This window comes from Amblyomma americanum, chromosome 6 (assembly GCF_052857255.1).
Source record: "Amblyomma americanum isolate KBUSLIRL-KWMA chromosome 6, ASM5285725v1, whole genome shotgun sequence".
In the NCBI taxonomy this organism is placed as follows: domain Eukaryota; kingdom Metazoa; phylum Arthropoda; class Arachnida; order Ixodida; family Ixodidae; genus Amblyomma; species Amblyomma americanum.
The window spans coordinates 160328337-160472515 of NC_135502.1; positions in this window are offsets into that span (position 1 = coordinate 160328337).

The window sequence follows — 144179 nt, forward strand, 5'->3', positions numbered from 1 at the left end:
CGTAGCTGATGTCGTCAGCTCCATGGAAGGGAGACCGCCAACAGTGAGCTCCAGTGACGCAGCAGGCCGAGAGGACTCCCTTTTTCCTTTCTTAGGATTGAAGAGCGGATCTGACCAGAGCGATGCAAGCTTTCATCACCGGACAGTAGCTGACGTAGTCAGCTCCATGGAAGGGAGACCGCCAACAGTGAGCTCCAGTGACGGAGCAGGCCGCGATGACCCCCTTTATCCTTTCTTAGGATTGAAGTGCGGATCTGACCAGAGCGATGCAAGCTTTCAGGAGAGGACAGTAGCTGATGTCGTCAGCTCCATGGAAGGGAGAACGCCAACAGTTAGCTCCAGTGACGCAGCAGGCCGGGAGGACTCCCTTTATCCTTTGTTAGGATTGAATTGCGGATCTGACCAGAGCGATGCAAGCTTTCATCACCGGACAGTAGCTGATGTCGTTAGCTGCATGGAAGGGAGACCGCCAACAGTGAGCTCCAGTGACGCAGCAGGCCGATATGACTCCCTTTCTCCTTTCTTAGGATTGAAGTGCGCATCTGACCAGAGCGATGCAAGCATTCATCACCGGACAGTAGCTGATGTCGTCAGCTCCATGGAAGGGAGACCGCAAACAGTGAGCTCCAGTGACGCAGCAGGCCGAGATGACTCCCTTTCTCCTTTCTTAGGATTGAAGTGCGGATCTGACCAGAGCGATGCAAGCTTCCATCACCGGACAGCAGCTGATGTCGTTAGCTCCATGGAAGGAAGACCGCCAACAGTGAGGTCAATGACGCAGCGGACCGAGATGAGTCCATTTCTTCTTTCTTAGGATTGAAGTGCGCATCTGACCAGAGCGATGCAAGCTTTCATCACCGGACAGTAGCTGATGTCGTCAGCTCCATAGAGGGGAGACCGCCAACAGTGAGCTCCAGTGACGCAGCACGCCGAAATGACTCCCTTTCTCCTTTCTTAGGATTGAAGTGTGCATCTGACCAGAGCGATGCAAGCTTTCATCACCGGACAGTAGCTGATGTCGTCAGCTCCATGGAAGGGAGATTGCCAACAGTGAGCTCCAGTGACGCAGCAGGCCGAGATGACTCCCTTTCTCCTTTCTTAGGATTGAAGTGCGGATCTGACCAGAGCGATGCAATCTTTCATCACCGGACAGTAGCTGATGTCGTCAGCTCCATGGAAGGGAGACCGTCAACAGTGAGCTCCAGTGACGGAGCAGGCCAAGATGACTCCCTTTATCCTTTCTTAGGATTGAAGTGCGGATCTGACCAGAGCGATGCAAGCTTTCAGCACAAGACAGTAGCTGATGTCGTCAGCTCCACGGAAGGAAGAACACCAACAGTGAGGTCAATGACACAGCAGGCCGAGATGAGTACATTTCTCCTTTCTTAGGATTGAAGTGCGCATCTGACCAGAGCGATGCAAGCTTTCATCACCGGACAGTAGCTGATGTCGTCAGCTCCATAGACGGGAGACCGCCAACAGTGAGCTCCAGTGACGCAGCAGGCCGATATGACTCCGTTTCTCCTTTCTTAGAATTGAAGTGCGCATCTGACCAGAGCGATGCAAGCATTCATCACCGGACAGTAGCTGATGTCGTCAGCTCCATGGAAGGGAGACCGCAAACAGCGAGCTCCAGTGACGCAGCAGGCCGAGATGACTCCCTTTCTCCTTTCTTAGGATTGAAGTGCGGATCTGACCAGACCGATGCAAGCTTTCATCACCGGACAGCAGCTGATGTCGTTAGCTCCATGGAAGCAAGACCGCCAACAGTGAGGTCAATAACGCAGCAGGCCGAGATGACTCCCTTTTCTTTTCTTAAGATTTAAGTGCGGACCTGACCAGAGCGATGCAAGCTTTCATCACCGGACAGTAGCTGATGTCGTCAGCTCCATGGAAGGGAAACCGCCAACAGTGAGATCCAGTGACGCAGCAGGCCGAGATGACTCCCTGTCTCCTTTCTTAGGATTGAAGTGCGGAGATGACCAGAGCGATGCAAGCTTTCATCACCGGACAGTAGCTGATGTCGTCAGCTCCATGGAAGGGAGACCGCCAACAGTGAGCTCCAGTGACGCAGCACGCCGAGATGACTGCCTTTCTCCTTTCTTAGGATTGAAGTGCGGATCTGGCCAGAGCGATGCAAGCTTTCATCACCGGACAGTAGCTGATGTCGTCAGCTCCATGGAATGGAGACCGAAAACAGTGAGCTCCAGTGACGCAGCACGCCGAGATGACTGCCTTTCTCTTTTCTTAAGATTGAAGTGCGGATCTGACCAGAGCGATGCAAGCTTTCATCACCGGACAGTAGCTGATGTCGTCAGCTCCATGGAAGGGAGACCGCCAACAGTGAGCTCCAGTGGCGCAGCAGACCAAGATGACTCCCTTTTCCCTTTCTTAGCACTTAAGTGCGGATCTGACCAGAGCGATGCAAGCTTTCATCACCGGACAGTAGCTGATGTCGTCAGCTCCATGGAAGGGAAACCGCCAACAGTGAGCTCCAGTGACGCAGCAGGCCGAGATGACTCCCTGTCTCCTTTCTTAGGATTGAAGTGCGGAGCTGACCAGAGCGATACAAGCTTTCATCACCGGACAGTAGCTGATGTCGTTAGTTCCAAGGAAGGGAGACCGCCAACAGTGAGCTCCAGTGATGCAGCACGTCGAGATGACTGCCTTTCTCTTTTCTTAAGATTGAAGTGCGGATCTGACCAGAGCGATGCAAGCTTTCATCACCGGACAGTAGCTGATGTTGTCAGCTCCATGGAAGGGACACCGCCAACAGTGACCTCCAGTGACGGAGCATGCCGAGAGTACTCCCTTTCTCCTTTCTTAGGACTGAAGTGCGGATCTGACCAGAGCGATGCAAGATTTCATCACCGGACAGTAGCTGATGTCGTTAGCTCCATGAAAGGGAGACCGCCAACAGTGAGCTCCAGTGGCGCAGCAGACCGAGATGACTCCCTTTTCCCTTTCTTAGCACTTAAGTGCGGATCTGACCAGAGCGATGCAAGCTTTCATCACCGGACAGTAGCTGATGTCGTCAGCTCCATGGAAGGGAAACCGCCAACAGTGAGATCCAGTGACGCAGCAGGCCGAGATGACTCCCTTTATCCTTTCTTAGGATTGAAGTGCGGATCTGACCAGAGCGATGCAAGCTTTCAGCACAAGACAGTAGCTGATGTCGTCAGCTTCTCGGAAGGGAGAACACCAACAGTGAGCTCCAGTGACGCAGAAGGCCGAGAGGACTCCCTTTATCCTTTGTTAGGATTGAAGTGCGGATCTGACCAGAGCGATGCAAGCTTTCATCACCGGACAGCTGCTGATGTCGTTAGCTCCATGGAAGGAAGACCGCCAGCAGTGAGGTCAATGACACAGCAGGCCGAGATGAGTCCATTTCTCCTTTCTTAGGATTGAAGTGCGCATCTGACCAGAGCGATGCAAGCTTTCATCACCGGACAGTAGCTGCTGTCGTCAGCCTCATGGAAGGGAGACCGCCAACAGTGAGCTCTAGTGACGCAGCAGGCCGAGATGACTCCATTTCTCCTTTTTTAGGATTGAAGTGCGCATCTGACCAGAGCGATGCAAGCTTTCATCACCGGACAGTAGCTGATGTCGTCAGCTCCATGGAAGGGAGACGGCCAACATAGAGCTCCAGTGACGCAGCACGCCGAGATGACTCCATTTCTCCTTTCTTAGGATTGAAGTGCGCATCTGACCAGAGCGATGCAAGCTTTCATCACCGGACATTAGCTGATGTCGTTAGTTCCATGGAAGGGTGACCGCCAACAGTGAGCTCCAGTGATGCAGCACGCCGAGATGACTGCCTTTCTCTTTTTTTAAGATTGAAGTGCGGATCTGACCAGAGCGATGCAAGCTTTCATCACCGGACAGTAGCTGATGTCGTCAGCTCCATGGACGGGAGACCGCCACCAACAGTGAGCTGCAGTGACGCTGCACACCGAGATGACTCCCTTTCTCCTCTCTTAGGATTGATGTGCGCATCTGACCAGAGCGATGCAAGCTTTCATCACTGGACAGTAGCTGATGTTGTCAGCTCCATGGAAGGGACACCGCCAACAGTGAGCTCCAGTGACGGAGCAGGCCGAGAGTACTCCCTTTCTCCTTTCTTAGGACTGAAGTGTGGATCTGACCAGAGCGATGCAAGATTTCATCACCGGACAGTAGCTGATGTCGTTAGCTCCATGAAAGGGAGACCGCCAACAGTGAGCTCCAGTGGCGCAGCAGACCGAGATGAGTCCCTTTTCCCTTTCTTAGCACTTAAGTGCGGATCTGACCAGAGCGATGCAAGCTTTCATCATCGGACAGTAGCTGATGTCGTCAGCTCCATGGAAGGGAAACCGCCAACAGTGAGATCCAGTGACGCAGCGCGCCGAGATTACTCCATTTCTCCTTTCTTAGGATTGAAGTGCGCATCTGACCAGAGCGATGCAAGCACTCATCACCGGACAGTAGCTGATGTCATTAGTTCCATGGAAGGGAGACCGCCAACAGTGAGCTCCAGTGACGCAGCACGCCGAGATGACTGCCTTTCTCCTTTCTTAGGATTGAAGTGCGGATCTGGCCAGAGCGATGCAAGCTTTCATCACCGGACAGTAGCTGATGTCGTCAGCTCCATGGAATGGAGACCGAAAACAGTGAGCTCCAGTGACGCAGCACGCCGAGATGACTGCCTTTCTGTTTTCTTAAGATTGAAGTGCGGATCTGACCAGAGCGATGCAAGCTTTCATCACCGGACAGTAGCTGATGTCGTCAGCTCCATGGAAGGGAGACCGCCAACAGTGAGCTCCAGTGGCGCAGCAGACCAAGATGACACCCTTTTCCCTTTCTTAGCACTTAAGAGCGGATCTGACCAGAGCGATGCAAGCTTTCATCACCGGACAGTAGCTGATGTCGTCAGCTCCATGGAAGGGAAACCGCCAACAGTGAGCTCCAGTGACGCAGCAGGCCGAGATGACTCCCTGTCTCCTTTCTTAGGATTGAAGTGCGGAGCTGACCAGAGCGATACAAGCTTTCATCACCGGTCAGTAGCTGATGTCGTTAGTTCCATGGAAGGGAGACCGCCAACAGTGAGCTCCAGTGATGCAGCACGTCGAGATGACTGCCTTTCTCTTTTCTTAAGATTGAAGTGCGGATCTGACCAGAGCGATGCAAGCTTTCATCACCGGACAGTAGCTGATGTTGTCAGCTCCATGGAAGGGACACCGCCAACAGTGAGCTCCAGTGACGGAGCAGGCCGAGAGTACTCCCTTTCTCCTTTCTTAGGACTGAAGTGCGGATCTGACCAGAGCGATGCAAGATTTCATCACCGGACAGTAGCTGATGTCGTTAGCTCCATGAAAGGGAGACCGTCAACAGTGAGCTCCAGTGGCGCAGCAGACCGAGATGACTCCCTTTTCCCTTTCTTAGCACTTAAGTGCGGATCTGACCAGAGCGATGCAAGCTTTCATCACCGGACAGTAGCTGATGTCGTCAGCTCCATGGAAGGGAAACCGCCAACAGTGAGATCCAGTGACGCAGCAGGCCGAGATGACTCCCTGTCTCCTTTCTTAGGATTGAAGTGCGGAGATGACCAGAGCGATGCAAGCTTTCATCACCGGACAGTAGCTGATGTCGTCAGCTCCATGGAAGGGAGACCGCCAACAGTGAGCTCCAGTGACGCAGCACGCCGAGATGACTGCCTTTCTCCTTTCTTAGGATTGAAGTGCGGATCTGGCCAGAGCGATGCAAGCTTTCATCACCGGACAGTAGCTGATGTCGTCAGCTCCATGGAATGGAGACCGAAAACAGTGAGCTCCAGTGACGCAGCCCGCCGAGATGACTCCATTTCTCCTTTCTTAGGATTGAAGTGCGCATCTGACCAGACCGATGCAAGCTTTCATCACCGGACAGTAGCTGATGTCGTTAGTTCCATGGAAGGGAGACCGCCAACAGTGAGCTCCAGAGATGCAGCTCGCCGAGATGACTGCCTTTCTCTTTTCTTTAGATTGAAGTGCGGATCTGACCAGAGCGATGCAAGCTTTCATCACAGGACAGTAGCTGATGTCGTCAGCTCCATGGACGGGAGACCGCCACCAACAGTGAGCTCCAGTGACGCAGCACGCCGAGATGACTCGTTTTCTCCTCTCTTAGGATTGATGTGCACATCTGACCAGAGCGATGCAAGCTTTCATCACCGGACAGTAGCTGATGTCGTCAGCTCCATGGAAGGGAGACCGTCAACAGTGAGCTCCAGTGACGCAGCAGGCCGAGATGACTCCCTTTCTCCTTTCTTAGGATTGAAGTGCGGATCTGACCAGAGCGATGCAAGCTTTCATCATCGGACAGTAGCTGATGTTGTCAGCTCCATAGAAGGAACACCGCCAACAGTGAGCTCCAGTGACGGAGCAGGCCGAGAGTACTCCCTTTCTCCTTTCTAAGGACTGAAGTGCGGGTCTGACCAGAGCGATGCAAGATTTCATCACAGGACAGTAGCTGATGTCGTTAGCTCCATGGAAGGGAGACCGCCAACAGTGAGCTCCAGTGGCGCAGCAGACCGAGATGACTCCCTTTTCCCTTTCTTAGCACTTAAGTGCGGATCTGACCAGAGCGATGCAAGCTTTCATCACCGGACAGTAGCTGATGTCGTCAGCTCCATGGAAGGGAGACCGCCAACAGTGAGCTCCAGTGACGCAGCGCGCCGAGATGACTCCGTTTCTCCTTTCTTAGGATTGAAGTGCGCATCTGACCAGAGCGATGCAAGCTTTCAGCACAAGACAGTAGCTGATGTCATCAGCTCCTCGGAAGGGAGAACACCAACAGTGAGCTCCAGTGACGCAGAAGGCCGAGAGGACTCCCTTTATCCTTTGTTAGGATTGAAGTGCGGATCTGACCAGAGCGATGCAAGCTTTCATCACCGGACAGCAGCTGATGTCGTTAGCTCCATGGAAGGAAGACCGCCAGCAGTGAGGTCAATGACACAGCAGGCCGAGATGAGTCCATTTCTCCTTTCTTAGGATTGAAGTGCGCATCTGACCAGAGCGATGCAAGCTTTCATCACCGGACAGTAGCTGATTTCGTCAGCTCCATACAGGGGAGACCGCCAACAGTGAGCTCCAGTGACGCAGCACGCCGAGATGATTCCCTTTCTCCTTTCTTAGTATTGAAGTGCGGATCTGACCAGAGCGATGCAAGCTTTCATCACCGGACAGTAGCTGATGTCGTCAGCTCCATAGAAGGGAGATTGCCAACAGTGAGCTCCAGTGACGCAGCCGACCAAGATGACTCCCTTTTCATTTCTTAGCACTTAAGTGCGGATCTGACCAGAGCGATGCAAGCTTTCATCACCGGACAGTAGCTGATGTCGTCAGCTCCATGGAAGGGAGACCGCCAACAGTGAGCTCCAGTGACGCAGCGCGCCGAGATGACTCCATTTCTCCTTTCTTAGGATTGAAGTGCGCATCTGACCAGAGCGATGCAAGCTTTCATCACCGGACAGTAGCTGATGTTGTTAGCTCCATGAAAGGAAGACCGCCAACAGTGAGCTCCAGTGACGCAGAAGGCCGAGATGACTCCCTTTTCCTTTCTTAGGATTTAAGTGCGGAGCTGACCAGAGCGATGCAAGCTTTCATCACCGGACAGTAGCTGATGTCGTCAGCCTCATTGAAGGGAGACCGCCAACAGTGAGCTCTAGTGACGCAGCAGGCCGAGATGACACCATTTCTCCTTTTTTAGGATTGAAGTGCGCATCTGACCAGGGCGATGCAAGCTTTCATCACCGGACAGTAGCTTATGTCGTCAGCTCCATGGAAGGGAGACCGCCAACATAGAGCTCCAGTGACGCAGCACGCCGAGATGACTCCATTTCTCCTTTCTTAAGACTGAAGTGCGGATCTGGCCAGAGCGATGCAAGATTTCATCACCGGACAGTAGCTGGTGTCGTTAGCTCCATGGAAGGGAGACCGCCAACAGTGAGCTCCAGTGGCGCAGCAGACCAAGATGACTCCCTTTTCATTTCTTAGCACTTAAGTGCGGATCTGACCAGAGCGATGCAAGCTTTCATCACCGGACAGTAGCTGATGTCGTCAGCTCCATGGAAGGGAAACCGCCAACAGTGAGCTCCAGTGACGCAGCAGGCCGAGATGACTCCCTGTCTCCTTTCTTAGGATTGAAGTGCAGAGCTGACCAGAGCGATACAAGCTTTCATCACCGGACAGTAGCTGATGTCGTTAGTTCCATGGAAGGGAGACCGCCAACAGTGAGCTCCAGTGATGCAGCACGCCGAGATGACTGCCTTTCTCTTTTCTTAAGATTGAAGTGCGGATCTGACCAGAGCGATGCAAGCTTTCATCACCGGACAGTAGCTGATGTCAGCTCCATGGAAGGGACACCGCCAACAGTGAGCTCCAGTGACGGAGCAGGCCGAGAGTACTCCCTTTCTCCTTTCTTAGGACTGAAGTGCGGATCTGACCAGAGCGATGCAAGATTTCATCACCGGACAGTAGCTGATGTCGTTAGCTCCATGAAAGGGAGACCGCCAACAGTGAGATCCAGTGACGCAGCAGGCCGAGATTACTCCCTTTTCCGTTTCTTAGCACTTAAGTGCGGATCTGACCAGAGCGATGCAAGCTTTCATCACCGGACAGTAGCTGATGTCGTCAGCTCCATGGAAGGGAAACCGCCAACAGTGAGATCCAGTGACGCAGCAGGCCGAGATGACTCCCTGTCTCCTTTCTTAGGATTGAAGTGCGGGTCTGACCAGAGCGATGCAAGATTTCATCACTGGACAGTAGCTGATGTCGTCAGCTCCATGGACGGGAGACCGCCACCAACAGTGAGCTCCAGTGGCGCAGCACGCCGAGATGACTCGTTTTCTCCTCTCTTAGGATTGATGTGCGCATCTGACCAGAGCGATGCAAGCTTTCATCACCGGACAGTAGCTGATGTCGTCAGCTCCATGGAAGGGAGACCGTCAACAGTGAGCTCCAGTGACGCAGCAGGCCGAGATGACTCCCTTTCTCCTTTCTTAGGAGTGAAGTGCGGATCTGACCAGAGCGATGCAAGCTTTCATCATCGGACAGTAGCTGATGTTGTTAGCTCCATAGAAGGGACACCGCCAACAGTGAGCTCCAGTGACGGAGCAGGCCGAGAGTACTCCCTTTCTCCTTTCTAAGGACTGAAGTGCGGGTCTGACCAGAGCGATGCAAGATTTAGTCACAGGACAGTAGCTGATGTCGTTAGCTCCATGGAAGGGAGACCGCCAACAGTGAGCTCCAGTGGCGCAGCAGACCGAGATGACTCCCTTTTCTCTTTCTTAGCATTTAAGTGCGGATCTGACCAGAGCGATGCAAGCTTTCATCACCGGACAGTAGCTGATGTCGTCAGCTCCATGGAAGGGAGACCGCCAACAGTGAGCTCCAGTGACGCAGCGCGCCGAGATGACTCCATTTCTCCTTTCTTAGGATTGAAGTGCGCATCTGACCAGAGCGATGCAAGCTTTCAGCACAAGACAGTAGCTGATGTCAGCTCCTCGGAAGGGAGAACACCAACAGTGAGCTCCAGTGACGCAGAAGGCCGAGAGGACTCCCTTTATCCTTTGTTAGGATTGAAGTGCGGATCTGACCAGAGCGATGCAAGCTTTCATCACCGGACAGCAGCTGATGTCGTTAGCTCCATGGAAGGAAGACCGCCAGCAGTGAGGTCAATGACACAGCAGGCCGAGATGAGTCCATTTCTCCTTTCTTAGGATTGAAGTGCGCAGCTGACCAGAGCGATGCAAGCTTTCATCACCGGACAGTAGCTGATGTCGTCAGCTCCATACAGGGGAGACCGCCAACAGTGAGCTCCAGTGACGCAGCACGCCGAGATGACTCCCTTTCTCCTTTCTTAGGATTGAAGTGTGGATCTGACCAGAGCGATGCAAGCTTTCATCACCGGACAGTAGCTGATGTCGTTAGCTCCATGAAAGGAAGACCGCCAACAGTGAGCTCCAGTGACGCAGCAGGCCGAGATGACTCCCTTTTCCTTTCTTAGGATTTAAGTGCGGAGCTGACCAGAGCGATGCAAGCTTTCATCACCGGACAGTAGCTGATGTCGTCAGCCTCATGGAAGGGAGACCGCCAACAGTGAGCTCTAGTGACGCAGCAGGCCGAGATGACACCATTTCTCCTTTTTTAGGATTGAAGTGCGCATCTGACCAGGGCGATGCAAGCTTTCATCACCGGACAGTAGCTTATGTCGTCAGCTCCAGGAAGGGAGACCGCCAACATAGAGCTCCAGTGACGCAGCACGCCGAGATGACTCCATTTCTCCTTTCTTAGGATTGAAGTGCGCATCTGACCAGAGCGATGCAAGCTTTCATCACCCGACAGTAGCTGATGTCGTTAGTTCCATGGAAGGGAGACCGCCAACAGTGAGCTCCAGTGATGCAGCACGCCGAGATGACTGCCTTTCTCTTTTCTTAAGATTGAAGTGCGGATCTGACCAGAGCGATGCAAGCTTTCATCACCGGACAGTAGCTGATGTCGTCAGCTCCATGGACGGGAGACCGCCACCAACAGTGAGCTGCAGTGACGCAGCACACCGAGATGACTCCCTTTCTCCTCTCTTAGGATTGATGTGCGCATCTGACCAGAGCGATGCAAGCTTTCATCACTGGACAGTAGCTGATGTTGTCAGCTCCATGGAAGGGACACCGCCAACAGTGAGCTCCAGTGACGGAGCAGGCCGAGAGTACTCCCTTTCTCCTTTCTTAGGACTGAAGTGCGGATCTGGCCAGAGCGATGCAAGATTTCATCACCGGACAGTAGCTGATGTCGTTAGCTCCATGGAAGGGAGACCGCCAACAGTGAGCTCCAGTGGCGCAGCAGACCAAGATGACTCCCTTTTCCCTTTCTTAGCACTTAAGTGCGGATCTGACCAGAGCGATGCAAGCTTTCATCACCGGACAGTAGCTGATGTCGTCAGCTCCATGGAAGGGAAACCGCCAACAGTGAGCTCCAGTGACGCAGCAGGCCGAGATGACTCCCGGTCTCCTTTCTTAGGATTGAAGTGCGGAGCTGACCAGAGCGATACAAGCTTTCATCACCGGACAGTAGCTGATGTCGTCAGCTCCATGGACGGGAGACCGCCACCAACAGTGAGCTGCAGTGACGCAGCACACCGAGATGACTCCCTTTCTCCTCTCTTAGGATTGATGTGCGCATCTGACCAGAGCGATGCAAGCTTTCATCACTGGACAGTAGCTGATGTTGTCAGCTCCATGGAAGGGACACCGCCAACAGTGAGCTCCAGTGACGGAGCAGGCCGAGAGTACTCCCTTTCTCTTTTCTTAAGATTGAAGTGCGGATCTGACCAGAGCGATGCAAGCTTTCATCACCGGACAGTAGCTGATGTTGTCAGCTCCATGGAAGGGACACCGCCAACAGTGAGCTCCAGTGACGGAGCAGGCCGAGAGTACTCCCTTTCTCCTTTCTTAGGACTGAAGTGCGGATCTGACCAGAGCGATGCAAGATTTCATCACCGAACAGTAGCTGATGTCGTTAGCTCCATGAAAGGGAGACCGCCAACAGTGAGCTCCAGTGGCGCAGCAGACCGAGATGACTCCCTTTTCCCTTTCTTAGCACTTAAGTGCGGATCTGACCTGAGCGATGCAAGCTTTCATCACCGGACAGTAGCTGATGTCGTCAGCTCCATGGAAGGGAAACCGCCAACAGTGAGATCCAGTGACGCAGCAGGCCGAGATGACTCCCCGTCTCCTTTCTTACGATTGAAGTGCGGAGATGACCAGGGCGATGCAAGCTTTCATCACCGGACAGTAGCTGATGTCGTCAGCTCCATGGAAGGGAGACCGCCAACAGTGAGCTCCAGTTACGCAGCGCGCCGAGATCACTCCATTTCTCCTTTCTTAGGATTGAAGTGCGCATCTGACCAGAGCGATGCAAGCACTCATCACCGGACAGTAGCTGATGTCATTAGTTCCATGGAAGGGAGACCGCCAACAGTGAGCTCCAGTGACGCAGCACGCCGAGATGACTGCCTTTCTCCTTTCTTAGGATTGAAGTGCGGATCTGGCCAGAGCGATGCAAGCTTTCATCACCGGACAGTAGCTGATGTCGTCAGCTCCATGGAAGGGAGACCGAAAACAGTGAGCTCCAGTGACGCAGCACGCCGAGATGACTCCATTTCTCCTTTCTTAGGATTGAAGTGCGCATCTGACCGGACCGATGCAAGCTTTCATCACCGGACAGTAGCTGATGTCGTTAGTTCCATGGAAGGGAGACCGCCAACAGTAAACAGTGAGCTCCAGAGATGCAGCACGCCGAGATGACTGCCTTTCTCTTTTCTTAAGATTGAAGTGCGGATCTGACCAGAGCGATGCAAGCTTTCATCACTGGACAGTAGCTGATGTCGTCAGCTCCATGGACGGGAGACCGCCACCAACAGTGAGCTCCAGTGACGCAGCAGGCCGAGATGACTCCCTTTCTCCTTTCTTAGGAGTGAAGTGCGGATCTGACCAGAGCGATGCAAGCTTTCATCATCGGACAGTAGCTGATGTTGTCAGCTCCATAGAAGGGACACCGCCAACAGTGAGCTCCAGTGACGGAGCAGGCCGAGAGTACTCCCTTTCTCCTTTCTAAGGACTGAAGTGCGGGTCGGACCAGAGCGATGCAAGATTTCATCACAGGACAGTAGCTGATGTCGTTAGCTCCATGGAAGGGAGACCGCCAACAGTGAGCTCCAGTGGCGCAGCAGACCGAGATGACTCCCTTTTCTCTTTCTTAGCATTTAAGTGCGGATCTGACCAGAGCGATGCAAGCTCTCATCACCGGACAGTTGCTGATGTCGTCAGCTCCATGGAAGGGAGACCGCCAACAGTGAGCTCCAGTGACGCAGCGCGCCGAGATGACTCCATTTCTCCTTTCTTAGGATTGAAGTGCGCATCTGACCAGAGCGATGCAAGCTTTCAGCACAAGACAGTAGCTGATGTCAGATCCTCGGAAGGGAGAACACCAACAGTGAGCTCCAGTGACGCAGAAGGCCGAGAGGACTCCCTTTAACCTTTGTTAGGATTGAAGTGCGGATCTGACCAGCGCGATGCAAGCTTTCATCACCGGACAGCAGCTGATGTCGTTAGCTCCATGGAAGGAAGACCGCCAGCAGTGAGGTCAATGACACAGCAGGCCGAGATGAGTCCATTTCTCCTTTCTTAGGATTGAAGTGCGCAGCTGACCAGAGCGATGCAAGCTTTCATCACCGGACAGTAGCTGATGTCGTCAGCTCCATACAGGGGAGACCGCCAACAGTGAGCTCCAGTGACGCAGCACGCCGAGATGACTCCCTTTCTTCTTTCTTAGGATTTAAGTGCGGAGCTGACCAGAACGATGCAAGCTTTCATCACCGGACAGTAGCTGATGTCGCCAGCCTCATGGAAGGGAGACCGCCAACAGTGAGCTCTAGTGACGCAGCAGGCCGAGATGACACCATTTCTCCTTTTTTAGGATTGAAGTGCGCATCTGACCAGGGCGATGCAAGCTTTCATCACCGGACAGTAGCTTATGTCGTCAGCTCCATGGAAGGGAGACCGCCAACATAGAGCTCCAGTGGCGCAGCAGACCGAGATGACTCCCTTTTCCCTTTCTTAGCACTTAAGTGCGGATCTGACCTGAGCGATGCAAGCTTTCATCACCGGACAGTAGCTGATGTCGTCAGCTCCATGGAAGGGAAACCGCCAACAGTGAGATCCAGTGACGCAGCAGGCCGAGATGACTCCCCGTCTCCTTTCTTACGATTGAAGTGCGGAGATGACCAGGGCGATGCAAGCTTTCATCACCGGACAGTAGCTGATGTCGTCAGCTCCATGGAAGGGAGACCGCCAACAGTGAGCTCCAGTGACGCAGCGCGCCGAGATCACTCCATTTCTCCTTTCTTAGGATTGAAGTGCGCATCTGACCAGAGCGATGCAAGCACTCATCACCGGACAGTAGCTGATGTCATTAGTTCCATGGAAGGGAGACCGCCAACAGTGAGCTCCAGTGACGCAGCACGCCGAGATGACTGCCTTTCTCCTTTCTTAGGATTGAAGTGCGGATCTGGCCAGAGCGATGCAAGCTTTCATCACCGGACAGTAGCTGATGTCGTCAGCTCCATGGAAGGGAGACCGAAAACAGTGAGCTCCAGTGACGCAGCACGCCGAGATGACTCCATTTCTCCTTTCTTAGGATTGAAGTGCGCATCTGACCGGACCGATGCAAGCTTTCATCACCGGACAGTAGCTGATGTCGTTAGTTCCATGGAAGGGAGACCGCCAACAGTAAACAGTGAGCTCCAGAGATGCAGCACGCCGAGATGACTGCCTTTCTCTTTTCTTAAGATTGAAGTGCGGATCTGACCAGAGCGATGCAAGCTTTCATCACTGGACAGTAGCTGATGTCGTCAGCTCCATGGACGGGAGACCGCCACCAACAGTGAGCTCCAGTGACGCAGCACGCCGAGATGACTCGTTTTCTCCTCTCTTAGGATTGATGTGCGCATCTGACCAGAGCGATGCAAGCTTTCATCACCGGACAGTAGCTGATGTCGTCAGCTCCATGGAAGGGAAACCGTCAACAGTGAGCTCCAGTGACGCAGCAGGCCGAGATGACTCCCTTTCTCCTCTCTTAGGATTGATGTGCGCATCTAACCAGAGCGATGCAAGCTTTCATCACCGGACAGTAGCTGATGTCGTCAGCTCCATGGAAGGGAGACCGTCAACAGTGAGCTCCAGTGACGCAGAGCGCCGAGATGACTCCATTTCTCCTTTCTTAGGATTGAATTGCGCATCTGACCTGAGCGATGCAAGCACTCATCCCCGGACAGTAGCTGATGTCGTCAGGCCCATGGATGGGAGACCGCCACCAACACTGAGCTCCAGTGACGCAGCACGCCGAGATGACTCCCTTTCTCCTTTCTTAGGATTGAAGTGCGGGTCTGACCAGAGCGATGCAAGATTTCATCACTGGACAGTAGCTGATGTCGTCAGCTGCATGGACGGGAGACCGCCACCAACAGTGAGCTCCAGTGACGCAGCACGCCGAGATGACTCGTTTTCTCCTCTCTTAGGATTGATGTGCGCATCTGACCAGAGCGATGCAAGCTTTCATCACCGGACAGTAGCTGATGTCGTCAGCTCCATGGAAGGGAGACCGCCAACAGTGAGCTCCAGTGACGGAGCAGGCCGAGAGTACTCCCTTTCTCTTTTCTTAAGATTGAAGTGCGGATCTGACCAGAGCGATGCAAGCTTTCATCACCGGACAGTAGCTGATGTTGTCAGCTCCATGGAAGGGACACCGCCAACAGTGAGCTCCAGTGACGGAGCAGGCCGAGAGTACTCCCTTTCTCCTTTCTTAGGACTGAAGTGCGGATCTGACCAGAGCGATGCAAGATTTCATCACCGAACAGTAGCTGATGTCGTTAGCTCCATGAAAGGGAGACCGCCAACAGTGAGCTCCAGTGGCGCAGCAGACCGAGATGACTCCCTTTTCCCTTTCTTAGCACTTAAGTGCGGATCTGACCTGAGCGATGCAAGCTTTCATCACCGGACAGTAGCTGATGTCGTCAGCTCCATGGAAGGGAAACCGCCAACAGTGAGATCCAGTGACGCAGCAGGCCGAGATGACTCCCCGTCTCCTTTCTTACGATTGAAGTGCGGAGATGACCAGGGCGATGCAAGCTTTCATCACCGGACAGTAGCTGATGTCGTCAGCTCCATGGAAGGGAGACCGCCAACAGTGAGCTCCAGTTACGCAGCGCGCCGAGATCACTCCATTTCTCCTTTCTTAGGATTGAAGTGCGCATCTGACCAGAGCGATGCAAGCACTCATCACCGGACAGTAGCTGATGTCATTAGTTCCATGGAAGGGAGACCGCCAACAGTGAGCTCCAGTGACGCAGCACGCCGAGATGACTGCCTTTCTCCTTTCTTAGGATTGAAGTGCGGATCTGGCCAGAGCGATGCAAGCTTTCATCACCGGACAGTAGCTGATGTCGTCAGCTCCATGGAAGGGAGACCGAAAACAGTGAGCTCCAGTGACGCAGCACGCCGAGATGACTCCATTTCTCCTTTCTTAGGATTGAAGTGCGCATCTGACCGGACCGATGCAAGCTTTCATCACCGGACAGTAGCTGATGTCGTTAGTTCCATGGAAGGGAGACCGCCAACAGTAAACAGTGAGCTCCAGAGATGCAGCACGCCGAGATGACTGCCTTTCTCTTTTCTTAAGATTGAAGTGCGGATCTGACCAGAGCGATGCAAGCTTTCATCACTGGACAGTAGCTGATGTCGTCAGCTCCATGGACGGGAGACCGCCACCAACAGTGAGCTCCAGTGACGCAGCAGGCCGAGATGACTCCCTTTCTCCTTTCTTAGGAGTGAAGTGCGGATCTGACCAGAGCGATGCAAGCTTTCATCATCGGACAGTAGCTGATGTTGTCAGCTCCATAGAAGGGACACCGCCAACAGTGAGCTCCAGTGACGGAGCAGGCCGAGAGTACTCCCTTTCTCCTTTCTAAGGACTGAAGTGCGGGTCGGACCAGAGCGATGCAAGATTTCATCACAGGACAGTAGCTGATGTCGTTAGCTCCATGGAAGGGAGACCGCCAACAGTGAGCTCCAGTGGCGCAGCAGACCGAGATGACTCCCTTTTCTCTTTCTTAGCATTTAAGTGCGGATCTGACCAGAGCGATGCAAGCTCTCATCACCGGACAGTTGCTGATGTCGTCAGCTCCATGGAAGGGAGACCGCCAACAGTGAGCTCCAGTGACGCAGCGCGCCGAGATGACTCCATTTCTCCTTTCTTAGGATTGAAGTGCGCATCTGACCAGAGCGATGCAAGCTTTCAGCACAAGACAGTAGCTGATGTCAGATCCTCGGAAGGGAGAACACCAACAGTGAGCTCCAGTGACGCAGAAGGCCGAGAGGACTCCCTTTAACCTTTGTTAGGATTGAAGTGCGGATCTGACCAGCGCGATGCAAGCTTTCATCACCGGACAGCAGCTGATGTCGTTAGCTCCATGGAAGGAAGACCGCCAGCAGTGAGGTCAATGACACAGCAGGCCGAGATGAGTCCATTTCTCCTTTCTTAGGATTGAAGTGCGCAGCTGACCAGAGCGATGCAAGCTTTCATCACCGGACAGTAGCTGATGTCGTCAGCTCCATACAGGGGAGACCGCCAACAGTGAGCTCCAGTGACGCAGCACGCCGAGATGACTCCCTTTCTTCTTTCTTAGGATTTAAGTGCGGAGCTGACCAGAACGATGCAAGCTTTCATCACCGGACAGTAGCTGATGTCGCCAGCCTCATGGAAGGGAGACCGCCAACAGTGAGCTCTAGTGACGCAGCAGGCCGAGATGACACCATTTCTCCTTTTTTAGGATTGAAGTGCGCATCTGACCAGGGCGATGCAAGCTTTCATCACCGGACAGTAGCTTATGTCGTCAGCTCCATGGAAGGGAGACCGCCAACATAGAGCTCCAGTGGCGCAGCAGACCGAGATGACTCCCTTTTCCCTTTCTTAGCACTTAAGTGCGGATCTGACCTGAGCGATGCAAGCTTTCATCACCGGACAGTAGCTGATGTCGTCAGCTCCATGGAAGGGAAACCGCCAACAGTGAGATCCAGTGACGCAGCAGGCCGAGATGACTCCCCGTCTCCTTTCTTACGATTGAAGTGCGGAGATGACCAGGGCGATGCAAGCTTTCATCACCGGACAGTAGCTGATGTCGTCAGCTCCATGGAAGGGAGACCGCCAACAGTGAGCTCCAGTGACGCAGCGCGCCGAGATCACTCCATTTCTCCTTTCTTAGGATTGAAGTGCGCATCTGACCAGAGCGATGCAAGCACTCATCACCGGACAGTAGCTGATGTCATTAGTTCCATGGAAGGGAGACCGCCAACAGTGAGCTCCAGTGACGCAGCACGCCGAGATGACTGCCTTTCTCCTTTCTTAGGATTGAAGTGCGGATCTGGCCAGAGCGATGCAAGCTTTCATCACCGGACAGTAGCTGATGTCGTCAGCTCCATGGAAGGGAGACCGAAAACAGTGAGCTCCAGTGACGCAGCACGCCGAGATGACTCCATTTCTCCTTTCTTAGGATTGAAGTGCGCATCTGACCGGACCGATGCAAGCTTTCATCACCGGACAGTAGCTGATGTCGTTAGTTCCATGGAAGGGAGACCGCCAACAGTAAACAGTGAGCTCCAGAGATGCAGCACGCCGAGATGACTGCCTTTCTCTTTTCTTAAGATTGAAGTGCGGATCTGACCAGAGCGATGCAAGCTTTCATCACTGGACAGTAGCTGATGTCGTCAGCTCCATGGACGGGAGACCGCCACCAACAGTGAGCTCCAGTGACGCAGCACGCCGAGATGACTCGTTTTCTCCTCTCTTAGGATTGATGTGCGCATCTGACCAGAGCGATGCAAGCTTTCATCACCGGACAGTAGCTGATGTCGTCAGCTCCATGGAAGGGAAACCGTCAACAGTGAGCTCCAGTGACGCAGCAGGCCGAGATGACTCCCTTTCTCCTCTCTTAGGATTGATGTGCGCATCTAACCAGAGCGATGCAAGCTTTCATCACCGGACAGTAGCTGATGTCGTCAGCTCCATGGAAGGGAGACCGTCAACAGTGAGCTCCAGTGACGCAGAGCGCCGAGATGACTCCATTTCTCCTTTCTTAGGATTGAATTGCGCATCTGACCTGAGCGATGCAAGCACTCATCCCCGGACAGTAGCTGATGTCGTCAGGCCCATGGATGGGAGACCGCCACCAACACTGAGCTCCAGTGACGCAGCACGCCGAGATGACTCCCTTTCTCCTTTCTTAGGATTGAAGTGCGGGTCTGACCAGAGCGATGCAAGATTTCATCACTGGACAGTAGCTGATGTCGTCAGCTGCATGGACGGGAGACCGCCACCAACAGTGAGCTCCAGTGACGCAGCACGCCGAGATGACTCGTTTTCTCCTCTCTTAGGATTGATGTGCGCATCTGACCAGAGCGATGCAAGCTTTCATCACCGGACAGTAGCTGATGTCGTCAGCTCCATGGAAGGGAGACCGTCAACAGTGAGCTCCAGTGACGCAGCAGGCCGAGATGACTCCCTTTCTCCTTTCTTAGGAGTGAAGTGCGGATCTGACCAGAGCGATGCAAGCTTTCATCATCGGACAGTAGCTGATGTTGTCAGCTCCATAGAAGGGACACCGCCAACAGTGAGCTCCAGTGATGCAGCACGCCGAGATGACTGCCTTTCTCTTTTCTTAAGATTGAAGTGCGGATCTGACCAGAGCGATGCAAGCTTTCATCACCGGACAGTAGCTGATGTCGTCAGCTCCATGGACGGGAGACCGCCACCAACAGTGAGCTGCAGTGACGCAGCACACCGAGATGACTCCCTTTCTCCTCTCTTAGGATTGATGTGCGCATCTGACCAGAGCGATGCAAGCTTTCATCACTGGACAGTAGCTGATGTCGTCAGCTCCATGGACGGGAGACCGCCACCAACAGTGAGCTCCAGTGACGCAGCAGGCCGAGATGACTCCCTTTCTCCTTTCTTAGGAGTGAAGTGCGGATCTGACCAGAGCGATGCAAGCTTTCATCATCGGACAGTAGCTGATGTTGTCAGCTCCATAGAAGGGACACCGCCAACAGTGAGCTCCAGTGACGGAGCAGGCCGAGAGTACTCCCTTTCTCCTTTCTAAGGACTGAAGTGCGGGTCGGACCAGAGCGATGCAAGATTTCATCACAGGACAGTAGCTGATGTCGTTAGCTCCATGGAAGGGAGACCGCCAACAGTGAGCTCCAGTGGCGCAGCAGACCGAGATGACTCCCTTTTCTCTTTCTTAGCATTTAAGTGCGGATCTGACCAGAGCGATGCAAGCTCTCATCACCGGACAGTTGCTGATGTCGTCAGCTCCATGGAAGGGAGACCGCCAACAGTGAGCTCCAGTGACGCAGCGCGCCGAGATGACTCCATTTCTCCTTTCTTAGGATTGAAGTGCGCATCTGACCAGAGCGATGCAAGCTTTCAGCACAAGACAGTAGCTGATGTCAGATCCTCGGAAGGGAGAACACCAACAGTGAGCTCCAGTGACGCAGAAGGCCGAGAGGACTCCCTTTAACCTTTGTTAGGATTGAAGTGCGGATCTGACCAGCGCGATGCAAGCTTTCATCACCGGACAGCAGCTGATGTCGTTAGCTCCATGGAAGGAAGACCGCCAGCAGTGAGGTCAATGACACAGCAGGCCGAGATGAGTCCATTTCTCCTTTCTTAGGATTGAAGTGCGCAGCTGACCAGAGCGATGCAAGCTTTCATCACCGGACAGTAGCTGATGTCGTCAGCTCCATACAGGGGAGACCGCCAACAGTGAGCTCCAGTGACGCAGCACGCCGAGATGACTCCCTTTCTTCTTTCTTAGGATTTAAGTGCGGAGCTGACCAGAACGATGCAAGCTTTCATCACCGGACAGTAGCTGATGTCGCCAGCCTCATGGAAGGGAGACCGCCAACAGTGAGCTCTAGTGACGCAGCAGGCCGAGATGACACCATTTCTCCTTTTTTAGGATTGAAGTGCGCATCTGACCAGGGCGATGCAAGCTTTCATCACCGGACAGTAGCTTATGTCGTCAGCTCCATGGAAGGGAGACCGCCAACATAGAGCTCCAGTGGCGCAGCAGACCGAGATGACTCCCTTTTCCCTTTCTTAGCACTTAAGTGCGGATCTGACCTGAGCGATGCAAGCTTTCATCACCGGACAGTAGCTGATGTCGTCAGCTCCATGGAAGGGAAACCGCCAACAGTGAGATCCAGTGACGCAGCAGGCCGAGATGACTCCCCGTCTCCTTTCTTACGATTGAAGTGCGGAGATGACCAGGGCGATGCAAGCTTTCATCACCGGACAGTAGCTGATGTCGTCAGCTCCATGGAAGGGAGACCGCCAACAGTGAGCTCCAGTGACGCAGCGCGCCGAGATCACTCCATTTCTCCTTTCTTAGGATTGAAGTGCGCATCTGACCAGAGCGATGCAAGCACTCATCACCGGACAGTAGCTGATGTCATTAGTTCCATGGAAGGGAGACCGCCAACAGTGAGCTCCAGTGACGCAGCACGCCGAGATGACTGCCTTTCTCCTTTCTTAGGATTGAAGTGCGGATCTGGCCAGAGCGATGCAAGCTTTCATCACCGGACAGTAGCTGATGTCGTCAGCTCCATGGAAGGGAGACCGAAAACAGTGAGCTCCAGTGACGCAGCACGCCGAGATGACTCCATTTCTCCTTTCTTAGGATTGAAGTGCGCATCTGACCGGACCGATGCAAGCTTTCATCACCGGACAGTAGCTGATGTCGTTAGTTCCATGGAAGGGAGACCGCCAACAGTAAACAGTGAGCTCCAGAGATGCAGCACGCCGAGATGACTGCCTTTCTCTTTTCTTAAGATTGAAGTGCGGATCTGACCAGAGCGATGCAAGCTTTCATCACTGGACAGTAGCTGATGTCGTCAGCTCCATGGACGGGAGACCGCCACCAACAGTGAGCTCCAGTGACGCAGCACGCCGAGATGACTCGTTTTCTCCTCTCTTAGGATTGATGTGCGCATCTGACCAGAGCGATGCAAGCTTTCATCACCGGACAGTAGCTGATGTCGTCAGCTCCATGGAAGGGAAACCGTCAACAGTGAGCTCCAGTGACGCAGCAGGCCGAGATGACTCCCTTTCTCCTCTCTTAGGATTGATGTGCGCATCTAACCAGAGCGATGCAAGCTTTCATCACCGGACAGTAGCTGATGTCGTCAGCTCCATGGAAGGGAGACCGTCAACAGTGAGCTCCAGTGACGCAGAGCGCCGAGATGACTCCATTTCTCCTTTCTTAGGATTGAATTGCGCATCTGACCTGAGCGATGCAAGCACTCATCCCCGGACAGTAGCTGATGTCGTCAGGCCCATGGATGGGAGACCGCCACCAACACTGAGCTCCAGTGACGCAGCACGCCGAGATGACTCCCTTTCTCCTTTCTTAGGATTGAAGTGCGGGTCTGACCAGAGCGATGCAAGATTTCATCACTGGACAGTAGCTGATGTCGTCAGCTGCATGGACGGGAGACCGCCATCAACAGTGAGCTCCAGTGACGCAGCGCGCCGAGATGACTCGTTTTCTCCTCTCTTAGGATTGATGTGCGCATCTGACCAGAGCGATGCAAGCTTTCATCACCGGACAGTAGCTGATGTCGTCAGCTCCATGGAAGGGAGACCGTCAACAGTGAGCTCCAGTGACGCAGCAGGCCGAGATGACTCCCTTTCTCCTTTCTTAGGAGTGAAGTGCGGATCTGACCAGAGCGATGCAAGCTTTCATCATCGGACAGTAGCTGATGTTGTCAGCTCCATAGAAGGGACACCGCCAACAGTGAGCTCCAGTGATGCAGCACGCCGAGATGACTGCCTTTCTCTTTTCTTAAGATTGAAGTGCGGATCTGACCAGAGCGATGCAAGCTTTCATCACCGGACAGTAGCTGATGTCGTCAGCTCCATGGACGGGAGACCGCCACCAACAGTGAGCTGCAGTGACGCAGCACACCGAGATGACTCCCTTTCTCCTCTCTTAGGATTGATGTGCGCATCTGACCAGAGCGATGCAAGCTTTCATCACTGGACAGTAGCTGATGTTGTCAGCTCCATGGAAGGGAGACCGCCAACAGTGAGCTCCAGTGACGGAGCAGGCCGAGAGTACTCCCTTTCTCCTTTCTTAGGACTGAAGTGCGGATCTGGCCAGAGCGATGCAAGATTTCATCACCGGACAGTAGCTGATGTCGTTAGCTCCATGGAAGGGAGACCGCCAACAGTGAGCTCCAGTGGCGCAGCAGACCAAGATGACTCCCTTTTCCCTTTCTTAGCACTTAAGTGCGGATCTGACCAGAGCGATGCAAGCTTTCATCACCGGACAGTAGCTGATGTCGTCAGCTCCACGGAAGGGAAACCGCCAACATTGAGCTCCAGTGACGCAGCAGGCCGAGATGACTCCCTGTCTCCTTTCTTAGGATTGAAGTGCGGAGCTGACCAGAGCGATACAAGCTTTCATCACCGGACAGTAGCTGATGTCGTTAGTTCCATGGAAGGGAGACCGCCAACAGTGAGCTCCAGTGATGCAGCACGCCGAGATGACTGCCTTTCTCTTTTCTTAAGATTGAAGTGCGGATCTGACCAGAGCGATGCAAGCTTTCATCACCGGACAGTAGCTGATGTTGTCAGCTCCATGGAAGGGACACCGCCAACAGTGAGCCCCAGTGACGGAGCAGGCCGAGAGTACTCCCTTTCTCCTTTCTTAGGACTGAAGTGCGGATCTGACCAGAGCGATGCAAGATTTCATCACCGAACAGTAGCTGATGTCGTTAGCTCCGTGAAAGGGAGACCGCCAACAGTGAGCTCCAGTGGCGCAGCAGACCGAGATGATTCCCTTTTCCCTTTCTTAGCACTTAAGTGCGGATCTGACCAGAGCGATGCAAGCTTTCATCACCGGACAGTAGCTGATGTCGTCAGCTCCATGGAAGGGAAACCGCCAACAGTGAGATCCAGTGACGCAGCAGGCCGAGATGACTCCCCGTCTCCTTTCTTACGATTGAAGTGCGGAGATGACAAGAGCGATGCAAGCTTTCATCACCGGACAGTAGCTGATGTCGTCAGCTCCATGGAAGGGAGACCGCCAACAGTGAGCTCCAGTGACGCAGCGCGCCGAGATCACTCCATTTCTCCTTTCTTAGGATTGAAGTGCGCATCTGACCAGAGCGATGCAAGCACTCATCACCGGACAGTAGCTGATGTCATTAGTTCACAAGGGTAGAAACTTGGGCGAGTCGGTAACGGTGATCCACGGAAAGTGAGGGTAGCGCGAAACGGGACAAAGGGACATAGAAAGACAGACACAACACAGGCGCTGTGTCTGTCTTTCTATGTCCCTTTGTCCCGTTTCGCGCAACCCTCACTTTCCATGGGTCATTAGTTCCATGGAAGGGAGACCGCCAACAGTGAGCTCCAGTGACGCAGCACGCCGAGATGACTGCCTTTCTCCTTTCTTAGGATTGAAGTGCGGATCTGGCCAGAGCGATGCAAGCTTTCATCACCGGACAGTAGCTGATGTCGTCAGCTCCATGGAAGGGAGACCGAAAACAGTGAGCTCCAGTGACGCAGCACGCCGAGATGACTCCATTTCTCCTTTCTTAGGATTGAAGTGCGCATCTGACCAGACCGATGCAAGCTATCATCACCGGACAGTAGCTGATGTCGTTAGTTCCATGGAAGGGAGACCGCCAACAGTAAACAGTGAGCTCCAGAGATGCAGCACGCCGAGATGACTGCCTTTCTCTTTTCTTAAGATTGAAGTGCGGATCTGACCAGAGCGATGCAAGCTTTCATCACTGGACAGTAGCTGATGTCGTCAGCTCCATGGACGGGAGACCGCCACCAACAGTGAGCTCCAGTGACGCAGCACGCCGAGATGACTCGTTTTCTCCTCTCTTAGGATTGATGTGCGCATCTGACCAGAGCGATGCAAGCTTTCATCACCGGACAGTAGCTGATGTCGTCAGCTCCATGGAAGGGAGACCGCCAACAGTGAGCTCCAGTGACGCAGCACGCCGAGATGACTTCCTTTCTCCTTTTTTAGGATCGAAGTGCGCATCTGACCAGAGCGATGCAAGCTTTCATCACCGGAAAGTAGCTGATGTCGTCAGCTCCATGGAAGGGAGACCGCCAACAGTGAGCTCCAGTGACGCAGCAGGCCGAGAGGACTCCCTGTCTCCTTTCTTAGGATTGAAGTGCGGAGCTGACCAGAGCGATACAAGCTTTCATCACCGGACAGTAGCTGATGTCGTTAGCTACATGGAAGGGAGACCGCCAACAGTGAGCTCCAGTGATGCAGCACGCCGAGATGACTGCCTTTCTTTTTTCTTAAGATTGAAGTGCGGATCTGACCAGAGCGATGCAAGCTTTCATCACCGGACAGTAGCTGATGTTGTCAGCTCCATGGAAGGGACACCGCCAACAGTGAGCTCCAGTGACGCAGCAGGCCGAGAGGACTCCCTGTCTCCTTGTCTCCTTTCTTAGGATTGAAGTGCGGATCTGACCAGAGCGATGCAAGATTTCATCACCGGACAGTAGCTGATGTCGTTAGCTCCATTAAAGGGAGACCGCCAACAGTGAGCTCCAGTGGCGCAGCAGACCGAGATGACTCCCTTTTCCCTTTCTTAGCACTTAAGTGCGGATCTGACCAGAGCGATGCAAGCTTTCATCACCGGACAGTAGCTGATGTCGTCAGCTCCATGGAAGGGAAACCGCCAACAGTGAGATCCAGTGACGCAACAGGCCGAGATGACTCCCTGTCTCCTTTCTTAGGATTGAAGTGCGGAGATGACCAGAGCGATGCAAGCTTTCATCACCGGACAGTAGCTGATGTCGTCAGCTCCATGGAAGGGAGACCGCCAACAGTGAGCTCCAGTGACGCAGCACGCCGAGATGACTGCCTTTCTCCTTTCTTAGGATTGAAGTGCGGATCTGGCCAGAGCGATGCAAGCTTTCATCACCGGACAGTAGCTGATGTCGTCAGTTCCATGGAAGGAAGAACGCCAACAGTGAGCTCCAGTGACGCAGCAGGCCGAGATGACTCTCTTTCTCCTTTCTTAGGATTGAAGTGCGGATCTGGCCAGAGCGATGGAAGCTTTCATCACCGGACAGTAGCTCATGTAGTCAGCTCCATGGAAGGGAGACCGCCAACAGTGAGCTCCAGTGACGCAGCACGCCGAGATGACTTCCTTTCTCCTTTTTTAGGATCGAAGTGCGCATCTGACCAGAGCGATGCAAGCTTTCATCACCGGAAAGTAGCTGATGTCGTCAGCTCCATGGAAGGGAGACCGCCAACAGTGAGCTCCAGTTACGCAGCGCGCCGAGATCACTCCATTTCTCCTTTCTTAGGATTGAAGTGCGCATCTGACCAGAGCGATGCAAGCACTCATCACCGGACAGTAGCTGATGTCATTAGTTCACAAGGGTAGAAACTTGGGCGAGTCGGTAACGGTGATCCATGGAAAGTGAGGGTAGCGCGAAACGGGACAAAGGGACATAGAAAGACAGACACAACACAGGCGCTGTGTCTGTCTTTCTATGTCCCTTTGTCCCGTTTCGCGCAACCCTCACTTTCCATGGGTCATTAGTTCCATGGAAGGGAGACCGCCAACAGTGAGCTCCAGTGACGCAGCACGCCGAGATGACTGCCTTTCTCCTTTCTTAGGATTGAAGTGCGGATCTGGCCAGAGCGATGCAAGCTTTCATCACCGGACAGTAGCTGATGTCGTCAGCTCCATGGAAGGGAGACCGAAAACAGTGAGCTCCAGTGACGCAGCACGCCGAGATGACTCCATTTCTCCTTTCTTAGGATTGAAGTGCGCATCTGACCAGACCGATGCAAGCTTTCATCACCGGACAGTAGCTGATGTCGTTAGTTCCATGGAAGGGAGACCGCCAACAGTAAACAGTGAGCTCCAGAGATGCAGCACGCCGAGATGACTGCCTTTCTCTTTTCTTAAGATTGAAGTGCGGATCTGACCAGAGCGATGCAAGCTTTCATCACTGGACAGTAGCTGATGTCGTCAGCTCCATGGACGGGAGACCGCCACCAACAGTGAGCTCCAGTGACGCAGCACGCCGAGATGACTCGTTTTCTCCTCTCTTAGGATTGATGTGCGCATCTGACCAGAGCGATGCAAGCTTTCATCACCGGACAGTAGCTGATGTCGTCAGCTCCATGGAAGGGAGACCGTCAACAGTGAGCTCCAGTGACGCAGCAGGCCGAGATGACTCCCTTTCTCCTCTCTTAGGATTGATGTGCGCATCTGACCAGAGCGATGCAAGCTTTCATCACCGGACAGTAGCTGATGTCGTCAGCTCCATGGAAGGGAGACCGTCAACAGTGAGCTCCAGTGACGCAGCAGGCCGAGATGACTCCATTTCTCCTTTCTTAGGATTGAAGTGCGCATCTGACCAGAGCGATGCAAGCACTCATCCCCGGACAGTAGCTGATGTCGTCAGGCCCATGGATGGAAGACCGCCACCAACAGTGAGCTCCAGTGACGCAGCACGCCGAGATGACTCCCTTTCTCCTTTCTTAGGATTGAAGTGCGGATCTGACCAGAGCGATGCAAGCTTGCATCACCGGACAGTAGCTGATGTCGTCAGCTCCGTGGAAAGGAGACCGCCAACAGTGAGCTCCAGTGACGCAGCAGGCCGAGATGACTGCCTTTCTCATTTCTTAGGATTGAAGTGCGGATCTGACCAGAGCGATGCAAGCTTTCATCACCGGACATTAGCTGATGTCGTCAGTTCCATGGAAGGAAGAACGCCAACAGTGAGCTCCAGTGACGCAGCAGGCCGAGATGACTCTCTTTCTCCTTTCTTAGGATTGAAGTGCGGATCTGGCCAGAGCGATGGAAGCTTTCATCACCGGACAGTAGCTCATGTAGTCAGCTCCATGGAAGGGAGACCGCCAACAGTGAGCTCCAGTGACGCAGCACGCCGAGATGACTTCCTTTCTCCTTTTTTAGGATCGAAGTGCGCATCTGACCAGAGCGATGCAAGCTTTCATCACCGGAAAGTAGCTGATGTCGTCAGCTCCATGGAAGGGAGACCGCCAACAGTGAGCTCCAGTGACGCAGCAGGCCGAGAGGACTCCCTGTCTCCTTTCTTAGGATTGAAGTGCGGAGCTGACCAGAGCGATACAAGCTTTCATCACCGGACAGTAGCTGATGTCGTTAGCTACATGGAAGGGAGACCGCCAACAGTGAGCTCCAGTGATGCAGCACGCCGAGATGACTGCCTTTCTTTTTTCTTAAGATTGAAGTGCGGATCTGACCAGAGCGATGCAAGCTTTCATCACCGGACAGTAGCTGATGTTGTCAGCTCCATGGAAGGGACACCGCCAACAGTGAGCTCCAGTGACGCAGCAGGCCGAGAGGACTCCCTGTCTCCTTGTCTCCTTTCTTAGGATTGAAGTGCGGATCTGACCAGAGCGATGCAAGATTTCATCACCGGACAGTAGCTGATGTCGTTAGCTCCATTAAAGGGAGACCGCCAACAGTGAGCTCCAGTGGCGCAGCAGACCGAGATGACTCCCTTTTCCCTTTCTTAGCACTTAAGTGCGGATCTGACCAGAGCGATGCAAGCTTTCATCACCGGACAGTAGCTGATGTCGTCAGCTCCATGGAAGGGAAACCGCCAACAGTGAGATCCAGTGACGCAACAGGCCGAGATGACTCCCTGTCTCCTTTCTTAGGATTGAAGTGCGGAGATGACCAGAGCGATGCAAGCTTTCATCACCGGACAGTAGCTGATGTCGTCAGCTCCATGGAAGGGAGACCGCCAACAGTGAGCTCCAGTGACGCAGCACGCCGAGATGACTGCCTTTCTCCTTTCTTAGGATTGAAGTGCGGATCTGACCAGAGCGATGCAAGCTTTCATCACCGGACATTAGCTGATGTCGTCAGTTCCATGGAAGGAAGAACGCCAACAGTGAGCTCCAGTGACGCAGCAGGCCGAGATGACTCTCTTTCTCCTTTCTTAGGATTGAAGTGCGGATCTGGCCAGAGCGATGGAAGCTTTCATCACCGGACAGTAGCTCATGTAGTCAGCTCCATGGAAGGGAGACCGCCAACAGTGAGCTCCAGTGACGCAGCACGCCGAGATGACTTCCTTTCTCCTTTTTTAGGATCGAAGTGCGCATCTGACCAGAGCGATGCAAGCTTTCATCACCGGAAAGTAGCTGATGTCGTCAGCTCCATGGAAGGGAGACCGCCAACAGTGAGCTCCAGTGACGCAGCAGGCCGAGAGGACTCCCTGTCTCCTTTCTTAGGATTGAAGTGCGGAGCTGACCAGAGCGATACAAGCTTTCATCACCGGACAGTAGCTGATGTCGTTAGCTACATGGAAGGGAGACCGCCAACAGTGAGCTCCAGTGATGCAGCACGCCGAGATGACTGCCTTTCTTTTTTCTTAAGATTGAAGTGCGGATCTGACCAGAGCGATGCAAGCTTTCATCACCGGACAGTAGCTGATGTTGTCAGCTCCATGGAAGGGACACCGCCAACAGTGAGCTCCAGTGACGCAGCAGGCCGAGAGGACTCCCTGTCTCCTTGTCTCCTTTCTTAGGATTGAAGTGCGGATCTGACCAGAGCGATGCAAGATTTCATCACCGGACAGTAGCTGATGTCGTTAGCTCCATTAAAGGGAGACCGCCAACAGTGAGCTCCAGTGGCGCAGCAGACCGAGATGACTCCCTTTTCCCTTTCTTAGCACTTAAGTGCGGATCTGACCAGAGCGATGCAAGCTTTCATCACCGGACAGTAGCTGATGTCGTCAGCTCCATGGAAGGGAAACCGCCAACAGTGAGATCCAGTGACGCAACAGGCCGAGATGACTCCCTGTCTCCTTTCTTAGGATTGAAGTGCGGAGATGACCAGAGCGATGCAAGCTTTCATCACCGGACAGTAGCTGATGTCGTCAGCTCCATGGAAGGGAGACCGCCAACAGTGAGCTCCAGTGACGCAGCACGCCGAGATGACTGCCTTTCTCCTTTCTTAGGATTGAAGTGCGGATCTGGCCAGAGCGATGCAAGCTTTCATCACCGGACAGTAGCTGATGTCGTCAGCTCCATGGAAGGGAGACCGAAAACAGTGAGCTCCAGTGACGCAGCACGCCGAGATGACTCCATTTCTCCTTTCTTAGGATTGAAGTGCGCATCTGACCGGACCGATGCAAGCTTTCATCACCGGACAGTAGCTGATGTCGTTAGTTCCATGGAAGGGAGACCGCCAACAGTAAACAGTGAGCTCCAGAGATGCAGCACGCCGAGATGACTGCCTTTCTCTTTTCTTAAGATTGAAGTGCGGATCTGACCAGAGCGATGCAAGCTTTCATCACTGGACAGTAGCTGATGTCGTCAGCTCCATGGACGGGAGACCGCCACCAACAGTGAGCTCCAGTGACGCAGCAGGCCGAGATGACTCCCTTTCTCCTTTCTTAGGAGTGAAGTGCGGATCTGACCAGAGCGATGCAAGCTTTCATCATCGGACAGTAGCTGATGTTGTCGGCTCCATAGAAGGGACACCGCCAACAGTGAGCTCCAGTGACGGAGCAGGCCGAGAGTACTCCCTTTCTCCTTTCTAAGGACTGAAGTGCGGGTCGGACCAGAGCGATGCAAGATTTCATCACAGGACAGTAGCTGATGTCGTTAGCTCCATGGAAAGGAGACCGCCAACAGTGAGCTCCAGTGGCGCAGCAGACCGAGAGTACTCCCTTTCTCCTTTCTTAGGACTGAAGTGCGGATCTGGCCAGAGCGATGCAAGATTTCATCACCGGACAGTAGCTGATGTCGTTAGCTCCATGGAAGGGAGACCGCCAACAGTGAGCTCCAGTGGCGCAGCAGACCAAGATGACTCCCTTTTCCCTTTCTTAGCACTTAAGTGCGGATCTGACCAGAGCGATGCAAGCTTTCATCACCGGACAGTAGCTGATGTCGTCAGCTCCACGGAAGGGAAACCGCCAACATTGAGCTCCAGTGACGCAGCAGGCCGAGATGACTCCCTGTCTCCTTTCTTAGGATTGAAGTGCGGAGCTGACCAGAGCGATACAAGCTTTCATCACCGGACAGTAGCTGATGTCGTTAGTTCCATGGAAGGGAGACCGCCAACAGTGAGCTCCAGTGATGCAGCACGCCGAGATGACTGCCTTTCTCTTTTCTTAAGATTGAAGTGCGGATCTGACCAGAGCGATGCAAGCTTTCATCACCGGACAGTAGCTGATGTTGTCAGCTCCATGGAAGGGACACCGCCAACAGTGAGCCCCAGTGACGGAGCAGGCCGAGAGTACTCCCTTTCTCCTTTCTTAGGACTGAAGTGCGGATCTGACCAGAGCGATGCAAGATTTCATCACCGAACAGTAGCTGATGTCGTTAGCTCCGTGAAAGGGAGACCGCCAACAGTGAGCTCCAGTGGCGCAGCAGACCGAGATGATTCCCTTTTCCCTTTCTTAGCACTTAAGTGCGGATCTGACCAGAGCGATGCAAGCTTTCATCACCGGACAGTAGCTGATGTCGTCAGCTCCATGGAAGGGAAACCGCCAACAGTGAGATCCAGTGACGCAGCAGGCCGAGATGACTCCCCGTCTCCTTTCTTACGATTGAAGTGCGGAGATGACAAGAGCGATGCAAGCTTTCATCACCGGACAGTAGCTGATGTCGTCAGCTCCATGGAAGGGAGACCGCCAACAGTGAGCTCCAGTTACGCAGCGCGCCGAGATCACTCCATTTCTCCTTTCTTAGGATTGAAGTGCGCATCTGACCAGAGCGATGCAAGCACTCATCACCGGACAGTAGCTGATGTCATTAGTTCACAAGGGTAGAAACTTGGGCGAGTCGGTAACGGTGATCCATGGAAAGTGAGGGTAGCGCGAAACGGGACAAAGGGACATAGAAAGACAGACACAACACAGGCGCTGTGTCTGTCTTTCTATGTCCCTTTGTCCCGTTTCGCGCAACCCTCACTTTCCATGGGTCATTAGTTCCATGGAAGGGAGACCGCCAACAGTGAGCTCCAGTGACGCAGCACGCCGAGATGACTGCCTTTCTCCTTTCTTAGGATTGAAGTGCGGATCTGGCCAGAGCGATGCAAGCTTTCATCACCGGACAGTAGCTGATGTCGTCAGCTCCATGGAAGGGAGACCGAAAACAGTGAGCTCCAGTGACGCAGCACGCCGAGATGACTCCATTTCTCCTTTCTTAGGATTGAAGTGCGCATCTGACCAGACCGATGCAAGCTTTCATCACCGGACAGTAGCTGATGTCGTTAGTTCCATGGAAGGGAGACCGCCAACAGTAAACAGTGAGCTCCAGAGATGCAGCACGCCGAGATGACTGCCTTTCTCTTTTCTTAAGATTGAAGTGCGGATCTGACCAGAGCGATGCAAGCTTTCATCACTGGACAGTAGCTGATGTCGTCAGCTCCATGGACGGGAGACCGCCACCAACAGTGAGCTCCAGTGACGCAGCACGCCGAGATGACTCGTTTTCTCCTCTCTTAGGATTGATGTGCGCATCTGACCAGAGCGATGCAAGCTTTCATCACCGGACAGTAGCTGATGTCGTCAGCTCCATGGAAGGGAGACCGTCAACAGTGAGCTCCAGTGACGCAGCAGGCCGAGATGACTCCCTTTCTCCTCTCTTAGGATTGATGTGCGCATCTGACCAGAGCGATGCAAGCTTTCATCACCGGACAGTAGCTGATGTCGTCAGCTCCATGGAAGGGAGACCGTCAACAGTGAGCTCCAGTGACGCAGCAGGCCGAGATGACTCCATTTCTCCTTTCTTAGGATTGAAGTGCGCATCTGACCAGAGCGATGCAAGCACTCATCCCCGGACAGTAGCTGATGTCGTCAGGCCCATGGATGGGAGACCGCCACCAACAGTGAGCTCCAGTGACGCAGCACGCCGAGATGACTCCCTTTCTCCTTTCTTAGGATTGAAGTGCGGATCTGACCAGAGCGATGCAAGCTTGCATCACCGGACAGTAGCTGATGTCGTCAGCTCCGTGGAAAGGAGACCGCCAACAGTGAGCTCCAGTGACGCAGCAGGCCGAGATGACTGCCTTTCTCATTTCTTAGGATTGAAGTGCGGATCTGACCAGAGCGATGCAAGCTTTCATCACCGGACATTAGCTGATGTCGTCAGTTCCATGGAAGGAAGAACGCCAACAGTGAGCTCCAGTGACGCAGCAGGCCGAGATGACTCTCTTTCTCCTTTCTTAGGATTGAAGTGCGGATCTGGCCAGAGCGATGGAAGCTTTCATCACCGGACAGTAGCTCATGTAGTCAGCTCCATGGAAGGGAGACCGCCAACAGTGAGCTCCAGTGACGCAGCACGCCGAGATGACTTCCTTTCTCCTTTTTTAGGATCGAAGTGCGCATCTGACCAGAGCGATGCAAGCTTTCATCACCGGAAAGTAGCTGATGTCGTCAGCTCTATGGAAGGGAGACCGCCAACAGTGAGCTCCAGTGACGCAGCAGGCCGAGAGGACTCCCTGTCTCCTTTCTTAGGATTGAAGTGCGGAGCTGACCAGAGCGATACAAGCTTTCATCACCGGACAGTAGCTGATGTCGTTAGCTACATGGAAGGGAGACCGCCAACAGTGAGCTCCAGTGATGCAGCACGCCGAGATGACTGCCTTTCTTTTTTCTTAAGATTGAAGTGCGGATCTGACCAGAGCGATGCAAGATTTCATCACCGGACAGTAGCTGATGTCGTTAGCTCCATTAAAGGGAGACCGCCAACAGTGAGCTCCAGTGGCGCAGCAGACCGAGATGACTCCCTTTTCCCTTTCTTAGCACTTAAGTGCGGATCTGACCAGAGCGATGCAAGCTTTCATCACCGGACAGTAGCTGATGTCGTCAGCTCCATGGAAGGGAAACCGCCAACAGTGAGATCCAGTGACGCAGCAGGCCGAGATGACTCCCTGTCTCCTTTCTTAGGATTGAAGTGCGGAGATGACCAGAGCGATGCAAGCTTTCATCACCGGACAGTAGCTGATGTCGTCAGCTCCATGGAAGGGAGACCGCCAACAGTGAGCTCCAGTGACGCAGCACGCCGAGATGACTGCCTTTCTCCTTTCTTAGGATTGAAGTGCGGATCTGGCCAGAGCGATGCAAGCTTTCATCACCGGACAGTAGCTGATGTCGTCAGCTCCATGGAAGGGAGACCGAAAACAGTGAGCTCCAATGACGCAGCACGCCGAGATGACTCCATTTCTCCTTTCTTAGGATTGAAGTGCGCATCTGACCGGACCGATGCAAGCTTTCATCACCGGACAGTAGCTGATGTCGTTAGTTCCATGGAAGGGAGACCGCCAACAGTAAACAGTGAGCTCCAGAGATGCAGCACGCCGAGATGACTGCCTTTCTCTTTTCTTAAGATTGAAGTGCGGATCTGACCAGAGCGATGCAAGCTTTCATCACTGGACAGTAGCTGATGTCGTCAGCTCCATGGACGGGAGACCGCCACCAACAGTGAGCTCCAGTGACGCAGCAGGCCGAGATGACTCCCTTTCTCCTTTCTTAGGAGTGAAGTGCGGATCTGACCAGAGCGATGCAAGCTTTCATCATCGGACAGTAGCTGATGTTGTCAGCTCCATAGAAGGGACACCGCCAACAGTGAGCTCCAGTGACGGAGCAGGCCGAGAGTACTCCCTTTCTCCTTTCTAAGGACTGAAGTGCGGGTCGGACCAGAGCGATGCAAGATTTCATCACAGGACAGTAGCTGATGTCGTTAGCTCCATGGAAAGGAGACCGCCAACAGTGAGCTCCAGTGGCGCAGCAGACCGAGATGACTCCCTTTTCTCTTTCTTAGCATTTAAGTGCGGATCTGACCAGAGCGATGCAAGCTCTCATCACCGGACAGTTGCTGATGTCGTCAGCTCCATGGAAGGGAGACCGCCAACAGTGAGCTCCAGTGACGCAGCGCGCCGAGATGACTCCATTTCTCCTTTCTTAGGATTGAAGTGCGCACCTGACCAGAGCGATGCAAGCTTTCAGCACAAGACAGTAGCTGATGTCAGATCCTCGGAAGGGAGAACACCAACAGTGAGCTCCAGTGACGCAGAAGGCCGAGAGGACTCCCTTTATCCTTTGTTAGGATTGAAGTGCGGATCTGACCAGCGCGATGCAAGCTTTCATCACCGGACAGCAGCTGGTGTCGTTAGCTCCATGGAAGGAAGACCGCCAGCAGTGAGGTCAATGACACAGCAGGCCGAGATGAGTCCATTTCTCCTTTCTTAGGATTGAAGTGCGCAGCTGACCAGAGCGATGCAAGCTTTCATCACCGGACAGTAGCTGATGTCGTCAGCTCCATACAGGGGAGACCGCCAACAGTGAGCTCCAGTGACGCAGCACGCCGAGATGACTCCCTTTCTTCTTTCTTAGGATTGAAGTGTGGATCTGACCAGAGCGATGCAAGCTTTCATCACCGGACAGTAGCTGATGTCGTTAGCTCCATGAAAGGAAGACCGCCAACAGTGAGCTCCAGTGACGCAGCAGGCCGAGATGACTCCCTTTTCCTTTCTTAGGATTTAAGTGCGGAGCTGACCAGAACGATGCAAGCTTTCATCACCGGACAGTAGCTGATGTCGCCAGCCTCATGGAAGGGAGGCCGCCAACAGTGAGCTCCAGTGACGCAGCGCGCCGAGATCACTCCATTTCTCCTTTCTTAGGATTGAAGTGCGCATCTGACCAGAGCGATGCAAGCACTCATCACCGGACAGTAGCTGATGTCATTAGTTCACAAGGGTAGAAACTTGGGCGAGTCGGTAACGGTGATCCATGGAAAGTGAGGGTAGCGCGAAACGGGACAAAGGGACATAGAAAGACAGACACAACACAGGCGCTGTGTCTGTCTTTCTATGTCCCTTTGTCCCGTTTCGCGCAACCCTCACTTTCCATGGGTCATTAGTTCCATGGAAGGGAGACCGCCAACAGTGAGCTCCAGTGACGCAGCACGCCGAGATGACTGCCTTTCTCCTTTCTTAGGATTGAAGTGCGGATCTGGCCAGAGCGATGCAAGCTTTCATCACCGGACAGTAGCTGATGTCGTCAGCTCCATGGAAGGGAGACCGAAAACAGTGAGCTCCAGTGACGCAGCACGCCGAGATGACTCCATTTCTCCTTTCTTAGGATTGAAGTGCGCATCTGACCGGACCGATGCAAGCTTTCATCACCGGACAGTAGCTGATGTCGTTAGTTCCATGGAAGGGAGACCGCCAACAGTAAACAGTGAGCTCCAGAGATGCAGCACGCCGAGATGACTGCCTTTCTCTTTTCTTAAGATTGAAGTGCGGATCTGACCAGAGCGATGCAAGCTTTCATCACTGGACAGTAGCTGATGTCGTCAGCTCCATGGACGGGAGACCGCCACCAACAGTGAGCTCCAGTGACGCAGCACGCCGAGATGACTCGTTTTCTCCTCTCTTAGGATTGATGTGCGCATCTGACCAGAGCGATGCAAGCTTTCATCACCGGACAGTAGCTGATGTCGTCAGCTCCATGGAAGGGAAACCGTCAACAGTGAGCTCCAGTGACGCAGCAGGCCGAGATGACTCCCTTTCTCCTCTCTTAGGATTGATGTGCGCATCTAACCAGAGCGATGCAAGCTTTCATCACCGGACAGTAGCTGATGTCGTCAGCTCCATGGAAGGGAGACCGTCAACAGTGAGCTCCAGTGACGCAGCAGGCCGAGATGACTCCATTTCTCCTTTCTTAGGATTGAATTGCGCATCTGACCAGAGCGATGCAAGCACTCATCCCCGGACAGTAGCTGATGTCGTCAGGCCCATGGATGGGAGACCGCCACCAACACTGAGCTCCAGTGACGCAGCACGCCGAGATGACTCCCTTTCTCCTTTCTTAGGATTGAAGTGCGGGTCTGACCAGAGCGATGCAAGATTTCATCACTGGACAGTAGCTGATGTCGTCAGCTCCATGGACGGGAGACCGCCACCAACAGTGAGCTCCAGTGACGCAGCACGCCGAGATGACTCGTTTTCTCCTCTCTTAGGATTGATGTGCGCATCTGACCAGAGCGATGCAAGCTTTCATCACCGGACAGTAGCTGATGTCGTCAGCTCCATGGAAGGGAGACCGTCAACAGTGAGCTCCAGTGACGCAGCAGGCCGAGATGACTCCCTTTCTCCTTTCTTAGGAGTGAAGTGCGGATCTGACCAGAGCGATGCAAGCTTTCATCATCGGACAGTAGCTGATGTTGTCAGCTCCATAGAAGGGACACCGCCAACAGTGAGCTCCAGTGATGCAGCACGCCGAGATGACTGCCTTTCTCTTTTCTTAAGATTGAAGTGCGGATCTGACCAGAGCGATGCAAGCTTTCATCACCGGACAGTAGCTGATGTCGTCAGCTCCATGGACGGGAGACCGCCACCAACAGTGAGCTGCAGTGACGCAGCACACCGAGATGACTCCCTTTCTCCTCTCTTAGGATTGATGTGCGCATCTGACCAGAGCGATGCAAGCTTTCATCACTGGACAGTAGCTGATGTTGTCAGCTCCATGGAAGGGAGACCGCCAACAGTGAGCTCCAGTGACGGAGCAGGCCGAGAGTACTCCCTTTCTCCTTTCTTAGGACTGAAGTGCGGATCTGGCCAGAGCGATGCAAGATTTCATCACCGGACAGTAGCTGATGTCGTTAGCTCCATGGAAGGGAGACCGCCAACAGTGAGCTTCAGTGGCGCAGCAGACCAAGATGACTCCCTTTTCCCTTTCTTAGCACTTAAGTGCGGATCTGACCAGAGCGATGCAAGCTTTCATCACCGGACAGTAGCTGATGTCGTCAGCTCCACGGAAGGGAAACCGCCAACAGTGAGCTCCAGTGACGCAGCAGGCCGAGATGACTCCCTGTCTCCTTTCTTAGGATTGAAGTGCGGAGCTGACCAGAGCGATACAAGCTTTCATCACCGGACAGTAGCTGATGTCGTTAGTTCCATGGAAGGGAGACCGCCAACAGTGAGCTCCAGTGATGCAGCACGCCGAGATGACTGCCTTTCTCTTTTCTTAAGATTGAAGTGCGGATCTGACCAGAGCGATGCAAGCTTTCATCACCGGACAGTAGCTGATGTTGTCAGCTCCATGGAAGGGACACCGCCAACAGTGAGCTCCAGTGACGGAGCAGGCCGAGAGTACTCCCTTTCTCCTTTCTTAGGACTGAAGTGCGGATCTGACCAGAGCGATGCAAGATTTCATCACCGAACAGTAGCTGATGTCGTTAGCTCCGTGAAAGGGAGACCGCCAACAGTGAGCTCCAGTGGCGCAGCAGACCGAGATGATTCCCTTTTCCCTTTCTTAGCACTTAAGTGCGGATCTGACCAGAGCGATGCAAGCTTTCATCACCGGACAGTAGCTGATGTCGTCAGCTCCATGGAAGGGAAACCGCCAACAGTGAGATCCAGTGACGCAGCAGGCCGAGATGACTCCCCGTCTCCTTTCTTACGATTGAAGTGCGGAGATGACAAGAGCGATGCAAGCTTTCATCACCGGACAGTAGCTGATGTCGTCAGCTCCATGGAAGGGAGACCGCCAACAGTGAGCTCCAGTGACGCAGCGCGCCGAGATCACTCCATTTCTCCTTTCTTAGGATTGAAGTGCGCATCTGACCAGAGCGATGCAAGCACTCATCACCGGACAGTAGCTGATGTCATTAGTTCACAAGGGTAGAAACTTGGGCGAGTCGGTAACGGTGATCCATGGAAAGTGAGGGTAGCGCGAAACGGGACAAAGGGACATAGAAAGACAGACACAACACAGGCGCTGTGTCTGTCTTTCTATGTCCCTTTGTCCCGTTTCGCGCTACCCTCACTTTCCATGGGTAATTAGTTCCATGGAAGGGAGACCGCCAACAGTGAGCTCCAGTGACGCAGCACGCCGAGATGACTGCCTTTCTCCTTTCTTAGGATTGAAGTGCGGATCTGGCCAGAGCGATGCAAGCTTTCATCACCGGACAGTAGCTGATGTCGTCAGCTCCATGGAAGGGAGACCGAAAACAGTGAGCTCCAGTGACGCAGCACGCCGAGAGGACTCCCTGTCTCCTTTCTTAGGATTGAAGTGCGGAGCTGACCAGAGCGATACAAGCTTTCATCACCGGACAGTAGCTGATGTCGTCAGCTCCATGGAAGGGAGACCGTCAACAGTGAGCTCCAGTGACGCAGCAGGCCGAGATGACTCCCTTTCTCCTCTCTTAGGATTGATGTGCGCATCTGACCAGAGCGATGCAAGCTTTCATCACCGGACAGTAGCTGATGTCGTCAGCTCCATGGAAGGGAGACCGTCAACAGTGAGCTCCAGTGACGCAGCAGGCCGAGATGACTCCATTTCTCCTTTCTTAGGATTGAAGTGCGCATCTGACCAGAGCGATGCAAGCACTCATCCCCGGACAGTAGCTGATGTCGTCAGGCCCATGGATGGGAGACCGCCACCAACAGTGAGCTCCAGTGACGCAGCAGGCCGAGATGACTCTCTTTCTCCTTTCTTAGGATTGAAGTGCGGATCTGGCCAGAGCGATGGAAGCTTTCATCACCGGACAGTAGCTCATGTAGTCAGCTCCATGGAAGGGAGACCGCCAACAGTGAGCTCCAGTGACGCAGCACGCCGAGATGACTTCCTTTCTCCTTTTTTAGGATCGAAGTGCGCATCTGACCAGAGCGATGCAAGCTTTCATCACCGGAAAGTAGCTGATGTCGTCAGCTCCATGGAAGGGAGCCCGCCAACAGTGAGCTCCAGTGACGCAGCAGGCCGAGAGGACTCCCTGTCTCCTTTCTTAGGATTGAAGTGCGGAGCTGACCAGAGCGATACAAGCTTTCATCACCGGACAGTAGCTGATGTCGTTAGCTCCATGGAAGGGAGACCGCCAACAGTGAGCTCCAGTGATGCAGCACGCCGAGATGACTGCCTTTCTCTTTTCTTAAGATTGAAGTGCGGATCTGACCAGAGCGATGCAAGCTTTCATCACCGGACAGTAGCTGATGTTGTCAGCTCCATGGAAGGGACACCGCCAACAGTGAGCTCCAGTGACGCAGCAGGCCGAGAGGACTCCCTGTCTCCTTGTCTCCTTTCTTAGGATTGAAGTGCGGATCTGACCAGAGCGATGCAAGATTTCATCACCGGACAGTAGCTGATGTCGTTAGCTCCATTAAAGGGAGACCGCCAACAGTGAGCTCCAGTGGCGCAGCAGACCGAGATGACTCCCTTTTCCCTTTCTTAGCACTTAAGTGCGGATCTGACCAGAGCGATGCAAGCTTTCATCACCGGACAGTAGCTGATGTCGTCAGCTCCATGGAAGGGAAACCGCCAACAGTGAGATCCAGTGACGCAGCAGGCCGAGATGACTCCCTGTCTCCTTTCTTAGGATTGAAGTGCGGAGATGACCAGAGCGATGCAAGCTTTCATCACCGGACAGTAGCTGATGTCGTCAGCTCCATGGAAGGGAGACCGCCAACAGTGAGCTCCAGTGACGCAGCGCGCCGAGATTACTCCATTTCTCCTTTCTTAGGATTGAAGTGCGCATCTGACCAGAGCGATGCAAGCACTCATCACCGGACAGTAGCTGATGTCATTAGTTCCATGGAAGGGAGACCGCCAACAGTGAGCTCCAGTGACGCAGCACGCCGAGATGACTGCCTTTCTCCTTTCTTAGGATTGAAGTGCGGATCTGGCCAGAGCGATGCAAGCTTTCATCACCGGACAGTAGCTGATGTCGTCAGCTCCATACAGGGGAGACCGCCAACAGTGAGCTCCAGTGACGCAGCACGCCGAGATGACTCCCTTTCTCCTTTCTTAGGATTGAAGTGTGGATCTGACCAGAGCGATGCAAGATTTCATCACAGGACAGTAGCTGATGTCGTTAGCTCCATGGAAAGGAGACCGCCAACAGTGAGCTCCAGTGGCGCAGCAGACCGAGATGACTCCCTTTTCTCTTTCTTAGCATTTAAGTGCGGATCTGACCAGAGCGATGCAAGCTCTCATCACCGGACAGTTGCTGATGTCGTCAGCTCCATGGAAGGGAGACCGCCAACAGTGAGCTCCAGTGACGCAGCGCGCCGAGATGACTCCATTTCTCCTTTCTTAGGATTGAAGTGCGCACCTGACCAGAGCGATGCAAGCTTTCAGCACAAGACAGTAGCTGATGTCAGATCCTCGGAAGGGAGAACACCAACAGTGAGCTCCAGTGACGCAGAAGGCCGAGAGGACTCCCTTTATCCTTTGTTAGGATTGAAGTGCGGATCTGACCAGCGCGATGCAAGCTTTCATCACCGGACAGCAGCTGGTGTCGTTAGCTCCATGGAAGGAAGACCGCCAGCAGTGAGGTCAATGACACAGCAGGCCGAGATGAGTCCATTTCTCCTTTCTTAGGATTGAAGTGCGCAGCTGACCAGAGCGATGCAAGCTTTCATCACCGGACAGTAGCTGATGTCGTCAGCTCCATACAGGGGAGACCGCCAACAGTGAGCTCCAGTGACGCAGCACGCCGAGATGACTCCCTTTCTTCTTTCTTAGGATTGAAGTGTGGATCTGACCAGAGCGATGCAAGCTTTCATCACCGGACAGTAGCTGATGTCGTTAGCTCCATGAAAGGAAGACCGCCAACAGTGAGCTCCAGTGACGCAGCAGGCCGAGATGACTCCCTTTTCCTTTCTTAGGATTTAAGTGCGGAGCTGACCAGAACGATGCAAGCTTTCATCACCGGACAGTAGCTGATGTCGCCAGCCTCATGGAAGGGAGGCCGCCAACAGTGAGCTCCAGTGACGCAGCGCGCCGAGATCACTCCATTTCTCCTTTCTTAGGATTGAAGTGCGCATCTGACCAGAGCGATGCAAGCACTCATCACCGGACAGTAGCTGATGTCATTAGTTCACAAGGGTAGAAACTTGGGCGAGTCGGTAACGGTGATCCATGGAAAGTGAGGGTAGCGCGAAACGGGACAAAGGGACATAGAAAGACAGACACAACACAGGCGCTGTGTCTGTCTTTCTATGTCCCTTTGTCCCGTTTCGCGCAACCCTCACTTTCCATGGGTCATTAGTTCCATGGAAGGGAGACCGCCAACAGTGAGCTCCAGTGACGCAGCACGCCGAGATGACTGCCTTTCTCCTTTCTTAGGATTGAAGTGCGGATCTGGCCAGAGCGATGCAAGCTTTCATCACCGGACAGTAGCTGATGTCGTCAGCTCCATGGAAGGGAGACCGAAAACAGTGAGCTCCAGTGACGCAGCACGCCGAGATGACTCCATTTCTCCTTTCTTAGGATTGAAGTGCGCATCTGACCGGACCGATGCAAGCTTTCATCACCGGACAGTAGCTGATGTCGTTAGTTCCATGGAAGGGAGACCGCCAACAGTAAACAGTGAGCTCCAGAGATGCAGCACGCCGAGATGACTGCCTTTCTCTTTTCTTAAGATTGAAGTGCGGATCTGACCAGAGCGATGCAAGCTTTCATCACTGGACAGTAGCTGATGTCGTCAGCTCCATGGACGGGAGACCGCCACCAACAGTGAGCTCCAGTGACGCAGCACGCCGAGATGACTCGTTTTCTCCTCTCTTAGGATTGATGTGCGCATCTGACCAGAGCGATGCAAGCTTTCATCACCGGACAGTAGCTGATGTCGTCAGCTCCATGGAAGGGAAACCGTCAACAGTGAGCTCCAGTGACGCAGCAGGCCGAGATGACTCCCTTTCTCCTCTCTTAGGATTGATGTGCGCATCTAACCAGAGCGATGCAAGCTTTCATCACCGGACAGTAGCTGATGTCGTCAGCTCCATGGAAGGGAGACCGTCAACAGTGAGCTCCAGTGACGCAGCAGGCCGAGATGACTCCATTTCTCCTTTCTTAGGATTGAATTGCGCATCTGACCAGAGCGATGCAAGCACTCATCCCCGGACAGTAGCTGATGTCGTCAGGCCCATGGATGGGAGACCGCCACCAACACTGAGCTCCAGTGACGCAGCACGCCGAGATGACTCCCTTTCTCCTTTCTTAGGATTGAAGTGCGGGTCTGACCAGAGCGATGCAAGATTTCATCACTGGACAGTAGCTGATGTCGTCAGCTCCATGGACGGGAGACCGCCACCAACAGTGAGCTCCAGTGACGCAGCACGCCGAGATGACTCGTTTTCTCCTCTCTTAGGATTGATGTGCGCATCTGACCAGAGCGATGCAAGCTTTCATCACCGGACAGTAGCTGATGTCGTCAGCTCCATGGAAGGGAGACCGTCAACAGTGAGCTCCAGTGACGCAGCAGGCCGAGATGACTCCCTTTCTCCTTTCTTAGGAGTGAAGTGCGGATCTGACCAGAGCGATGCAAGCTTTCATCATCGGACAGTAGCTGATGTTGTCAGCTCCATAGAAGGGACACCGCCAACAGTGAGCTCCAGTGATGCAGCACGCCGAGATGACTGCCTTTCTCTTTTCTTAAGATTGAAGTGCGGATCTGACCAGAGCGATGCAAGCTTTCATCACCGGACAGTAGCTGATGTCGTCAGCTCCATGGACGGGAGACCGCCACCAACAGTGAGCTGCAGTGACGCAGCACACCGAGATGACTCCCTTTCTCCTCTCTTAGGATTGATGTGCGCATCTGACCAGAGCGATGCAAGCTTTCATCACTGGACAGTAGCTGATGTTGTCAGCTCCATGGAAGGGAGACCGCCAACAGTGAGCTCCAGTGACGGAGCAGGCCGAGAGTACTCCCTTTCTCCTTTCTTAGGACTGAAGTGCGGATCTGGCCAGAGCGATGCAAGATTTCATCACCGGACAGTAGCTGATGTCGTTAGCTCCATGGAAGGGAGACCGCCAACAGTGAGCTTCAGTGGCGCAGCAGACCAAGATGACTCCCTTTTCCCTTTCTTAGCACTTAAGTGCGGATCTGACCAGAGCGATGCAAGCTTTCATCACCGGACAGTAGCTGATGTCGTCAGCTCCACGGAAGGGAAACCGCCAACAGTGAGCTCCAGTGACGCAGCAGGCCGAGATGACTCCCTGTCTCCTTTCTTAGGATTGAAGTGCGGAGCTGACCAGAGCGATACAAGCTTTCATCACCGGACAGTAGCTGATGTCGTTAGTTCCATGGAAGGGAGACCGCCAACAGTGAGCTCCAGTGATGCAGCACGCCGAGATGACTGCCTTTCTCTTTTCTTAAGATTGAAGTGCGGATCTGACCAGAGCGATGCAAGCTTTCATCACCGGACAGTAGCTGATGTTGTCAGCTCCATGGAAGGGACACCGCCAACAGTGAGCTCCAGTGACGGAGCAGGCCGAGAGTACTCCCTTTCTCCTTTCTTAGGACTGAAGTGCGGATCTGACCAGAGCGATGCAAGATTTCATCACCGAACAGTAGCTGATGTCGTTAGCTCCGTGAAAGGGAGACCGCCAACAGTGAGCTCCAGTGGCGCAGCAGACCGAGATGATTCCCTTTTCCCTTTCTTAGCACTTAAGTGCGGATCTGACCAGAGCGATGCAAGCTTTCATCACCGGACAGTAGCTGATGTCGTCAGCTCCATGGAAGGGAAACCGCCAACAGTGAGATCCAGTGACGCAGCAGGCCGAGATGACTCCCCGTCTCCTTTCTTACGATTGAAGTGCGGAGATGACAAGAGCGATGCAAGCTTTCATCACCGGACAGTAGCTGATGTCGTCAGCTCCATGGAAGGGAGACCGCCAACAGTGAGCTCCAGTGACGCAGCGCGCCGAGATCACTCCATTTCTCCTTTCTTAGGATTGAAGTGCGCATCTGACCAGAGCGATGCAAGCACTCATCACCGGACAGTAGCTGATGTCATTAGTTCACAAGGGTAGAAACTTGGGCGAGTCGGTAACGGTGATCCATGGAAAGTGAGGGTAGCGCGAAACGGGACAAAGGGACATAGAAAGACAGACACAACACAGGCGCTGTGTCTGTCTTTCTATGTCCCTTTGTCCCGTTTCGCGCTACCCTCACTTTCCATGGGTAATTAGTTCCATGGAAGGGAGACCGCCAACAGTGAGCTCCAGTGACGCAGCACGCCGAGATGACTGCCTTTCTCCTTTCTTAGGATTGAAGTGCGGATCTGGCCAGAGCGATGCAAGCTTTCATCACCGGACAGTAGCTGATGTCGTCAGCTCCATGGAAGGGAGACCGAAAACAGTGAGCTCCAGTGACGCAGCACGCCGAGAGGACTCCCTGTCTCCTTTCTTAGGATTGAAGTGCGGAGCTGACCAGAGCGATACAAGCTTTCATCACCGGACAGTAGCTGATGTCGTCAGCTCCATGGAAGGGAGACCGTCAACAGTGAGCTCCAGTGACGCAGCAGGCCGAGATGACTCCCTTTCTCCTCTCTTAGGATTGATGTGCGCATCTGACCAGAGCGATGCAAGCTTTCATCACCGGACAGTAGCTGATGTCGTCAGCTCCATGGAAGGGAGACCGTCAACAGTGAGCTCCAGTGACGCAGCAGGCCGAGATGACTCCATTTCTCCTTTCTTAGGATTGAAGTGCGCATCTGACCAGAGCGATGCAAGCACTCATCCCCGGACAGTAGCTGATGTCGTCAGGCCCATGGATGGGAGACCGCCACCAACAGTGAGCTCCAGTGACGCAGCAGGCCGAGATGACTCTCTTTCTCCTTTCTTAGGATTGAAGTGCGGATCTGGCCAGAGCGATGGAAGCTTTCATCACCGGACAGTAGCTCATGTAGTCAGCTCCATGGAAGGGAGACCGCCAACAGTGAGCTCCAGTGACGCAGCACGCCGAGATGACTTCCTTTCTCCTTTTTTAGGATCGAAGTGCGCATCTGACCAGAGCGATGCAAGCTTTCATCACCGGAAAGTAGCTGATGTCGTCAGCTCCATGGAAGGGAGACCGCCAACAGTGAGCTCCAGTGACGCAGCAGGCCGAGAGGACTCCCTGTCTCCTTTCTTAGGATTGAAGTGCGGAGCTGACCAGAGCGATACAAGCTTTCATCACCGGACAGTAGCTGATGTCGTTAGCTCCATGGAAGGGAGACCGCCAACAGTGAGCTCCAGTGATGCAGCACGCCGAGATGACTGCCTTTCTCTTTTCTTAAGATTGAAGTGCGGATCTGACCAGAGCGATGCAAGCTTTCATCACCGGACAGTAGCTGATGTTGTCAGCTCCATGGAAGGGACACCGCCAACAGTGAGCTCCAGTGACGCAGCAGGCCGAGAGGACTCCCTGTCTCCTTGTCTCCTTTCTTAGGATTGAAGTGCGGATCTGACCAGAGCGATGCAAGATTTCATCACCGGACAGTAGCTGATGTCGTTAGCTCCATTAAAGGGAGACCGCCAACAGTGAGCTCCAGTGGCGCAGCAGACCGAGATGACTCCCTTTTCCCTTTCTTAGCACTTAAGTGCGGATCTGACCAGAGCGATGCAAGCTTTCATCACCGGACAGTAGCTGATGTCGTCAGCTCCATGGAAGGGAAACCGCCAACAGTGAGATCCAGTGACGCAGCAGGCCGAGATGACTCCCTGTCTCCTTTCTTAGGATTGAAGTGCGGAGATGACCAGAGCGATGCAAGCTTTCATCACCGGACAGTAGCTGATGTCGTCAGCTCCATGGAAGGGAGACCGCCAACAGTGAGCTCCAGTGACGCAGCGCGCCGAGATTACTCCATTTCTCCTTTCTTAGGATTGAAGTGCGCATCTGACCAGAGCGATGCAAGCACTCATCACCGGACAGTAGCTGATGTCATTAGTTCCATGGAAGGGAGACCGCCAACAGTGAGCTCCAGTGACGCAGCACGCCGAGATGACTGCCTTTCTCCTTTCTTAGGATTGAAGTGCGGATCTGGCCAGAGCGATGCAAGCTTTCATCACCGGACAGTAGCTGATGTCGTCAGCTCCATACAGGGGAGACCGCCAACAGTGAGCTCCAGTGACGCAGCACGCCGAGATGACTCCCTTTCTCCTTTCTTAGGATTGAAGTGTGGATCTGACCAGAGCGATGCAAGCTTTCATCACAGGACAGTAGCTGATGTCGTTAGCTCCATGAAAGGAAGACCGCCAACAGTGAGCTCCAGTGACGCAGCAGGCCGAGATGACTCCCTTTTCCTTTCTTAGGATTTAAGTGCGGAGCTGACCAGAGCGATGCAAGCTTTCATCAACGGACAGTAGCTGATGTCGTCAGCCTCATGGAAGGGAGACCGCCAACAGTGAGCTCTAGTGACGCAGCAGGCCGAGATGACTCTATTTCTCCTTTTTTAGGATTGAAGTGCGCATCTGACCAGGGCGATGCAAGCTTTCATCACCGGACAGTAGCTTATGTCGTCAGCTCCATGGAAGGGAGACCGCCAACATAGAGCTCCAGTGACGCAGCACTCCGAGATGACTCCATTTCTCCTTTCTTAGTATTGAAGTGCGCATCTGACCAGAGCGATGCAAGCTTTCATCACCGGACAGTAGCTAATGTCGTTAGTTCCATGGAAGGGAGACCGCCAACAGTGAGCTCCAGTGATGCAGCACGCCGAGATGACTGCCTTTCTCTTTTCTTAAGATTGAAGTGCGGATCTGACCAGAGCGATGCAAGCTTTCATCACCGGACAGTAGCTGATGTCGTCAGCTCCATGGACGGGAGACCGCCACCAACAGTGAGCTCCAGTGACGCAGCACGCCGAGATGACTCCCGTTCTCCTCTCTTAGGATTGATGTGCGCATCTGACCAGAGCGATGCAAGCTTTCATCACTGGACAGTAGCTGATGTTGTCAGCTCCATGGAAGGGACACCGCCAACAGTGAGCTCCAGTGACGGAGCAGGCCGAGAGTACTCCATTTCTCCTTTCTTAGGACTGAAGTGCGGATCTGACCAGAGCGATGCAAGATTTCATCACCGGACAGTAGCTGATGTCGTTAGCTCCATGGAAGGGAGACCGCCAACAGTGAGCTCCAGTGGCGCAGCAGACCAAGATGACTCCCTTTTCCCTTTCTTAGCACTTAAGTGCGGATCTGACCAGAGCGATGCAAGCTTTCATCACCGGACAGTAGCTGATGTCGTCAGCTCCATGGAAGGGAAACCGCCAACAGTGAGCTCCAGTGACGCAGCAGGCCGAGATGACTCCCTGTCTCCTTTCTTAGGATTGAAGTGCGGAGATGACCAGAGCGATGCAAGCTTTCATCACCGGACAGTAGCTGATGTCGTCAGCTCCATGGAAGGGAGACCGCCAACAGTGATCTCCAGTGACGCAGCGCGCCGAGATTACTCCATTTCTCCTTTCTTAGGATTGAAGTGCGCATCTGACCAGAGCGATGCAAGCACTCATCACCGGACAGTAGCTGATGTCATTAGTTCCATGGAAGGGAGACCGCCAACAGTGAGCTCCAGTGACGCAGCACGCCGAGATGACTGCCTTTCTCCTTTCTTAGGATTGAAGTGCGGATCTGGCCAGAGCGCTGGAAGCTTTCATCACCGGACAGTAGCTGATGTCGTTAGCTCCATGGATGGGAGACCGCCAACAGTGAGCTCCAGTGGCGCAGCAGACCAAGATGACTACCTTTTCCCTTTCTTAGCACTTAAGTGCGGATATGACCAGAGCGATGCAAGCTTTCATCACCGGACAGTGGATGATGTCGTCAGCTCCATGGAAGGGAAACCGCCAACAGTGAGCTCCAGTGACGCAGCAGGCCGAGATGACTCCCTGTCTCCTTTCTTAGGATTGAAGTGCGGAGCTGACCAGAGCGATACAAGCTTTCATCACCGGACAGTAGCTGATGTCGTTAGTTCCATGGAAGGGAGACCGCCAACAGTGAGCTCCAGTGACGCAGAACGCCGAAATGACTCCCTTTCTCCTTTCTTAGGATTGAAGTGTGGATCTGACCAGAGCGATGCAAGCTTTCATCACCGGACAGTAGCTGATGTCGTTAGCTCCATGAAAGGAAGACCGCCAACAGTGAGCTCCAGTGACGCAGCAGGCCGAGATGACTCCCTTTTCCTTTCTTAGGATTTAAGTGCGGAGCTGACCAGAGCGATGCAAGCTTTCATCACCGGACAGTAGCTGATGTCGCCAGCCACATGGAAGGGAGACCGCCAACAGTGAGCTCTAGTGACGCAGCAGGCCGAGATGACACCATTTCTCCTTTTTTAGGATTGAAGTGCGCATCTGACCAGGGCGATGCAAGCTTTCATCACCGGACAGTAGCTTATGTCGTCAGCTCCATGGAAGGGAGACCGCCAACATAGAGCTCCAGTGACGCAGCACGCCGAGATGACTCCATTTCTCCTTTCTTAGGATTGAAGTGCGCATCTGACCAGAGCGATGCAAGCTTTCATCACCGGACAGTAGCTGATGTCGTTAGTTCCATGGAAGGGAGACCGCCAACAGTGAGCTCCAGTGATGCAGCACGCCGAGATGACTGCCTTTCTCCTTTCTTAGGATTGAAGTGCGGATCTGGCCAGAGCGATGCAAGCTTTCATCACCGGACAGTAGCTGATGTCGTCAGCTCCATGGAAGGGAGACCGAAAACAGTGAGCTCCAGTGACGCAGCACGCCGAGAGGACTCCCTGTCTCCTTTCTTAGGATTGAAGTGCGGAGCTGACCAGAGCGATACAAGCTTTCATCACCGGACAGTAGCTGATGTCGTCAGCTCCATGGAAGGGAGACCGTCAACAGTGAGCTCCAGTGACGCAGCAGGCCGAGATGACTCCCTTTCTCCTCTCTTAGGATTGATGTGCGCATCTGACCAGAGCGATGCAAGCTTTCATCACCGGACAGTAGCTGATGTCGTCAGCTCCATGGAAGGGAGACCGTCAACAGTGAGCTCCAGTGACGCAGCAGGCCGAGATGACTCCATTTCTCCTTTCTTAGGATTGAAGTGCGCATCTGACCAGAGCGATGCAAGCACTCATCCCCGGACAGTAGCTGATGTCGTCAGGCCCATGGATGGGAGACCGCCACCAACAGTGAGCTCCAGTGACGCAGCAGGCCGAGATGACTCTCTTTCTCCTTTCTTAGGATTGAAGTGCGGATCTGGCCAGAGCGATGGAAGCTTTCATCACCGGACAGTAGCTCATGTAGTCAGCTCCATGGAAGGGAGACCGCCAACAGTGAGCTCCAGTGACGCAGCACGCCGAGATGACTTCCTTTCTCCTTTTTTAGGATCGAAGTGCGCATCTGACCAGAGCGATGCAAGCTTTCATCACCGGAAAGTAGCTGATGTCGTCAGCTCCATGGAAGGGAGACCGCCAACAGTGAGCTCCAGTGACGCAGCAGGCCGAGAGGACTCCCTGTCTCCTTTCTTAGGATTGAAGTGCGGAGCTGACCAGAGCGATACAAGCTTTCATCACCGGACAGTAGCTGATGTCGTTAGCTCCATGGAAGGGAGACCGCCAACAGTGAGCTCCAGTGATGCAGCACGCCGAGATGACTGCCTTTCTCTTTTCTTAAGATTGAAGTGCGGATCTGACCAGAGCGATGCAAGCTTTCATCACCGGACAGTAGCTGATGTTGTCAGCTCCATGGAAGGGACACCGCCAACAGTGAGCTCCAGTGACGCAGCAGGCCGAGAGGACTCCCTGTCTCCTTGTCTCCTTTCTTAGGATTGAAGTGCGGATCTGACCAGAGCGATGCAAGATTTCATCACCGGACAGTAGCTGATGTCGTTAGCTCCATTAAAGGGAGACCGCCAACAGTGAGCTCCAGTGGCGCAGCAGACCGAGATGACTCCCTTTTCCCTTTCTTAGCACTTAAGTGCGGATCTGACCAGAGCGATGCAAGCTTTCATCACCGGACAGTAGCTGATGTCGTCAGCTCCATGGAAGGGAAACCGCCAACAGTGAGATCCAGTGACGCAGCAGGCCGAGATGACTCCCTGTCTCCTTTCTTAGGATTGAAGTGCGGAGATGACCAGAGCGATGCAAGCTTTCATCACCGGACAGTAGCTGATGTCGTCAGCTCCATGGAAGGGAGACCGCCAACAGTGAGCTCCAGTGACGCAGCGCGCCGAGATTACTCCATTTCTCCTTTCTTAGGATTGAAGTGCGCATCTGACCAGAGCGATGCAAGCACTCATCACCGGACAGTAGCTGATGTCATTAGTTCCATGGAAGGGAGACCGCCAACAGTGAGCTCCAGTGACGCAGCACGCCGAGATGACTGCCTTTCTCCTTTCTTAGGATTGAAGTGCGGATCTGGCCAGAGCGATGCAAGCTTTCATCACCGGACAGTAGCTGATGTCGTCAGCTCCATACAGGGGAGACCGCCAACAGTGAGCTCCAGTGACGCAGCACGCCGAGATGACTCCCTTTCTCCTTTCTTAGGATTGAAGTGTGGATCTGACCAGAGCGATGCAAGCTTTCATCACAGGACAGTAGCTGATGTCGTTAGCTCCATGAAAGGAAGACCGCCAACAGTGAGCTCCAGTGACGCAGCAGGCCGAGATGACTCCCTTTTCCTTTCTTAGGATTTAAGTGCGGAGCTGACCAGAGCGATGCAAGCTTTCATCAACGGACAGTAGCTGATGTCGTCAGCCTCATGGAAGGGAGACCGCCAACAGTGAGCTCTAGTGACGCAGCAGGCCGAGATGACTCTATTTCTCCTTTTTTAGGATTGAAGTGCGCATCTGACCAGGGCGATGCAAGCTTTCATCACCGGACAGTAGCTTATGTCGTCAGCTCCATGGAAGGGAGACCGCCAACATAGAGCTCCAGTGACGCAGCACTCCGAGATGACTCCATTTCTCCTTTCTTAGTATTGAAGTGCGCATCTGACCAGAGCGATGCAAGCTTTCATCACCGGACAGTAGCTAATGTCGTTAGTTCCATGGAAGGGAGACCGCCAACAGTGAGCTCCAGTGATGCAGCACGCCGAGATGACTGCCTTTCTCTTTTCTTAAGATTGAAGTGCGGATCTGACCAGAGCGATGCAAGCTTTCATCACCGGACAGTAGCTGATGTCGTCAGCTCCATGGACGGGAGACCGCCACCAACAGTGAGCTCCAGTGACGCAGCACGCCGAGATGACTCCCGTTCTCCTCTCTTAGGATTGATGTGCGCATCTGACCAGAGCGATGCAAGCTTTCATCACTGGACAGTAGCTGATGTTGTCAGCTCCATGGAAGGGACACCGCCAACAGTGAGCTCCAGTGACGGAGCAGGCCGAGAGTACTCCATTTCTCCTTTCTTAGGACTGAAGTGCGGATCTGACCAGAGCGATGCAAGATTTCATCACCGGACAGTAGCTGATGTCGTTAGCTCCATGGAAGGGAGACCGCCAACAGTGAGCTCCAGTGGCGCAGCAGACCAAGATGACTCCCTTTTCCCTTTCTTAGCACTTAAGTGCGGATCTGACCAGAGCGATGCAAGCTTTCATCACCGGACAGTAGCTGATGTCGTCAGCTCCATGGAAGGGAAACCGCCAACAGTGAGCTCCAGTGACGCAGCAGGCCGAGATGACTCCCTGTCTCCTTTCTTAGGATTGAAGTGCGGAGATGACCAGAGCGATGCAAGCTTTCATCACCGGACAGTAGCTGATGTCGTCAGCTCCATGGAAGGGAGACCGCCAACAGTGATCTCCAGTGACGCAGCGCGCCGAGATTACTCCATTTCTCCTTTCTTAGGATTGAAGTGCGCATCTGACCAGAGCGATGCAAGCACTCATCACCGGACAGTAGCTGATGTCATTAGTTCCATGGAAGGGAGACCGCCAACAGTGAGCTCCAGTGACGCAGCACGCCGAGATGACTGCCTTTCTCCTTTCTTAGGATTGAAGTGCGGATCTGGCCAGAGCGCTGGAAGCTTTCATCACCGGACAGTAGCTGATGTCGTTAGCTCCATGGATGGGAGACCGCCAACAGTGAGCTCCAGTGGCGCAGCAGACCAAGATGACTACCTTTTCCCTTTCTTAGCACTTAAGTGCGGATATGACCAGAGCGATGCAAGCTTTCATCACCGGACAGTGGATGATGTCGTCAGCTCCATGGAAGGGAAACCGCCAACAGTGAGCTCCAGTGACGCAGCAGGCCGAGATGACTCCCTGTCTCCTTTCTTAGGATTGAAGTGCGGAGCTGACCAGAGCGATACAAGCTTTCATCACCGGACAGTAGCTGATGTCGTTAGTTCCATGGAAGGGAGACCGCCAACAGTGAGCTCCAGTGACGCAGAACGCCGAAATGACTCCCTTTCTCCTTTCTTAGGATTGAAGTGTGGATCTGACCAGAGCGATGCAAGCTTTCATCACCGGACAGTAGCTGATGTCGTTAGCTCCATGAAAGGAAGACCGCCAACAGTGAGCTCCAGTGACGCAGCAGGCCGAGATGACTCCCTTTTCCTTTCTTAGGATTTAAGTGCGGAGCTGACCAGAGCGATGCAAGCTTTCATCACCGGACAGTAGCTGATGTCGCCAGCCACATGGAAGGGAGACCGCCAACAGTGAGCTCTAGTGACGCAGCAGGCCGAGATGACACCATTTCTCCTTTTTTAGGATTGAAGTGCGCATCTGACCAGGGCGATGCAAGCTTTCATCACCGGACAGTAGCTTATGTCGTCAGCTCCATGGAAGGGAGACCGCCAACATAGAGCTCCAGTGACGCAGCACGCCGAGATGACTCCATTTCTCCTTTCTTAGGATTGAAGTGCGCATCTGACCAGAGCGATGCAAGCTTTCATCACCGGACAGTAGCTGATGTCGTTAGTTCCATGGAAGGGAGACCGCCAACAGTGAGCTCCAGTGATGCAGCACGCCGAGATGACTGCCTTTCTCTTTTCTTAAGATTGAAGTGCGGATCTGACCAGAGCGATGCAAGCTTTCATCACCGGACAGTAGCTGATGTCGTCAGCTCCATGGACGGGAGACCGCCATCAACAGTGAGCTGCAGTGACGCAGCACACCGAGATGACTCCCTTTCTCCTCTCTTAGGATTGATGTGCGCATCTGACCAGAGCGATGCAAGCTTTCATCACTGGACAGTAGCTGATGTTGTCAGCTCCATGGAAGGGACACCGCCAACAGTGAGCTCCAGTGACGGAGCAGGCCGAGAGTACTCCCTTTCTCCTTTCTTAGGACTGAAGTGCGGATCTGGCCAGAGCGATGCAAGATTTCATCACCGGACAGTAGCTGATGTCGTTAGCTCCATAGAAGGGAGACCGCCAACAGTGAGCTCCAGTGGCGCAGCAGACCGAGATGACTCCCTTTTCCCTTTCTTAGCACTTAAGTGCGGATCTGACCAGAGCGATGCAAGCTTTCATCACCGGACAGTAGCTGATGTCAGCTCCATGGAAGGGAAACCGCCAACAGTGAGCTCCAGTGACGCAGCAGGCCTAGATGACTCCCTGTCTCCTTTCTTAGGATTGAAGTGCGGAGCTGACCAGAGCGATACAAGCTTTCATCACCGAACAGTAGCTGATGTCGTTAGTTCCATGGAAGGGAGACCGCCAACAGTGAGCTCCAGTGATGCAGCACGCCGAGATGACTGCCTTTCACTTTTCTTAAGATTGAAGTGCGGATCTGACCAGAGCGATGCAAGCTTTCATCACCGGACAGTAGCTGATGTTGTCAGCTCCATGGAAGGGACACCGCCAACAGTGAGCTCCAGTGACGCAGCAGGCCTAGATGACTCCCTGTCTCCGTTCTTAGGATTGAAGTGCGGAGCTGACCAGAGCGATACAAGCTTTCATCACCGAACAGTAGCTGATGTCGTTAGTTCCATGGAAGGGAGACCGCCAACAGTGAGCTCCAGTGATGCAGCACGCCGAGATGACTGCCTTTCTCTTTTCTTAAGATTGAAGTGCGGATCTGACCAGAGCGATGCAAGATTTCATCACCGAACAGTAGCTGATGTCGTTAGCTCCATGAAAGGGAGACCGCCAACAGTGAGCTCCAGTGGCGCAGCAGACCGAGATGACTCCCTTTTCCCTTTCTTAGCACTTAAGTGCGGATCTGACCAGAGCGATGCAAGCTTTCATCACCGGACAGTAGCTGATGTCGTCAGCTCCATGGAAGGGAAACCGCCAACAGTGAGATCCAGTGACGCAGCAGGCCGAGATGACTCCCCGTCTCCTTTCTTACGATTGAAGTGCGGAGATGACCAGAGCGATGCAAGCTTTCATCACCGGACAGTAGCTGATGTCGTCAGCTCCATGGAAGGGAGACCGCCAACAGTGAGCTCCAGTGACGCAGCGCGCCGAGATCACTCCATTTCTCCTTTCTTAGGATTGAAGTGCGCATCTGACCAGAGCGATGCAAGCACTCATCACCGGACAGTAGGTGATGTCATTAGTTCCATGGAAGGGAGACCGCCAACAGTGAGCTCCAGTGACGCAGCACGCCGAGATGACTGCCTTTCTCCTTTCTTAGGATTGAAGTGCGGATCTGGCCAGAGCGATGCAAGCTTTCATCACCGGACAGTAGCTGATGTCGTCAGCTCCATGGAAGGGAGACCGAAAACAGTGAGCTCCAGTGACGCAGCACGCCGAGATGACTCCATTTCTCCTTTCTTAGGATTGAAGTGCGCATCTGACCAGACCGATGCAAGCTTTCATCACCGGACAGTAGCTGAAGTCGTTAGTTCCATGGAAGGGAGACCGCCAACAGTAAACAGTGAGCTCCAGAGATGCAGCACGCCGAGATGACTGCCTTTCTTTTTTCTTAAGATTGAAGTGCAGATCTGACCAGAGCGATGCAAGCTTTCATCACTGGACAGTAGCTGATGTCGTCAGCTCCATGGACGGGAGACCGCCACCAACAGTGAGCTCCAGTGACGCAGCACGCCGAGATGACTCGTTTTCTCCTCTCTTAGGATTGATGTGCGCATCTGACCAGAGCGATGCAAGCTTTCATCACCGGACAGTAGCTGATGTCGTCAGCTCCATGGAAGGGAGACCGTCAACAGTGAGCTCCAGTGACGCAGCAGGCCGAGATGACTCCCTTTCTCCTCTCTTAGGATTGATGTGCGCATCTGACCAGAGCGATGCAAGCTTTCATCACCGGACAGTAGCTGATGTCGTCAGCTCCATGGAAGGGAGACCGTCAACAGTGAGCTCCAGTGACGCAGCAGGCCGAGATGACTCCATTTCTCCTTTCTTAGGATTGAAGTGCGCATCTGACCAGAGCGATGCAAGCACTCATCCCCGGACGGTAGCTGATGTCGTCAGGCCCATGGATGGGAGACCGCCACCAACAGTGAGCTCCAGTGACGCAGCACGCCGAGAGGACTCCCTTTCTCCTTTCTTAGGATTGAAGTGCGGATCTGACCAGAGCGATGCAAGCTTGCATCACCGGACAGTAGCTGATGTCGTCAGCTCCGTGGAAAGGAGACCGCCAACAGTGAGCTCCAGTGACGCAGCAGGCCGAGATGACTGCCTTTCTCATTTCTTAGGATTGAAGTGCGGATCTGGCCAGAGCGCTGGAAGCTTTCATCACCGGACAGTAGCTGATGTCGTTAGCTCCATGGATGGGAGACCGCCAACAGTGAGCTCCAGTGGCGCAGCAGACCAAGATGACTACCTTTTCCCTTTCTTAGCACTTAAGTGCGGATATGACCAGAGCGATGCAAGCTTTCATCACCGGACAGTGGATGATGTCGTCAGCTCCATGGAAGGGAAACCGCCAACAGTGAGCTCCAGTGACGCAGCAGGCCGAGATGACTCCCTGTCTCCTTTCTTAGGATTGAAGTGCGGAGCTGACCAGAGCGATACAAGCTTTCATCACCGGACAGTAGCTGATGTCGTTAGTTCCATGGAAGGGAGACCGCCAACAGTGAGCTCCAGTGACGCAGAACGCCGAAATGACTCCCTTTCTCCTTTCTTAGGATTGAAGTGTGGATCTGACCAGAGCGATACAAGCTTTCATCACCGGACAGTAGCTGATGTCGTTAGTTCCATGGAAGGGAGACCGCCAACAGTGAGCTCCAGTGACGCAGCACGCCGAGATGACTTCCTTTCTCCTTTTTTAGGATCGAAGTGCGCAACTGACCAGAGCGATGCAAGCTTTCATCACCGGAAAGTAGCTGATGTCGTCAGCTCCATGGAAGGGAGACCGCCAACAGTGAGCTCCAGTGACGCAGCAGGCCGAGAGGACTCCCTGTCTCCTTTCTTAGGATTGAAGTGCGGAGCTGACCAGAGCGATACAAGCTTTCATCACCGGACAGTAGCTGATGTCGTTAGTTCCATGGAAGGGAGACCGCCAACAGTGAGCTCCAGTGATGCAGCACGCCGAGATGACTGCCTTTCTCTTTTCTTAAGATTGAAGTGCGGATCTGACCAGAGCGTTGCAAGCTTTCATCACCGGACAGTAGCTGATGTCGTCAGCTCCATGGAAGGGAGACCGCCAACAGTGAGCTCCAGTGACGCAGCAGGCCGAGAGGACTCCCTGTCTCCTTTCTTAGGATTGAAGTGCGGAGCTGACCAGAGCGATACAAGCTTTCATCACCGGACAGTAGCTGATGTCGTTAGTTCCATGGAAGGGAGACCGCCAACAGTGAGCTCCAGTGATGCAGCACGCCGAGATGACTGCCTTTCTCTTTTCTTAAGATTGAAGTGCGGATCTGACCAGAGCGTTGCAAGCTTTCATCACCGGACAGTAGCTGATGTTGTCAGCTCCATGGAAGGGACAGCGCCAACAGTGAGCTCCAGTGACGCAGCAGGCCGAGAGGACTCCCTGTCTCCTTTCCTAGGATTGAAGTGCGGATCTGACCAGAGCGATGCAAGATTTCACCACCGGACAGTAGCTGATGTCGTTAGCTCCATGAAAGGGAGACCGCCAACAGTGAGCTCCAGTGGCGCAGCAGACCGAGATGACTCCCTTTTCCCTTTCTTAGCACTTAAGTGCGGATCTGACCAGAGCGATGCAAGCTTTCATCACCGGACAGTAGCTGATGTCGTCAGCTCCATGGAAGGGAAACCGCCAACAGTGAGATCCAGTGACGCAGCAGGCCGAGATGACTCCCTGTCTCCTTTCTTAGGATTGAAGTGCGGAGATGACCAGAGCGATGCAAGCTTTCATCACCGAACAGTAGCTGATGTCGTCAGCTCCATGGAAGGGAGACCGCCAACAGTGAGCTCCAGTGACGCAGCGCGCCGAGATTACTCCATTTCTCCTTTCTTAGGATTGAAGTGCGCATCTGACCAGAGCGATGCAAGCACTCATCACCGGACAGTAGCTGATGTCATTAGTTCCATGGAAGGGAGACCGCCAACAGTGAGCTCCAGTGACGCAGCACGCCGAGATGACTGCCTTTCTCCTTTCTTAGGATTGAAGTGCGGATCTGGCCAGAGCGATGCAAGCTTTCATCACCGGACAGTAGCTGATGTCGTCAGCTCCATACAGGGGAGACCGCCAACAGTGAGCTCCAGTGACGCAGCACGCCGAGATGACTCCCTTTCTCCTTTCTTAGGATTGAAGTGTGGATCTGACCAGAGCGATGCAAGCTTTCATCACCGGACAGTAGCTGATGTCGTTAGCTCCATGAAAGGAAGACCGCCAACAGTGAGCTCCAGTGACGCAGCAGGCCGAGATGACTCCCTTTTCCTTTCTTAGGATTTAAGTGCGGAGCTGACCAGAGCGATGCAAGCTTTCATCACCGGACAGTAGCTGATGTCGTCAGCCTCATGGAAGGGAGACCGCCGACAGTGAGCTCTAGTGACGCAGCAGGCTGAGATGACTCTATTTCTCCTTTTTTAGGATTGAAGTGCGCATCTGACCAGGGCGATGCAAGCTTTCATCACCGGACAGTAGCTTATGTCGTCAGCTCCATGGAAGGGAGACCGCCAACATAGAGCTCCAGTGACGCAGCACGCCGAGATGACTCCATTTCTCCTTTCTTAGTATTGAAGTGCGCATCTGACCAGAGCGATGCAAGCTTTCATCACCGGACAGTAGCTGATGTCGTTAGTTCCATGGAAGGGAGACCGCCAACAGTGAGCTCCAGTGATGCAGCACGCCGAGATGACTGCCTTTCTCTTTTCTTAAGATTGAAGTGCGGATCTGACAAGAGCGATGCAAGCTTTCATCACCGGACAGTAGCTGATGTCGTCAGCTCCATGGACGGGAGACCGCCACCAACAGTGAGCTCCAGTGACGCAGCACGCCGAGATGGCTCCCTTTCTCCTCTCTTAGGATTGATGTGCGCATCTGACCAGAGCGATGCAAGCTTTCATCACTGGACAGTAGCTGATGTTGTCAGCTCCATGGAAGGGACACCGCCAACAGTGAGCTCCAGTGACGGAGCAGGCCGAGAGTACTCCATTTCTCCTTTCTTAGGACTGAAGTGCGGATCTGACCAGAGCGATGCAAGATTTCATCACCGGACAGTAGCTGATGTCGTTAGCTCCATGGAAGGGAGACCGCCAACAGTGAGCTCCAGTGGCGCAGCAGACCAAGATGACTTCCTTTTCCCTTTCTTAGCACTTAAGTGCGGATCTGACCAGAGCGATGCAAGCTTTCATCACCGGACAGTAGCTGATGTCGTCAGCTCCATGGAAGGGAAACCGCCAACAGTGAGCTCCAGTGACGCAGCAGGCCGAGATGACTCCCTGTCTCCTTTCTTAGGATTGAAGTGCGGAGATGACCAGAGCGATGCAAGCTTTCATCACCGGACAGTAGCTGATGTCGTCAGCTCCATGGAAGGGAAACCGCCAACAGTGATCTCCAGTGACGCAGCGCGCCGAGATTACTCCATTTCTCCTTTCTTAGGATTGAAGTGCGCATCTGACCAGAGCGATGCAAGCACTCATCACCGGACAGTAGCTGATGTCGTTAGCTCCATGGATGGGAGACCGCCAACAGTGAGCTCCAGTGGCGCAGCAGACCAAGATGACTACCTTTTCCCTTTCTTAGCACTTAAGTGCGGATATGACCAGAGCGATGCAAGCTTTCATCACCGGACAGTAGATGATGTCGTCAGCTCCATGGAAGGGAAACCGCCAACAGTGAGCTCCAGTGACGCAGCAGGCCGAGATGACTCCCTGTCTCCTTTCTTAGGATTGAAGTGCGGAGCTGACCAGAGCGATACAAGCTTTCATCACCGGACAGTAGCTGATGTCGTTAGTTCCATGGAAGGGAGACCGCCAACAGTGAGCTCCAGTGACGCAGAACACCGAGATGACTGCCTTTCTCATTTCTTAGGATTGAAGTGCGGATCTGACCAGAGCGATGCAAGCTTTCATCACCGGACATTAGCTGATGTCGTCAGTTCCATGGAAGGGAGAACGCCAACAGTGAGCTCCAGTGACGCAGCAGGCCGAGATGACTCTCTTTCTCTTTTCTTAGGATTGAAGTGCGCATCTGACCAGAGCGATGCAAGCTTTCATCACCGGACAGTAGCTGATGTCGTCAGCTCCATGGAAGGGAGACCGCCAACATAGAGCTCCAGTGACGCAGCACGCCGAGATGACTCCATTTCTACTTTCTTAGGATTGAAGTGCGCATCTGACCAGAGCGATGCAAGCTTTCATTACCGGACAGTAGCTGATGTCGTTAGTTCCATGGAAGGGAGACCGCCAACAGTGAGCTCCAGTGATGCAGCACGCCGAGATGACTGCCTTTCTCTTTTCTTAAGATTGAAGTCGCGGATCTGACCAGAGCGATGCAAGCTTTCATCACCTGACAGTAGCTGATGTCGTCAGCTCCATGGACGGGAGACCGCCACCAACAGTGAGCTCCAGTCACGCAGCACGCCGAGATGACTCCCTTTCTCCTCTCTTAGGATTAATGTGCGCATCTAACCAGAGCGATGCAAGCTTTCATCACTGGACAGTAGCTGATGTTGTCAGCTCCATGGAAGGGACACCGCCAACAGTGACCTCCAGTGACGGAGCAGGCCGAGAGTACTCCCTTTCTCCTTTCTTAGGACTGAAGTGCGGATCTGACCAGAGCGATGCAAGATTTCATCACCGGACAGTAGCTGATGTCAGCTCCATGGAAGGGAGCCCGCCAACAGTGAGCTCCAGTGACGCAGCACGCCGAGATGACTGCCTTTCTCATTTCTTAGGATTGAAGTGCGGATCTGACCAGAGCGATGCAAGCTTTCATCACCGGACATTAGCGGATGTCTTCCCTTCCATGGAAGGGAGAACGCCAACAGTGAGCTCCAGTGGCGCAGCAGACCAAGATGACTCCCTTTTCCCTTTCTTAGCACTTAAGTGCGGATCTGACCAGAGCGATGCAAGCTTTCATTACCGGACAGTAGCTGATGTCGTCAGCTCCATGGAAGGGAAACCGCCAAAAGTGCGCTCCAGTGACGCAGCAGGCCGAGATGACTCCCTGTCTCCTTTCTTAGGATTGAAGTGCGGAGCTGACCAGAGCGATACAAGCTTTCATCACCGGACAGTAGCTGATGTCGTTAGTTCCATGGAAGGGAGACCGCCAACAGTGAGCTCCAGTGACGCAGCACGCCGAGATGACTGCCTTTCTCCTTTCTTAGGATTGAAGTGCGGATCTGGCCAGAGCGATGCAAGCTTTCATCACCGGACAGTAGCTGATGTCGTCAGCTCCATAAAGGGGAGACCGCCAACAGTGAGCTCCAGTGACGCAGCACGCCGAGATGACTCCCTTTCTCCTTTCTTAGGATTGAAGTGTGGATCTGACCAGAGCGATGCAAGCTTTCATCACCGGACAGTAGATGATGTCGTTAGCTCCATGAAAGGAAGACCGCCAACAGTGAGCTCCAGTGACGCAGCAGGCCGAGATGACTCCCTTTTCCTTTCTTAGGATTTAAGTGCGGAGCTGACCAGAGCGATGCAAGCTTTCATCACCGGACAGTAGCTGATGTCGTCAGCCTCATGGAAGGGAGACCGCCAACAGTGAGCTCTAGTGACGCAGCAGGCTGAGATGACTCTATTTCTCCTTTTTTAGGATTGAAGTGCGCATCTGACCAGGGCGATGCAAGCTTTCATCACCGGACAGTAGCTTATGTCGTCAGCTCCATGGAAGGGAGACCGCCAACATAGAGCTCCAGTGACGCAGCAGGCCGAGATGACTCTCTTTCTCTTTTCTTAGGATTGAAGTGCGCATCTGACCAGAGCGATGCAAGCTTTCATCACCGGACAGTAGCTGATGTCGTCAGCTCCATGGAAGGGAGACCGCCAACATAGAGCTCCAGTGACGCAGCACGCCGAGATGACTCCATTTCTACTTTCTTAGGATTGAAGTGCGCATCTGACCAGAGCGATGCAAGCTTTCATTACCGGACAGTAGCTGATGTCGTTAGTTCCATGGAAGGGAGACCGCCAACAGTGAGCTCCAGTGATGCAGCACGCCGAGATGACTGCCTTTCTCTTTTCTTAAGATTGAAGTCGCGGATCTGACCAGAGCGATGCAAGCTTTCATCACCTGACAGTAGCTGATGTCGTCAGCTCCATGGACGGGAGACCGCCACCAACAGTGAGCTCCAGTCACGCAGCACGCCGAGATGACTCCCTTTCTCCTCTCTTAGGATTAATGTGCGCATCTAACCAGAGCGATGCAAGCTTTCATCACTGGACAGTAGCTGATGTTGTCAGCTCCATGGAAGGGACACCGCCAACAGTGACCTCCAGTGACGGAGCAGGCCGAGAGTACTCCCTTTCTCCTTTCTTAGGACTGAAGTGCGGATCTGACCAGAGCGATGCAAGATTTCATCACCGGACAGTAGCTGATGTCGTCAGCTCCATGGAAGGGAGCCCGCCAACAGTGAGCTCCAGTGACGCAGCACGCCGAGATGACTGCCTTTCTCATTTCTTAGGATTGAAGTGCGGATCTGACCAGAGCGATGCAAGCTTTCATCACCGGACATTAGCGGATGTCGTCACTTCCATGGAAGGGAGAACGCCAACAGTGAGCTCCAGTGGCGCAGCAGACCAAGATGACTCCCTTTTCCCTTTCTTAGCACTTAAGTGCGGATCTGACCAGAGCGATGCAAGCTTTCATTACCGGACAGTAGCTGATGTCGTCAGCTCCATGGAAGGGAAACCGCCAACAGTGCGCTCCAGTGACGCAGCAGGCCGAGATGACTCCCTGTCTCCTTTCTTAGGATTGAAGTGCGGAGCTGACCAGAGCGATACAAGCTTTCATCACCGGACAGTAGCTGATGTCGTTAGTTCCATGGAAGGGAGACCGCCAACAGTGAGCTCCAGTGACGCAGCACGCCGAGATGACTGCCTTTCTCCTTTCTTAGGATTGAAGTGCGGATCTGGCCAGAGCGATGCAAGCTTTCATCACCGGACAGTAGCTGATGTCGTCAGCTCCATACAGGGGAGACCGCCAACAGTGAGCTCCAGTGACGCAGCACGCCGAGATGACTCCCTTTCTCCTTTCTTAGGATTGAAGTGTGGATCTGACCAGAGCGATGCAAGCTTTCATCACCGGACAGTAGCTGATGTCGTTAGCTCCATGAAAGGAAGACCGCCAACAGTGAGCTCCAGTGACGCAGCAGGCCGAGATGACTCCCTTTTCCTTTCTTAGGATTTAAGTGCGGAGCTGACCAGAGCGATGCAAGCTTTCATCACCGGACAGTAGCTGATGTCGTCAGCCTCATGGAAGGGAGACCGCCAACAGAGAGCTCTAGTGACGCAGCAGGCTGAGATGACTCTATTTCTCCTTTTTTAGGATTGAAGTGCGCATCTGACCAGGGCGATGCAAGCTTTCATCACCGGACAGTAGCTGATGTCGTCAGCTCCATGGACGGGAGACCGCCACCAACAGTGAGCTCCAGTGACGCAGCACGCCGAGATGGCTCCCTTTCTCCTCTCTTAGGATTGATGTGCGCATCTGACCAGAGCGATGCAAGCTTTCATCACTGGACAGTAGCTGATGTTGTCAGCTCCATGGAAGGGACACCGCCAACAGTGAGCTCCAGTGACGGAGCAGGCCGAGAGTACTCCATTTCTCCTTTCTTAGGACTGAAGTGCGGATCTGACCAGAGCGATGCAAGATTTCATCACCGGACAGTAGCTGATGTCGTTAGCTCCATGGAAGGGAGACCGCCAACAGTGAGCTCCAGTGGCGCAGCAGACCAAGATGACTCCCTTTTCCCTTTCTTAGCACTTAAGTGCGGATCTGACCAGAGCGATGCAAGCTTTCATCACCGGACAGTAGCTGATGTCGCAAGCTCCATGGAAGGGAAACCGCCAACAGTGAGCTCCAGTGACGCAGCAGGCCGAGATGACTCCCTGTCTCCTTTCTTAGGATTGAAGTGCGGAGATGACCAGAGCGATGCAAGCTTTCATCACCGGACAGTAGCTGATGTCGTCAGCTCTATGGAAGGGAAACCGCCAACAGTGATCTCCAGTGACGCAGCGCGCCGAGATTACTCCATTTCTCCTTTCTTAGGATTGAAGTGCGCATCTGACCAGAGCGATGCAAGCACTCATCACCGGACAGTAGCTGATGTCATTAGTTCCATGGAAGGGAGACCGCCAACAGTGAGCTCCAGTGACGCAGCACGCCGAGATGACTGCCTTTCTCCTTTCTTAGGATTGAAGTGCGGATCTGGCCAGAGCGCTGGAAGCTTTCATCACCGGACAGTAGCTGATGTCGTTAGCTCCATGGATGGGAGACCGCCAACAGTGAGCTCCAGTGGCGCAGCAGACCAAGATGACTACCTTTTCCCTTTCTTAGCACTTAAGTGCGGATATGACCAGAGCGATGCAAGCTTTCATCACCGGACAGTAGATGATGTCGTCAGCTCCATGGAAGGGAAACCGCCAACAGTGAGCTCCAGTGACGCAGCAGGCCGAGATGACTCCCTGTCTCCTTTCTTAGGATTGAAGTGCGGATCTGACCAGAGCGATGCAAGCTTTCATCACCGGACATTAGCTGATGTCGTCAGTTCCATGGAAGGGAGAACGCCAACAGTGAGCTCCAGTGACGCAGCAGGCCGAGATGACTCTCTTTCTCTTTTCTTAGGATTGAAGTGCGCATCTGACCAGAGCGATGCAAGCTTTCATCACCGGACAGTAGCTGATGTCGTCAGCTCCATGGAAGGGAGACCGCCAACATAGAGCTCCAGTGACGCAGCACGCCGAGATGACTCCATTTCTCCTTTCTTAGGATTGAAGTGCGCATCTGACCAGAGCGATGCAAGCTTTCATTACCGGACAGTAGCTGATGTCGTTAGTTCCATGGAAGGGAGACCGCCAACAGTGAGCTCCAGTGATGCAGCACGCCGAGATGACTGCCTTTCTCTTTTCTTAAGATTGAAGTCGCGGATCTGACCAGAGCGATGCAAGCTTTCATCACCTGACAGTAGCTGATGTCGTCAGCTCCATGGACGGGAGACCGCCACCAACAGTGAGCTCCAGTCACGCAGCACGCCGTGATGACTCCCTTTCTCCTCTCTTAGGATTAATGTGCGCATCTAACCAGAGCGATGCAAGCTTTCATCACTGGACAGTAGCTGATGTTGTCAGCTCCATCGAAGGGACACCGCCAACAGTGAGCTCCAGTGACGGAGCAGGTCGAGAGTACTCCCTTTCTCCTTTCTTAGGACTGAAGTGCGGATCTGACCAGAGCGATGCAAGATTTCATCACCGGACAGTAGCTGATGTCGTCAGCTCCATGGAAGGGAGCCCGCCAACAGTGAGCTCCAGTGACGCAGCAAGCCGAGATGACTGCCTTTCTCATTTCTTAGGATTGAAGTGCGTATCTGACCAGAGCGATGCAAGCTTTCATCACCGGACATTAGCGGATGTCGTCACTTCCATGGAAGGGAGAACGCCAACAGTGAGCTCCAGTGGCGCAGCAGACCAAGATGACTCCCTTTTCCCTTTCTTAGCACTTAAGTGCGGATCTGACCAGAGCGATGCAAGCTTTCATTACCGGACAGTAGCTGATGTCGTCAGCTCCATGGAAGGGAAACCGCCAACAGTGCGCTCCAGTGACGCAGCAGGCCGAGATGACTCCCTGTCTCCTTTCTTAGGATTGAAGTGCGGAGCTGACCAGAGCGATACAAGCTTTCATCACCGGACAGTAGCTGATGTCGTTAGTTCCATGGAAGGGAGACCGCCAACAGTGAGCTCCAGTGATGCAGCACGCCGAGATGACTGCCTTTCTCTTTTCTTAAGATTGAAGTGCGGATCTGACCAGAGCGATGCAAGCTTTCATCACCGGACAGTAGCTGATGTCGTCAGCTCCATGGACGGGAGACCGCCACCAACAGTGAGCTCCAGTGACGCAGCACGCCGAGATGACTCCCTTTCTCCTCTGTTAGGATTGATGTGCCCATCAGACCAGAGCGATGCAAGCATTCATCACCGGACAGTAGCTGATGTTGTCAGCTCCATGAAAGCGACACCGCCAACAGTGAACTCAAGTGACGGAGCAGGCGGAGAGTACTCCCTTTCTCCTTTCTTAGGACTGAAGTGCGGGTCTGACCAGAGCGATGCAAGCTTTCATCACCGGACAGTAGCTGATGTCGTCAGCTCCACGGAAGGGAGAACACCAACAGTGAGCTCCAGTGACGCAGAAGGCCGAGAGGACTCCCTATATCCTTTGTTAGGATTGAAGTGCGGATCTGACCAGAGCGATGCAAGCTTTCATCACCGGACAGCAGCTGATGTCGTTAGCTCCATGGAAGGAAGACCGCCAGCAGTGAGGTCAATGACACAGCAGGCCGAGATGAGTCCATTTCTCCTTTCTTAGGATTGAAGTGCGCATCTGACTAGAGCGATGAAAGCTTTCATCACCGGACAGTAGCTGATGTCGTCAGCTCCATACAGGGGAGACCGCCAACAGTGAGCTCCAGTGACGCAGGACGCCGAGATCACTCCCCGTCTACTTTCTTACGATTGAAGTGCGGAGATGACCAGAGCGATGCAAGCTTTCATCACCGGACAGTAGCTGATGTCGTCAGCTCCATGGAAGGGAAACCGCCAACAGTGAGATCCAGTGACGCAGCAGGCCGAGATGACTCCCCGTCTCCTTTCTTACTATTGAAGTGCGGAGATGACCAGAGCGATGCAAGCTTTCATCACCGGACAGTAGCTGATGTCGTCAGCTCCATGGAAGGGAGACCGCCAACATTGAGCTCCAGTGACGCAGCGCGCCGAGATCACTCCATTTCTCCTTTCTTAGGATTGAAGTGCGCATCTGACCAGAGCGATGCAAGCACTCATCACCGGACAGTAGCTGATGTCATTAGTTCCATGGAAGGGAGACCGCCAACAGTGAGCTCCAGTGACGCAGCACGCCGAGATGACTGCCTTTCTCCTTTCTTAGGATTGAAGTGCGGATCTGGCCAGAGCGATGCAAGCTTTCATCACCGGACAGTAGCTGATGTCGTCAGCTCCAAGGAAGGGAGACCGAAAACAGTGAGCTCCAGTGACGCAGCACGCCGAGATGACTCCATTTCTCCTTTCTTAGGATTGAAGTGCGCATCTGACCAGACCGTTGCAAGCTTTCATCACCGGACAGTAGCTGATGTCGTCAGCTCCATGGAAGGGAGACCGTCAACAGTGAGCTCCAGTGACGCAGCAGGCCGAGATGACTCCCTTTCTCCTTTCTTAGGAGTGAAGTGCGGATCTGACCAGAGCGATGCAAGCTTTCATCATCGGACAGTAGCTGATGTTGTCAGCTCCATAGAAGGGACACCGCCAACAGTGAGCTCCAGTGACGGAGCAGGCCGAGAGTACTCCCTTTCTCCTTTCTAAGGACTGAAGTGCGGGTCTGACCAGAGCGATGCAAGATTTCATCACAGGACAGTAGCTGATGTCGTTAGCTCCATGGAAGGGAGACCGCCAACAGTGAGCTCCAGTGGCGCAGCAGACCGAGATGACTCCCTTTTCTCTTTCTTAGCATTTATGTGCGGATCTGACCAGAGCGATGCAAGCTTTCATCACCGGACAGTAGCTGATGTCGTCAGCTCCATGGAAGGGAGACCGCCAACAGTGAGCTCCAGTGACGCAGCGCGCCGAGATGACTCCATTTCTCCTTTCTTAGGATTGAAGTGCGGATCTGATCAGAGCGATTCAAGCTTTCATCACCGGACAGTAGCTGATGTCGTCAGCTCCACGGAAGGGAGAACACCAACAGTGAGCTCCAGTGACGCAGAAGGCCGAGAGGACTCCCTTTATCCTTTGTTAGGATTGAAGTGCGGATCTGACCAGAGCGATGCAAGCTTTCATCACCGGACAGCAGCTGATGTCGTTAGCTCCATGGAAGGAAGACCGCCAGCAGTGAGGTCAATGACACAGCAGGCCGAGATGAGTCCATTTCTCCTTTCTTAGGATTGAAGTGCGCAGCTGACTAGAGCGATGCAAGCTTTCATCACCGGACAGTAGCTGATGTCGTCAGCTCCATACAGGGGAGACCGCCAACAGTGAGCTCCAGTGACGCAGCACGCCGAGATGACTCCCTTTCTCCTTTCTTAGGATTGAAGTGTGGATCTGACCAGAGCGATGCAAGCTTTCATCACCGGACAGTAGCTGATGTCGTTAGCTCCATGAAAGGAAGACCGCCAACAGTGAGCTCCAGTGACGCAGCAGGCCGAGATGACTCCCTTTTCCTTTCTTAGGATTTAAGTGCGGAGCTGACCAGAGCGATGCAAGCTTTCATCACCGGACAGTAGCAGATGTCGTCAGCCTCATGGAATGGAGACCGCCAACAGTGAGCTCTAGTGACGCAGCAGGCCGAGATGACACCATTTCCCCTTTTTTAGGATTGAAGTGCGCATCTGACCAGGGCGATGCAAGCTTTCATCACCGGACAGTAGCTTATGTCGTCAGCTCCAGGAAGGGAGACCGCCAACATAGAGCTCCAGTGACGCAGCACGCCGAGATGACTCCATTTCTCCTTTCTTAGGATTGAAGTGCGCATCTGACCAGAGCGATGCAAGCTTTCATCACCGGACAGTAGCTGATGTCGTTAGTTCCATGAAAGGGAGACCGCCAACAGTGAGCTCCAGTGATGCAGCACGCCGAGATGACTGCCTTTCTCTTTTCTTAAGATTGAAGTGCGGATCTGACCAGAGCGATGCAAGCTTTCATCACCGGACAGTAGCTGATGTCGTCAGCTCCATGGACGGGAGACCGCCAGCAACAGTGAGCTGCAGTGACGCAGCACACCGAGATGACTCCCTTTCTCCTCTCTTAGGATTGATGTGCGCATCTGACCAGAGCGATGCAAGCTTTCATCACTGGACAGTAGCTGATGTTGTCAGCTCCATGGAAGGGACACCGCCAACAGTGAGCTCCAGTGACGGAGCAGGCCGAGAGTACTCCCTTTCTCCTTTCTTAGGACTGAAGTGCGGATCTGGCCAGAGCGATGCAAGATTTCATCACCGGACAGTAGCTGATGTCGTTAGCTCCATGGAAGGGAGACCGCCAACAGTGAGCTCCAGTGGCGCAGCAGACCAAGATGACTCCCTTTTCCCTTTCTTAGCACTTAAGTGCGGATCTGACCAGAGCGATGCAAGCTTTCATCACCGGACAGTAGCTGATGTCGTCAGCTCCATGGAAGGGAAACCGCCAACAGTGAGCTCCAGTGACGCAGCAGGCCGAGATGACTCCCTGTCTCCTTTCTTAGGATTGAAGTGCGGAGCTGACCAGAGCGATACAAGCTTTCATCACCGGACAGTAGCTGATGTCGTTAGTTCCATGGAAGGGAGACCGCCAACAGTGAGCTCCAGTGATGCAGCACGCCGAGATGACTGCCTTTCTCTTTTCTTAAGATTGAAGTGCGGATCTGACCAGAGCGATGCAAGCTTTCATCACCGGACAGTAGCTGATGTTGTCAGCTCCATGGAAGGGACACCGCCAACAGTGAGCTCCAGTGACGGAGCAGGCCGAGAGTACTCTCTTTCTCCTTTCTTAGGACTGAAGTGCGGATCTGACCAGAGCGATGCAAGATTTCATCACCGAACAGTAGCTGATGTCGTTAGCTCCATGGAAGGGAGCCCGCCAACAGTGAGCTCCAGTGACGCAGCAGGCCGAGAGGACTCCCTGTCTCCTTTCTTAGGATTGAAGTGCGGATCTGACCAGAGCGATGCAAGATTTCATCACCGGACAGTAGCTGATGTCGTTAGCTCCATAAAAGGGAGACCGCCAACAGTGAGCTCCAGTGGCGCAGCAGACCGAGATGACTCCCTTTTCCCTTTCTTAGCACTTAAGTGCGGATCTGACCAGAGCGATGCAAGCTTTCATCACCGGACAGTAGCTGATGTCGTCAGCTCCATGGAAGGGAAACCGCCAACAGTGAGATCCAGTGACGCAGCAGGCCGAGATGACTCCCCGTCTCCTTTCTTACGATTGAAGTGCGGAGATGACCAGAGCGATGCAAGCTTTCATCACCGGACAGTAGCTGATGTCGTCAGCCTCATGGAAGGGAGACCGCCAACAGTGAGCTCTAGTGACGCAGCAGGCCGAGATGACACCATTTCTCCTTTTTTAGGATTGAAGTGCGCATCTGACCAGGGCGATGCAAGCTTTCATCACCGGACAGTAGCTTATGTCGTCAGCTCCAGGAAGGGAGACCGCCAACATAGAGCTCCAGTGACGCAGCACGCCGAGATGACTCCATTTCTCCTTTCTTAGGATTGAAGTGCGCATCTGACCAGAGCGATGCAAGCTTTCATCACCGGACAGTAGCTGATGTCGTTAGTTCCATGGAAGGGAGACCGCCAACAGTGAGCTCCAGTGATGCAGCACGCCGAGATGACTGCCTTTCTCTTTTCTTAAGATTGAAGTGCGGATCTGACCAGAGCGATGCAAGCTTTCATCACCGGACAGTAGCTGATGTCGTCAGCTCCATGGACGGGAGACCGCCAACAACAGTGAGCTGCAGTGACGCAGCACACCGAGATGACTCCCTTTCTCCTCTCTTAGGATTGATGTGCGCATCTGACCAGAGCGATGCAAGCTTTCATCACTGGACAGTAGCTGATGTTGTCAGCTCCATGGAAGGGACACCGCCAACAGTGAGCTCCAGTGACGGAGCAGGCCGAGAGTACTCCCTTTCTCCTTTCTTAGGACTGAAGTGCGGATCTGGCCAGAGCGATGCAAGATTTCATCACCGGACAGTAGCTGATGTCGTTAGCTCCATGGAAGGGAGACCGCCAACAGTGAGCTCCAGTGGCGCAGCAGACCAAGATGACTCCCTTTTCCCTTTCTTAGCACTTAAGTGCGGATCTGACCAGAGCGATGCAAGCTTTCATCACCGGACAGTAGCTGATGTCGTCAGCTCCATGGAAGGGAAACCGCCAACAGTGAGCTCCAGTGACGCAGCAGGCCGAGATGACTCCCTGTCTCCTTTCTTAGGATTGAAGTGCGGAGCTGACCAGAGCGATACAAGCTTTCATCACCGGACAGTAGCTGATGTCGTTAGTTCCATGGAAGGGAGACCGCCAACAGTGAGCTCCAGTGATGCAGCACGCCGAGATGACTGCCTTTCTCTTTTCTTAAGATTGAAGTGCGGATCTGACCAGAGCGATGCAAGCTTTCATCACCGGACAGTAGCTGATGTTGTCAGCTCCATGGAAGGGACACCGCCAACAGTGAGCTCCAGTGACGGAGCAGGCCGAGAGTACTCTCTTTCTCCTTTCTTAGGACTGAAGTGCGGATCTGACCAGAGCGATGCAAGATTTCATCACCGAACAGTAGCTGATGTCGTTAGCTCCATGAAAGGGAGACCGCCAACAGTGAGCTCCAGTGGCGCAGCAGACCGAGATGACTCCCTTTTCCCTTTCTTAGCACTTAAGTGCGGATCTGACCAGAGCGATTGAAGCTTTCATCACCGGACAGTAGCTGATGTCGTCAGCTCCATGGAAGGGAAACCGCCAACAGTGAGATCCAGTGACGCAGCAGGCCGAGATGACTCCCCGTCTCCTTTCTTACGATTGAAGTGCGGAGATGACCAGAGCGATGCAAGCTTTCATCACCGGACAGTAGCTGATGTCGTCAGCTCCATGGAAGGGAGACCGCCAACAGTAAACTCCAGTGACGCAGCGCGCCGAGATCACTCCATTTCTCCTTTCTTAGGATTGAAGTGCGCATCTGACCAGAGCGATGCAAGCACTCATCACCGGACAGTAGCTGATGTCATTAGTTCCATGGAAGGGAGACCGCCAACAGTGAGCTCCAGTGACGCAGCACGCCGAGATGACTGCCTTTCTCCTTTCTTAGGATTGAAGTGCGGATCTGGCCAGAGCGATGCAAGCTTTCATCACCGGACAGTAGCTGATGTCGTTAGTTCCATGGAAGGGAGACCGCCAACAGTGAGCTCCAGTGATGCAGCACGCCGAGATGACTGCCTTTCTCTTTTCTTAAGATTGAAGTCGCGGATCTGACCAGAGCGATGCAAGCTTTCATCACCTGACAGTAGCTGATGTCGTCAGCTCCATGGACGGGAGACCGCCACCAACAGTGAGCTCCAGTGACGCAGCACGCCGAGATGACTCCCTTTCTCCTCTCTTAGGATTAATGTGCGCATCTAACCAGAGCGATGCAAGCTTTCATCACTGGACAGTAGCTGATGTTGTCAGCTCCATGGAAGGGACACCGCCAACAGTGAGCTCCAGTGACGGAGCAGGCCGAGAGTACTCCCTTTCTCCTTTCTTAGGACTGAAGTGCGGATCTGACCAGAGCGATGCAAGATTTCATCACCGGACAGTAGCTGATGTCGTCAGCTCCATGGAAGGGAGCCCGCCAACAGTGAGCTCCAGTGACGCAGCACGCCGAGATGACTGCCTTTCTCATTTCTTCGGATTGAAGTGCGGATCTGACCAGAGCGATGCAAGCTTTCATCACCGGACATTAGGGGATGTCGTCACTTCCATGGAAGGGAGAACGCCAACAGTGAGCTCCAGTGGCGCAGCAGACCAAGATGACTCCCTTTTCCCTTTCTTAGCACTTAAGTGCGGATCTGACCAGAGCGATGCAAGTTTTCATTACCGGACAGTAGCTGATGTCGTCAGCTCCATGGAAGGGAAACCGCCAACAGTGAGCTCCAGTGATGCAGCACGCCGAGATGACTGCCTTTCTCTTTTCTTAAGATTGAAGTGCGGATCTGACCAGAGCGATGCAAGCTTTCATCACCGGACAGTAGCTGATGTCGTCAGCTCTATGGACGGGAGACCGCCACCAACAGTGAGCTCCAGTGACGCAGCACGCCGAGATGACTCCCTTTCTCCTTTGTTAGGATTGATGTGCCCATCTGACCAGAGCGATGCAAGCATTCATCACCGGACAGTAGCTGATGTTGTCAGCTCCATGAAAGCGACACCGCCAATAGTGAGCTCAAGTGACGGAGCAGGCGGAGAGTACTCCCTTTCTCCTTTCTTAGGACTGAAGTGCGGGTCTGACCAGAGCGATGCAAAATTTCATCACCGGACAGTAGATGATGTCGTTAGCTCCATGAACGGGAGACCGCCAACAGTGAGCTCCAGTGGCGCAGCAGACCGAGATGACTCCCTTTTCCCTTTCTTAGCACTTAAGTGCGGATCTGATCAGAGCGATGCAAGCTTTCATCACCGGACAGTAGCTGATGTCGTCAGCTCCACGGAAGGGAGAACACCAACAGTGAGCTCCAGTGACGCAGAAGGCCGAGAGGACTCCCTTTATCCTTTGTTAGGATTGAAGTGCGGATCTGACCAGAGCGATGCAAGCTTTCATCACCGGACAGCAGCTGATGTCGTTAGCTCCATGGAAGGAAGACCGCCAGCAGTGAGGTCAATGACACAGCAGGCCGAGATGAGTCCATTTCTCCTTTCTTAGGATTGAAGTGCGCATCTGACTAGAGCGATGAAAGCTTTCATCACCGGACAGTAGCTGATGTCGTCAGCTCCATACAGGGGAGACCGCCAACAGTGAGCTCCAGTGACGCAGCACGCCGAGATGACTCCCCGTCTCCTTTCTTACGATTGAAGTGCGGAGATGAACAGAGCGATGCAAGCTTTCATCACCGGACAGTAGCTGATGTCGTCAGCTCCATGAAAGGGAGACCGCCAACAGTGAGCTCCAGTGGCGCAGCAGACCGAGATGACTCCCTTTTCCCTTTCTTAGCACTAAAGTACGCATCTGACCAGAGCGATGCAAGCTTTCATCACCGGACAGTAGCTGATGTCGTCAGCTCCATGGAAGGGAAACCGCCAACAGTGAGATCCAGTGACGCAGCAGGCCGAGATGACTCCCCGTCTCCTTTCTTACTATTGAAGTGCGGAGATGACCAGAGCGATGCAAGCTTTCATCACCGGACAGTAGCTGATGTCGTCAGCTCCATGGAAGGGAGACCGCCAACAGTGAGCTCCAGTGACGCAGCACGCCGAGATGACTGCCTTTCTCCTTTCTTAGGATTGAAGTGCGGATCTGGCCAGAGCGATGCAAGCTTTCATCACCGGACAGTAGCTGATGTCGTCAGCTCCATGGAAGGGAGACCGAAAACAGTGAGCTCCAGTGACGCAGCACGCCGAGATGACTCCCTTTTCCCTTTCTTAGCACTAAAGTACGCATCTGACCAGAGCGATGCAAGCTTTCATCACCGGACAGTAGCTGATGTCGTCAGCTCCATGGAAGGGAAACCGCCAACAGTGAGATCCAGTGACGCAGCAGGCCGAGATGACTCCCCGTCTCCTTTCTTACTATTGAAGTGCGGAGATGACCAGAGCGATGCAAGCTTTCATCACCGGACAGTAGCTGATGTCGTCAGCTCCATGGAAGTGAGACCGCCAACAGTGAGCTCTAGTGACGCAGCACGCCGAGATGACTGCCTTTCTCCTTTCTTAGGATTGAAGTGCGGATCTGGCCAGAGCGATGCAAGCTTTCATCACCGGACAGTAGCTGATGTCGTCAGCTCCATGGAAGGGAGACCGAAAACAGTGAGCTCCAGTGACGCAGCACGCCGAGATGACTCCATTTCTCCTTTCTTAGGATTGAAGTGCGCATCTGACCAGACCGATGCAAGCTTTCATCACCGGACAGTAGCTGATGTCGTCAGCTCCATGGAAGGGAGACCGTCAACAGTGAGCTCCAGTGACGCAGCAGGCCGAGATGACTCCCTTTCTCCTTTCTTAGGAGTGAAGTGCGGATCTGACCAGAGCGATGCAAGCTTTCATCATCGGACAGTAGCTGATGTTGTCAGCTCCATGGAAGGGAGCCCGCCAACAGTGAGCTCCAGTGACGCAGCAGGCCGAGAGGACTCCCTGTCTCCTTTCTTAGGATTGAAGTGCGGATCTGACCAGAGCGATGCAAGATTTCATCACCGGACAGTAGCTGATGTCGTTAGCTCCATGAAAGGGAGACCGCCAACAGTGAGCTCCAGTGGCGCAGCAGACCGAGATGACTCTCTTTTCCCTTTCTTAGTACTTAAGTGCGGATCTGACCAGAGCGATGGAAGCTTTCATCACCGGACAGTAGCTGATGTCGTCAGCTCCATGGAAGGGAAACCGCCAACAGTGAGATCCAGTGACGCAGCAGGCCGAGATGACTCCCCGTCTCCTTTCTTACGATTGAAGTGCGGAGATGACCAGAGCGATGCAAGCTTTCATCACCGGACAGTAGCTGATGTCGTCAGCCTCATGGAAGGGAGACCGCCAACAGTGAGCTCTAGTGACGCAGCAGGCCGAGATGACACCATTTCTCCTTTTTTAGGATTGAAGTGCGCATCTGACCAGGGCGATGCAAGCTTTCATCACCGGACAGTAGCTTATGTCGTCAGCTCCAGGAAGGGAGACCGCCAACATAGAGCTCCAGTGACGCAGCACGCCGAGATGACTCCATTTCTCCTTTCTTAGGATTGAAGTGCGCATCTGACCAGAGCGATGCAAGCTTTCATCACCGGACAGTAGCTGATGTCGTTAGTTCCATGGAAGGGAGACCGCCAACAGTGAGCTCCAGTGATGCAGCACGCCGAGATGACTGCCTTTCTCTTTTCTTAAGATTGAAGTGCGGATCTGACCAGAGCGATGCAAGCTTTCATCACCGGACAGTAGCTGATGTCGTCAGCTCCATGGACGGGAGACCGCCAACAACAGTGAGCTGCAGTGACGCAGCACACCGAGATGACTCCCTTTCTCCTCTCTTAGGATTGATGTGCGCATCTGACCAGAGCGATGCAAGCTTTCATCACTGGACAGTAGCTGATGTTGTCAGCTCCATGGAAGGGACACCGCCAACAGTGAGCTCCAGTGACGGAGCAGGCCGAGAGTACTCCCTTTCTCCTTTCTTAGGACTGAAGTGCGGATCTGGCCAGAGCGATGCAAGATTTCATCACCGGACAGTAGCTGATGTCGTTAGCTCCATGGAAGGGAGACCGCCAACAGTGAGCTCCAGTGGCGCAGCAGACCAAGATGACTCCCTTTTCCCTTTCTTAGCACTTAAGTGCGGATCTGACCAGAGCGATGCAAGCTTTCATCACCGGACAGTAGCTGATGTCGTCAGCTCCATGGAAGGGAAACCGCCAACAGTGAGCTCCAGTGACGCAGCAGGCCGAGATGACTCCCTGTCTCCTTTCTTAGGATTGAAGTGCGGAGCTGACCAGAGCGATACAAGCTTTCATCACCGGACAGTAGCTGATGTCGTTAGTTCCATGGAAGGGAGACCGCCAACAGTGAGCTCCAGTGATGCAGCACGCCGAGATGACTGCCTTTCTCTTTTCTTAAGATTGAAGTGCGGATCTGACCAGAGCGATGCAAGCTTTCATCACCGGACAGTAGCTGATGTTGTCAGCTCCATGGAAGGGACACCGGCAACAGTGAGCTCCAGTGACGGAGCAGGCCGAGAGTACTCTCTTTCTCCTTTCTTAGGACTGAAGTGCGGATCTGACCAGAGCGATGCAAGATTTCATCACCGAACAGTAGCTGATGTCGTTAGCTCCATGAAAGGGAGACCGCCAACAGTGAGCTCCAGTGGCGCAGCAGACCGAGATGACTCCCTTTTCCCTTTCTTAGCACTTAAGTGCGGATCTGACCAGAGCGATGCAAGCTTTCATCACCGGACAGTAGCTGATGTCGTCAGCTCCATGGAAGGGAAACCGCCAACAGTGAGATCCAGTGACGCAGCAGGCCGAGATGACTCCTCGTCTCCTTTCTTACGATTGAAGTGCGGAGATGACCAGAGCGATGCAAGCTTTCATCACCGGACAGTAGCTGATGTCGTCAGCTCCATGGAAGGGAGACCGCCAACAGTAAACTCCAGTGACGCAGCGCGCCGAGATCACTCCATTTCTCCTTTCTTAGGATTGAAGTGCGCATCTGACCAGAGCGATGCAAGCACTCATCACCGGACAGTAGCTGATGTCATTAGTTCCATGGAAGGGAGACCGCCAACAGTGAGCTCCAGTGACGCAGCACGCCGAGATGACTGCCTTTCTCCTTTCTTAGGATTGAAGTGCGGATCTGGCCAGAGCGATGCAAGCTTTCATAACCGGACAGTAGCTGATGTCGTTAGTTCCATGGAAGGGAGACCGCCAACAGTGAGCTCCAGTGATGCAGCACGCCGAGATGACTGCCTTTCTCTTTTCTTAAGATTGAAGTCGCGGATCTGACCAGAGCGATGCAAGCTTTCATCACCTGACAGTAGCTGATGTCGTCAGCTCCATGGACGGGAGACCGCCACCAACAGTGAGCTCCAGTGACGCAGCACGCCGAGATGACTCCCTTTCTCCTCTCTTAGGATTAATGTGCGCATCTAACCAGAGCGATGCAAGCTTTCATCACTGGACAGTAGCTGATGTTGTCAGCTCCATGGAAGGGACACCGCCAACAGTGAGCTCCAGTGACGGAGCAGGCCGAGAGTACTCCCTTTCTCCTTTCTTAGGACTGAAGTGCGGATCTGACCAGAGCGATGCAAGATTTCATCACCGGACAGTAGCTGATGTCGTCAGCTCCATGGAAGGGAGCCCGCCAACAGTGAGCTCCAGTGACGCAGCACGCCGAGATGACTGCCTTTCTCATTTCTTAGGATTGAAGTGCGGATCTGACCAGAGCGATGCAAGCTTTCATCACCGGACATTAGCGGATGTCGTCACTTCCATGGAAGGGAGAACGCCAACAGTGAGCTCCAGTGGCGCAGCAGACCAAGATGACTCCCTTTTCCCTTTCTTAGCACTTAAGTGCGGATCTGACCAGAGCGATGCAAGTTTTCATTACCGGACAGTAGCTGATGTCGTCAGCTCCATGGAAGGGAAACCGCCAACAGTGAGCTCCAGTGATGCAGCACGCCGAGATGACTGCCTTTCTCTTTTCTTAAGATTGAAGTGCGGATCTGACCAGAGCGATGCAAGCTTTCATCACCGGACAGTAGATGATGTCGTCAGCTCTATGGACGGGAGACCGCCACCAACAGTGAGCTCCAGTGACGCAGCACGCCGAGATGACTCCCTTTCTCCTCTGTTAGGATTGATGTGCTCATCTGACCAGAGCGATGCAAGCATTCATCACCGGACAGTAGCTGATGTTGTCAGCTCCATGAAAGCGACACCGCCAATAGTGAGCTCAAGTGACGGAGCAGGCGGAGAGTACTCCCTTTCTCCTTTCTTAGGACTGAAGTGCGGGTCTGACCAGAGCGATGCAAAATTTCATCACCGGACAGTAGATGATGTCGTTAGCTCCATGAAAGGGAGACCGCCAACAGTGAGCTCCAGTGGCGCAGCAGACCGAGATGACTCCCTTTTCCCTTTCTTAGCACTTAAGTGCGGATCTGATCAGAGCGATGCAAGCTTTCATCACCGGACAGTAGCTGATGTCGTCAGCTCCACGGAAGGGAGAACACCAACAGTGAGCTCCAGTGACGCAGAAGGCCGAGAGGACTCCCTTTATCCTTTGTTAGGATTGAAGTGCGGATCTGACCAGAGCGATGCAAGCTTTCATCACCGGACAGCAGCTGATGTCGTTAGCTCCATGGAAGGAAGACCGCCAGCAGTGAGGTCAATGACACAGCAGGCCGAGATGAGTCCATTTCTCCTTTCTTAGGATTGAAGTGCGCATCTGACTAGAGCGATGAAAGCTTTCATCACCGGACAGTAGCTGATGTCGTCAGCTCCATACAGGGGAGACCGCCAACAGTGAGCTCCAGTGACGCAGCACGCCGAGATGACTCCCCGTCTCCTTTCTTACGATTGAAGTGCGGAGATGACCAGAGCGATGCAAGCTTTCATCACCGGACAGTAGCTGATGTCGTCAGCTCCATGAAAGGGAGACCGCCAACAGTGAGCTCCAGTGGCGCAGCAGACCGAGATGACTCCCTTTTCCCTTTCTTAGCACTAAAGTACGCATCTGACCAGAGCGATGCAAGCTTTCATCACCGGACAGTAGCTGATGTCGTCAGCTCCATGGAAGGGAAACCGCCAACAGTGAGATCCAGTGACGCAGCAGGCCGAGATGACTCCCCGTCTCCTTTCTTACTATTGAAGTGCGGAGATGACCAGAGCGATGCAAGCTTTCATCACCGGACAGTAGCTGATGTCGTCAGCTCCATGGAAGGGAGACCGCCAACAGTGAGCTCCAGTGACGCAGCACGCCGAGATGACTGCCTTTCTCCTTTCTTAGGATTGAAGTGCGGATGTGGCCAGAGCGATGCAAGCTTTCATCACCGGACAGTAGCTGATGTCGTCAGCTCCATGGAAGGGAGACCGAAAACAGTGAGCTCCAGTGACGCAGCACGCCGAGATGACTCCCTTTTCCCTTTCTTAGCACTAAAGTACGCATCTGACCAGAGCGATGCAAGCTTTCATCACCGGACAGTAGCTGATGTCGTCAGCTCCATGGAAGGGAAACCGCCAACAGTGAGATCCAGTGACGCATCAGGCCGAGATGACTCCCCGTCTCCTTTCTTACTATTGAAGTGCGGAGATGCCCAGAGCGATGCAAGCTTTCATCACCGGACAGTAGCTGATGTCGTCAGCTCCATGGAAGGGAGACCGCCAACAGTGAGCTCTAGTGACGCAGCACGCCGAGATGACTGCCTTTCTCCTTTCTTAGGATTGAAGTGCGGATCTGGCCAGAGCGATGCAAGCTTTCATCACCGGACAGTAGCTGATGTCGTCAGCTCCATGGAAGGGAGACCGAAAACAGTGAGCTCCAGTGACGCAGCACGCCGAGATGACTCCATTTCTCCTTTCTTAGGATTGAAGTGCGCATCTGACCAGACCGATGCAAGCTTTCATCACCGGACAGTAGCTGATGTCGTCAGCTCCATGGAAGGGAGACCGTCAACAGTGAGCTCCAGTGACGCAGCAGGCCGAGATGACTCCCTTTCTCCTTTCTTAGGAGTGAAGTGCGGATCTGACCAGAGCGATGCAAGCTTTCATCATCGGACAGTAGCTGATGTTGTCAGCTCCATAGAAGGGACACCGCCAACAGTGAGCTCCAGTGACGGAGCAGGCCGAGAGTACTCCCTTTCTCCTTTCTAAGGACTGAAGTGCGGGTCTGACCAGAGCGATGCAAGATTTCATCACAGGACAGTAGCTGATGTCGTTAGCTCCATGGAAGGGAGACCGCCAACAGTGAGCTCCAGTGGCGCAGCAGACCGAGATGACTCCCTTTTCTCTTTCTTAGCATTTAAGTGCGGATCTGACCAGAGCGATGCAAGCTTTCATCACCGGACAGTAGCTGATGTCGTCACCTCCATGGAAGGGAGACCGCCAACAGTGAGCTCCAGTGACGCAGCGCGCCGAGATGACTCCATTTCTCCTTTCTTAGGATTGAAGTCCGCATCTGACCAGAGCGTTGCAAGCTTTCAGCACAAGACAGTAGCTGATGTCAGCTCCTCGGAAGGGAGAACACCAACAGTGAGCTCCAGTGACGCAGAAGGCCGAGAGGACTCCCTTTATCCTTTCTTAGGATTGAAGTGCGGATCTGACCAGAGCGATGCAAGCTTTCATCACCGGACAGCAGCTGATGTCGTTAGCTCCATGGAAGGAAGACCGCCAGCAGTGAGGTCAATGACACAGCAGGCCGAGATGAGTCCATTTCTCCTTTCTTAGGATTGAAGTGCGCAGCTGACTAGAGCGATGCAAGCTTTCATCACCGGACAGTAGCTGATGTCGTCAGCTCCATACAGGGGAGACCGCCAACAGTGAGCTCCAGTGACGCAGCACGCCGAGATGACTCCCTTTCTCCTTTCTTAGGATTGAAGTGTGGATCTGACCAGAGCGATGCAAGCTTTCATCACCGGACAGTAGCTGATGTCGTTAGCTCCATGAAAGCAAGACCGCCAACAGTGAGCTCCAGTGACGCAGCAGGCCGAGATGACTCCCTTTTCCTTTCTTAGGATTTAAGTGCGGAGCTGACCAGAGCGATGCAAGCTTTCATCACCGGACAGTAGCTGATGTCGTCAGCCTCATGGAATGGAGACCGCCAACAGTGAGCTCTAGTGACGCAGCAGGCCGAGATGACACCATTTCCCCTTTTTTAGGATTGAAGTGCGCATCTGACCAGGGCGATGCAAGCTTTCATCACCGGACAGTAGCTTATGTCGTCAGCTCCAGGAAGGGAGACCGCCAACATAGAGCTCCAGTGACGCAGCACGCCGAGATGACTCCATTTCTCCTTTCTTAGGATTGAAGTGCGCATCTGACCAGAGCGATGCAAGCTTTCATCACCGGACAGTAGCTGATGTCGTCAGCCTCATGGAAGGGAGACCGCCAACAGTGAGCTCTAGTGACGCAGCAGGCCGAGATGACACCATTTCTCCTTTTTTAGGATTGAAGTGCGCATCTGACCAGGGCGATGCAAGCTTTCATCACCGGACAGTAGCTTATGTCGTCAGCTCCAGGAAGGGAGACCGCCAACATAGAGCTCCAGTGACGCAGCACGCCGAGATGACTCCCTTTCTCCTCTCTTAGGACTGATGTGCGCATCTGACCAGAGCGATGCAAGCTTTAATCACTGGACAGTAGCTGATGTTGTCAGCTCCATGGAAGGGACACCGCCAACAGTGAGCTCCAGTGACGGAGCAGGCCGAGAGTACTCCCTTTCTCCTTTCTTAGGACTGAAGTGCGGATCTGGCCAGAGCGATGCAAGATTTCATCACCGGACAGTAGCTGATGTCGTTAGCTCCATGGAAGGGAGACCGCCAACAGTGAGCTCCAGTGGCGCAGCAGACCAAGATGACTCCCTTTTCCCTTTCTTAGCACTTAAGTGAGGATCTGACCAGAGCGATGCAAGCTTTCATCACCGGACAGTAGCTGATGTCGTCAGCTCCATGGAAGGGAAACCGCCAACAGTGAGCTCCAGTGACGCAGCAGGCCGAGATGACTCCCTGTCTCCTGTCTTAGGATTGAAGTGCGGAGCTGACCAGAGCGATACAAGCTTTCATCACCGGACAGTAGCTGATGTCGTTAGTTCCATGGAAGGGAGACCGCCAACAGTGAGCTCCAGTGATGCAGCACGCCGAGATGACTGCCTTTCTCTTTTCTTAAGATTGAAGTGCGGATCTGACCAGAGCGATGCAAGCTTTCATCACCGGACAGTAGCTGATGTCAGCTCCATGGAAGGGACACCGCCAACAGTGAGCTCCAGTGACGGAGCAGGCCGAGAGTACTCTTTTTCTCCTTTCTTAGGACTGAAGTGCGGATCTGACCAGAGCGATGCAAGATTTCATCACCGAACAGTACCTGATGTCGTTAGCTCCATGAAAGGGAGACCGCCAACAGTGAGCTCCAGTGGCGCAGCAGACCGAGATGACTCCCTTTTCCCTTTCTTAGCACTTAAGTGCGGATCTGACCAGAGCGATGCAAGCTTTCATCACCGGACAGTAGCTGATGTCGTCAGCTCCATGGAAGGGAAACCGCCAACAGTGAGATCCAGTGACGCAGCAGGCCGAGAGGACTCCCTTTATCCTTTGTTAGGATTGAAGTGCGGATCTGACCAGAGCGATGCAAGCTTTCATCACCGGACAGCAGCTGATGTCGTTAGCTCCATGGAAAGAAGACCGCCAGCAGTGAGGTCAATGACACAGCAGGCCGAGATGAGTCCATTTCTCCTTTCTTAGGATTGAAGTGCGCATCTGACTAGAGCGATGAAAGCTTTCATCACCGGACAGTAGCTGATGTCGTCAGCTCCATACAGGGGAGACCGCCAACAGTGAGCTCCAGTGACGCAGCACGCCGAGATGACTCCCCGTCTCCTTTCTTACGATTGAAGTGCGCATCTGACCAGAGCGATGCAAGCACTCATCACCGGACAGTAGCTGATGTCATTAGTTCCATGGAAGGGAGACCGCCAACAGTGAGCTCCAGTGACGCAGCACGCCGAGATGACTGCCTTTCTCCTTTCTTAGGATTGAAGTGCGGATCTGGCCAGAGCGATGCAAGCTTTCATCACCGGACAGTAGCTGATGTCGTCAGCTCCATGGAAGGGAGACCGAAAACAGTGAGCTCCAGTGACGCAGCACGCCGAGATGACTCCATTTCTCCTTTCTTAGGATTGAAGTGCGCATCTGACCAGACCGATGCAAGCTTTCATCACCGGACAGTAGCTGATGTCGTCAGCTCCATGGAAGGGAGACCGTCAACAGTGAGCTCCAGTGACGCAGCAGGCCGAGATGACTCCCTTTCTCCTTTCTTAGGAGTGAAGTGCGGATCTGACCAGAGCGATGCAAGCTTTCATCATCGGACAGTAGCTGATGTTGTCAGCTCCATAGAAGGGACACCGCCAACAGTGAGCTCCAGTGACGGAGCAGGCCGAGAGTACTCCCTTTCTCCTTTCTAAGGACTGAAGTGCGGGTCTGACCAGAGCGATGCAAGATTTCATCACAGGACAGTAGCTGATGTCGTTAGCTCCATGGAAGGGAGACCGCCAACAGTGAGCTCCAGTGGCGCAGCAGACCGAGATGACTCCCTTTTCTCTTTCTTAGCATTTAAGTGCGGATCTGACCAGAGCGATGCAAGCTTTCATCACCGGACAGTAGCTGATGTCGTCAGCTCCATGGAAGGGAGACCGCCAACAGTGAGCTCCAGTGACGCAGCGCGCCGAGATGACTCCATTTCTCCTTTCTTAGGATTGAAGTGCGCATCTGACCAGAGCGATGCAAGCTTTCAGCACAAGACAGTAGCTGATGTCAGCTCCTCGGAAGGGAGAACACCAACAGTGAGCTCCAGTGACGAAGAAGGCCGAGAGGACTCCCTTTATCCTTTGTTAGGAGTGAAGTGCGGATCTGACCAGAGCGATGCAAGCTTTCATCACCGGACAGCAGCTGATGTCGTTAGCTCCATGGAAGGAAGACCGCCAGCAGTGAGGTCAATGACACAGCAGGCCGAGATGAGTCCATTTTTCCTTTCTTAGGATTGAAGTGCGCAGCTGACTAGAGCGATGCAAGCTTTCATCACCGGACAGTAGCTGATGTCGTCAGCTCCATACAGGGGAGACCGCCAACAGTGAGCTCCAGTGACGCAGCACGCCGAGATGACTCCCTTTCTCCTTTCTTAGGATTGAAGTGTGGATCTGACCAGAGCGATGCAAGCTTTCATCACCGGACAGAAGCTGATGTCGTTAGCTCCATGAAAGGAAGACCGCCAACAGTGAGCTCCAGTGACGCAGCAGGCCGAGATGACTCCCTTTTCCTTTCTTAGGATTTAAGTGCGGAGCTGACCAGAGCGATGCAAGCTTTCATCACCGGACAGTAGCTGATGTCGTCAGCCTCATGGAATGGAGACCGCCAACAGTGAGCTCTAGTGACGCAGCAGGCCGAGATGACACCATATACCCTTTTTTAGGATTGAAGTGCGCATCTGACCAGGGCGATGCAAGCTTTCATCACCGGACAGTAGCTTATGTCGTCAGCTCCAGGAAGGGAGACCGCCAACATAGAGCTCCAGTGACGCAGCACGCCGAGATGACTCCATTTCTCCTTTCTTAGGATTGAAGTGCGCATCTGACCAGAGCGATGCAAGCTTTCATCACCGGACAGTAGCTGATGTCGTTAGTTCCATGAAAGGGAGACCGCCAACAGTGAGCTCCAGTGATGCAGCACGCCGAGATGACTGCCTTTCTCTTTTCTTAAGATTGAAGTGCGGATCTGACCAGAGCGATGCAAGCTTTCATCACCGGACAGTAGCTGATGTCGTCAGCTCCATGGACGGGAGACCGCCAACAACAGTGAGCTGCAGTGACGCAGCACACCGAGATGACTCCCTTTCTCCTCTCTTAGGATTGATGTGCGCATCTGACCAGAGCGATGCAAGCTTTCATCACTGGACAGTAGCTGATGTTGTCAGCTCCATGGAAGGGACACCGCCAACAGTGAGCTCCAGTGACGGAGCAGGCCGAGAGTACTCCCTTTCTCCTTTCATAGGACTGAAGTGCGGATCTGGCCAGAGCGATGCAAGATTTCATCACCGGACAGTAGCTGATGTCGTTAGCTCAATGGAAGGGAGACCACCAACAGTGAGCTCCAGTGGCGCAGCAGACCAAGATGACTCCCTTTTCCCTTTCTTAGCACTTAAGTGCGGATCTGACCAGAGCGATGCAAGCTTTCATCACCGGACAGTAGCTGATGTCGTCAGCTCCATGGAAGGGAAACCGCCAACAGTGAGCTCCAGTGACGCAGCAGGCCGAGATGACTCCCTGTCTCCTTTCTTAGGATTGAAGTGCGGAGCTGACCAGAGCAATACAAGCTTTCATCACCGGACAGTAGCTGATGTCGTTAGTTCCATGGAAGGGAGACCGCCAACAGTGAGCTCCAGTGATGCAGCACGCCGAGATGACTGCCTTTCTCTTTTCTTAAGATTGAAGTGCGGATCTGACCAGAGCGATGCAAGCTTTCATCACCGGACAGTAGCTGATGTTGTCAGCTCCATGGAAGGGACACCGCCAACAGTGAGCTCCAGTGACGGAGCAGGCCGAGAGTACTCTCTTTCTCCTTTCTTAGGACTGAAGTGCGGATCTGACCAGAGCGATGCAAGATTTCATCACCGAACAGTAGCTGATGTCGTTAGCTCCATGAAAGGGAGACCGCCAACAGTGAGCTCCAGTGGCGCAGCAGACCGAGATGACTCCCTTTTCCCTTTCTTAGCACTTAAGTGCGGATCTGACCAGAGCGATGCAAGCTTTCATCACCGGACAGTAGCTGATGTCGTCAGCTCCATGGAAGGGAAACCGCCAACAGTGAGATCCAGTGACGCAGCAGGCCGAGATGACTCCCCGTCTCCTTTCTTACGATTGAAGTGCGGAGATGACCAGAGCGATGCAAGCTTTCATCACCGGACAGTAGCTGATGTCGTCAGCCTCATGGAAGGGAGACCGCCAACAGTGAGCTCTAGTGACGCAGCAGGCCGAGATGACACCATTTCTCCTTTTTTAGGATTGAAGTGCTCATCTGACCAGGGCGATGCAAGCTTTCATCACCGGACAGTAGCTTATGTCGTCAGCTCCAGGAAGGGAGACCGCCAACATAGAGCTCCAGTGACGCAGCACGCCGAGATGACTCCATTTCTCCTTTCTTAGGATTGAAGTGCGCATCTGACCAGAGCGATGCAAGCTTTCATCACCGGACAGTAGCTGATGTCGTTAGTTCCATGGAAGGGAGACCGCCAACAGTGAGCTCCAGTGATGCAGCACGCCGAGATGACTGCCTTTCTCTTTTCTTAAGATTGAAGTGCGGATCTGACCAGAGCGATGCAAGCTTTCATCACCGGACAGTAGCTGATGTCGTCAGCTCCATGGACGGGAGACCGCCAACAACAGTGAGCTGCAGTGACGCAGCACACCGAGATGACTCCCTTTCTCCTCTCTTAGGATTGATGTGCGCATCTGACCAGAGCGATGCAAGCTTTCATCACTGGACAGTAGCTGATGTTGTCAGCTCCATGGAAGGGACACCGCCAACAGTGAGCTCCAGTGACGGAGCAGGCCGAAAGTACTCCCTTTTCCCTTTCTTAGCACTTAAGTGCGGATCTGGCCAGAGCGATGCAAGATTTCATCACCGGACAGTAGCTGATGTCGTTAGCTCCATGGAAGGGAGACCGCCAACAGTGAGCTCCAGTGGCACAGCAGGCCGAGATGACTCCCTGTCTCCTTTCTTAGGATTGAAGTGCGGAGCTGACCAGAGCGATGCAAGCTTTCATCACTGGACAGTAGCTGATGTTGTCAGCTCCATGGAAGGGACACCGCCAACAGTGAGCTCCAGTGACGGAGCAGGCCGAGAGTACTCCCTTTTCCCTTTCTTAGCACTTAAGTGCGGATCTGACCAGAGCGATGCAAGCTTTCATCACCGGACAGTAGCTGATGTCGTCAGCTCCATGGAAGGGAAACCGCCAACAGTGAGCTCCAGTGACGCAGCAGGCCGAGATGACTGCTTTTCTCCTTTCTTAGGATTGAAGTGCGGAGCTGACCAGAGCGATACAAGCTTTCATCACCGGACAGTAGCTGATGTCGTTAGTTCCATTGAAGGGAGACCGCCAACAGTGAGCTCCAGTGATGCAGCACGCCGAGATGACTGCCTTTCTCTTTTCTTAAGATTGAAGTGCGGATCTGACCAGAGCGATGCAAGCTTTCATCACCGGACAGTAGCTGATGTTGTCAGCTCCATGGAAGGGACACCGCCAACAGTGAGCTCCAGTGACGGAGCAGGCCGAGAGTACTCTCTTTCTCCTTTCTTAGGACTGAAGTGCGGATCTGACCAGAGCGATGCAAGATTTCATCACCGAACAGTAGCTGATGTCGTTAGCTCCATGAAAGGGAGACCGCCAACAGTGAGCTCCAGTGGCGCAGCAGACCGAGATGACTCCCTTTTCCCTTTCTTAGCACTTAAGTGCGGATCTGACCAGAGCGATGCAAGCTTTCATCACCGGACAGTAGCTGATGTCGTCAGCTCCATGGAAGGGAAACCGCCAACAGTGAGATCCAGTGACGCAGCAGGCCGAGATGACTCCCCGTCTCCTTTCTTACGATTGAAGTGCGGAGATGACCAGAGCGATGCAAGCTTTCATCACCGGACAGTAGCTGATGTCGTCAGCTCCATGGAAGGGAGACCGCCAACAGTAAACTCCAGTGACGCAGCGCGCCGAGATCACTCCATTTCTCCTTTCTTAGGATTGAAGTGCGCAGCTGACTAGAGCGATGCAAGCTTTCATCACCGGACAGTAGCTGATGTCGTCAGCTCCATACAGGGGAGACCGCCAACAGTGAGCTCCAGTGACGCAGCACGCCGAGATGACTCCCTTTCTCCTTTCTTAGGATTGAAGTGTGGATCTGACCAGAGCGATGCAAGCTTTCATCACCGGACAGAAGCTGATGTCGTTAGCTCCATGAAAGGAAGACCGCCAACAGTGAGCTCCAGTGACGCAGCAGGCCGAGATGACTCCCTTTTCCTTTCTTAGGATTTAAGTGCGGAGCTGACCAGAGCGATGCAAGCTTTCATCACCGGACAGTAGCTGATGTCGTCAGCCTCATGGAATGGAGACCGCCAACAGTGAGCTCTAGTGACGCAGCAGGCCGAGATGACACCATTTCCCCTTTTTTAGGATTGAAGTGCGCATCTGACCAGGGCGATGCAAGCTTTCATCACCGGACAGTAGCTTATGTCGTCAGCTCCAGGAAGGGAGACCGCCAACATAGAGCTCCAGTGACGCAGCACGCCGAGATGACTCCATTTCTCCTTTCTTAGGATTGAAGTGCGCATCTGACCAGAGCGATGCAAGCTTTCATCACCGGACAGTAGCTGATGTCGTTAGTTCCATGAAAGGGAGACCGCCAACAGTGAGCTCCAGTGATGCAGCACGCCGAGATGACTGCCTTTCTCTTTTCTTAAGATTGAAGTGCGGATCTGACCAGAGCGATGCAAGCTTTCATCACCGGACAGTAGCTGATGTCGTCAGCTCCATGGACGGGAGACCGCCACCAACAGTGAGCTCCAGTGACGCAGCACGCCGAGATGACTCGTTTTCTCCTCTCTTAGGATTGATGTGCGCATCTGACCAGAGCGATGCAAGCACTCATCACCGGACAGTAGCTGATGTCATTAGTTCCATGGAAGGGAGACCGCCAACAGTGAGCTCCAGTGACGCAGCACGCCGAGATGACTGCCTTTCTCCTTTCTTAGGATTGAAGTGCGGATCTGGCCAGAGCGATGCAAGCTTTCATCACCGGACAGTAGCTGATGTCGTCAGCTCCATGGAAGGGAGACCGAAAACAGTGAGCTCCAGTGACGCAGCACGCCGAGATGACTCCATTTCTCCTTTCTTAGGATTGAAGTGCGCATCTGACCAGACCGATGCAAGCTTTCATCACCGGACAGTAGCTGATGTCGTTAGTTCCATGGAAGGGAGACCGCCAACAGTAAACAGTGAGCTCCAGAGATGCAGCACGCCGAGATGACTGCCTTTCTCTTTTCTTAAGATTGAAGTGCGGATCTGACCAGAGCGATGCAAGCTTTCATCACTGGACAGTAGCTGATGTCGTCAGCTCCATGGACGGGAGACCGCCACCAACAGTGAGCTCCAGTGACGCAGCACGCCGAGATGACTCGTTTTCTCCTCTCTTAGGATTGATGTGCGCATCTGACCAGAGCGATGCAAGCTTTCATCACCGGACAGTAGCTGATGTCGTCAGCTCCATGGAAGGGAGACCGTCAACAGTGAGCTCCAGTGACGCAGCAGGCCGAGATGACTCCCTTCCTCCTCTCTTAGGATTGATGTGCGCATCTGACCAGAGCGATGCAAGCTTTCATCACCGGACAGTAGCTGATGTCGTCAGCTCCATGGAAGGGAGACCGTCAACAGTGAGCTCCAGTGACGCAGCAGGCCGAGATGACTCCATTTCTCCTTTCTTAGGATTGAAGTGCGCATCTGACCAGAGCGATGCAAGCACTCATCTCCGGACAGTAGCTGATGTCGTCAGGCCCATGGATGGGAGACCGCCACCAACACTGAGCTCCAGTGACGCAGCACGCCGAGATGACTCCCTTTCTCCTTTCTTAGGATTGAAGTGCGGGTCTGACCAGAGCGATGCAAGATTTCATCACTGGACAGTAGCTGATGTCGTCAGCTCCATGGACGGGAGACCGCCACCAACAGTGAGCTCCAGTGACGCAGCACGCCGAGATGACTCGTTTTCTCCTCTCTTAGGATTGATGTGCGCATCTGACCAGAGCGATGCAAGCTTTCATCACCGGACAGTAGCTGATGTCGTCAGCTCTATGGAAGGGAGACCGTCAACAGTGAGCTCCAGTGACGCAGCAGGCCGAGATGACTCCCTTTCTCCTTTCTTAGGAGTGAAGTGCGGATCTGACCAGAGCGATGCAAGCTTTCATCATCGGACAGTAGCTGATGTTGTCAGCTCCATAGAAGGGACACCGCCAACAGTGAGCTCCAGTGACGGAGCAGGCCGAGAGTACTCCCTTTCTCCTTTCTAAGGACTGAAGTGCGGGTCTGACCAGAGCGATGCAAGATTTCATCACAGGACAGTAGCTGATGTCGTTAGCTCCATGGAAGGGAGACCGCCAACAGTGAGCTCCAGTGGCGCAGCAGACCGAGATGACTCCCTTTTCTCTTTCTTAGCATTTAAGTGCGGATCTGACCAGAGCGATGCAAGCTCTCATCACCGGACAGTTGCTGATGTCGTCAGCTCCATGGAAGGGAGACCGCCAACAGTGAGCTCCAGTGACGCAGCGCGCCGAGATGACTCCATTTCTCCTTTCTTAGGATTGAAGTGCGCATCTGACCAGAGCGATGCAAGCTTTCAGCACAAGACAGTAGCTGATGTCAGATCCTCGGAAGGGAGAACACCAACAGTGAGCTCCAGTGACGCAGAAGGCCGAGAGGACTCCCTTTATCCTTTGTTAGGATTGAAGTGCGGATCTGACCAGAGCGATGCAAGCTTTCATCACCGGACAGCAGCTGATGTCGTTAGCTCCATGGAAGGAAGACCGCCAGCAGTGAGCTCCAGTGACGCAGCACGCCGAGATGACTCCCTTTCTCCTTTCTTAGGATTGAAGTGTGGATCTGACCAGAGCGATGCAAGCTTTCATCACCGGACAGTAGCTGATGTCGTTAGCTCCATGAAAGGAAGACCGCCAACAGTGAGCTACAGTGACGCAGCAGGCCGAGATGACTCCCTTTTCCTTTCTTAGGATTTAAGTGCGGAGCTGACCAGAGCGATGCAAGCTTTCATCACCGGACAGTAGCTGATGTCGCCAGCCTCATGGATGGGAGACCGCCACCAACACTGAGCTCCAGTGACGCAGCACGCCGAGATGACTCCCTTTCTCCTTTCTTAGGATTGAAGTGCGGGTCTGACCAGAGCGATGCAAGATTTCATCACTGGACAGTAGCTGATGTCGTCAGCTCCATGGACGGGAGACCGCCACCAACAGTGAGCTCCAGTGACGCAGCACGCCGAGATGACTCGTTTTCTCCTCTCTTAGGATTGATGTGCGCATCTGACCAGAGCGATGCAAGCTTTCATCACCGGACAGTAGCTGATGTCGTCAGCTCTATGGAAGGGAGACCGTCAACAGTGAGCTCCAGTGACGCAGCAGGCCGAGATGACTCCCTTTCTCCTTTCTTAGGAGTGAAGTGCGGATCTGACCAGAGCGATGCAAGCTTTCATCATCGGACAGTAGCTGATGTTGTCAGCTCCATAGAAGGGACACCGCCAACAGTGAGCTCCAGTGACGGAGCAGGCCGAGAGTACTCCCTTTCTCCTTTCTAAGGACTGAAGTGCGGGTCTGACCAGAGCGATGCAAGATTTCATCACAGGACAGTAGCTGATGTCGTTAGCTCCATGGAAGGGAGACCGCCAACAGTGAGCTCCAGTGGCGCAGCAGACCGAGATGACTCCCTTTTCTCTTTCTTAGCATTTAAGTGCGGATCTGACCAGAGCGATGCAAGCTCTCATCACCGGACAGTTGCTGATGTCGTCAGCTCCATGGAAGGGAGACCGCCAACAGTGAGCTCCAGTGACGCAGCGCGCCGAGATGACTCCATTTCTCCTTTCTTAGGATTGAAGTGCGCATCTGACCAGAGCGATGCAAGCTTTCAGCACAAGACAGTAGCTGATGTCAGATCCTCGGAAGGGAGAACACCAACAGTGAGCTCCAGTGACGCAGAAGGCCGAGAGGACTCCCTTTATCCTTTGTTAGGATTGAAGTGCGGATCTGACCAGAGCGATGCAAGCTTTCATCACCGGACAGCAGCTGATGTCGTTAGCTCCATGGAAGGAAGACCGCCAGCAGTGAGCTCCAGTGACGCAGCACGCCGAGATGACTCCCTTTCTCCTTTCTTAGGATTGAAGTGTGGATCTGACCAGAGCGATGCAAGCTTTCATCACCGGACAGTAGCTGATGTCGTTAGCTCCATGAAAGGAAGACCGCCAACAGTGAGCTACAGTGACGCAGCAGGCCGAGATGACTCCCTTTTCCTTTCTTAGGATTTAAGTGCGGAGCTGACCAGAGCGATGCAAGCTTTCATCACCGGACAGTAGCTGATGTCGCCAGCCTCATGGAAGGGAGACCGCCAACAGTGAGCTCTAGTGACGCAGCAGGCCGAGATGACACCATTTCTCCTTTTTTAGGATTGAAGTGCGCATCTGACCAGAGCGATGCAAGCTTTCATCACCGGACAGTAGCTGATGTCGTTAGTTCCATGGAAGGGAGACCGCCAACAGTGAGCTCCAGTGACGCAGCAGGCCGAGATGACTCCCTGTCTCCTTTCTTAGGATTGAAGTGCGGAGCTGACCAGAGCGATACAAGCTTTCATCACCGGACAGTAGCTGATGTCGTTAGTGCCATGGAAGGGAGACCGCCAACAGTGAGCTCTAGTGACGCAGCACGCCGAGATGACTCGTTTTCTCCTCTCTTAGGATTGATGTGCGCATCTGACCAGAGCGATGCAAGCTTTCATCACCGGACAGTAGCTGATGTCGTCAGCTCTATGGAAGGGAGACCGTCAACAGTGAGCTCCAGTGACGCAGCAGGCCGAGATGACTCCCTTTCTCCTTTCTTAGGAGTGAAGTGCGGATCTGACCAGAGCGATGCAAGCTTTCATCATCGGACAGTAGCTGATGTTGTCAGCTCCATAGAAGGGACACCGCCAACAGTGAGCTCCAGTGACGGAGCAGGCCGAGAGTACTCCCTTTCTCCTTTCTAAGGACTGAAGTGCGGGTCTGACCAGAGCGATGCAAGATTTCATCACAGGACAGTAGCTGATGTCGTTAGCTCCATGGAAGGGAGACCGCCAACAGTGAGCTCCAGTGGCGCAGCAGACCGAGATGACTCCCTTTTCTCTTTCTTAGCATTTAAGTGCGGATCTGACCAGAGCGATGCAAGCTCTCATCACCGGACAGTTGCTGATGTCGTCAGCTCCATGGAAGGGAGACCGCCAACAGTGAGCTCCAGTGACGCAGCGCGCCGAGATGACTCCATTTCTCCTTTCTTAGGATTGAAGTGCGCATCTGACCAGAGCGATGCAAGCTTTCAGCACAAGACAGTAGCTGATGTCAGATCCTCGGAAGGGAGAACACCAACAGTGAGCTCCAGTGACGCAGAAGGCCGAGAGGACTCCCTTTATCCTTTGTTAGGATTGAAGTGCGGATCTGACCAGAGCGATGCAAGCTTTCATCACCGGACAGCAGCTGATGTCGTTAGCTCCATGGAAGGAAGACCGCCAGCAGTGAGCTCCAGTGACGCAGCACGCCGAGATGACTCCCTTTCTCCTTTCTTAGGATTGAAGTGTGGATCTGACCAGAGCGATGCAAGCTTTCATCACCGGACAGTAGCTGATGTCGTTAGCTCCATGAAAGGAAGACCGCCAACAGTGAGCTACAGTGACGCAGCAGGCCGAGATGACTCCCTTTTCCTTTCTTAGGATTTAAGTGCGGAGCTGACCAGAGCGATGCAAGCTTTCATCACCGGACAGTAGCTGATGTCGCCAGCCTCATGGAAGGGAGACCGCCAACAGTGAGCTCTAGTGACGCAGCAGGCCGAGATGACACCATTTCTCCTTTTTTAGGATTGAAGTGCGCATCTGACCAGAGCGATGCAAGCTTTCATCACCGGACAGTAGCTGATGTCGTTAGTTCCATGGAAGGGAGACCGCCAACAGTGAGCTCCAGTGACGCAGCAGGCCGAGATGACTCCCTGTCTCCTTTCTTAGGATTGAAGTGCGGAGCTGACCAGAGCGATACAAGCTTTCATCACCGGACAGTAGCTGATGTCGTTAGTGCCATGGAAGGGAGACCGCCAACAGTGAGCTCCAGTGATGCAGCACGCCGAGATGACTGCCTTTCTCTTTTCTTAAGATTGAAGTGCGGATCTGACCAGAGCGATGCAAGCTTTCATCACCGGACAGTAGCTGATGTTGTCAGCTCCATGGAAGGGACACCGCCAACAGTGAGCTCCAGTGACGGAGCAGGCCGAGAGTACTCTCTTTCTCCTTTCTTAGGACTGAAGTGCGGATCTGACCAGAGCGATGCAAGATTTCATCACCGAACAGTAGCTGATGTCGTTAGCTCCATGAAAGGGAGACCGCCAACAGTGAGCTCCAGTGGCGCAGCAGACCGAGATGACTCCCTTTTCCCTTTCTTAGCACCTAAGTGCGGATCTGACCAGAGCGATGCAAGCTTTCATCACCGGACAGTAGCTGATGTCGTCAGCTCCATGGAAGGGAAACCGCCAACAGTGAGATCCAGTGACGCAGCAGGCCGAGATGACTCCCCGTCTCCTTTCTTACGATTGAAGTGCGGAGATGACCAGAGCGATGCAAGCTTTCATCACCGGACAGTAGCTGATGTCGTCAGCTCCATGGAAGGGAGACCGCCAACAGTAAACTCCAGTGACGCAGCGCGCCGAGATCACTAAATTTCTCCTTTCTTAGGATTGAAGTGCGCATCTGACCAGAGAGATGCAAGCACTCATCACCGGACAGTAGCTGATGTCATTAGTTCCATGGAAGGGAGACCGCCAACAGTGAGCTCCAGTGACGCAGCACGCCGAGATGACTGCCTTTCTCCTTTCTTAGGATTGAAGTGCGGATCTGGCCAGAGCGATGCAAGCTTTCATCACCGGACAGTAGCTGATGTCGTCAGCTCCATGGAAGGGAGACCGAAAACAGTGAGCTCCAGTGACGCAGCACGCCGAGATGACTCCATTTCTCCTTTCTTAGGATTGAAGTGCGCATCTGACCAGACCGATGCAAGCTTTCATCACCGGACAGTAGCTGATGTCGTTAGTTCCATGGAAGGGAGACCGCCAACAGTAAACAGTGAGCTCCAGAGATGCAGCACGCCGAGATGACTGCCTTTCTCTTTTCTTAAGATTGAAGTGCGGATCTGACCAGAGCGATGCAAGCTTTCATCACTGGACAGTAGCTGATGTCGTCAGCTCCATGGACGGGAGACCGCCACCAACAGTGAGCTCCAGTGACGCAGCACGCCGAGATGACTCGTTTTCTCCTCTCTTAGGATTGATGTGCGCATCTGACCAGAGCGATGCAAGCTTTCATCACCGGACAGTAGCTGATGTCGTCAGCTCCATGGAAGGGAGACCGTCAACAGTGAGCTCCAGTGACGCAGCAGGCCGAGATGACTCCCTTTCTCCTCTCTTAGGATTGATGTGCGCATCTGACCAGAGCGATGCAAGCTTTCATCACCGGACAGTAGCTGATGTCGTCAGCTCCATGGAAGGGAGACCGTCAACAGTGAGCTCCAGTGACGCAGCAGGCCGAGATGACTCCATTTCTCCTTTCTTAGGATTGAAGTGCGCATCTGACCAGAGCGATGCAAGCACTCATCCCCGGACAGTAGCTGATGTCGTCAGGCCCATGGATGGGAGACCGCCACCAACACTGAGCTCCAGTGACGCAGCACGCCGAGATGACTCCCTTTCTCCTTTCTTAGGATTGAAGTGCGGGTCTGACCAGAGCGATGCAAGATTTCATCACTGGACAGTAGCTGATGTCGTCAGCTCCATGGACGGGAGACCGCCACCAACAGTGAGCTCCAGTGACGCAGCACGCCGAGATGACTCGTTTTCTCCTCTCTTAGGATTGATGTGCGCATCTGACCAGAGCGATGCAAGCTTTCATCACCGGACAGTAGCTGATGTCGTCAGCTCCATGGAAGGGAGACCGTCAACAGTGAGCTCCAGTGACGCAGCAGGCCGAGATGACTCCCTTTCTCCTTTCTTAGGAGTGAAGTGCGGATCTGACCAGAGCGATGCAAGCTTTCATCATCGGACAGTAGCTGATGTTGTCAGCTCCATAGAAGGGACACCGCCAACAGTGAGCTCCAGTGACGGAGCAGGCCGAGAGTACTCCCTTTCTCCTTTCTAAGGACTGAAGTGCGGGTCTGACCAGAGCGATGCAAGATTTCATCACAGGACAGTAGCTGATGTCGTTAGCTCCATGGAAGGGAGACCGCCAACAGTGAGCTCCAGTGGCGCAGCAGACCGAGATGACTCCCTTTTCTCTTTCTTAGCATTTAAGTGCGGATCTGACCAGAGCGATGCAAGCTCTCATCACCGGACAGTTGCTGATGTCGTCAGCTCCATGGAAGGGAGACCGCCAACAGTGAGCTCCAGTGACGCAGCGCGCCGAGATGACTCCATTTCTCCTTTCTTAGGATTGAAGTGCGCATCTGACCAGAGCGATGCAAGCTTTCAGCACAAGACAGTAGCTGATGTCAGATCCTCGGAAGGGAGAACACCAACAGTGAGCTCCAGTGACGCAGAAGGCCGAGAGGACTCCCTTTATCCTTTGTTAGGATTGAAGTGCGGATCTGACCAGAGCGATGCAAGCTTTCATCACCGGACAGCAGCTGATGTCGTTAGCTCCATGGAAGGAAGACCGCCAGCAGTGAGCTCCAGTGACGCAGCACGCCGAGATGACTCCCTTTCTCCTTTCTTAGGATTGAAGTGTGGATCTGACCAGAGCGATGCAAGCTTTCATCACCGGACAGTAGCTGATGTCGTTAGCTCCATGAAAGGAAGACCGCCAACAGTGAGCTCCAGTGACGCAGCAGGCCGAGATGACTCCCTTTTCCTTTCTTAGGATTTAAGTGCGGAGCTGACCAGAGCGATGCAAGCTTTCATCACCGGACAGTAGCTGATGTCGCCAGCCTCATGGAAGGGAGACCGCCAACAGTGAGCTGTAGTGACGCAGCAGGCCGAGATGACACCATTTCTCCTTTTTAGGATTGAAGTGCGCATCTGACCAGAGCGATGCAAGCTTTCATCACCGGACAGTAGCTGATGTCGTTAGTTCCATGGAAGGGAGACCGCCAACAGTGAGCTCCAGTGATGCAGCACGCCGAGATGACTGCCTTTCTCTTTTCTTAAGATTGAAGTGCGGATCTGACCAGAGCGATGCAAGCTTTCATCACCGGACAGTAGCTGATGTCGTCAGCTCCATGGACGGGAGACCGCCACCAACAGTGAGCTGCAGTGACGCAGCACACCGAGATGACTCCCTTTCTCCTCTCTTAGGATTGATGTGCGCATCTGACCAGAGCGATGCAAGCTTTCATCACTGGACAGTAGCTGATGTTGTCAGCTCCATGGAAGGGACACCGCCAACAGTGAGCTCCAGTGACGGAGCAGGCCGAGAGTACTCCCTTTCTCCTTTCTTAGGACTGAAGTGCGGATCTGGCCAGAGCGATGCAAGATTTCATCACCGGACAGTAGCTGATGTCGTTAGCTCCATGGAAGGGAGACCGCCAACAGTGAGCTCCAGTGGCGCAGCAGACCAAGATGACTCCCTTTTCCCTTTCTTAGCACTTAAGTGCGGATCTGACCAGAGCGATGCAAGATCATCACAGGACAGTAGCTGATGTCGTTAGCTCCATGGAAGGGAGACCGCCAACAGTGAGCTCCAGTGGCGCAGCAGACCGAGATGACTCCCTTTTCTCTTTCTTAGCATTTAAGTGCGGATCTGACCAGAGCGATGCAAGCTCTCATCACCGGACAGTTGCTGATGTCGTCAGCTCCATGGAAGGGGAGACCGCCAACAGTGAGCTCCAGTGACGCAGCGCGCCGAGATGACTCCATTTCTCCTTTCTTAGGATTGAAGTGCGCATCTGACCAGAGCGATGCAAGCTTTCAGCACAAGACAGTAGCTGATGTCAGATCCTCGGAAGGGAGAAACACCAACAGTGAGCTCCAGTGACGCAGAAGGCCGAGAGGACTCCCCTTTATCCTTTGTTAGGATTGAAGTGCGGATCTGACCAGAGCGATGCAAGCTTTCATCACCGGACAGCAGCTGATGTCGTTAGCTCCATGGAAGGAAGACCGCCAGCAGTGAGCTCCAGTGACGCAGCACGCCGAGATGACTCCCTTTCTCCTTTCTTAGGATTGAAGTGTGGATCTGACCAGAGCGATGCAAGCTTTCATCACCGGACAGTAGCTGATGTCGTTAGCTCCATGAAAGGAAGACCGCCAACAGTGAGCTCAAGTGACGCAGCAGGCCGAGATGACTCCCTTTTCCTTTCTTAGGATTTAAGTGCGGAGCTGACCAGAGCGATGCAAGCTTTCATCACCGGACAGTAGCTGATGTCGCCAGCCTCATGGAAGGGAGACCGCCAACAGTGAGCTCTAGTGACGCAGCAGGCCGAGATGACACCATTTCTCCTTTTTTAGGATTGAAGTGCGCATCTGACCAGAGCGATGCAAGCTTTCATCACCGGACAGTAGCTGATGTCGTTAGTTCCATGGAAGGGAGACCGCCAACAGTGAGCTCCAGTGACGCAGCAGGCCGAGATGACTCCCTGTCCTCCTTTCTTAGGATTGAAGTGCGGAGCTGACCAGAGCGATACAAGCTTTCATCACCGGACAGTAGCTGATGTCGTTAGTGCCATGGAAGGGAGACCGCCAACAGTGAGCTCCAGTGATGCAGCACGCCGAGATGACTGCCTTTCTCTTTTCTTAAGATTGAAGTGCGGATCTGACCAGAGCGATGCAAGCTTTCATCACCGGACAGTAGCTGATGTTGTCAGCTCCATGGAAGGGACACCGCCAACAGTGAGCTCCAGTGACGGAGCAGGCCGAGAGTACTCTCTTTCTCCTTTCTTAGGACTGAAGTGCGGATCTGACCAGAGCGATGCAAGATTTCATCACCGAACAGTAGCTGATGTCGTTAGCTCCATGAAAGGGAGACCGCCAACAGTGAGCTCCAGTGGCGCAGCAGACCGAGATGACTCCCTTTTCCCTTTCTTAGCACCTAAGTGCGGATCTGACCAGAGCGATGCAAGCTTTCATCACCGGACAGTAGCTGATGTCGTCAGCTCCATGGAAGGGAAACCGCCAACAGTGAGATCCAGTGACGCAGCAGGCCGAGATGACTCCCCGTCTCCTTTCTTACGATTGAAGTGCGGAGATGACCAGAGCGATGCAAGCTTTCATCACCGGACAGTAGCTGATGTCGTCAGCTCCATGGAAGGGAGACCGCCAACAGTAAACTCCAGTGACGCAGCGCGCCGAGATCACTAAATTTCTCCTTTCTTAGGATTGAAGTGCGCATCTGACCAGAGCGATGCAAGCACTCATCACCGGACAGTAGCTGATGTCATTAGTTCCATGGAAGGGAGACCGCCAACAGTGAGCTCCAGTGACGCAGCACGCCGAGATGACTGCCTTTCTCCTTTCTTAGGATTGAAGTGCGGATCTGGCCAGAGCGATGCAAGCTTTCATCACCGGACAGTAGCTGATGTCGTCAGCTCCATGGAAGGGAGACCGAAAACAGTGAGCTCCAGTGACGCAGCACGCCGAGATGACTCCATTTCTCCTTTCTTAGGATTGAAGTGCGCATCTGACCAGACCGATGCAAGCTTTCATCACCGGACAGTAGCTGATGTCGTTAGTTCCATGGAAGGGAGACCGCCAACAGTAAACAGTGAGCTCCAGAGATGCAGCACGCCGAGATGACTGCCTTTCTCTTTTCTTAAGATTGAAGTGCGGATCTGACCAGAGCGATGCAAGCTTTCATCACTGGACAGTAGCTGATGTCGTCAGCTCCATGGACGGGAGACCGCCACCAACAGTGAGCTCCAGTGACGCAGCACGCCGAGATGACTCGTTTTCTCCTCTCTTAGGATTGATGTGCGCATCTGACCAGAGCGATGCAAGCTTTCATCACTGGACAGTAGCTGATGTCGTCAGCTCCATGGAAGGGAGACCGTCAACAGTGAGCTCCAGTGACGCAGCAGGCCGAGATGACTCCCTTTCTCCTCTCTTAGGATTGATGTGCGCATCTGACCAGAGCGATGCAAGCTTTCATCACCGGACAGTAGCTGATGTCGTCAGCTCCATGGAAGGGAGACCGTCAACAGTGAGCTCCAGTGACGCAGCAGGCCGAGATGACTCCATTTCTCCTTTCTTAGGATTGAAGTGCGCATCTGACCAGAGCGATGCAAGCACTCATCCCCGGACAGTAGCTGATGTCGTCAGGCCCATGGATGGGAGACCGCCACCAACACTGAGCTCCAGTGACGCAGCACGCCGAGATGACTCCCTTTCTCCTTTCTTAGGATTGAAGTGCGGGTCTGACCAGAGCGATGCAAGATTTCATCACTGGACAGTAGCTGATGTCGTCAGCTCCATGGACGGGAGACCGCCACCAACAGTGAGCTCCAGTGACGCAGCACGCCGAGATGACTCGTTTTCTCCTCTCTTAGGATTGATGTGCGCATCTGACCAGAGCGATGCAAGCTTTCATCACCGGACAGTAGCTGATGTCGTCAGCTCCATGGAAGGGAGACCGTCAACAGTGAGCTCCAGTGACGCAGCAGGCCGAGATGACTCCCTTTCTCCTTTCTTAGGAGTGAAGTGCGGATCTGACCAGAGCGATGCAAGCTTTCATCATCGGACAGTAGCTGATGTTGTCAGCTCCATAGAAGGGACACCGCCAACAGTGAGCTCCAGTGACGGAGCAGGCCGAGAGTACTCCCTTTCTCCTTTCTAAGGACTGAAGTGCGGGTCTGACCAGAGCGATGCAAGATTTCATCACAGGACAGTAGCTGATGTCGTTAGCTCCATGGAAGGGAGACCGCCAACAGTGAGCTCCAGTGGCGCAGCAGACCGAGATGACTCCCTTTTCTCTTTCTTAGCATTTAAGTGCGGATCTGACCAGAGCGATGCAAGCTCTCATCACCGGACAGTTGCTGATGTCGTCAGCTCCATGGAAGGGAGACCGCCAACAGTGAGCTCCAGTGACGCAGCGCGCCGAGATGACTCCATTTCTCCTTTCTTAGGATTGAAGTGCGCATCTGACCAGAGCGATGCAAGCTTTCAGCACAAGACAGTAGCTGATGTCAGATCCTCGGAAGGGAGAACACCAACAGTGAGCTCCAGTGACGCAGAAGGCCGAGAGGACTCCCTTTATCCTTTGTTAGGATTGAAGTGCGGATCTGACCAGAGCGATGCAAGCTTTCATCACCGGACAGCAGCTGATGTCGTTAGCTCCATGGAAGGAAGACCGCCAGCAGTGAGCTCCAGTGACGCAGCACGCCGAGATGACTCCCTTTCTCCTTTCTTAGGATTGAAGTGTGGATCTGACCAGAGCGATGCAAGCTTTCATCACCGGACAGTAGCTGATGTCGTTAGCTCCATGAAAGGAAGACCGCCAACAGTGAGCTCCAGTGACGCAGCAGGCCGAGATGACTCCCTTTTCCTTTCTTAGGATTTAAGTGCGGAGCTGACCAGAGCGATGCAAGCTTTCATCACCGGACAGTAGCTGATGTCGCCAGCCTCATGGAAGGGAGACCGCCAACAGTGAGCTGTAGTGACGCAGCAGGCCGAGATGACACCATTTCTCCTTTTTAGGATTGAAGTGCGCATCTGACCAGAGCGATGCAAGCTTTCATCACCGGACAGTAGCTGATGTCGTTAGTTCCATGGAAGGGAGACCGCCAACAGTGAGCTCCAGTGATGCAGCACGCCGAGATGACTGCCTTTCTCTTTTCTTAAGATTGAAGTGCGGATCTGACCAGAGCGATGCAAGCTTTCATCACCGGACAGTAGCTGATGTCGTCAGCTCCATGGACGGGAGACCGCCACCAACAGTGAGCTGCAGTGACGCAGCACACCGAGATGACTCCCTTTCTCCTCTCTTAGGATTGATGTGCGCATCTGACCAGAGCGATGCAAGCTTTCATCACTGGACAGTAGCTGATGTTGTCAGCTCCATGGAAGGGACACCGCCAACAGTGAGCTCCAGTGACGGAGCAGGCCGAGAGTACTCCCTTTCTCCTTTCTTAGGACTGAAGTGCGGATCTGGCCAGAGCGATGCAGGATTTCATCACCGGACAGTAGCTGATGTCGTTAGCTCCATGGAAGGGAGACCGCCAACAGTGAGCTCCAGTGGCGCAGCAGACCAAGATGACTCCCTTTTCCCTTTCTTAGCACTTAAGTGCGGATCTGACCAGAGCGATGCAAGCTTTCATCACCGGACAGTAGCTGATGTCGTCAGCTCCATGGAAGGGAAACCGCCAACAGTGAGCTCCAGTGACGCAGCAGGCCGAGATGACTCCCTGTCTCCTTTCTTAGGATTGAAGTGCGGAGCTGACCAGAGCGATACAAGCTTTCATCACCGGACAGTAGCTGATGTCGTTAGTTCCATGGAAGGGAGACCGCCAACAGTGAGCTCCAGTGATGCAGCACGCCGAGATGACTGCCTTTCTCTTTTCTTAAGATTGAAGTGCGGATCTGACCAGAGCGATGCAAGCTTTCATCACCGGACAGTAGCTGATGTTGTCAGCTCCATGGAAGGGACACCGCCAACAGTGAGCTCCAGTGACGGAGCAGGCCGAGAGTACTCCCTTTCTCCTTTCTTAGGACTGAAGTGCGGATCTGACCAGAGCGATGCAAGATTTCATCACCGAACAGTAGCTGATGTCGTTAGCTCCATGAAAGGGAGACCGCCAACAGTGAGCTCCAGTGGCGCAGCAGACCGAGATGACTCCCTTTTCCCTTTCTTAGCACTTAAGTGCGGATCTGACCAGAGCGATGCAAGCTTTCATCACCGGACAGTAGCTGATGTCGTCAGCTCCATGGAAGGGAAACCGCCAACAGTGAGATCCAGTGACGCAGCAGGCCGAGATGACTCCCCGTCTCCTTTCTTACGTTTGAAGTGCGGAGATGACCAGAGCGATGCAAGCTTTCATCACCGGACAGTAGCTGATGTCGTCAGCTCCATGGAAGGGAGACCGCCAACAGTGAGCTCCAGTGACGCAGCGCGCCGAGATCACTCCATTTCTCCTTTCTTAGGATTGAAGTGCGCATCTGACCAGAGCGATGCAAGCACTCATCACCGGACAGTAGCTGATGCCATTAGTTCCATGGAAGGGAGACCGCCAACAGTGAGCTCCAGTGACGCAGCACGCCGAGATGACTGCCTTTCTCCTTTCTTAGGATTGAAGTGCGCATCTGGCCAGAGCGATGCAAGCTTTCATCACCGGACAGTAGCTGATGTCGTCAGCTCCATGGAAGGGAGACCGAAAACAGTGAGCTCCAGTGACGCAGCACGCCGAGATGACTCCATTTCTCCTTTCTTAGGATTGAAGTGCGCATCTGACCAGACCGATGCAAGCTTTCATCACCGGACAGTAGCTGATGTCGTTAGTTCCATGGAAGGGAGACCGCCAACAGTAAACAGTGAGCTCCAGAGATGCAGCACGCCGAGATGACTGCCTTTCTCTTTTCTTAAGATTGAAGTGCGGATCTGACCAGAGCGATGCAAGCTTTCATCACTGGACAGTAGCTGATGTCGTCAGCTCCATGGACGGGAGACCGCCACCAACAGTGAGCTCCAGTGACGCAGCACGCCGAGATGACTCGTTTTCTCCTCTCTTAGGATTGATGTGCGCATCTGACCAGAGCGATGCAAGCTTTCATCACCGGACAGTAGCTGATGTCGTCAGCTCCATGGAAGGGAGACCGTCAACAGTGAGCTCCAGTGACGCAGCAGGCCGAGATGACTCCCTTTCTCCTCTCTTAGGATTGATGTGCGCATCTGACCAGAGCGATGCAAGCTTTCATCACCGGACAGTAGCTGATGTCGTCAGCTCCATGGAAGGGAGACCGTCAACAGTGAGCTGCAGTGACGCAGCAGGCCGAGATGACTCCATTTCTCCTTTCTTAGGATTGAAGTGCGCGTCTGACCAGAGCGATGCAAGCACTCATCCCCGGACAGTAGCTGATGTGGTCAGGCCCATGGATGGGAGACCGCCACCAACACTGAGCTCCAGTGACGCAGCACGCCGAGATGACTCCCTTTCTCCTTTCTTAGGATTGAAGTGCGGGTCTGACCAGAGCGATGCAAGATTTCATCACTGGACAGTAGCTGATGTCGTCAGCTCCATGGACGGGAGACCGCCACCAACAGTGAGCTCCAGTGACGCAGCACGCCGAGATGACTCGTTTTCTCCTCTCTTAGGATTGATGTGCGCATCTGACCAGAGCGATGCAAGCTTTCATCACCGGACAGTAGCTGATGTCGTCAGCTCCATGGAAGGGAGACCGTCAACAGTGAGCTCCAGTGACGCAGCAGGCCGAGATGACTCCCTTTCTCCTTTCTTAGGAGTGAAGTGCGGATCTGACCAGAGCGATGCAAGCTTTCATCATCGGACAGTAGCTGATGTTGTCAGCTCCATAGAAGGGACACCGCCAACAGTGAGCTCCAGTGACGGAGCAGGCCGAGAGTACTCCCTTTCTCCTTTCTAAGGACTGAAGTGCGGGTCTGACCAGAGCGATGCAAGATTTCATCACAGGACAGTAGCTGATGTCGTTAGCTCCATGGAAGGGAGACCGCCAACAGTGAGCTCCAGTGGCGCAGCAGACCGAGATGACTGCCTTTCTCCTTTCTTAGGATTGAAGTGCGGATCTGGCCAGAGCGATGCAAGCTTTCATCACCGGACAGTAGCTGATGTCGTCAGCTCCATGGAAGGGAGACCGAAAACAGTGAGCTCCAGTGACGCAGCACGCCGAGATGACTCCATTTCTCCTTTCTTAGGATTGAAGTGCGCATCTGACCAGACCGATGCAAGCTTTCATCACCGGACAGTAGCTGATGTCGTTAGTTCCATGGAAGGGAGACCGCCAACAGTAAACAGTGAGCTCCAGAGATGCAGCACGCCGAGATGACTGCCTTTCTCTTTTCTTAAGATTGAAGAGCGGATCTGACCAGAGCGATGCAAGCTTTCATCACTGGACAGTAGCTGATGTCGTCAGCTCCATGGACGGGAGACCGCCACCAACAGTGAGCTCCAGTGACGCAGCACGCCGAGATGACTCGTTTTCTCCTCTCTTAGGATTGATGTGCGCATCTGACCAGAGCGATGCAAGCTTTCATCACCGGACAGCAGCTGATGTCGACAGCTCCATGGAAGGGAGACCGTCAACAGTGAGCTCCAGTGACGCAGCAGGCCGAGATGACTCCCTTTCTCCTCTCTTAGGATTGATGTGCGCATCTGACCAGAGCGATGCAAGCTTTCATCACCGGACAGTAGCTGATGTCGTCAGCTCCATGGAAGGGAGACCGTCAACAGTGAGCTCCAGTGACGCAGCAGGCCGAGATGACTCCATTTCTCCTTTCTTAGGATTGAAGTGCGCATCTGACCAGAGCGATGCAAGCTTTCATCACCGGACATTAGCTGATGTCGTCAGTTCCATGGAAGGGAGAACGCCAACAGTGAGCTCCAGTGACGCAGCAGGCCGAGATGACTCTCTTTCTCCTTTCTTAGGATTGAAGTGCGGATCTGGCCAGAGCGATGGAAGCTTTCATCACCGGACAGTAGCTCATGTAGTCAGCTCCATGGAAGGGAGACCGCCAACAGTGAGCTCCAGTGACGCAGCACGCCGAGATGACTTCCTTTCTCCTTTTTTAGGATCGAAGTGCGCATCTGACCAGAGCGATGCAAGCTTTCATCACCGGAAAGTAGCTGATGTCGTCAGCTCCATGGAAGGGAGACCGCCAACAGTGAGCTCCAGTGACGCAGCAGGCCGAGAGGACTCCCTGTCTCCTTTCTTAGGATTGAAGTGCGGAGCTGACCAGAGCGATACAAGCTTTCATCACCGGACAGTAGCTGATGTCGTTAGTTCCATGGAAGGGAGACCGCCAACAGTGAGCTCCAGTGATGCAGCACGCCGAGATGACTGCCTTTCTCTTTTCTTAAGATTGAAGTGCGGATCTGACCAGAGCGATGCAAGATTTCATCACCGGACAGTAGCTGATGTCGTTAGCTCCATGAAAGGGAGACCGCCAACAGTGAGCTCCAGTGGCGCAGCAGACCGAGATGACTCCCTTTTCCCTTTCTTAGCACTTAAGTGCGGATCTGACCAGAGCGATGCAAGCTTTCATCACCGGACAGTAGCTGATGTCGTCAGCTCCATGGAAGGGAAACCGCCAACAGTGAGCTCCAGTGACGCAGCGCGCCGAGATTACTCCATTTCTCCTTTCTTAGGATTGAAGTGCGCATCTGACCAGAGCGATGCAAGCACTCATCACCGGACAGTAGCTGATGTCATTAGTTCCATGGAAGGGAGACCGCCAACAGTGAGCTCCAGTGACGCAGCACGCCGAGATGACTGCCTTTCTCCTTTCTTAGGATTGAAGTGCGGATCTGGCCAGAGCGATGCAAGCTTTCATCACCGGACAGTAGCTGATGTCGTCAGCTCCATACAGGGGAGACCGCCAACAGTGAGCTCCAGTGACGCAGCACGCCGAGATGACTCCCTTTCTCCTTTCTTAGGATTGAAGTGTGGATCTGACCAGAGCGATGCAAGCTTTCATCACCGGACAGTAGCTGATGTCGTTAGCTCCATGAAAGGAAGACCGCCAACAGTGAGCTCCAGTGACGCAGCAGGCCGAGATGACTCCCTTTTCATTTCTTAGGATTTAAGTGCGGAGCTGACCAGAGCGATGCAAGCTTTCATCACCGGACAGTAGCTGATGTCGTCAGCCTCATGGAAGGGAGACCGCCAACAGTGAGCTCTAGTGACGCAGCAGGCCGAGATGACTCTATTTCTCCTTTTTTAGGATTGAAGTGCGCATCTGACCAGGGCGATGCAAGCTTTCATCACCGGACAGTAGCTTATGTCGTCAGCTCCATGGAAGGGAGACCGCCAACATAGAGCTCCAGTGACGCAGCACGCCGAGATGACTCCATTTCTCCTTTCTTAGTATTGAAGTGCGCATCTGACCAGAGCGATGCAAGCTTTCATCACCGGACAGTAGCTGATGTCGTTAGTTCCATGGAAGGGAGACCGCCAACAGTGAGCTCCAGTGATGCAGCACGCCGAGATGACTGCCTTTCTCTTTTCTTAAGATTGAAGTGCGGATCTGACCAGAGCGATGCAAGCTTTCATCACCGGACAGTAGCTGATGTCGTCAGCTCCATGGACGGGAGACCGCCACCAACAGTGAGCTCCAGTGACGCAGCACACCGAGATGACTCCCTTTCTCCTCTCTTAGGATTGATGTGCGCATCTGACCAGAGCGATGCAAGCTTTCATCACTGGACAGTAGCTGATGTTGTCAGCTCCATGGAAGGGACACCGCCAACAGTGAGCTCCAGTGACGGAGCAGGCCGAGAGTACTCCATTTCTCCTTTCTTAGGACTGAAGTGCGGATCTGACCAGAGCGATGCAAGATTTCATCACCGGACAGTAGCTGATGTCGTTAGCTCCATGGAAGGGAGACCGCCAACAGTGAGCTCCAGTGGCGCAGCAGATCAAGATGACTCCCTTTTCCCTTTCTTAGCACTTAAGTGCGGATCTGACCAGAGCGATGCAAGCTTTCATCACCGGACAGTAGCTGATGTCGTCAGCTCCATGGAAGGGAAACCGCCAACAGTGAGCTCCAGTGACGCAGCAGGCCGAGATGACTCCCTGTCTCCTTTCTTAGGATTGAAGTGCGGAGATGACCAGAGCGATGCAAGCTTTCATCACCGGACAGTAGCTGATGTCGTCAGCTCCATGGAAGGGAGACCGCCAACAGTGATCTCCAGTGACGCAGCGCGCCGAGATTACTCCATTTCTCCTTTCTTAGGATTGAAGTGCGCATCTGACCAGAGCGATGCAAGCACTCATCACCGGACAGTAGCTGATGTCATTAGTTCCATGGAAGGGAGACCGCCAACAGTGAGCTTCAGTGATGCAGCACGCCGAGATGACTGCCTTTCTCCTTTCTTAGGATTGAAGTGCGGATCTGGCCAGAGCGATGCAAGCTTTCATCACCGGACAGTAGCTGATGTCGTCAGCTCCATACAGGGGAGACCGCAAACAGTGAGCTCCAGTGACGCAGCAGGCCGAGATGACTCCCTGTCTCCTTTCTTAGGATTGAAGTGCGGAGCTGACAAGAGCGATACAAGCTTTCATCACCGGACAGTAGCTGATGTCGTTAGTTCCATGGAAGGGAGACCGCCAACAGTGAGCTCCAGTGACGCAGAACGCAGAGATGACTGCCTTTCTCATTTCTTAGGATTGAAGTGCGGATCTGACCAGAGCGATGCAAGCTTTCATCACCGGACATTAGCTGATGTCGTCAGTTCCATGGAAGGGAGAACGCCAACAGTGAGCACCAGTGACGCAGCAGGCCGAGATGACTCTCTTTCTCTTTTCTTAGGATTGAAGTGCGCATCTGACCAGAGCGATGCAAGCTTTCATCACCGGACAGTAGCTGATGTCGTCAGCTCCATGGAAGGGAGACCGCCAACATAGAGCTCCAGTGACGCAGCACGCCGAGATGACTCCATTTCTCCTTTCTTAGGATTGAAGTGCGCATCTGACCAGAGCGATGCAAGCTTTCATTACCGGACAGTAGCTGATGTCGTTAGTTCCATGGAAGGGAGACCGCCAACAGTGAGCTCCAGTGATGCAGCACGCCGAGATGACTGCCTTTCTCTTTTCTTAAGATTGAAGTGCGGATCTGACCAGAGCGATGCAAGCTTTCATCACCTGACAGTAGCTGATGTCGTCAGCTCCATGGACGGGAGACCGCCGCCAACAGTGAGCTCCAGTGACGCAGCACGCCGAGATGACTCCCTTTCTCCTCTCTTAGGATTAATGTGCGCATCTGACCAGAGCGATGCAAGCTTTCATCACTGGACAGTAGCTGATGTTGTCAGCTCCATGGAAGGGACACCGCCAACAGTGAGCTCCAGTGACGGAGCAGGCCGAGAGTACTCCCTTTCTCCTTTCTTAGGACTGAAGTGCGGATCTGACCAGAGCGATGCAAAATTTCATCACCGGACAGTAGCTGATGTCGTCAGCTCCATGGAAGGGAGCCCGCCAACAGTGAGCTCCAGTGACGCAGCACGCCGAGATGACTGCCTTTCTCATTTCTTAGGATTGAAGTGCGGATCTGACCAGAGCGATGCAAGCTTTCATCACCGGACATTAGCGGATGTCGTCACTTCCATGGAAGGGAGAACGCCAACAGTGAGCTCCAGTGGCGCAGCAGACCAAGATGACTCCCTTTTCCCTTTCTTAGCACTTAAGTGCGGATCTGACCAGAGCGATGCAAGCTTTCATCACCGGACTGTAGCTGATGTCGTCAGCTCCATGGAAGGGAAACCGCCAACAGTGAGCTCCAGTGACGCAGCAGGCCGAGATGACTCCCTGTCTCCTTTCTTAGGATTGAAGTGCGGAGCTGACCAGAGCGATACAAGCTTTCATCACCGGACAGTAGCTGATGTTAGTTCCATGGAAGGGAGACCGCCAACAGTGAGCTCCAGTGATGCAGCACGCCGAGATGACTGCCTTTCTCTTTTCTTAAGATTGAAGTGCGGATCTGACCAGAGCGATGCAAGCTTTCATCACCGGACAGTAGCTGATGTCGTCAGCTCCATGGACGGGAGACCGCCACCAACAGTGAGCTCCAGTGACGCAGCACGCCGAGATGACTCCCTTTCTCCTCTGTTAGGATTGATGTGCCCATCTGACCAGAGCGATGCAAGCATTCATCACCGGACAGTAGCTGATGTTGTCAGCTCCATGAAAGGGACACCGCCAACAGTGAGCTCAAGTGACGGAGCAGGCCGAGAGTACTCCCTTTCTCCTTTCTTAGGACTGAAGTGCGGGTCTGACCAGAGCGATGCAAGATTTCATCACCGGACTGTAGATGATGTCGTTAGCTCCATGAAAGGGAGACCGCCAACAGTGAGCTCCAGTGGCGCAGCAGACCGAGATGACTCCCTTTTCCCTTTCTTAGCACTTAAGTGGGGATCTGATCAGAGCGATGCAAGCTTTCATCACCGGACAGTAGCTGATGTCGTCAGCTCCAGGGAAGGGAGAACACCAACAGTGAGCTCCAGTGACGCAGCAGGCCGAGATGACTCCCTTTCTCCTTTCTTAGGAGTGAAGTGCGGATCTGACCAGAGCGATGCAAGCTTTCATCATCGGACAGTAGCTGATGTTGTCAGCTCCATAGAAGGGACACCGCCAACAGTGAGCTCCAGTGACGGAGCAGGCCGAGAGTACTCCCTTTCTCCTTTCTAAGGACTGAAGTGCGGGTCTGACCAGAGCGATGCAAGATTTCATCACAGGACAGTAGCTGATGTCGTTAGCTCCATGGAAGGGAGACCGCCAACAGTGAGCTCCAGTGGCGCAGCAGACCGAGATGACTCCCTTTTCTCTTTCTTAGCATTTAAGTGCGGATCTGACCAGAGCGATGCAAGCTCTCATCACCGGACAGTTGCTGATGTCGTCAGCTCCATGGAAGGGAGACCGCCAACAGTGAGCTCCAGTGACGCAGCGCGCCGAGATGACTCCATTTCTCCTTTCTTAGGATTGAAGTGCGCATCTGACCAGAGCGATGCAAGCTTTCAGCACAAGACAGTAGCTGATGTCAGATCCTCGGAAGGGAGAACACCAACAGTGAGCTCCAGTGACGCAGAAGGCCGAGAGGACTCCCTTTATCCTTTGTTAGGATTGAAGTGCGGATCTGACCAGAGCGATGCAAGCTTTCATCACCGGACAGCAGCTGATGTCGTTAGCTCCATGGAAGGAAGACCGCCAGCAGTGAGGTCAATGACACAGCAGGCCGAGATGAGTCCATTTCTCCTTTCTTAGGATTGAAGTGCGCAGCTGACCAGAGCGATGCAAGCTTTCATCACCGGACAGTAGCTGATGTCGTTAGCTCCATGAAAGGAAGACCGCCAACAGTGAGCTCCAGTGAGGCAGCAGGCCGAGATGACTCCCTTTTCCTTTCTTAGGATTTAAGTGCGGAGCTGACCAGGGCGATGCAAGCTTTCATCACCGGACAGTAGCTTATGTCGTCAGCTCCATGGAAGGGAGACCGCCAACATAGAGCTCCAGTGACGCAGCACGCCGAGATGACTCCATTTCTCCTTTCTTAGGATTGAAGTGCGCATCTGACCAGAGCGATGCAAGCTTTCATCCCCGGACAGTAGCTGATGTCGTTAGTTCCATGGAAGGGAGGCCGCCAACAGTGAGCTCCAGTGATGCAGCACGCCGAGATGACTGCCTTTCTCTTTTCTTAAGATTGAAGTGCGGATCTGACCAGAGCGATGCAAGCTTTCATCACCGGACAGTAGCTGATGTCGTCAGCTCCATGGACGGGAGACCGCCACCAACAGTGAGCTGCAGTGACGCAGCACACCGAGATGACTCCCTTTCTCCTCTCTTAGGATTGATGTGCGCATCTGACCAGAGCGATGCAAGCTTTCATCACTGGACAGCAGCTGATGTTGTCAGCTCCATGGAAGGGACACCGCCAACAGTGAGCTCCAGTGACGGAGCAGGCCGAGAGTACTCCCTTTCTCCTTTCTTAGGACTGAAGGGCGGATCTGGCCAGAGCGATGCAAGATTTCATCACCGGACAGTAGCTGGTGTCGTTAGCTCCATGGAAGGGAGACCGCCAACAGTGAGCTCCAGTGGCGCAGCAGACCAAAATGACTCCCTTTTCCCTTTCTTAGCACTTAAGTGCGGATCTGACCAGAGCGATGCAAGCTTTCATCACCGGACAGTAGCTGATGTCGTCAGCTCCATGGAAGGGAAACCGCCAACAGTGAGCTCCAGTGACGCAGCAGGCCGAGATGACTCCCTGTCTCCTTTCTTAGGATTTAAGTGCGGAGCTGACCAGAGCGATACAAGCTTTCATCACCGGACAGTAGCTGATGTCGTTAGTTCCATGGAAGGGAGACCGCCAACAGTGAGCTCCAGTGATGCAGCACGCCGAGATGACTTCCTTTCTCTTTTCTTAAGATTGAAGTGCGGATCTGACCAGAGCGATGCAAGCTTTCATCACCGGACAGTAGCTGATGTTGTCAGCTCCATGGAAGGGACACCGCCAACAGTGAGCTCCAGTGACGGAGCAGGCCGAGAGTACTCCCTTTCTCCTTTCTTAGGACTGAAGTGCGGATCTGACCAGAGCGATGCAAGATTTCATCACCGAACAGTAGCTGATGTCGTTAGTTCCATGAAAGGGAGACCGCCAACAGTGAGCTCCAGTGGCGCAGCAGACCGAGATGACTCCCTTTTCCCTTTCTTAGCACTTAAGTGCGGATCTGACCAGAGCGATGCAAGCTTTCATCACCGGACAGTAGCTGATGTCGTCAGCTCCATGGAAGGGAAACCGCCAACAGTGAGATCCAGTGACGCAGCAGGCCGAGATGACTCCCCGTCTCCTTTCTTACGATTGAAGTGCGGAGATGACCAGAGCGATGCAAGCTTTCATCACCGGACAGTAGCTGATGTCGTCAGCTCCATGGAAGGGAGACCGCCAACAGTGAGCTCCAGTGACGCAGCGCGCCGAGATCACTCCATTTCTCCTTTCTTAGGATTGAAGTGCGCATCTGACCAGAGCGATGCAAGCACTCATCACCGGACAGTAGCTGATGTCATTAGTTCCATGGAAGGGAGACCGCCAACAGTGAGCTCCAGTGACGCAGCACGCCGAGATGACTGCCTTTCTCCTTTCTTAGGATTGAAGTGCGGATCTGGCCAGAGGGATGCAAGCTTTCATCACCGGACAGTAGCTGATGTCGTCAGCTCCATGGAAGGGAGACCGAAAACAGTGAGCTCCAGTGACGCAGCACGCCGAGATGACTCCATTTCTCCTTTCTTAGGATTGAAGTGCGCATCTGACCAGACCGATGCAAGCTTTCATCACCGGACAGTAGCTGATGTCGTTAGTTCCATGGAAGGGAGACCGCCAACAGTAAACAGTGAGCTCCAGAGATGCAGCACGCCGAGATGACTGCCTTTCTCTTTTCTTAAGATTGAAGTGCGGATCTGACCAGAGCGATGCAAGCTTTCATCACTGGACAGTAGCTGATGTCGTCAGCTCCATGGACGGGAGACCGCCACCAACAGTGAGCTCCAGTGACGCAGCACGCCGAGATGACTCGTTTTCTCCTCTCTTAGGATTGATGTGCGCATCTGACCAGAGCGATGCAAGCTTTCATCACCGGACAGTAGCTGATGTCGTCAGCTCCATGGAAGGGAGACCGTCAACAGTGAGCTCCAGTGACGCAGCAGGCCGAGATGACTCCCTTTCTCCTCTGTTAGGATTGATGTGCGCATCTGACCAGAGCGATGCAAGCTTTCATCACCGGACAGTAGCTGGTGTCGTCAGCTCCATGGAAGGGAGACCGTCAACAGTGAGCTCCAGTGACGCAGCAGGCCGAGATGACTCCATTTCTCCTTTCTTAGGATTGAAGTGCGCATCTGACCAGAGCGATGCAAGCACTCATCCCCGGACAGTAGCTGATGTCGTCAGGCTCATGGATGGGAGACCGCCACCAACAGTGAGCTCCAGTGACGCAGCACGCCGAGATGACTCCCTTTCTCCTTTCTTAGGATTGAAGTGCGCATCTGACCAGAGCGATGCAAGCCTTCATCACCGGAAAGTAGCTGATGTCGTCAGCTCCATGGAAGGGAGACCGCCAACAGTGAGCTCCAGTGACGCAGCAGGCCGAGAGGACTCCCTGTCTCCTTTCTTAGGATTGAAGTGCGGAGCTGACCAGAGCGATACAAGCTTTCATCACCGGACAGTAGCTGATGTCGTTAGTTCCATGGAAGGGAGACCGCCAACAGTGAGCTCCAGTGATGCAGCACGCCGAGATGACTGCCTTTCTCTTTTCTTAAGATTGAAGTGCGGATCTGACCAGAGCGATGCAAGCTTTCATCACCGGACAGTAGCTGATGTCGTCAGCTCCATGGACGGGAGACCGCCACCAACAGTGAGCTCCAGTGACGCAGCACGCCGAGATGACTCCCTTTCTCCTCTGTTAGGATTGATGTACCCATCTGACCAGAGCGATGCAAGCATTCATCACCGGACAGTAGCTGATGTTGTCAGCTCCATGAAAGGGACACCGCCAACAGTGAGCTCAAGTGACGGAGCAGGCCGAGAGTACTCCCTTTCTCCTTTCTTAGGACTGAAGTGCGGGTCTGACCAGAGCGATGCAAGATTTCATCACCGGACTGTAGATGATGTCGTTAGCTCCATGAAAGGGAGACCGCCAACAGTGAGCTCCAGTGGCGCAGCAGACCGAGATGACTCCCTTTTCCCTTTCTTAGCACTAAAGTGGGGATCTGATCAGAGCGATGCAAGCTTTCATCACCGGACAGTAGCTGATGTCGTCAGCTCCACGGAAGGGAGAACACCAACAGTGAGCTCCAGTGACGCAGCAGGCTGAGATGACTCCCTTTCTCCTTTCTTAGGAGTGAAGTGCGGATCTGACCAGAGCGATGCAACTTTCATCATCGGACAGTAGCTGATGTTGTCAGCTCCATAGAAGGGACACCGCCAACAGTGAGCTCCAGTGACGGAGCAGGCCGAGAGTACTCCCTTTCTCCTTTCTAAGGACTGAAGTGCGGGTCTGACCAGAGCGATGCAAGATTTCATCACAGGACAGTAGCTGATGTCGTTAGCTCCATGGAAGGGAGACCGCCAACAGTGAGCTCCAGTGGCGCAGCAGACCGAGATGACTCCCTTTTCTCTTTCTTAGCATTTAATTGCGGATCTGACCAGAGCGATGCAAGCTCTCATCACCGGACAGTTGCTGATGTCGTCAGCTCCATGGAAGGGAGACCGCCAACAGTGAGCTCCAGTGACGCAGCGCGCCGAGATGACTCCATTTCTCCTTTCTTAGGATTGAAGTGCGCATCTGACCAGAGCGATGCAAGCTTTCAGCACAAGACAGTAGCTGATGTGAGATCCTCGGAAGGGAGAACACCAACAGTGAGCTCCAGTGACGCAGAAGGCCGAGAGGACTCCCTTTATCCTTTGTTAGGATCGAAGTGCGGATCTGACCAGAGCGATGCAAGCTTTCATCGCCGGACAGTAGCTGGCGTCGTCAGCTCCATGGAAGGGAGACCGCCAACAGTGAGCTCCAGTGGCGCAGCAGACCGAGATGACTCCCTTTTCCCTTTCTTAGCACTTAAGTGCGGATCTGACCAGAGCGATGCAAGCTTTCATCAGCGGACAGTAGCTGATGTCGTCAGCTCCATGGAAGGGAAACCGCCAACAGTGAGCTCCAGTGACGCAGCAGGCCGAGATGACTCCCTGTCTCCTTTCTTAGGATTGATGTGCGGAGCTGACCAGAGCGATGGAAGCCTTCATCACCGGACAGTAGCTCATGTCGTCAGCTCCATGGAACGGAGACCGCCAACAGTGAGCTCCAGTGACGGAGCAGGCAGAGATGACTCCCTTTATCCTTTCTTAGGATTGAAGTGCGTATCTGACCAGAGCGATGCAAGCTTTCAGCACAAGACAGTAGCTGATGTCGACAGCTCCACGGAAGGGAGAACGCCAACAGTGAGCTCCAGTGACGCAGCAGGCCGAGATTACTCCCTTTATCCTTTGTTAGGATGAAGTGCGGATCTGACCAGAGCGATGCAAGCTTTCATCACCGGACAGTAGCTGATGTCGTTAGCTGCATGGAAGGGAGACCGCCAAAAGTGAGCTCCAGTGACGCAGCAGGCCGATATGACTCCCTTTCTCCTTTCTTAGGATTGAAGTGCGCATCTGACCAGAGCGATGCAAGCTTTCATCACCGGACAGTAGCTGATGTCGTCAGCTCCATGGAAGGGAGACCGTCAACAGTGAGCTCCAGTGACGCAGCAGGCCGAGATTACTCCCTTTCTCCTTTCTTAGGATTGAAGTGCGGATCTGAGCAGAGCGATGCAAGCTTTCATCACCGGACAGCAGCTGATGTCGTTAGCTCCATGGAAGGAAGACCGCCAACAGTGAGGTAAATGACGCAGCAGGCCGAGATGAGTCCATTTCTCCTTTGTTAGGATTGAAGTGCGCATCTGACCAGAGCGATGCAAGCTTTCATCACCGGACAGTAGCTGATGTCGTCAGCTCCATAGAGGGGAGACCGCCAACAGTGAGCTCCAGTGACGCAGCACGCCGAGATGACTCCCTTTCTCCTTTCTTAGGATTGAAGTGTGGATCTGACCAGAGCGATGCAAGCTTTCATCACCGGACAGTAGCTGAAGTCGTTAGCTCCATGAAAGGAAGACCGCCAACAGTCAGCTCCAGTGACGCAGCAGGCCGAGATGACTCCCTTTTCCTTTCTTAGGATTTAAGTGCGGAGATGACCAGAGCGATGCAAGCTTTCATCCCCGGACAGTAGCTGATGTCGTCAGCTCCATAGAGGGGAGACCGCCAACAGTGAGCTCCAGTGACGCAGCACGCCGAGATGACTCCCTTTCTACTTTCTTAGGATTGAAGTGTGGATCTGACCAGAGCGATGCAAGCTTTCATCACCGGACAGTAGCTGATGTCGTTAGCTCCATGAAAGGAAGACCGCCAACAGTGAGCTCCAGTGACGCAGCAGGCCGAGATGACTCCCTTTTCCTTTCTTAGGATTTAAGTGCGGAGCTGACCAGAGCGATGCAAGCTTTCATTACCCGACATTTGCTGATGTCGTCAGCTCCATGGAAGGGTGACCGCCAACAGTGAGCTCTAGTGACGCAGCGGGCCGAGATGAGTCCATTTCTCCTTTTTTAGGATTGAAGTGCGGATCTGACCAGAGCGATGCAAGCTTTCATCACCGGACAGCAGCTGATGTCGTTAGCTCCATGGAAGGAAGACCGCCAACAGTGAGGTCAATGACGCAGCGGGCCGAGATGAGTCCATTTCTCCTTTCTTAGGATTGAAGTGCGCATCTGACCAGAGCGATGCAAGCTTTCATCACCGGACAGTAGCTGATGTCGTCAGCTCCATAGAGGGGAGACCGCCAGCAGTGAGCTCCAGTGACGCAGCACGCCGAGATGACTGCCTTTCTCCTTTCTTTGCATTGAAGTGTGGATCTGACCAGAGCGATGCAAGCTTTCATCACCGGACAGTAGCTGATGTCGGTAGATCCATGAAAGGAAGACCGCTAACAGTGAGCTCCAGTGACGCAGCAGGCCGAGATGACTCCCTTTTCCTTTCTTAGGATTTAAGTGCGGAGCTGACCAGAGCGATGCAAGCTTTCATCACCCGACAGTAGCTGATGTAGTCAGCTCCATGGAAGGGAGACCGCCAACAGTGAGCTCTAGTGACGCAGCAGGCCGAGATGACTCCATTTCTCCTTTTTTAGGATTGAAGTGCGCATCTGACCAGAGCGATGCAAGCTTTCATCACCGGACAGTAGCTGATCTCGTCAGCTCCATAGAAGGGAGACCGCCAACAGTGAGCTCCAGTGACGCAGCACGCCGAGATGACTCCATTTCTCCTTTCTTAGGATTGAAGTGCGCATCTGACCAGAGCGATGCAAGCTTTCATCACCGGACAGTAGCTGATGTCGTTAGTTCCATGGAAGGGAGACCGCCAACAGTGAGCTCCAGAGATGCAGCACGCCGAGATGACTGCCTTTCTCTTTTCTTAAGATTGAAGTGCGGATCAGACCAGAGCGATGCAAGCTATCATCACTGGACAGTAGCTGATGTCGTCAGCTCCATGGACGGGAGACCGCCACCAACAGTGAGCTCCAGTGACGCAGCACGCCGAGATGACTCCCTTTCTCCTCTCTTAGGATTGATGTGCGCATCTGACCAGAGCGATGCAAGCTTTCATCACCGGACAGTAGCTGATGTCGTCAGCTCCATGGAAGGGAGACCGTCAACAGTGGGCTCCAGTGACGCAGCAGGCCGAGATGACTCCCTTTCTCCTTTCTTAGGATTGAAGTGCGGATCTGACCAGAGCGATGCAAGCTTTCATCATCGGACAGTAGCTGATGTTGTCAGCTCCATGGAAGGGACACCGCCAACAGTGAGCTCCAGCGACGGAGCAGGCCGAGATTACTTCCTTTCTCCTTTCTTAGGACTGAAGTGCGGATCTGAAAAGAGCGATGCAAGATTTCATCACAGGACAGTAGCTGATGTCGTTAGCTCCATGGAAGGGAGACCGCCAACAGTGAGCTCAAGTGGCGCAGCAGACCGAGATGACTCCCTTTTCCCTTTCTCAGCACTTAAGTGCTGATCTGACCAGAGCGATGCAAGCTTTCATCACCGGACAGTAGCTGATGTCGTCAGCTCCATGGAAGGGAGACCGTCAACAGTGAGCTCCAGTGACGCAGCAGGCCGAGATGACTCCCTTTCTCCTTTCTTAGGATTGAAGTGCGGATCTGAGCAGAGCGATGCAAGCTTTCATCACCGGACAGCAGCTGATGTCGTTAGCTCCATGGAAGGAAGACCGCCAACAGTGAGGTAAATGACGCAGCAGGCCGAGATGAGTCCATTTCTCCTTTGTTAGGATTGAAGTGCGCATCTGACCAGAGCGATGCAAGCTTTCATCACCGGACAGTAGCTGATGTCGTCAGCTCCATAGAGGGGAGACCGCCAACAGTGAGCTCCAGTGACGCAGCAGGCCGAGATGACTCCCTGTCTCCTTTCTTAGGATTGATGTGCGGAGCTGACCAGAGCGATGCAAGGTTTCATCACCGGACAGTTGCTGATGTCGTCAGCTCCATGGAAGGGAGACCGCCAACAGTGAGCTCCAGTGACGCAGCGCGCCGAGATGACTCCATTTCTCCTTTCTTAGGATTGAAGTGCGCATCTGACCAGAGCGATGCAAGCACTCATCACCGGACAGTAGCTGATGTCGTCAGGTCCATGGATGGGAGACCGCCACCAACAGTGAGCTCCAGTGACGCAGCACGCCGAGATGACTCCCTTTCTCCTTTCTTAGGATTGAAGTGTGGATCTGACCAGCGCGATGCAAGCATTCATCACCGGACAGTAGCTGATGTCGTTAGGTCCATGAAAGGAAGACCGCCAACAGTGAGCTCCAGTGACGCAGCAGGCCGAGATGACTCCCTTTTCCTTTCTTAGGATTTAAGTGCGGAGCTGACCAGAGCGATGCAAGCTTTCATCACCCGACATTTGCTGATGTCGTCAGCTCCATGGAAGGGAGACCGCCAACAGTGAGCTCTAGTGACGCAGAGGGCCGAGATGAGTCCATTTCTCCTTTCTTAGGATTGAAGTGCGCATCTGACCAGAGCGATGCAAGCTTTCATCACCGGACAGTAGCTGATGTCGTCAGCTCCATAGAGGGGAGACCGCCAACAGTGAGCTCCAGTGACGCAGCACGCCGAGATGACTCCCTTTCTACTTTCTTAGGATTGAAGTGTGGATCTGACCAGAGCGATGCAAGCTTTCATCACCGGACAGTAGCTGATGTCGTTAGCTCCATGAAAGGAAGACCGCCAACAGTGAGCTCCAGTGACGCAGCAGGCCGAGGTGACTCCCTTTCTCCTTTCTTAGGATTGAAGTGTGGATCTGACCAGAGCGATGCAAGCTTTCATCACCGGACAGTAGCTGATGTCGTTAGCTCCATGAAAGGAAGACCGCCAACAGTGAGCTCCAGTGACGCAGCAGGCCGAGATGACTCCCTTTTCCTTTCTTAGGATTTAAGTGCGGAGCTGACCAGAGCGATGCAAGCTTTCATTACCCGACATTTGCTGATGTCGTCAGCTCCATGGAAGGGAGACCGCCAACAGTGAGCTCTAGTGACGCAGCGGGCCGAGATGAGTCCATTTCTCCTTTTTTAGGATTGAAGTGCGCATCTGACCAGAGCGATGCAAGCTTTCATCACCGGACAGTAGCTGATGTCGTTAGCTCCATGAAAGGAAGACCGCCAACAGTGAGCTCCAGTGACGCAGCAGGCCGAGATGACTCCCTTTTCCTTTCTTAGGATTTAAGTGCGGAGCTGACCAGAGCGTTGGAAGCTTTCATCACCCGACAGTAGCTGATGTAGTCAGCTCCATGGAAGGGAGACCGCCAACAGTGAGCTCTAGTGACGCAGCAGGCCGAGATGACTCCATTTCTCCTTTTTAGGATTGAAGTGCGCATCTGACCAGAGCGATGCAAGCTTTCATCACCGGACAGTAGCTGATCTCGTCAGCTCCATAGAAGGGAGACCGCCAACAGTGAGCTCCAGTGACGCAGCACGCTGAGATGACTCCATTTCTCCTTTCTTAGGATTGAAGTGCGCATCTGACCAGAGCGATGCAAGCTTTCATCACCGGACAATAGCTGATGTCGTCAGCTCCATAGAAGGGAGACCGCCAACAGTGAGCTCGAGTGACGCAGTGCGCCGAGATGACTCCATTTCTCCTTTCTTAGGATTGAAGTGCGCATCTGACCAGAGCGATGGAAGCACTCATCACCGGACAGTAGCTGATGTCGTCAGGTCCATGGATGGGAGACCGCCACCAACAGTGAGCTCCAGTGACGCAGCACGCCGAAATGACTCCCTTTCTCCTTTCTTAGGATTGAAGTGCGGATCTGACCAGAGCGATGCAAGCACTCATCCCCGGACAGTAGCTGATGTCGTCAGGCTCATGGATGGGAGACCGCCACCAACAGTGAGCTCCAGTGACGCAGCACGCCGAGATGACTCCCTTTCTCCTTTCTTAGGATTGAAGTGCGCATCTGACCAGAGCGATGCAAGCCTTCATCACCGGAAAGTAGCTGATGTCGTCAGCTCCATGGAAGGGAGACCGCCAACAGTGAGCTCCAGTGACGCAGCAGGCCGAGAGGACTCCCTGTCTCCTTTCTTAGGATTGAAGTGCGGAGCTGACCAGAGCGATACAAGCTTTCATCACCGGACAGTAGCTGATGTCGTTAGTTCCATGGAAGGGAGACCGCCAACAGTGAGCTCCAGTGATGCAGCACGCCGAGATGACTGCCTTTCTCTTTTCTTAAGATTGAAGTGCGGATCTGACCAGAGCGATGCAAGCTTTCATCACCGGACAGTAGCTGATGTCGTCAGCTCCATGGACGGGAGACCGCCACCAACAGTGAGCTCCAGTGACGCAGCACGCCGAGATGACTCCCTTTCTCCTCTGTTAGGATTGATGTACCCATCTGACCAGAGCGATGCAAGCATTCATCACCGGACAGTAGCTGATGTTGTCAGCTCCATGAAAGGGACACCGCCAACAGTGAGCTCAAGTGACGGAGCAGGCCGAGAGTACTCCCTTTCTCCTTTCTTAGGACTGAAGTGCGGGTCTGACCAGAGCGATGCAAGATTTCATCACCGGACTGTAGATGATGTCGTTAGCTCCATGAAAGGGAGACCGCCAACAGTGAGCTCCAGTGGCGCAGCAGACCGAGATGACTCCCTTTTCCCTTTCTTAGCACTAAAGTGGGGATCTGATCAGAGCGATGCAAGCTTTCATCACCGGACAGTAGCTGATGTCGTCAGCTCCACGGAAGGGAGAACACCAACAGTGAGCTCCAGTGACGCAGCAGGCCGAGATGACTCCCTTTCTCCTTTCTTAGGAGTGAAGTGCGGATCTGACCAGAGCGATGCAACTTTCATCATCGGACAGTAGCTGATGTTGTCAGCTCCATAGAAGGGACACCGCCAACAGTGAGCTCCAGTGACGGAGCAGGCCGAGAGTACTCCCTTTCTCCTTTCTAAGGACTGAAGTGCGGGTCTGACCAGAGCGATGCAAGATTTCATCACAGGACAGTAGCTGATGTCGTTAGCTCCATGGAAGGGAGACCGCCAACAGTGAGCTCCAGTGGCGCAGCAGACCGAGATGACTCCCTTTTCTCTTTCTTAGCATTTAATTGCGGATCTGACCAGAGCGATGCAAGCTCTCATCACCGGACAGTTGCTGATGTCGTCAGCTCCATGGAAGGGAGACCGCCAACAGTGAGCTCCAGTGACGCAGCGCGCCGAGATGACTCCATTTCTCCTTTCTTAGGATTGAAGTGCGCATCTGACCAGAGCGATGCAAGCTTTCAGCACAAGACAGTAGCTGATGTGAGATCCTCGGAAGGGAGAACACCAACAGTGAGCTCCAGTGACGCAGAAGGCCGAGAGGACTCCCTTTATCCTTTGTTAGGATTGAAGTGCGGATCTGACCAGAGCGATGCAAGCTTTCATCACCGGACAGTAGCTGATGTCGTTAGCTCCATGAAAGGAAGACCGCCAACAGTGAGCTCCAGTGAGGCAGCAGGCCGAGATGACTCCCTTTTCCTTTCTTAGGATTTAAGTGCGGAGCTGACCAGAGCGATGCAAGCTTTCATCACCGGACAGTAGCTGATGTCGCCAGCCTCATGGAAGGGAGACCGCCAACAGTGAGCTCTAGTGACGATGCAGGCCGAGATGACACCATTTCTCCTTTTTTAGGATTGAAGTGCGCATCTGACCAGGGCGATGCAAGCTTTCATCACCGGACAGTAGCTTATGTCGTCAGCTCCATGGAAGGGAGACCGCCAACATAGAGCTCCAGTGACGCAGCACGCCGAGATGACTCCATTTCTCCTTTCTTAGGATTGAAGTGCGCATCTGACCAGAGCGATGCAAGCTTTCATCCCCGGACAGTAGCTGATGTCGTTAGTTCCATGGAAGGGAGACCGCCAACAGTGAGCTCCAGTGATGCAGCACGCCGAGATGACTGCCTTTCTCTTTTCTTAAGATTGAAGTGCGGATCTGACCAGAGCGATGCAAGCTTTCATCACCGGACAGTACCTGATGTCGTCAGCTCCATGGACGGGAGACCGCCACCAACAGTGAGCTGCAGTGACGCAGCACACCGAGATGACTCCCTTTCTCCTCTCTTAGGATTGATGTGCGCATCTGACCGGAGCGATGCAAGCTTTCATCACTGGACAGTAGCTGATGTTGTCAGCTCCATGGAAGGGACACCGCCAACAGTGAGCTCCAGTGACGGAGCAGGCCGAGAGTACTCCCTTTCTCCTTTCTTAGGACTGAAGGGCGGATCTGGCCAGAGCGATGCAAGATTTCATCACCGGACAGTAGCTGGTGTCGTTAGCTCCATGGAAGGGAGACCGCCAACAGTGAGCTCCAGTGGCGCAGCAGACCAAAATGACTCCCTTTTCCCTTTCTTAGCACTTAAGTGCGGATCTGACCAGAGCGATGCAAGCTTTCATCACCGGACAGTAGCTGATGTCGTCAGCTCCATGGAAGGGAAACCGCCAACAGTGAGCTCCAGTGACGCAGCAGGCCGAGATGACTCCCTGTCTCCTTTCTTAGGATTGAAGTGCGGAGCTGACCAGAGCGATACAAGCTTTCATCACCGGACAGTAGCTGATGTCGTTAGTTCCATGGAAGGGAGACCGCCAACAGTGAGCTCCAGTGATGCAGCACGCCGAGATGACTTCCTTTCTCTTTTCTTAAGATTGAAGTGCGGATCTGACCAGAGCGATGCAAGCTTTCATCACCGGACAGTAGCTGATGTTGTCAGCTCCATGGAAGGGACACCGCCAACAGTGAGCTCCAGTGACGGAGCAGGCCGAGAGTACTCCCTTTCTCCTTTCTTAGGACTGAAGTGCGGATCTGACCAGAGCGATGCAAGATTTCATCACCGAACAGTAGCTGATGTCGTTAGTTCCATGAAAGGGAGACCGCCAACAGTGAGCTCCAGTGGCGCAGCAGACCGAGATGACTCCCTTTTCCCTTTCTTAGCACTTAAGTGCGGATCTGACCAGAGCGATGCAAGCTTTCATCACCGGACAGTAGCTGATGTCGTCAGCTCCATGGAAGGGAAACCGCCAACAGTGAGATCCAGTGACGCAGCAGGCCGAGATGACTCCCCGTCTCCTTTCTTACGATTGAAGTGCGGAGATGACCAGAGCGATGCAAGCTTTCATCACCGGACAGTAGCTGATGTCGTCAGCTCCATGGAAGGGAGACCGCCAACAGTGAGCTCCAGTGACGCAGCGCGCCGAGATCACTCCATTTCTCCTTTCTTAGGATTGAAGTGCGCATCTGACCAGAGCGATGCAAGCACTCATCACCGGACAGTAGCTGATGTCATTAGTTCCATGGAAGGGAGACCGCCAACAGTGAGCTCCAGTGACGCAGCACGCCGAGATGACTGCCTTTCTCCTTTCTTAGGATTGAAGTGCGGATCTGGCCAGAGCGATGCAAGCTTTCATCACCGGACAGTAGCTGATGTCGTTAGCTCCATGGAAGGGAGACCGAAAACAGTGAGCTCCAGTGACGCAGCACGCCGAGATGACTCCATTTCTCCTTTCTTAGGATTGAAGTGCGCATCTGACCAGACCGATGCAAGCTTTCATCACCGGACAGTAGCTGATGTCGTTAGTTCCATGGAAGGGAGACCGCCAACAGTAAACAGTGAGCTCCAGAGATGCAGCACGCCGAGATGACTGCCTTTCTCTTTTCTTAAGATTGAAGTGCGGATCTGACCAGAGCGATGCAAGCTTTCATCACTGGACAGTAGCTGATGTCGTCAGCTCCATGGACGGGAGACCGCCACCAACAGTGAGCTCCAGTGACGCAGCACGCCGAGATGACTCGTTTTCTCCTCTCTTAGGATTGATGTGCGCATCTGACCAGAGCGATGCAAGCTTTCATCACCGGACAGTAGCTGATGTCGTCAGCTCCATGGAAGGGAGACCGTCAACAGTGAGCTCCAGTGACGCAGCAGGCCGAGATGACTCCCTTTCTCCTCTCTTAGGATTGATGTGCGCATCTGACCAGAGCGATGCAAGCTTTCATCACCGGACAGTAGCTGATGTCGTCAGCTCCATGGAAGGGAGACCGTCAACAGTGAGCTCCAGTGACGCAGCAGGCCGAGATGACTCCATTTCTCCTTTCTTAGGATTGAAGTGCGCATCTGACCAGAGCGATGCAAGCACTCATCCCCGGACAGTAGCTGATGTCGTCAGGCCCATGGATGGGAGACCGCCACCAACAGTGAGCTCCAGTGACGCAGCACGCCGAGATGACTCCCTTTCTCCTTTCTTAGGATTGAAGTGCGGATCTGACCAGAGCGATGCAAGCTTTCATCACCGGACAGTAGCTGATGTCGTTAGCTCCATGAAAGGAAGACCGCCAACAGTGAGCTCCAGTGAGGCAGCAGGCCGAGATGACTCCCTTTTCCTTTCTTAGGATTTAAGTGCGGAGCTGACCAGAGCGATGCAAGCTTTCATCACCGGACAGTAGCTGATGTCGCCAGCCTCATGGAAGGGAGACCGCCAACAGTGAGCTCTAGTGACGATGCAGGCCGAGATGACACCATTTCTCCTTTTTTAGGATTGAAGTGCGCATCTGACCAGGGCGATGCAAGCTTTCATCACCGGACATTAGCTTATGTCGTCAGCTCCATGGAAGGGAGACCGCCAACATAGAGCTCCAGTGACGCAGCACGCCGAGATGACTCCATTTCTCCTTTCTTAGGATTGAAGTGCGCATCTGACCAGAGCGATGCAAGCTTTCATCCCCGGACAGTAGCTGATGTCGTTAGTTCCATGGAAGGGAGACCGCCAACAGTGAGCTCCAGTGATGCAGCACGCCGAGATGACTGCCTTTCTCTTTTCTTAAGATTGAAGTGCGGATCTGACCAGAGCGATGCAAGCTTTCATCACCGGACAGTACCTGATGTCGTCAGCTCCATGGACGGGAGACCGCCACCAACAGTGAGCTGCAGTGACGCAGCACACCGAGATGACTCCCTTTCTCCTCTCTTAGGATTGATGTGCGCATCTGACCGGAGCGATGCAAGCTTTCATCACTGGACAGTAGCTGATGTTGTCAGCTCCATGGAAGGGACACCGCCAACAGTGAGCTCCAGTGACGGAGCAGGCCGAGAGTACTCCCTTTCTCCTTTCTTAGGACTGAAGGGCGGATCTGGCCAGAGCGATGCAAGATTTCATCACCGGACAGTAGCTGGTGTCGTTAGCTCCATGGAAGGGAGACCGCCAACAGTGAGCTCCAGTGGCGCAGCAGACCAAAATGACTCCCTTTTCCCTTTCTTAGCACTTAAGTGCGGATCTGACCAGAGCGATGCAAGCTTTCATCACCGGACAGTAGCTGATGTCGTCAGCTCCATGGAAGGGAAACCGCCAACAGTGAGCTCCAGTGACGCAGCAGGCCGAGATGACTCCCTGTCTCCTTTCTTAGGATTGAAGTGCGGAGCTGACCAGAGCGATACAAGCTTTCATCACCGGACAGTAGCTGATGTCGTTAGTTCCATGGAAGGGAGACCGCCAACAGTGAGCTCCAGTGATGCAGCACGCCGAGATGACTTCCTTTCTCTTTTCTTAAGATTGAAGTGCGGATCTGACCAGAGCGATGCAAGCTTTCATCACCGGACAGTAGCTGATGTTGTCAGCTCCATGGAAGGGACACCGCCAACAGTGAGCTCCAGTGACGGAGCAGGCCGAGAGTACTCCCTTTCTCCTTTCTTAGGACTGAAGTGCGGATCTGACCAGAGCGATGCAAGATTTCATCACCGAACAGTAGCTGATGTCGTTAGTTCCATGAAAGGGAGACCGCCAACAGTGAGCTCCAGTGGCGCAGCAGACCGAGATGACTCCCTTTTCCCTTTCTTAGCACTTAAGTGCGGATCTGACCAGAGCGATGCAAGCTTTCATCACCGGACAGTAGCTGATGTCGTCAGCTCCATGGAAGGGAAACCGCCAACAGTGAGATCCAGTGACGCAGCAGGCCGAGATGACTCCCCGTCTCCTTTCTTACGATTGAAGTGCGGAGATGACCAGAGCGATGCAAGCTTTCATCACCGGACAGTAGCTGATGTCGTCAGCTCCATGGAAGGGAGACCGCCAACAGTGAGCTCCAGTGACGCAGCGCGCCGAGATCACTCCATTTCTCCTTTCTTAGGATTGAAGTGCGCATCTGACCAGAGCGATGCAAGCACTCATCACCGGACAGTAGCTGATGTCATTAGTTCCATGGAAGGGAGACCGCCAACAGTGAGCTCCAGTGACGCAGCACGCCGAGATGACTGCCTTTCTCCTTTCTTAGGATTGAAGTGCGGATCTGGCCAGAGCGATGCAAGCTTTCATCACCGGACAGTAGCTGATGTCGTTAGCTCCATGGAAGGGAGACCGAAAACAGTGAGCTCCAGTGACGCAGCACGCCGAGATGACTCCATTTCTCCTTTCTTAGGATTGAAGTGCGCATCTGACCAGACCGATGCAAGCTTTCATCACCGGACAGTAGCTGATGTCGTTAGTTCCATGGAAGGGAGACCGCCAACAGTAAACAGTGAGCTCCAGAGATGCAGCACGCCGAGATGACTGCCTTTCTCTTTTCTTAAGATTGAAGTGCGGATCTGACCAGAGCGATGCAAGCTTTCATCACTGGACAGTAGCTGATGTCGTCAGCTCCATGGACGGGAGACCGCCACCAACAGTGAGCTCCAGTGACGCAGCACGCCGAGATGACTCGTTTTCTCCTCTCTTAGGATTGATGTGCGCATCTGACCAGAGCGATGCAAGCTTTCATCACCGGACAGTAGCTGATGTCGTCAGCTCCATGGAAGGGAGACCGTCAACAGTGAGCTCCAGTGACGCAGCAGGCCGAGATGACTCCCTTTCTCCTCTCTTAGGATTGATGTGCGCATCTGACCAGAGCGATGCAAGCTTTCATCACCGGACAGTAGCTGATGTCGTCAGCTCCATGGAAGGGAGACCGTCAACAGTGAGCTCCAGTGACGCAGCAGGCCGAGATGACTCCATTTCTCCTTTCTTAGGATTGAAGTGCGCATCTGACCAGAGCGATGCAAGCACTCATCCCCGGACAGTAGCTGATGTCGTCAGGCCCATGGATGGGAGACCGCCACCAACAGTGAGCTCCAGTGACGCAGCACGCCGAGATGACTCCCTTTCTCCTTTCTTAGGATTGAAGTGCGCATCTGACCAGAGCGATGCAAGTTTTCATCACCGGAAAGTAGCTGATGTCGTCAGCTCCAAGGAAGGGAGACCGCCAACAGTGAGCTCCAGTGACGCAGCAGGCCGAGAGGACTCCCTGTCTCCTTTCTTAGGATTGAAGTGCGGAGCTGACCAGAGCGATACAAGCTTTCATCACCGGACAGTAGCTGATGTCGTTAGTTCCATGGAAGGGAGACCGCCAACAGTGAGCTCCAGTGATGCAGCACGCCGAGATGACTGCCTTTCTCTTTTCTTAAGATTGAAGTGCGGATCTGACCAGAGCGATGCAAGCTTTCATCACCGGACAGTAGCTGATGTTGTCAGCTCCATGGAAGGGACACCGCCAACAGTGAGCTCCAGTGGCGCAGCAGACCGAGATGACTCCCTTTTCCCTTTCTTAGCACTTAAGTGCGGATCTGACCAGAGCGATGCAAGCTTTCATCACCGGACAGTAGCTGATGTCGTCAGCTCCATGGAAGGGAAACCGCCAACAGTGAGATCCAGTGACGCAGCAGGCCGAGATGACTCCCTGTCTCCTTTCTTAGGATTGAAGTGCGGAGATGACCAGAGCGATGCAAGCTTCATCACCGGACAGTAGCTGATGTCGTCAGCTCCATGGAAGGGAGACCGCCAACAGTGAGCTCCAGTGACGCAGCGCGCCGAGATTACTCCATTTCTCCTTTCTTAGGATTGAAGTGCGCATCTGACCAGAGCGATGCAAGCACTCATCACCGGACAGTAGCTGATGTCATTAGTTCCATGGAAGGGAGACCGCCAACAGTGAGCTCCAGTGACGCAGCACGCCGAGATGACTGCCTTTCTCCTATCTTAGGATTGAAGTACGGATCTGGCCAGAGCGATGCAAGCTTTCATCACCGGACAGTAGCTGATGTCGTCAGCTCCATACAGGGGAGACCGCCAACAGTGAGCTCCAGTGACGCAGCACGCCGAGATGACTCCCTTTCTCCTTTCTTAGGATTGAAGTGTGGATCTGACCAGAGCGATGCAAGCTTTCATCACCGGACAGTAGCTGATGTCGTTAGCTACATGAAAGGAAGACCGCCAACAGTGAGCTCCAGTGACGCAGCAGGCCGAGATGACTCCCTTTTCCTTTCTTAGGATTTAAGTGCGGAGCTGACCAGAGCGATGCAAGCTTTCATCACCGGACGGTAGCTGATGTCGTCAGCCTCATGGAAGGGAGACCGCCAACAGTGAGCTCCAGTGACGCAGCAGGCCGAGATGACTCCATTTCTCCTTTCTTAGGATTGAAGTGCGCATCTGACCAGAGCGATGCAAGCACTCATCCCCGGACAGTAGCTGATGTCGTCAGGCCCATGGATGGGAGACCGCCACCAACACTGAGCTCCAGTGACGGAGCAGGCCGAGAGTACTCCCTTTCTCCTTTCTAAGGACTGAAGTGCGGGTCTGACCAGAGCGATGCAAGATTTCATCACAGGACAGTAGCTGATGTCGTTAGCTCCATGGAAGGGAGACCGCCAACAATGAGCTCCAGTGGCGCAGCAGACCGAGATGACTCCCTTTTCTCTTTCTTAGCATTTAAGTGCGGATCTGACCAGAGCGATGCAAGCTCTCATCACCGGACAGTTGCTGATGTCGTCAGCTCCATGGAAGGGAGACCGCCAACAGTGAGCTCCAGTGACGCAGCGCGCCGAGATGACTCCATTTCTCCTTTCTTAGGATTGAAGTGCGCATCTGACCAGAGCGATGCAAGCTTTCAGCACAAGACAGTAGCTGATGTCAGATCCTCGGAAGGGAGAACACCAACAGTGAGCTCCAGTGACGCAGAAGGCCGAGAGGTCTCCCTTTATCCTTTGTTAGGATTGAAGTGCGGATCTGACCAGAGCGATGCAAGCTTTCATCACCGGACAGCAGCTGATGTCGTTAGCTCCATGGAAGGAAGACCGCCAGCAGTGAGGTCAATGACACAGCAGGCCGAGATGAGTCCATTTCTCCTTTCTTAGGATTGAAGTGCGCAGCTGACCAGAGCGATGCAAGCTTTCATAACCGGACAGTAGCTGATGTCGTCAGCTCCATACAGGGGAGACCGCCAACAGTGAGCTCCAGTGACGCAGCACGCCGAGATGACTCCCTTTCTCCTTTCTTAGGATTGAAGTGTGGATCTGACCAGAGCGATGCAAGCTTTCATCACCGGACAGTAGCTGATGTCGTTAGCTCCATGAAAGGAAGACCGCCAACAGTGAGCTCCAGTGACGCAGCAGGCCGAGATGACTCCCTTTTCCTTTCTTAGGATTTAAGTGCGGAGCTGACCAGAGCGATGCAAGCTTTCATCACTGGACAGTAGCTGATGTCGCCAGCCTCATGGAAGGGAGACCGCCAACAGTGAGCTCTAGTGACGCAGCAGGCCGAGATGACACCATTTCTCCTTTTTTAGGATTGAAGTGCGCATCTGACCAGGGCGATGCAAGCTTTCATCACCGGACAGTAGCTTATGTCGTCAGCTCCATGGAAGGGAGACCGCCAACATAGAGCTCCAGTGACGCAGCACGCCGAGATGACTCCATTTCTCCTTTCTTAGGATTGAAGTGCGCATCTGGCCAGAGCGATGCAAGCTTTCATCACCGGACAGTAGCTGATGTCGTTAGTTCCATGGAAGGGAGACCGCCAACAGTGAGCTCCAGTGATGCAGCACGCCGAGATGACTGCCTTTCTCTTTTCTTAAGATTGAAGTGCGGATCTGACCAGAGCGATGCAAGCTTTCATCACCGGACAGTAGCTGATGTCGTCAGCTCCATGGACGGGAGACCGCCACCAACAGTGAGCTGCAGTGACGCAGCACACCGAGATGTCTCCCTTTCTCCTCTCTTAGGATTGATGTGCGCATCTGACCAGAGCGATGCAAGCTTTCATCACTGGACAGTAGCTGATGTTGTCAGCTCCATGGAAGGGACACCGCCAACAGTGAGCTGCAGTGACGGAGCAGGCCGAGAGTACTCCCTTTCTCCTTTCTTAGGACTGAAGTGCGGATCTGGCCAGAGCGATGCAAGATTTCATCACCGGACAGTAGCTGATGTCGTTAGCTCCATGGAAGGGAGACCGCCAACAGTGAGCTCCAGTGGCGCAGCAGACCAAGATGACTCCCTTTTCCCTTTCTTAGCACTTAAGTGCGGATCTGACCAGAGCGATGCAAGCTTTCATCACCGGACAGTAGCTGATGTCGTCAGCTCCATGGAAGGGAAACCGCCAACAGTGAGCTCCAGTGACGCAGCAGGCCGAGATGACTCCCTGTATCCTTTCTTAGGATTGAAGTGCGGAGCTGACCAGAGCGATACAAGCTTTCATCACCGGACAGTAGCTGATGTCGTCAGCTCCATGGAAGGGAGATCGCCAACAGTGAGCTCCAGTGACGCAGCGCGCCGAGATCACTCCATTTCTCCTTTCTTAGGATTGAAGTGCGCATCTGACCAGAGCGATGCAAGCACTCATCACCGGACAGTAGCTGATGTCATTAGTTCCATGGAAGGGAGACCGCCAACAGTGAGCTCCAGTGACGCAGCACGCCGAGATGACTGCCTTTCTCCTTTCTTAGGATTGAAGTGCGGATCTGGCCAGAGCGATGCAAGCTTTCATCACCGGACAGTAGCTGATGTCGTCAGCTCCATGGAAGGGAGACCGAAAACAGTGAGCTCCAGTGACGCAGCACGCCGAGATGACTCCATTTCTCCTTTCTTAGGATTGAAGTGCGCATCTGACCAGACCGATGCAAGCTTTCATCACCGGACAGTAGCTGATGTCGTTAGTTCCATGGAAGGGAGACCGCCAACAGTAAACAGTGAGCTCCAGAGATGCAGCACGCCGAGATGACTGCCTTTCTCTTTTCTTAAGATTGAAGTGCGGATCTGACCACAGCGATGCAAGCTTTTATCACTGGACAGTAGCTGATGTCGTCAGCTCCATGGACGGGAGACCGCCACCAACAGTGAGCTCCAGTGACGCAGCACGCCGAGATGACTCGTTTTCTCCTCTCTTAGGATTGATGTGCGCATCTGACCAGAGCGATGCAAGCTTTCATCACCGGACAGTAGCTGATGTCGTCAGCTCCATGGAAGGGAGACCGTCAACAGTGAGCTCCAGTGACGCAGCACGCCGAGATGACTCCCTTTCTCCTTTCTTAGGATTGAAGTGCGGATCTGACCAGAGCGATGCAAGCTTGCATCACCGGACAGTAGCTGATGTCGTCAGCTCCGTGGAAAGGAGACCGCCAACAGTGAGCTCCAGTGACGCAGCAGGCCGAGATGACTGCCTTTCTCATTTCTTAGGATTGAAGTGCGGATCTGACCAGAGCGATGCAAGCTTTCATCACCGGACATTAGCTGATGTCGTCAGTTCCATGGAAGGGAGAACGCCAACAGTGAGCTCCAGTGACGCAGCAGGCCGAGATGACTCTCTTTCTCCTTTCTTAGGATTGAAGTGCGGATCTGGCCAGAGCGATGGAAGCTTTCATCACCGGACAGTAGCTCATGTAGTCAGCTCCATGGAAGGGAGACCGCCAACAGTGAGCTCCAGTGACGCAGCACGCCGAGATGACTTCCTTTCTCCTTTTTTAGGATCGAAGTGCGCATCTGACCAGAGCGATGCAAGCTTTCATCACCGGAAAGTAGCTGATGTCGTCAGCTCCATGGAAGGGAGACCGCCAACAGTGAGCTCCAGTGACGCAGCAGGCCGAGAGGACTCCTTGTCTCCTTTCTTAGGATTGAAGTGCGGAGCTGACCAGAGCGATACAAGCTTTCATCACCGGGCAGTAGCTGATGTTAGTTCCATGGAAGGGAGACCGCCAACAGTGAGCTCCAGTGACGCAGCACGCCGAGATGACTGCCTTTCTCTTTTCTTAAGATTGAAGTGCGGATCTGACCAGAGCGATGCAAGCTTTCATCACCGGACAGTAGCTGATGTTGTCAGCTCCATGGAAGGGACACCGCCAACAGTGAGCTCCAGTGACGCAGCAGGCCGAGAGGACTCCCTGTCTCCTTTCTTAGGATTGAAGTGCGGATCTGACCAGAGCGATGCAAGATTTCATCACCGGACAGTAGCTGATGTCGTTAGCTCCATGAAAGGGAGACCGCCAACAGTGAGCTCCAGTGGCGCAGCAGACCGAGATGACTCCCTTTTCCCTTTCTTAGCACTTAAGTGCGGATCTGACCAGAGCGATGCAAGCTTTCATCACCGGACAGTAGCTGATGTCGTCAGCTCCATGGAAGGGAGACCGCCAACAGTGAGCTCCAGTGACGCAGCGCGCCGACATTACTCCATTTCTCCTTTCTTAGGATTGATGTGCGCATCTGACCAGAGCGATGCAAGCACTCATCACCGGACAGTAGCTGATGTCATTATTTCCATGGAAGGGAGACCGCCAACAGTGAGCTCCAGTGACGCAGCACGCCGAGATGACTGCCTTTCTCCTTTCTTAGGATTGAAGTGCGGATCTGGCCAGAGCGATGCAAGCTTTCATCACCGAACAGTAGCTGATGTCGTTACTCCATGAAAGGAAGACCGCCAACAGTGAGCTCCAGTGACGCAGCAGGCCGAGATGACTCCCTTTTCCTTTCTTAGGATTTAAGTGCGGAGCTGACCAGAGCGATGCAAGCTTTCATCACCGGACAGTAGCTGATGTCGTCAGCCTCATGGAAGGGAGACCGCCAACAGTGAGCTCTAGTGACGCAGCAGGCCGAGATGACTCTATTTCTCCTTTTTTAGGATTGAAGTGCGCATCTGACCAGGGCGATGCAAGCTTTCATCACCGGACAGTAGCTTATGTCGTCAGCTCCATGGAAGGGAGACCGCCAACATAGAGCTCCAGTGACGCAGCACGCCGAGATGACTCCATTTCTCCTTTCTTAGTATTGAAGTGCGCAATTGACCAGAGCGATGCAAGCTTTCATCACCGGACAGTAGCTGATGTCGTTAGTTCCATGGAAGGGAGACCGCCAACAGTGAGCTCCAGTGATGCAGCACGCCGAGATGACTGCCTTTCTCTTTTCTTAAGATTGAAGTGCGGATCTGACCAGAGCGATCAAGCTTTCATCACCGGACAGTAGCTGATGTCGTCAGCTCCATGGACGGGAGACCGCCACCAACAGTGAGCTCCAGTGACGCAGCACGCCGAGATGACTCCCTTTCTCCTCTCTTAGGATTGATGTGCGCATCTGACCAGAGCGATGCAAGCTTTCATCACTGGACAGTAGCTGATGTTGTCAGCTCCATGGAAGGGACACCGCCAACAGTGAGCTCCAGTGACGGAGCAGGCCGAGAGTACTCCATTTCTCCTTTCTTAGGACTGAAGTGCGGATCTGACCAGAGCGATGCAAGATTTCATCACCGGACAGTAGCTGATGTCGTTAGCTCCATGGAAGGGAGACCGCCAACAGTGAGCTCCAGTGGCGCAGCAGACCAAGATGACTCCCTTTTCCCTTTCTTAGCACTTAAGTGCGGATCTGACCAGAGCGATGCAAGCTTTCATCACCGGACAGTAGCTGATGTCGTCAGCTCCATGGAAGGGAAACCGCCAACAGTGAGCTCCAGTGACGCAGCAGGCCGAGATGACTCCCTGTCTCCTTTCTTAGGATTGAAGTGCGGAGATGACCAGAGCGATGCAAGCTTTCATCACCGGACAGTAGCTGATGTCGTCAGCTCCATGGAAGGGAGACCGCCAACAGTGATCTCCAGTGACGCAGCGCGCCGAGATTACTCCATTTCTCCTTTCTTAGGATTGAAGTGCGCATCTGACCAGAGCGATGCAAGCACTCATCACCGGACAGTAGCTGATGTCATTAGTTCCATGGAAGGGATACCGCCAACAGTGAGCTCCAGTGACGCAGCACGCCGAGATGACTGCCTTTCTCCTTTCTTAGGATTGAAGTGCGGATCTGGCCAGAGCGCTGGAAGCTTTCATCACCGGACAGTAGCTGATGTCGTTAGCTCCATGGATGGGAGACCGCCAACAGTGAGCTCCAGTGGCGCAGCAGACCAAGATGACTACCTTTTCCCTTTCTTAGCACTTAAGTGCGGATATGACCAGAGCGATGCTAGCTTTCATCACCGGACATTAGCTGATGTCGTCAGTTCCATGGAAGGGAGAACGCCAACAGTGAGCTCCAGTGACGCAGCAGGCCGAGATGACTCTCTTTCTCCTTTCTTAGGATTGAAGTGCGGATCTGGCCAGAGCGATGGAAGCTTTCATCACCGGACAGTAGCTCATGTAGTCAGCTCCATGGAAGGGAGACCGCCAACAGTGAGCTCCAGTGACGCAGCACGCCGAGATGACTTCCTTTCTCCTTTTTTAGGATCGAAGTGCGCATCTGACCAGAGCGATGCAAGCTTTCATCACCGGAAAGTAGCTGATGTCGTCAGCTCCATGGAAGGGAGACCGCCAACAGTGAGCTCCAGTGACGCAGCAGGCCGAGAGGACTCCCTGTCTCCTTTCTTAGGATTGAAGTGCGGAGCTGACCAGAGCGATACAAGCTTTCATCACCGGACAGTAGCTGATGTCGTTAGTTCCATGGAAGGGAGACCGCCAACAGTGAGCTCCAGTGATGCAGCACGCCGAGATGACTGCCTTTCTCTTTTCTTAAGATTGAAGTGCGGATCTGACCAGAGCGAGGCAAGCTTTCATCACCGGACAGTAGCTGATGTTGTCAGCTCCATGGAAGGGACACCGCCAACAGTGAGCTCCAGTGACGCAGCAGGCCGAGAGGACTCCCTGTCTCCTTTCTTAGGATTGAAGTGCGGATCTGACCAGAGCGATGCAAGATTTCATCACCGGACAGTAGCTGATGTCGTTAGCTCCATGAAAGGGAGACCGCCAACAGTGAGCTCCAGTGGCGCAGCAGACCGAGATGACTCCCTTTTCCCTTTCTTAGCACTTAAGTGCGGATCTGACCAGAGCGATGCAAGCTTTCATCACCGGACAGTAGCTGATGTCGTCAGCTCCATGGAAGGGAAACCGCCAACAGTGAGATCCAGTGACGCAGGAGGCGGAGATGACTCCCTGTCTCCTTTCTTAGGATTGAAGTGCGGAGATGACCAGAGCGATGCAAGCTTTCATCACCGGACAGTAGCTGATGTCGTCAGCTCCATGGAAGGGAGACCGCCAACAGTGAGCTCCAGTGACGCAGCGCGCCGAGATTACTCCATTTCTCCTTTCTTAGGATTGAAGTGCGCTTCTGACCAGAGCGATGCAAGCACTCATCACCGGACAGTAGCTGATGTCATTATTTCCATGGAAGGGAGACCGCCAACAGTGAGCTCCAGTGACGCAGCACGCCGAGATGACTGCCTTTCTCCTTTCTTAGGATTGAAGTGCGGATCTGGCCAGAGCGATGCAAGCTTTCATCACCGAACAGTAGCTGATGTCGTTAGCTCCATGAAAGGAAGACCGCCAACAGTGAGCTCCAGTGACGCAGCAGGCCGAGATGACTCCCCTTTCCTTTCTTAGGATTTAAGTGCGGAGCTGACCAGAGCGATGCAAGCTTTCAACACCGGACAGTAGCTGATGTCGTCAGCCTCATGGAAGGGAGACCGCCAACAGTGAGCTCTAGTGACGCAGCAGGCCGAGATGACTCTATTTCTCCTTTTTTTGGATTGAAGTGCGCATCTGACCAGGGCGATGCAAGCTTTCATCACCGGACAGTAGCTTATGTCGTCAGCTCCATGAAAGGGAGACCGCCAACATAGAGCTCCAGTGACGCAGCACGCCGAGATGACTCCATTTCTCCTTTCTTAGTATTGAAGTGCGCAATTGACCAGAGCGATGCAAGCTTTCATCACCGGACAGTAGCTGATGTCGTTAGTTCCATGGAAGGGAGACCGCCAACAGTGAGCTCCAGTGATGCAGCACGCCGAGATGACTGCCTTTCTCTTTTCTTAAGATTGAAGTGCGGATCTGACCAGAGCGATCAAGCTTTCATCACCGGACAGTAGCTGATGTCGTCAGCTCCATGGACGGGAGACCGCCACCAACAGTGAGCTCCAGTGACGCAGCACGCCGAGATGACTCCCTTTCTCCTCTCTTAGGATTGATGTGCGCATCTGACCAGAGCGATGCAAGCTTTCATTACTGGTCAGTAGCTGATGTTGTCAGCTCCATGGAAGGGACACCGCCAACAGTGAGCTCCAGTGACGGAGCAGGCCGAGAGTACTCCATTTCTCCTTTCTTAGGACTGAAGTGCGGATCTGACCAGAGCGATGCAAGATTTCATCACCGGACAGTAGCTGATGTCGTTAGCTCCATGGAAGGGAGACCGCCAACAGTGAGCTCCAGTGGCGCAGCAGACCAAGATGACTCCCTTTTCCCTTTCTTAGCACTTAAGTGCGGATCTGACCAGAGCGATGCAAGCTTTCATCACCGGACAGTAGCTGATGTCGTCAGCTCCATGGAAGCAAAACCGCCAACAGTGAGCTCCAGTGACGCAGCAGGCCGAGATGACTCCCTGTCTCCTTTCTTAGGATTGAAGTGCGGAGATGACCAGAGCGATGCAAGCTTTCATCACCGGACAGTAGCTGATGTCGTCAGCTCCAGTGAAGGGAGACCGCCAACAGTGATCTCCAGTGACGCAGCGCGCCGAGATTACTCCATTTCTCCTTTCTTAGGATTGAAGTGCGCATCTGACCAGAGCGATGCAAGCACTCATCATCGGACAGTAGCTGATGTCATTAGTTCCATGGAAGGGAGACCGCCAACAGTGAGCTCCAGTGACGCAGCACGCCGAGATGACTGCCTTTCTCCTTTCTTAGGATTGAAGTGCGGATCTGGCCAGAGCGCTGGAAGCTTTCATCACCGGACAGTAGCTGATGTCGTTAGCTCCATGGATGGGAGACCGCCAACAGTGAGCTCCAGTGGCGCAAAAGACCAAGATGACTACCTTTTCCCTTTCTTAGCACTTAAGTGAGGATATGACCAGAGCGATGCAAGCTTTCATCACCGGACAGTAGATGATGTCGTCAGCTCCATGGAAGGGAAACCGCCAACAGTGAGCTCCAGTGACGCAGCAGGCCGAGATGACTCCCTGTCTCCTTTCTTAGGATTGAAGTGCGGATCTGACCAGAGCGATGCAAGCTTTCATCACCGGACATTAGCTGATGTCGTCAGTTCCATGGAAGGGAGAACGCCAACAGTGAGCTCCAGTGACGCAGCAGGCCGAGATGACTCTCTTTCTCTTTTCTTAGGATTGAAGTGCGCATCTGACCAGAGCGATGCAAGCTTTCATCACCGGACAGTAGCTTATGTCGTCAGCTCCATGGAAGGGAGACCGCCAACATAGAGCTCCAGTGACGCAGCACGCCGAGATGACTCCATTTCTCCTTTCTTAGTATTGAAGTGCGCATCTGACCAGAGCGATGCAAGCTTTCATCACCGGACAGTAGCTGATGTCGTTAGTTCCATGGAAGGGAGACCGCCAACAGTGAGCTCCAGTGATGCAGCACGCCGAGATGACTGCCTTTCTCTTTTCTTAAGATTGAAGTGCGGATCTGACCAGAGCGATGCAAGCTTTCATCACCGGACAGTAGCTGATGTCGTCAGCTCCATGGACGGGAGACCGCCACCAACAGTGAGCTCCAGTGACGCAGCACGCCGAGATGACTCCCTTTCTCCTCTGTTAGGATTGATGTGCCCATCTGACCAGAGCGATGCAAGCATTCATCACCGGACAGTAGCTGATGTTGTCAGCTCCATGAAAGGGACACCGCCAACAGTGAGCTCAAGTGACGGAGCAGGCCGAGAGTACTCCCTTTCTCCTTTCTTAGGACTGAAGTTAGGGTCTGACCAGAGCGATGCAAGATTTCATCACCGGACAGTAGAATGTCGTTAGCTCCATGAAAGGGAGACCGCCAACAGTGAGCTCCAGTGACGCAGAACGCCGAGATGACTGCCTTTCTCATTTCTTAGGATTGAAGTGCGGATCTGACCAGAGCGATGCAAGCTTTCATCACCGGACATTAGCTGATGTCGTCAGTTCCATGGAAGGGAGAACGCCAACAGTGAGCTCTAGTGACGCAGCAGGCCGAGATGACTCTCTTTCTCTTTTCTTAGGATTGAAGTGCGCATCTGACCAGAGCGATGCAAGCTTTCATCACCGGACAGTAGCTTATGTCGTCAGCTCCATGGAAGGGAGACCGCCAACATAGAGCTCCAGTGACGCAGCACGCCGAGATGACTCCATTTCTCCTTTCTTAGTATTGAAGTGCGCATCTGACCAGAGCGATGCAAGCTTTCATCACCGGACAGTAGCTGATGTCGTTAGTTCCATGGAAGGGAGACCGCCAACAGTGAGCTCCAGTGATGCAGCACGCCGAGATGACTGCCTTTCTCTTTTCTTAAGATTGAAGTGCGGATCTGACCAGAGCGATGCAAGCTTTCATCACCGGACAGTAGCTGATGTCGTCAGCTCCATGGACGGGAGACCGCCACCAACAGTGAGCTCCAGTGACGCAGCACGCCGAGATGACTCCCTTTCTCCTCTGTTAGGATTGATGTGCCCATCTGACCAGAGCGATGCAAGCATTCATCACCGGACAGTAGCTGATGTTGTCAGCTCCATGAAAGGGACACCGCCAACAGTGAGCTCAAGTGACGGAGCAGGCCGAGAGTACTCCCTTTCTCCTTTCTTAGGACTGAAGTGCGGGTCTGACCAGAGCGATGCAAGATTTCATCACCGGACAGTAGATGATGTCGTTAGCTCCATGAAAGGGAGACCGCCAACAGTGAGCTCCAGTGGCGCAGCAGACCGAGATGACTCCCTTTTCCCTTTCTTAGCACTTAAGTGCGGATCTGATCAGAGCGATGCAAGCTTTCATCACCGGACAGTAGCTGATGTCGTCAGCTCCACGGAAGGGAGAACACCAACAGTGAGCTCCAGTGACGCAGAAGGCCGAGAGGACTCCCTTTATCCTTTGTTAGGATTGAAGTGCGGATCTGACCAGAGCGATGCAAGCTTTCATCACCGGACAGCGGCTGATGTCGTTAGCTCCATGGAAGGAAGACCGCCAGCAGTGAGGTCAATGACACAGCAGGCCGAGATGAGTCCATTTCTCCTTTCTTAGGATTGAAGTGCGCATCTGACCAGAGCGATGCAAGCTTTCATCACCGGACAGTAGCTTATGTCGACAGCTCCATACAGGGGAGACCGCCAACAGTGAGCTCCAGTGACGCAGCACGCCGAGATGACTCCCTTTCTCCTTTCTTAGCACTGAAGTGCGGATCTGACCAGAGCGATGCAAGATTTCATCACCGAACAGTAGCTGATGTCGTTAGCTCCATGAAAGGGAGACCGCCAACAGTGAGCTCCAGTGGCGCAGCAGACCGAGATGACTCCCTTTTCCCTTTCTTAGCACTTATGTGCGGATCTGACCAGAGCGATGCAAGCTTTCATCACCGGACAGTAGCTGATGTCGTCAGCTCCATGGAAGGGAGACCGCCAACAGTGAGCTCCAGTGACGCAGCGTGCCGAGATCACTCCATTTCTCCTTTCTTAGGATTGAAGTGCGCATCTGACCAGAGCGATGCAAGCACTCATCACCGGACAGTAGCTGATGTCATTAGTTCCATGGAAGGGAGACCGCCAACAGTGAGCTCCAGTGACGCAGCACGCCGAGATGACTGCCTTTCTCCTTTCTTAGGATTGAAGTGCGGATCTGGCCAGAGCGATGCAAGCTTTCATCACCGGACAGTAGCTGATGTCGTTAGTTCCATGGAAGGGAGACCGCCAACAGTAAACAGTGAGCTCCAGAGATGCAGCACGCCGAGATGACTGCCTTTCTCCTTTCTTAAGATTGAAGTGCGGATCTGACCAGAGCGATGCAAGCTTTCATCACTGGACAGTAGCTGATGTCGTCAGCTCCATGGACGGGAGACCGCCACCAACAGTGAGCTCCAGTGACGCAGCACGCCGAGATGACTCGTTTTCTCCTCTCTTAGGATTGATGTGCGCATCTGACCAGAGCGATGCAAGCTTTCATCACCGGACAGTAGCTGATGTCGTCAGCTCCATGGAAGGGAGACCGTCAACAGTGAGCTCCAGTGACGCAGCAGGCCGAGATGACTCCCTTTCTCCTCTCTTAGGATTGATGTGCGCATCTGACCAGAGCGATGCAAGCTTTCATCACCGGACAGTAGCTGATGTCGTCAGATCCATGGAAGGGAGACCGTCAACAGTGAGCTCCAGTGACGCAGCAGGCCGAGATGACTCCATTTCTCCTTTCTTAGGATTGAAGTGCGCATCTGACCAGAGCGATGCAAGCACTCATCCCCGGACAGTAGCTGATGTCGTCAGGCCCATGGATGGGAGACCGCCACCAACAGTGAGCTCCAGTGACGCAGCACGCCGAGATGACTCCCTTTCTCCTTTCTTAGGATTGAAGTGCGGATCTGACCAGAGCGATGCAAGCTTGCATCACCGGACAGTAGCTGATGTCATCAGCTCCGTGGAAAGGAGACCGCCAACAGTGAGCGCCAGTGACGCAGCAGGCCGAGATGACTGCCTTTCTCATTTCTTAGGATTGAAGTGCGGATCTGTCCAGAGCGATGCAAGCTTTCATCACCGGACATTAGCTGATGTCGTCAGTTCCATGGAAGGGAGAACGCCAACAGTGAGCTCCAGTGACGCAGCAGGCCGAGATGACTTCCTTTCTCCTTTTTTAGGATCGAAGTGCGCATCTGACCAGAGCGATGCAAGCTTTCATCACCGGAAAGTAGCTGATGTCGTCAGCTCCATGGAAGGGAGACCGCCAACAGTGAGCTCCAGTGACGCAGCAGGCCGAGAGGACTCCCTGTCTCCTTTCTTAGGATTGAAGTGCGGAGCTGACCAGAGCGATACAAGCTTTCATCACCGGACAGTAGCTGATGTCGTTAGTTCCATGGAAGGGAGACCGCCAACAGTGAGCTCCAGTGATGCAGCACGCCGAGATGACTGCCTTTCTCTTTTCTTAAGATTGAAGTGCGGATCTGACCAGAGCGATGCAAGCTTTCATCACCGGACAGTAGCTGATGTTGTCAGCTCCATGGAAGGGACACCGCCAACAGTGAGCTCCAGTGACGCAGCAGGCCGAGAGGACTCCCTGTCTCCTTTCTTAGGATTGAAGTGCGGATCTGACCAGAGCGATGCAAGATTTCATCACCGGACAGTAGCTGATGTCGTTAGCTCCATGAAAGGGAGACCGCCAACAGTGAGCTCCAGTGGCGCAGCAGACCGAGATGACTCCCTTTTCCCTTTCTTAGCACTTAAGTGCGGATCTGACCAGAGCGATGCAAGCTTTCATCACCGGACAGTAGCTGATGTCGTCAGCTCCATGGAAGGGAAACCGCCAACAGTGAGATCCAGTGACGCAGCAGGCTGAGATGACTCCCTGTCTCCTTTCTTAGGATTGAAGTGCGGAGATGACCAGAGCGATGCAAGCTTTCATCACCGGACAGTAGCTGATGTCGTCAGCTCCATGGAAGGGAGACCGCCAACAGTGAGCTCCAGTGACGCAGCGCGCCGAGATTACTCCATTTCTCCTTTCTTAGGATTGAAGTGCGCATCTGACCAGAGCGATGCAAGCACTCATCACCGGACAGTAGCTGATGTCATTAGTTCCATGGAAGGGAGACCGCCAACAGTGAGCTCCAGTGACGCAGCACGCCGAGATGACTGCCTTTCTCCTTTCTTAGGATTGAAGTGCGGATCTGGCCAGAGCAATGCAAGCTTTCATCACCGGACAGTAGCTGATGTCGTCAGCTCCATACAGGGGAGACCGCCAACAGTGAGCTCCAGTGACGCAGCACGCCGAGATGACTCCCTTTCTCCTTTCTTAGGATTGAAGTGTGGATCTGACCAGAGCGATGCAAGCTTTCATCACCGGACAGTAGCTGATGTCGTTAGCTCCATGAAAGGAAGACCGCCAACAGTGAGCTCCAGTGACACAGCAGGCCGAGATGACTCCCTTTTCCTTTCTTAGGATTTAAGTGCGGAGCTGACCAGAGCGATGCAAGCTTTCATCACCGGACAGTAGCTGATGTCGTCAGCCTCATGGAAGGGAGACCGCCAACAGTGAGCTCTAGTGACGCAGCAGGCCGAGATGACTCTATTTCTGCTTTTTTAGGATTGAAGTGCGCATCTGACCAGGGCGATGCAAGCTTTCATCACCGGACAGTAGCTTATGTCGTCAGCTCCATGGAAGGGAGACCGCCAACATAGAGCTCCAGTGACGCAGCGCGCCGAGATGACTCCATTTCTCCTTTCTTAGTATTGAAGTGCGCATCTGACCAGAGCGATGCAAGCTTTCATCACCGGACAGTAGCTGATGTCGTTAGTTCCATGGAAGGGAGACCGCCAACAGTGAGCTCCAGTGATGCAGCACGCCGAGATGACTGCCTTTCTCTTTTCTTAAGATTGAAGTGCGGATCTGACCAGAGCGATGCAAGCTTTCATCACCGGACAGTAGCTGATGTCGTCAGCTCCATGGACGGGAGACCGCCACCAACAGTGAGCTCCAGTGACGCAGCACGCCGAGATGACTCCCTTTCTCCTTTCTTAGGATTGAAGTGTGGATCTGACCAGAGCGATGCAAGCTTTCATCACCGGACAGTAGCTGATGTCGTTAGCTCCATGAAAGGAAGACCGCCAACAGTGAGCTCCAGTGACGCAGCAGGCCGAGATGACTCCCTTTTCCTTTCTTAGGATTGATGTGCGCATCTGACCAGAGCGATGCAAGCTTTCATCACTGGACAGTAGCTGATGTTGTCAGCTCCATGGAAGGGACACCGCCAACAGTGAGCTCCAGTGACGGAGCAGGCCGAGAGTACTCCATTTCTCCTTTCTTAGGACTGAAGTGCGGATCTGACCAGAGCGATGCAAGATTTCATCACCGGACAGTAGCTGATGTCGTTAGCTCCATGGAAGGGAGACCGCCAACAGTGAGCTCCAGTGGCGCAGCAGACCAAGATGACTCCCTTTTCCCTTTCTTAGCACTTAAGTGCGGATCTGACCAGAGCGATGCAAGCTTTCATCACCGGACAGTAGCTGATGTCGTCAGCTCCATGGAAGGAAACCGCCAACAGTGAGCTCCAGTGACGCAGCAGGCCGAGATGACTCCCTGTCTCCTTTCTTAGGATTGAAGTGCGGAGATGACCAGAGCGATGCAAGCTTTCATCACCGGACAGTAGCTGATGTCGTCAGCTCCATGGAAGGGAGACCGCCAACAGTGATCTCCAGTGACGCAGCGCGCCGAGATTACTCCATTTCTCCTTTCTTAGGATTGAAGTGCGCATCTGACCAGAGCGATGCAAGCACTCATCACCGGACAGTAGCTGATGTCATTAGTTCCATGGAAGGGAGACCGCCAACAGTGAGCTCCAGTGACGCAGCACGCCGAGATGACTGCCTTTCTCCTTTCTTAGGATTGAAGTGCGGATCTGGTCAGAGCGCTGGAAGCTTTCATCACCGGACAGTAGCTGATGTCGTTAGCTCCATGGATGGGAGACCGCCAACAGTGAGCTCCAGTGACGCAGCACGCCGAGATGACTCCATTTCTCCTTTCTTAGTATTGAAGTGCGCATCTGACCAGAGCGATGCAAGCTTTCATCACCGGACAGTAGCTGATGTCGTTAGTTCCATGGAAGGGAGACCGCCAACAGTGAG